We start from the raw sequence: 121,519 nt of genomic DNA, 5'->3' as shown, positions 1-121,519 counted from the left end.
GGGATACGCCGTAGTAGAGTTCTCCAAACGGAGCAGCCGCGGCCATCTGCCGGGGGACGAGGAGCCCAGCCGCCTGAAAGAGGACGATGGCCGCCGACCACAAGGGGAGAAGGGGCTCCTAGCCGACCGCCTGGAGCAGTCAGGGCCGCTGCCAGGGGCGCAGGAGTCACCTACCGGCCGCTGAAACGTGGCAGGGTTTAAGACCGCCGACCGCGAGCGGGGAGGGGCTCACTGCCAACCGCCTGGACCGAGAGAACCGCTGCCAGGGGCGAGGGAGACCCCTTCTGTTCCCTGAGAATGCGGCGGGGTGTTCCGTCCGCCAGGGGCTGAAGGACTGCCTCTGATCCACCCGGAGAGGCGTGGCTGTCGTCCGATAGAGGGTGGAGGAGTGGCCGAGGAACAAGCTGCGGCGTATTGGAGAACTGGAGAGTACTCTCCTCTCACTGTCGCTCTGCGTTGGCCTTTTCCCTCTTTTTAATTTTACAGTTTTTTGGGGGGTACTACATTGCTACAGGAAGTACCCCCCATTTTAATTATTTCTGTTTCCCTCCCCTTGTCCCCTCCCTCGTCCAGGTAGACGGGGATGACCTGCCGGCAGACAGCGCAGAAGGCGCGCTCTCCCCAAGGGAAAGGGGGGGATGTATGTCAGGCCGTGGGCTCCCCAGCCTGAGAGAACGAGGGAGGAATGTGGCAGGTCGGAGGGCGGGGCAGGGTCGTGATCATACACACCCGGTCCCGTATTAGGCTAATCATGCCTCCGTGAGGTTTAAAGGTCGACTGCAGAGGATCGTGCGGGAGAGAGAGATCGTTAGCGGACATGTCCGTCATCTGTGTTTGTGTCTTCTTTTAGGCGGCTGGGCTCCTCGTCCCCCAGCAGATGGCCGCGGCTGCTCCGTTGAGGTGGACGGTAGTGGCAAGAACTCTACTACGGCGTATATAGGTTTAATGATAAACTTAAAAGAAGACATAAACACACATGACGGACATGTCCGCTAACGACCTCTCTCTCCTGCACGATCCTCTGCAGTCGACCTTTAAACCTCAGAGGCTTGATTAGCCTAATACGGGACCAGGTGTGTATGATCACGACCCGGCCCCGCCCTCCGCCCTGCCACATTAATATATATATATATATATATATATATATATATATATATATATATATATATATATATATATATAAACCACCTTTCCATTTACCGTCAGGCAAGAATCCGTCTTAAAATAATGGCGGAATATTACTTAAATGAAGACATAAAAACAATTATAAATGTAAAAACAATAATTATAATGATGATAATAATCACTGAAATATAAACCATGGTTCGAGTATTGATCATGTTTTTTTATTACTTTATATAGTTTGTATTATTTTACAGGCTGCGGAGTTGCGTTCACAATAAACTGCTCTGTGGAAATAAAGTGAACTGAACTCAAAGTACCTCCTGAACTGAGATGTCTAAGGTCATTTGAAGCACTCATAAAAACAAAAAATTGAAAGACAGAAACAAAGTGTGAGATCTTTAGATGCGCGTGTTCCACGAGACTGCACGCCTCTGTATCAGCTCGTCATACATGCGCAAAGATGGATTTTCTGTCATCTGTTCTTAATATAATAAAGTGTGTTTCTTCAAGCATGTGTCTGTGTGTCTACGGGCAAATTATTGTAATATTAATTTGATAATGATAATAGTCTAATGATAATAATCATTTTGTAGATTTACGGGAATATGAGCCAAATATCATCTTGACATCGTCAAATGCATCAGCTATTGGCGATCACTCTGACCATCGTCGATCCCCGAGATCATTGTCTGTTGGCACAACCCTAATGTGTATTTTTCTCTATAAATTAAAAAAATGTTCAGACAGTCTCCTTTCTGGTTTTTCCGACACATTCAGGGTCATTACCACTTTTGCCTGTGTCACTGCTGCTCGTGTTTGCCCTTGTAAAATTAATATTTTTTTAAGGCTCATTATTATGGTTTAGTATTTCTCTGTAATGTAGAACAGTGTTAGCAATTTTACTTATAACATTCTTTCTCAGACTTGGAACTCAACCATTAATTGTCTGATGCCCCACAACACATATACATACATATATATAGTAATTAAAGTAATTAAATTAATACAATAAACTTGCAACGACTAGACAACTAATGGCTAAAATTAACGACTACTAGTCAACAAGGAAAATCTTTTGTCGGGTGCAGCCCAAATATATATATATATATATTTGAGGGGCTTTCTCAACAAATATTTGTATATATGTTTAAATAGATCAATTGCGATTAATTAATCGGGACACCATTAATTTGATTAAAAATTGTAATCGATTGACAGCCCTAAATAAAATATAATCTGCATAAAGCAAAAGCTTATGAGCCACACCTCCTGCCACCACCCCTGGAAAATCATCCTCCTTCCTTATTGTGGCTGCTAATGGTTCCAGGGAAAGACAGAACAATAATGGGGAAAGAGGGCAACCCTGCCGAGTGCCCCTATCCAGAGTAAAATAATCTGAAATGTATCCTTTTGTTTGTACTGCTGCTACAGGGTGTCTATAAAGTAACTTAATCCATCCAATAAAAGGATTTCGGAAGCCATATATTTCCAAAATCTTCAATAAATAATCCCATTCTACCATATCAAATGCCTTTTCGGCATCAAGTGAGATGACAGCGACCGGAGTCTGATAATTCGCCACTGACCACATGATATTGATGAAATGCCTAATGTTATCAGAAGAACTGCGGCTCTGAATAAACCCCACCTGATCTATATGTATAAGAGATGCCATATCTTAACTTATTCGGTTAGCCAAAATTTTTGACAATATTTTAACGTCTAGCTGGTTCAGGGAAATTGGACGGTAACACTTACACTCGATTGACTCTGTCTTTTTTGGGGGGGATTTTCTCCCCAAATGGGAATGCCCAATTCCCAATGCACTCGTGGTCCCATAGTGACTCACCTCAGTCCAGTTGGCGCAGGACGACTCTGAGATGTCAATTTGCGCATCTTATCACGTGGCTTATTGAGCGCGTTACCGTGGTGACGTAGAGCGTGTGGAGGCTTCACTCTATTCTCCATGGAATATTCAATCCATGGACAACTCACCATGCACCCCACCAAGAGGAAGATCCACATTATAGCGACCACAATGAGGTTACCCCATGTGACTTTACCATCCCTAGCAAACGGGTCAATTTGATTGCTTAGGAGACCTGGCTGTAGTAACTCAGCACACCCTGGATCTGAACTTGCGACTCCAGGGGTGGTAGTCAGCTTCTTCACTTGCTTAGCTATACAGGCCCCCACTCTTTGTCCTTTTTAAGAATCAGACATGGCTTGTGTCATGGTTGGTGGAAGCTTTACTTTCTTTAATGATTCCGTATAAACTTCTAGCAAAGTGTAGCCAATTCTGTAGCATAAGATCTTAAAAATTCAGTGGCAAATCCATCTGGCCACAGAAACTTGCCTGTAGGCAAGGCCTTAATTACCTTGCCAAGCTCCTCCAAGGAGCTTATCTCAGAATCAAGAGAATATTTTTGCTCAGTCATCTGTTTAGGAAGTTCTAATGGTTCCACAAAGTTTCTAATATCTTCATCAGTAGACAAAGACGTGAAACTAAAGAGATCAAGATAGAATTTTTCAAAGCATTATTAATATCAATGGCCGAGGTAAATATTTCACCACCAGCAGATTTCACTGAGGGAATGGTAGATAAACACTATTTCTGTTTTATATATCTAGCCAGAGGTTTCCCTGCCTTGTACCCCGACTCAAAGTATGACTATCTTGCCCTGAATAGCCAAAACTCCACTTTCCGTGACAAAATAGTATTATATCTGTATTTCAATCAGGTCAGTTTTGCTATTAGACAACATTCGGTGCTTCAGCTCAGCCCACAGAGGACACCAAGGACCTGTTTGTCTCCAAATAGATTTCAGCCTTTAGCATTTGTTAGAATTCAGGATTTTGTTAAAGGGATACATTAAAGCGCCAACTATATGATTTATTTTTCTCTGTATGTGGCAACACCTCTGTGACAGGGCAGAGGGTGGTGCCAGGTCGTGATTTTACACACCCGGCCCCTTAGCAGGCTAATCAAGCCATAGAAAGGGATAAAGACCAACTATTATTTATATTGTCAAGCCGGTTCTCGCCTCCTCCTTTCCAGGTTTTCGGCACCAGTGTAAAGCAGTTCAATGGAAAGGAGGAGGTGAGAACCGGCTTGACAATATAAATAATAGTTTAATAAGGAAATAAACCAAAAGACACAAACACAGCTGCCCATAAACATTCTCTCTCTGTAGCACCACTGTCCACAGTCAGCCTTTATCCCTCTCGGAGGCTTGATTAGCCTGATAAAGGGCCGGGTGTGTAAAATCACAACCTGGCCCTGCCCTCCACCCTATCACAACCTCTAAATTCACCAGGGCATGATCTGAGACTAAAATGTTTCCAATTGAGCAATCAACAACAGATGAAATGAGGGACTAAAAAAATATTTTCTAGAGTAAATGTTATGGACTGATAATTTTTTTTTATAGTCCCTACCAGATGGGTTCAAAAGTCTCCAAATATCTGTAAGATCAAGATTTTTACACATCCTGTGAAGTTTCAATATTGCTCTAGGGGGCTTCACTATGATCAACGACAAGGAGTCCATCAAAAGATTAAAGTCTCCTCCCAATATTATATAATGAGGGGTGCCAGCAGCTTGCAACATCCCATCATGATTTATAAAAAAAGCCCTGATCATCAATGTTAGGTGCATTAATATTAGCCAAAATAACACTTTTTCCATGAATTTAAAACAATAATAACTCTTCCTAATTTATCTTTAATATGTTTGAGACATTTGAATTGAAGATGTTTACTTATCAGTGTAATGACTCCCCTGCTCATACTCAAGCCAGCACTATAAAAAAAATGTTCAGCTTACTGCGGAGAAAGGTGCATTTCTTCAAGAAACACTAGATCATATTTCTTACACTTAAATAGATCATGTGTCAAAGACAAGATTATAAAGACCACATTCCAACATTGTAGGCGTCCTCTGGACTCGTCAGAACCGGACGGCCGGGGGACAGCAGTCGTTGGTCTGGAGACAAGGGGTCCAGGGACTACCGGAGTGTGGCACCGGGTTGCCGTGAGAATGGCATTTGCGGGCCAGGTGACCCAGGGAATGAGGAAATAGCTCTTTTAATGAGAATGTGGGAAAGGAAATAAGGGTATAAGCAAAGGAAATAAGGGTAAATAATTATTCTCCTCCTGGACCTCCACCGGGGACAGAGTGGTCTGTTTACCAGCTCCGGAGCAAACGTCTCGTTCCCTGGGTCGTCCATCTCAGGAACGCTTGGGAGCCTTCTGGGTCCTCGAGAAAGTCCGAGAGAGCTTCCTGTGGGCGCTCGATGCTGGGGCTGAGAGCTGGGCCCAGGTTGAGGCGGAGCTGCCTGGCGTTTGGAAGCCTCACGGGGACGCCCTCGGCGAGCAGATGGAGCACGGCCCGCGCTGGAACGGCGGTGGGGCATCATGTGGGAAATGGCCTCCATCTGTTTCTTAATCACCAAAAACTGCTGGACGAAGTCGTCCACGGTGTCTCCAAATAGGCCGAACTGGGAGGGCGGGTGGGGGGGGGGGGGTTGAGAAAGCAGGCTTTGTCTACCTCCTGCATCTTGACCAGGTTCAGCCACAGGTGACATTCCTGGACCACAAGGGTGGCCATCGAAAGGGCGTGGCTGTAAGCGGCGCCCGGACCCGAGAAACCAATCGTCTAGCCATGAGGGCTGCGGGGAGGATGGAGGGTTCCAGTCCAACCCCACGCTCACGGCGGCCCAGGCAAGCATGAAGGCGGCAGCCTAGTTGAGTCTTCCGTGTCAGACTCTCCGGATACTCTCCGATTTAGAAGGAGAAAGCTGCTGATACGCGCCATAGATCAAACAGCAACTCTCTACATAGGTGAATGGAACAGACGTGATCTCAGCTCGCTGATCGCACAACCGCTCGGCTCCAAAGAAGAAATCTGAATGAACAGATGCACGATTCCCTCCTTTCATACCCGTATGTCTGGGGGAGGGACATGCAAATTCTGTCTTCCAATATCGAACAAACAAAATCGAGTGAGCGACAGACGAGGAAATTTAGCTAACCTTGTATAGTGTATACTTTATATACTTTAAAGGGGACCTATTATGCAAAATTAACTTTTACATGAGTTGGAAGTGTGTGTACACAACCACCCTACAATGTTAAAAGTCCACCCACTCCTCTTACTTATATTTCTATTAATCAAAAACAGTGTGTCAAAATGAATAGTTTTCATTTCTGCTCTAAAATGACGTCACGATAGAGCAGGCCTCACCCACGACTGGTGACGGACTCCAACCTATATCCTCCCCTGAGTGATCTACACCCAGTCCACCGTTTTTTCTCATGCTGGAGCAGATACAGTGAGAGGAAGAATATCTCAGCTTCGTAAGCGTCATAAGTGATCTGTTGTTGGCTGTAAAAGTGAACAAAAGAGTCTTCATGTATTCCCGTTATCAGTGTCACTGAAGACGCAGTGGACTGGTAATCTGGCATACCGGGCATTTTCCTGGTGGACCGACGCAATTTAGGGTCGATCAGGGGAAACTGTCCATCGGGAGAACGGAGCGGGCTGGTGGGTTGGCCACAAAGAGGTATTTATAACATGATATAACAAATGATCCGTAGGGTATTTTGAGATGAAACTTCATAGACAAATTCTGGGGACACCTGAGTCTTATATTACAACAAGGGGTATAATAGGTCTCCTTTAAATGAAATACCTTTAAAATGTTCAAGTCAAGTTCAAGAATTTTAGATACTTCAACATTCACCGTTTGAACAATATCTGGTACAGAAACGATCTCCCGCCTTCCTCTTCGAGTTTACCAATCCTACTACGGAGAAGGATTGGCTCAAAAATATTCATTTAGATTCCTTGACATTATAACTGATTGGTTGAAACGCCGGAGTTTGAATGTGGGCGTCGGTCTGCTGACGAATTATCGAATACAAATAGGACAAAGGCTCGTCTCATTAATATTAATAAGCACGCACTCTCTGTGGGACGCTCTAGGAAAGTTTACTGAAAACGTCAGCATGACCTAATAACTATTCATGAGCTTAGCCTTGCCCACAGTAGGAGTGGTGATTCCGCTCTCCACCCGTCAGTTGCGGGATAGGCAGACTGTCGGAAGTTTGTGGAGATGGGCTGACGATTGCTCACTGTCGTAAAGGAGTTTCACAGCTGCTTAGAAAAGTGTAAGTTATCTCTGCTTATACTAATGAGATATATTTTTTTGAATGCGAAGCGTTGAATTTGTGTTTTTGGTTGTGTTCGGATCCCTAGTTACACATTATTGGTGTTTTTTCATTAGCTTACTTACTGCAAAACCTGTCGCTTGGGGTTTTAGACAGCTGGCTAAATATTATTCACTCGTCGATCCTTGGAAATATATTAAAACCACTTTGAACATGGTAGATTAGTCGTGTCTGGAGATGTGGGATTGATGCATTACGTCTGTGTGTCATGACTGTGGCTCTAAACCTAGTGCACTACAGGCTGCATATTTGCACCTCATTGGCATGCATAGAACGTTATAAAGCGCACATGATGCCCAAAATTCTTGAAAAGGTTCCCATACAAAAAAAATAAAAATAAATAACCGTGGTATTTCCAGGGTACAGTGATCGTATCCATTAGAAATACCACAGTGCGTTGAGATGGTACTGAATGATCACCTGCATGCATGCATGTATGTGTGTATGTATGTATGTGTGTATGTATGTATGTATGTATGTATGTATGTATGTATGTGTTTGTTTATTTCATGCATGTGTTTGTTTATATCATGCATGTGTTGCATGCACAATGAGATCCACACGCTTGGTTGAACACGTTCAGGCTGTTCCTTGTTTCAGTTTTTTACTGCTGTTGTTCATTCAGAGGTCAATGTCTTGACCTACTGTTGTTACTGTTGTCTTTTAGTCAGCTGGAACCATGTTGAATTCAAATGTAAAAAGTTGCTTTAGAATGACTGAAAACTGTCCTCAGGAAAATTTGGCAATTTATCTGTTTTCACATGATACAAGTATAAAATGTAGACTTGTAACACGGGCTATAATAGTTTTGGCAACACTTCACTGTATCTTTTGGATGACGCAGAATAAATGTCTTCTACTCATTGTTTGATCATTGTACATTACACTCAGTTACAAGAGTAAGATGTGTCTGACTTGTCAAGCAAGTATGTCAAGTATATCAAATGTATTAACAAGTTTCCTCAAAAAACTGGAAGTGTTTAAAAAAATAGATCTCCCCAAAATTTCTCTCTTTCTCTCTTCCATTGAACACTTAAGTAGATTTTTAGCAGAATATCCAAGCTGCTCTTTTCCATACAATGAAATTGAAAGGAGACTAGAGGTTTCAAGCGCCTAAAAATAATATAAAAGTCGTCCATATGTCTTGATCGCTCTAAACACTTGTGCCATAAATCATATGTTAGCTTGGCTTGAGGAACACACCAAAATATATGTTTTTATTCACAGATTCACTGTTATTATTCACAGTTATCCTCTCTGCGTAGCTTTCAAAACTCATGCAAGAGATGCAAGAACTAATGCCATTGTGCACGTTTACATGCACAAAATCAGAAAATGGCGCATTTAGAAAAAAGTTAACGTAAGAAATTTGCATTTACATGAGATTTTAAATGATCACATTATTCTCCACTTTTGACAGCAAAGCATAAACGGGCATTGTGTGAATTTGATAAGCAGTATATACAATGGGAAATCAGGGTAGTGGGATGTGCCGATAGTTTTTTGATTAAACCGTTTATCACCTTACTCTGATTAAAAAACACGGTTTAAGGCATTTACATGACCACACATGTTGTTGGCTTATTAAGTGTAATCAGTGTAAGATTGTGCATGTCAATGTGCTCACGTGTCTCTTAACCGATCACAACATGGAAAGTTTGAATATATGATTTAATTGAAGCCTCTTAATTACATTTTTATTGTGCATTATGTGATAATGATTCTGTGTTGTGATGTCTGCAGTATTTCACTTAAAGCAAAATAACCCTTACAAAAATACATAAGTAGTGACATCATTGCTCAGTGATGGTATCAGATGGTAATACTACACTATTTCGATTCATTTACATGCTTCTACTAAGTGCTTAAAAGAACAAAGTTCCAAAAAAGCATGGTGATACTATGGTGAAATGACTTTCCACTGCAGTCCAGATTTTGACAACATGTATCATGTAAATGTAGTCAAACCAGTTTTTATTTCCTTATGTTAGTTTGTGAAATGAGACCATTGATGACGTACATTAAGGGTATAGAGATATATTTTTAATGTGGATAGCTCAGATAATGTGGTCTTGAAGAATTTGATGAGAAATGTTTAAGTTCATATTGAGAGATATAACTTGATTGTAGACACAGTTTGAGTCATTATTGCATATTAATGTGAACGAGCAAATTATTGTGGCCATATAATGCTTAAATATGCATCATGGAAACTGATTGTCATGACCAGATTAAGCCACGTATTCGGTTACTTCTGGAAAACAAGTCTATGAGTTTACGAGTCTGAATAATACAGCTGGTATATGCTGCATTAATCGGAATTCTGTGTCATGTAAAAATCGTATTCAGAATATCCACTGTTTATTTATATCAGTGCATGTCCAAACAAAAGTACAGCGTTTCACCTAGGATTTATTTCAGCAGCAGTGCTGTTGTGCACGCGTCCACAACACCGGACCCATATTAACGTATGTTGTTCAAAGAATAGATTAAAACAGGGGTGTCAAACTCAATTTCAGTGTTTGACACCCAAAGGGCACTTTGAAAATGTGGCACCAGCGCTTGTCACTGTCACTTTTTACCCAGCATTCCAATCACAGTGGAGGAGGGGCAGGACAAATATCACACTGACCAACCATCACATCCTACTTGTACAATGACAGAACAACAATGGAGGAGAAGTTTGCTGGTCTTGGAGTATTCATGTCTGTATCACATGACTATCCACAATATCAATATGAAAAATAATGCTTCAGCCTTTCCTTCATCCAGAGCAAGGGCCAGAGCAAGTACTCTTCATTTTGCCGACATTTTTACATTCAGTACTTGTTGATAACACAAACTATCTGCAAGATTAGGTACTTGCAACACATTACTTCAGGATCATAGCAACCAAAGCGTCTCCGCTGCAAAAATGCTGTGCCTCCAAAGCGCTCTGAAGCGCTCCCAGCTGGGCATTTTCAGCAGCAAAAAATGCTTTGGTGGACACAGCCTAACTTGGCTCTTCTTTACAGATTCCTTTCATCAGGCTCCTTCTGATAAAACTGAAGACAAACAAAACAACTTATATTTTCCTACAATCAGAGAGCTTTACAAAAGTACAGATTTTACACAGAAGGAAAACTGATGGCTTGGTCCATAATTATGAAAATGCACCATAGTTCTTCCATACTATCCATAGTTTTAACAATGATATTTGTAATTGTTCATGGTAACCATAGGTAAAATCATGCAGGTTTCTATATAAAATAAATATGGCATTTTTGTTATGAAAAAAAAAATCAGTTATTATTTCTTCAGAATTGTCTTCCTTTAAGACTGCGAACTTCATTTTTGTCTTGGAACCCTCTCTGCTCACCGTCAAGATAAATTTACAGCGGACGGAACTCTCGTCACCTGTGCTCAGCACCAGCATAGAGAGGCTTTCTGCTCCTCTGTGAGTTCTGGTGAAGCGTTCTCCACAATGCCATCAAAGATGCTCAATTAATTCTTTGCTTCAGACGCTGGTCGTTTATCAACGCGGTGCTTCAGTGGAGACTACTACCTGCTTCCCACAGCACTCCAGCTGGAGCCGTTTCATGATACATGTCTTTCTAAAGATGTCGTTCCGCAAGTAAACACTTTCTACCAAAGAGAAGTAGCACTTCCCCTTTCCTGGCATGCTCCCGATCTAATTCCGGCCAGCGTCTTGCAAATAATCTATTTCTTGCTTCCTCAGCGTAACCGGAAGCTACTAATGAGCCGTCAGTGAAGCCATGCAAGCTGTAGCCCATGTGAAAGCTCCTGCTGTCTCAGCGTGAATACATGGTTATGAATAAAACTGGCCTTGCAACAGAAACGTTACTGACATGTCCACCCCTGTGAAGAGGAGCCCAGAGCTCGCTGTTATTCACGTCCCAGAGCCTAAGAAGTCTCGATTCAAGGCACACACTGTGTCGACACTGGCTCGTTTCAAGGTTCCTCCCTTCTTCCCCATTACTGGTCACCAGGAAAAGGACATTGTTCAAAAAGTTGCTTCTGTGTGTATTACTCAAACTCAAAAAAAAAATGCCTGTTGTACAAACACGGGATGTTCACACATTCTCAGAAAAAGGGCCATTTTCGCTTTACGTATCATGCGCCCCACACATCATACTCAACCCCTTCCCTGTGATGAGCGGCACTTTATCATCTATAGCAGTGGTGACCAACCCTGCTCCTGGAGAGCTACCTTCCTGCAGAGTTTAGCTCCAACACACCTGCCTGTCATTTTCAAGTAATCCTAAAGACCTTGATAAGCTGGTTTAGGTGTGTTTGATTAGGGTTGGATCTAAACTCTGCAGGAAGGTAGCTCTCCAGGAGCAGGGTTGGTCACCCCTGATCTATAGCAAGCGAATCAATAAGCCTGCTGACATGCTGATTCGTTCGGATAACACAATAGTAGTGGCATAAATAAATTGCCAGGGCGGACTCCGATCACCACAATTAATGAGCATGACACAACGCCTCCTCCATTGGAGCGGGCAACATCTCCGCTCATTGCTTGCGACACATGACCTGGGCCGTCCGAATTTCGGGGTGGATCAGTTGTCACTCCAGGGAGCATTACCAGGTAAATGGATACTTCATCCTCAGACAGTGATGTGGATTTGGGAAATATTGAACAAAGCAGAAGTCGACCTATTCATCTCCACAGAGAACGTCCACTGTCTCCTTTGGTACTCCATGTCCTAAACCCAACTGGCCGTGGACGCGCTGGATTACAAATGGCCGGCGAAATGCAAGTACGCATTTCCCCCGCTATGCCTCCTTCATTCTGTCAACAGCAGAATGAGTGGACGGTCCGAGTGGACATGGAATCAGTTCTGTTAATTGTGCCTAAATGGCCTAATCAGTTCTGGATTCCAGAGATGATAGAAATATTAGACTGCCCTCCATGGGAAATACCACTGAGGAGAGACCTTCTGTCTCAAGCATAATGTCTATAGCAAGTGAATCAATAAGCCTGCTGTCTCGCTGCGCGGACGCGTGGCAAGCCCTGCTAAAAAACAATGGAGCACGGATGTACGATTCAGTTTTTACGCCGGCCACTGCGCTTCATTTTTCAGTCTGTGGTCTGACCACAGGATGCGCTGGTAATGTGTGCAGAGATTCACAGCTTCCTTGCAAAAAACACGATCAAGACTGTCCCAGACTGCGAAACCCACAATGGGGTTATCAGCCATTATTTTCTCATTCCAAAGAAAGACGGCGGGCCTTGGCCCATTCTAGATCTGAGACGCTTTAATCGCGTGCTCGCAAAGTGCTCATTCAAATTGTTAAATCAGAAACAGATCTTATCGCACATACGTCCTAAATACTGGTTTATTTAAACAGATCTGAAGGACGCTTACTTTCATTTATGGTGGCAGCATTCGCCATCATGCTGTTAGGTCTGTTACAAATGAGACCTCTCCAGTACTGGCTCAATCGACATGTTACACATTGCGCCTGGTGCCTCGGAGTCTCGCTGCTGTATGGCTGCTCTAGCACCATGGACAGCACGACCTTCAACCAACAGGGTATTATGTGGGTACATTTTTCAGAAGAAAAATGGTGACCACACAAATGTGCAATGGGCGCCCGACTTTCAGCACCTGGGCAGGTGCAAAACGGGCATGGCACATCAATTGCCTAGAACTGCTGGCTGTCTTTCTAGCTTTGAGAGCTTTTCATTCCAACATTGTGAATCACCACGTGCTGATTCGTTCGGATATCACAACAGTAGTGGCATAAATAAATCGCCAGAACTGCCTCCGATTGCTACAATTGATGAACATGACACAGCGCCTCCTCCAATGGAGTGGGCTTCACTTCTCATTAAGTGTGACGCATGTCACGGGCCGTCTGACTTTCAGGGCGGATTTGTTGTCACACCAGGGGGCATTAACATGAGTGGAGACTTCATCCTCAGTCAGTGATGTGGATTTGAGAAATATTCAGCAAAGAGTAAGTCGACTATTCTGAGAATGGCCACTAGTGCTGCACGATTAATCATATCGCAATTGTGATGTCAGCCGGTACGATTATATGACGGCAAAATGCTGCGATTATATTAAATAAATAAGTGCATGTGTGGATGTGACAGCCCATTCTCTCTGAGAGCTGTTTGCCCATTTTCTACACCGCTAATAAAGATGACCAGTCAGTCTCAGTTTAGGGAGTGGCACGTGTGGTCATCAGGGAAATCAGGTGAAAATGGACACCGAGCAGACCGACACCGAACTGGTGGCCAGAAAAAATAACACAGATCATAGCTTGGCGATAGATCTTAATTTCATCCTTAAAGTTCATTTAATACGGGAGCGTGCAAACTCCAAAACTGTCATTCTCGGTGCGGTCAGAGCCGCTTCAGTCAGTCGCGGAAGACACAATCTGAGCGGGAGTCAAGACCGGGAGAGATATAAAGTTCTGCCGGGTGATGCGCACTAACACGGAGACGCTTGTCTCTCACCCCCGCTGTCTGCAGCTCGCAACGTCATCATCATGAGATCATCATGATAAGATCAATCTTATGTGAAAAATAACACTGAAATGACACCAATAATAAAATGTGTGTGTGTGTGTGTGTGTGTGTGTGTATATATATATATATATATATATATATTGGTCTTGGATAGACAAGATTGACAAAAGCTTATCAATAATATTCTTATGGCTAAAATGTTTACAGTGTTCAGTGGCTAAAATATCAATATGACTAAAATGTCAAGAGTTTTCATTGACTAAAACTACATTTAAAAAGCCCAGTAAACAAAACAAAGCACAATTACAGATGTGTTTGCGAGTCATAAGTCAAGTCTTCACAGAGATATAAAGAGACATGATGCTCCGGTAGCAAAGTGGGATTTCAGAAAATGATCAGATTTGGAAATACCAGTTGGTCATTTAAAAAAAAAAAACCCACAACAACAACAGTTTGAGTGAACCACACTTTTATATCCAGTTTCCTTTTCAAAAGAGTTTATAGAAAGTACATGTTACATCCTGATTAAATGTTCCTGTTTGTTTGGACAATCTTATTTTCATGAAAATTTGTATGTTCTTATTTATTTTTGTATTGTATTTAGGTGTAATACTGAGAAAATAACAAGTTTGGAGTAATGCAAAGATATTTCATTTTGTAAAAATATTATTTTAATTTGAAAATACTGCATTTATAGTTGTTGTTGTTGCTAGTTTGTATGTTTGAGTTGAGAAATACACATTTCAGCATTATCGTAATCTATTTGTGCATTTTCTTTGATAACCAAGCAAGTTGACTATTTGACCATTTGTTTATTATATCGCAATCGCATATATTATAATATTAGCCTCAATAATATCAAAACATTGTGCAACCTCGAGTTTAGCAGTCCAACATAAAATTATCTTACAGTAAAATGAGTGCAATTTGAGGAACACTTAAATGTTTTTCTAACAGGAATAACTAAAACTTGTGCATTCTTAATCAGCTCTTAGTAAAAGAAACATTTGTAACAAAACAATTCACAAGGTAAGAACCTAATAATGAAAATTAGGGGTCACGATTGTGAAATTTGGCTGACAATTAATTGTCAAACAAATAATTGTGATTTTGACTATGATTACTGTTTTAGGACTATTATGATTAATTGTCTTTTTTAGGTGTTTCACGAATATGATGATTATTTATCATACAAACTCACTATGTGTGCTTCAAGTTATTTATACACATTTATCTTGGGTCATATAATAAAATAAGGGTATATGATTTCCTTTTCAGGCTTCAAAAACTTATGAATGACAGACATAAAAATAATATTTTAATGATCAAAATATGTCTAAATAACTAAAATATATCTCTCTTATTTGTCCGATTTACATTTGATCAATTGCACTTTCAATGTTTTGTTTTCTTTTGCTTCTTTTGTAACCCAGCCAACCTGTATAGCTATTATATTATATTATATTATAGTAAAATATTTCTGCCTTAAAGTCTTCACTTTCACACATTATTTTAAGGCTCTTTGATTAACTGACAAGCCCTTATTTCTCATGAAAGAAGATTTTGAGATTGTGTTTCTTGCATTTGATCATGTCCACAGAAATAGAGCATCTCCTCTCTCTCACTGCTGAATAAACCCACAATGACCATGGACATTTGACATTACATGGCCGTAAAGTGAAAGTGGAGCGCTTTGCATTCACAAAATGAATCCGTTTATATTTTCGTGGGAGTTTTGCGCACGCTTCTGTAGACGGTGTGCTCATCAGAGCGCTTGAGAAGTGGTTCATCTTCACACACTCTCAAGAGAGCTGCTCTTGTGATGTCAGCGGTGCGGTTCCCTGAGATGTTTGGAGTTCAAGTGAATGAGACACAAATGCTTTTTCCTCTGTGGTCACTGGCGAGTGAAATGTTAAAATTGACTTGCCAGTGGCTAATAACAGACGTTTTTGGTCGCATAATGCGAAATTTACTCGCATATGCGAGTGATTTTCTCACTCATACATGGCCGTTAAAGTAAACAGAAAATATAAAATGGGCAAATAACAAAATGAGATGACGCATGGTGTAAAGTTACGTTAGCAGCGGTGCAGAAATGACTTTTAACATGGGGGCGATGAGGAAACATTTAGAAAATCTATTTGAAGTGACTACTACTAACAGAAACGCGTGTTGTAATACTATATCATGTTTGGTGGGGACAGAAAGTAAAGAGGACTTGACAAGCGATCCGGGAAGTTTCCGCTTCAAGTGTTCGATTAAGGCGGTTGTACGGCTGTGATAAGCCATTTCCAATTTGCATATCTTACACAGCACCACATGGTTGTGTCTCCGGCTAAAATACTCCCATGCTTTAGAACACCATGGGCAAGTTTTTTTTAGCTGCAGTTTGTTCTTTGGGGAATCCATGCTTAAACCGTGTGATGCCATTTTAATTATTCCATTGCAACGCACCAACGCATGTTATGCAAATCAGTATATTTCTGTAATCGATGACGTCGATGAATCGTCCCAGCCCTACTACACAAATCCTCTCTGAATGGAGTGCTTCTTACATTTTAAGTGGGTGAGCACAAGCCCTTATAATGGGTGGGCTACCGACTATAATCAACACAGCCGCCTAATTACATTCTGTTGAACTGCCCGTTGCACAAACAAACTTGTGCCCCTTTTTAAGTACGGGCTTTTAGACAAGGTTTTCCCTCTTTATTGTTATTAAGCATGTTTAATACAACCTTTTAAGTTGGGACACAAGAAGAATAATCGGTTAAGAGCTACAATTAACCGTTGCAATAATCGCTGAATAGTCGAATAATCGTACTAATAATCGTTAGCTTAATCGATTATGAAAATAATCTTTAGTTGCAGCCCTACTAACGACTTGAGACTTCAGAAGACACGAGGATGTTTCCGGTAAGGGAACATGGTGAGCAACGATGCTCCCTAGTTTTTACAGTGCATAGTGGGATTTTTTTTAGGTAGCAAACATAAACTGCAGTACGAAGAGTGTGTTAAACTTCGTGCTGCTGCTGAAACCCTGGCCGCGAAGCCTTAGCAGCCCGAAAAGTCTTCTGCCCCCAAACAAAGTGCGTTGGAAGCTTCATTGAACATCTCATATGTGACTTTGACTTACAACTGAACTTTAGTCCACTTTGTAGAAAATACCAAGATATATATCGTGTATCACCATTCAGCCTAAAAGAGATATGACTAAGGGAGTGGTGGTGGTGTAGTGGGCTAAAGCACATAACTGGTAATCAGAAGGTTGCTGGTTCAATCCCCACAGCCACCACCATTGTGTTCTTGAGTAAGACACTTAACTCCAGGTTGCTCCGGGGGGATTGTAGCTGTAATAAGGGCACTGTGAGTCGCTTTGGATAAAAGCATCTGCCAAATGCATAAATGTAAATGTGAAATATAGTGTTCTTAAGGTCAATGTGTTATGAATTGACAAACAGTGTTTACTTGGTGAGAATGTTTGCCATGTTTTAGTAGAATGCTCTGATTTTGGGAGAGTGTTTTGAGAAATTAAGCTGAATGTTGCAAAAGCAACCGTGTTAATAAAAATAATAATATGTAGTCCGTATTGAGAAAAACACATAACCAAGTTTTTAAAATGGTCTGGTACAAATGAGATATTGAATAGAGTTTTGGTGAGCCATTTTGAATGGCAAACACATGTAGCAGTAATGACATGGACAGATACAGGTGTGATAGTGTGAACATGTACAAAGAGTGTCATTCTGTCTTCCCATCAAAAGTTGTGAAGTTTCACAAACATTAAGACAGGAAGTCACCCCACGCTTAACCAAACCACTTAATAAGGTGATGCACTTTTCCTGCGTCAGTATTGCAGCTCTGAAGCTCTGCAGGTGACTGACTGCAGACAGGTCACATGTATTAGAAAAAACCTGACAAATGAAAGAACAAAAAACCTAGTTGCTAAATCCACATTAAAGGGGAGCTCGCCCCGTCTCTGTCTCTCATTCTGCCATAGCAACACACATCTGTACTCATCAAGATCTCTGATGACCCTTAAAGTAAGCATGTATTGTAAATGATATATTAATCACACACCTAAACAATTAAACAGTCCCATAATCAGGACTAACTCGTAAAGCTGCAATGAGACCAGCACTCTCATCATGCCGCTCGTCTTCCTCTCTACAGATCTGTGACTTGAACACAGAAACAGACAGTGTTAAGAAAGTGACACTTCCCTCTGTCTTCAAAAGATATGCATCTCAACTTCATCAGTACTGATTATTGTTGCAAGTTCTCCAAACGCACAAATAAACTCAAGGCTTAACTATCGGACAGAAATGTCACAAATAAAAGGTTTTAATAGGTCAGTTGTTTTTCCTACACAGCAATGAGATCAAATGGAGACATTTGCTGAAGTGAGAGAAAGACAACATTAATCTCACATGTGTCTCCTCCATGTTTCAGAAGATCTCAGAGATCTCAGTGACTGGAGCCTTTATTCCATAAAATCTTTTGATATGGTTAACAGCTATTGGTATTTTCTTGGATCAGTATTACAACAACATGATGATCTGCAAACTGTAGATCATGAGACTCCTGTAGTGCCAGAGTTCCCCACTTGAAATTAGGGATGCACCAATCTTATACCTGGATTGGTATCGGCTCCGATACTAAGGCTTTTAGCCCGATCCAGATCCGATACTGTGTGTTAGTCATGTTCGTTACTATCAAGCTCCACAAATGACATAAAAGAACCATTAAAATAGTTCATATGATTTGTGCATTTTATTCAAAGCCACTCGAAGACGTTCGATAACTCTGTGAATCACAAAAGACTGTTTAATAAGTAAATATATTTACTGCACGCACAGCTCCAGCTCGTCATTGAATGATGATGCTCTGTTTACACACACACACACACACACACACACACACACACACACACACACACACTAGCTGCTATTTTTAGCCTTCACGCAATATTTGAGACATCTCAGAAGTAGATGTTCACTTCTAATATACATTTAGAACGGCACCGGATGTTCACTTTACCAGAATTTCAATAAGAAGCGAATTAAACTACTGTGAACTTTCCTACAAACAGACACATACAGGACTTCCTGTAGAGTTCAGAATGTCAAAACAAAAGCGTGAGGGTTTAAAAGTTATAGGTGCATGATTGAGATATATTATTATTATTATTATTTGTTTACAAGTTAAATGGGCTCCAAAATTAACTGTGAATGAAAAGTGAGCTGATATCTTACAACTAAATGAACAAAAAGAGATCTGAATCCTCTAAAGTCCAGATACAAGTTGAAAAAATTCAATAATAAAAACGGTTTCTTTTCTACTGATGACTTATACTGGAATTACTGTTCATTTAGCTGCTGCATTATTCAGTATACTATTTAATAATAAAGCGTTTCTTAATAATCTATACATTTATATTGAAATAATGTGTAGTTAGAGGTTTGTGTTTCTTTACATATTACAGAGTACTCCCAATTAGTTCCACACAATAATGTAAAGATATTCAAACTGATTATACAAAAAAACATCGACACTGCTATCGGATCGGGATCGGCAGAGTATTGGTGCATCCCTATTACAAACAAGTGCTCCACCCGGCCCTTTCCTGGTTCTTTTGGTTGCCCAGAAAATAACTGCTGTCGGATCGGGATCGGCCGATGCTGAGATTTCTGATATCAGAATCGGCATTTAAGGCGATTTAGAAATCCAGGTCTGACTTTTTTAAAGTCGCTTTTGGGGGTAAGGACGTGTTGTCACCCTAAACAAGCAGATATTACAGCTTTCCTACTTGCATTACAACTTGTGGACAGATTTCCCTCTTCCTTTGGTGATCGTTGTGCTGAACTGACAGTCTGAACACTCTGACATCACGATGACAGAGCATTAGTAAGTTTACTCTGTTAGTTTGTTTTACTCTGACGTCACACCGCAGGAACCGTTCCCGGGTTCTAAAGAGCAGCAGATTTCAATGGAGGATTTAGGCAGCGCTGCAGCTTAAATAATCTTTTAAGCTTAATAGAATATAAAAAAATGTTTTAATGATATGAAAGGTTATTATAAAGGAATATCTATGGTTTACAGTGAAGAAAGTATGTGGGTTATTTTCTGAACTATTAGCAAAACAAGTTTACACTTGTTTCAATGAGCCTGTATGATCATGTCAGACATACACATCCTCACATGTTTAACACACTGATAAAGCCTAAGAAATGTGATATTTAAAAATAAAAACTACCACTAAAATGCTGTATGTGTCTTTACTGCTTAAATTTTTAACCCACATAAAATCAATAATAATATTTTTACTTCAGTATGATCCTATTCCATATCAATACTTAATAACAGCCGTTTCGATTGAACAATATTATTTACTGCATTTAAAATAAATGCAAACATCATTTTCACAGTATAACATTATTTTTATTCATTTATTCTTTCACAAACCGTAGTCCGTGTACTGCTATGGTGGAGACGGTTCCTCCTGTTATATCGTATATGAGGGTCTTGATCAGATAATATTTAGATCATATTTGACCTTATATCTGTCACAGCACTTTGGAAATGAAAAACAGACATTTGCAATCAGAGTTTGCGTGACTTCTTCATAATAATTTAATATCCACCAACAGCTGTTGCGGGTCAATTGTGTCTAATAGAACTGACGCAACAACAGTGATGGTGACCCGTGAATTATTATCATTTATATAAAATCCTGTGTTTTTCCTAATGCAACGATCTGGTGGAAATTTAAAGAACACTAATCTCCAATAATCTGTGGAAAACGGGGTGTTGCAACCCCAAAAACAGCACTTTTTGGTCAGTTTCAGCTAAATTTGAGCGAAGTGCCCAAAGGCAGCAGTTATTTTCTGGGCAACCAAAAGAACCAGGAAAGGGCCGGGTGGAGCACTTGTTTGTAATAGGGATGCACCAATACTCTGCCGATCCCGATCCGATAGCAGTGTCGATGTTTTTTTGTATAATCAGTTTGAACATCTTTACATTATTGTGTGGAACTAATTGGGAGTACTCTGTAATATGTAAAGAAACACAAACCTCTAACTACACATTATTTCAATATAAATGTATAGATTATTAAGAAACACTTTATTATTAAATAGTATACTGAATAATGCAGCAGCTAAATGAACAGTAATTCCAGTATAAGTCATCAGTAGAAAAGAAACCGTTTTTATTATTGAATTTTTTCAACTTGTATCTGGACTTTAGAGGATTCAGATCTCTTTTTGTTCATTTAGTTGTAAGATATCAGCTCACTTTTCATTCACAGTTAATTTTGGAGCCCATTTAACTTGTAAACAAATAATAATAATAATAATATATCTCAATCATGCACCTATAACTTTTAAACCCTCACGCTTTTGTTTTGACATTCTGAACTCTACAGGAAGTCCTGTATGTGTCTGTTTGTAGGAAAGTTCACAGTAGTTTAATTCAGCTTCTTATTGAAATTCTGGTAAAGTGAACATCCGGTGCCGTTCTAAATGTATATTAGAAGTGAACATCTACTTCTGAGATGTCTCAAATATTGCGTGAAGGCTAAAAATAGCAGCTAGTGTGTGTGTGTGTGTGTGTGTGTGTGTGTGTGTGTGTGTGTGTGTGTGTGTGTGTGTGTGTAAACAGAGCATCATCATTCAATGACGAGCTGGAGCTGTGCGTGCAGTAAATATATTTACTTATTAAACAGTCTTTTGTGATTCACAGAGTTATCGAACGTCTTCGAGTGGCTTTGAATAAAATGCACGAATCGTATGAACTATTTTAATTGTGTTTTTATGATTCTTTTACGTCATTTGTGGAGCTTGATAGTAACGAACATGACTAACACACAGTATCTGATTTGGATCGGGCTCGTTGGACTGATACCCGATCAGTCTAAAAGCCTTAGTATCGATATTGAACATCTACTTCTGAGATGTTGTTCGTGAGTAGCGCTCAGATATTGTGCACTGTGTGAAGGCTAAAAATAGACTATAATAACAGAGCTATCGCAAGTCTTCAAGTGGCTTTGCATTAGGGCTGCAACTAACGATTATTTTGATAATCGATTAATCTAACGTTTATTAGTACGATTATTTGACTATTTGGCGATTATTGCAACGGTTAATCATTAGCTCTTAACCGATTATTCAGCTTGTGCTCCGGCTTAATTTTTTTTTATTTAACGTGCTTCGTAACAAAAAAAGGAGAAAAAAAAATCATCTTTTAAAAATAACACTAAATAAAATTCACTGAATTTTTATTCAAACTGAAATTTACTGAAAGTTTAATTCAGTAAAGAAATTCACTATAAAAAATCCTATTGTTATCAAGTGTTTTTGTCTTGTTTTCCATTTAAAAATGTCTAAAAATCCTTGAAACAAGATACATTTACTTGTAAAAAGCAACATATAAGATTGTAAAGGGATCAATGGAAAGGAGGAGGCGAGAACCGGCTTGTCAATATAAATAATAGTTTAATATAAAACTTAAACAAAAGACAAACAGACACATGACGGACATGTCTGTAAACTATCTCTGTCTCCCGCACGATCCTCTGCAGTAGACCTTTATCCCTCTCGGGAGGCTTGATTAGCCTAATACGGGACCGGGTGTGTATGATCACGACCGCACCCCGCCCTCCGCCCTGCCACAAAGATATTTAGACTTTAAGAGAATGTATCTTAAATATAAGTGTATTTTGTGTAAGTGAATTTTTTCACTTAGTTATACTTCTGCAAGTGCAGTATAGACAAAATATAGTTATATTCATGATCTATTCTCTAAAAGCAAGTCTAAATATCTTGTGATTCTCAGGTGAATGCATCTTTATTAAAGGATTTTTAGATATTTTAAAATATCTGTATTTTTTATATTATATTCAACATTCTCAGATAACAATTGTTTCTTCTGCAATATAGTTCCTAAAGTAAATGTTTTAAATGAGTTTTAGATATTTATATTGGAAAATAAGCCAAAACAAAAACAAATCATAAACATATTTTGTTGCAGTGAATAATGGGGCGAAGACTTCCTCTCTCACCTTTCTGTTCACTTCAATCCATCTTTAACTCACAAAAATAACAAACTCTCTCGTATTAAAAAAAATAGCATATTGCCAATTCTCTTCATGATAAGAAATGCTCAGTGACATATTGTAGCGTGGCCACATAAGGAGAAGTTATAAATAAGGTTAATGACAAAAAAGTAATTATGTTTAGTCATTATTGCCCATTAGTGATATTATTTTCCCCTGTAATTTGTAATTGCCTCAGCTGTGGTGTATTTGTCCCCGATTGCTGTTCACGCGAGAACTTCTCGTGGTTTCGCATCACGTGATGTCTTGCCACGTTAACAGGAAGAGACTGTTACTTTCTATTTAAGGAACCGGTATGCCGGTTTTCGGGGGTACGCTCAGTGACAAAACCTTTCATTCATACATTGGATTACTATTGCTGACTGACCTGGAAGCGCGAGGTCGCCGTTCCTTGTGGAGTAAATTCGTTGGGCTCGCTGCCTGGATTACTTTTATCTGAGGACATAAGCCAGTCATCTTCTCTGGATCATGCTCACGGACTACACAAATTCCCGGTGAGGCTGATCTGAACGCTGTCATTAACTCTGTGCACGCTGGAGTCCACTTTTACACACACACACACACACCTTGTCTGGTATTATTGTAAATATTATTTTGGTTTGTAAATACACTTGGGTTGATTGTTTATTCGTCAGTGTTGAGTATATTTTTTTTCTACTCCATAGTCTAATAGTAACGGGACGTTGGTTCCCATTGTATTTTGTTATACTCTACTTTAATATTTTGTGGAGTGTTACATAGTGGTGGCCCGTACGGGGACTACGTTCTGTTTCTTTTTGTTATAGTGTTTTTTTTGTGTCCATAAATATGGAGGAAGAGACACATGTAAATGGAGGAGTAATTAATCTAAATACTGATGAAATTGAGACTAATGTAAATGAGTTAAGGTGTAGCTCTGATGAAACTCAGGCGGCTGATTTCACTGCAGGCCCATTTGTTACCAGACGTAATCCGGCAGGTGAAATAACATCTATGCTGAGTTCAATGTATATTTCTGATGATGATTATGATGAAAGAGATGTAGTGAATATAAATGTGGTACAAACAATGCAAACAGAGATTGATAAACTTAAGGTGGATTTATTGGCTCTTAGTGCTAAAATGCAACATAATGAACAGGAGTTAAAACAGTCTATAGATAGTTCCCTTAATAGAGAAACCAGTTTCCGGGAGGCAGTGGACGCTGGCTTAGCAGATGTAGAAGATCATTTCCAGAGGTCTATAGAGAAGTTGGAGAGAGCGGTGGTTGACTGTTTCCTGCGGAGAGATGCAAGATGGGAAACTCAGATGAAAAAGTTAAGATTCACCAGTACCCCATCTCGTTCTCAAATACAGACATTTCACCCTGCCTCTTCCCTATCTAAAGTCAATGACTTGAAAACTCCCGTACCAGCAACAAGACTTAAAGTTCCCCCTGTAAACAGAGGCAACACTACCTATGATGTCACTGCTGGAGCTCAACTACCGAACATGGCTCACCCTTCATGTATGCCCAGTATGTCGTCTTTCTGTGGGAAACCCCCTATCCGTCTGGAATTTCCTTCCTTCGGTGAATCTAGCGAGACATCAGACGTACTCCATTTCGTCGAACAGGTCGACAATTATCTGGCCATTAGACCCCTTCCTAGTATGGAACTCGTTGGCACACTGAGTACAGTGCTCAAAGGACCCGCTCAGAGCTGGCGGAAGGCTGAAAAGAACAAGGTAAATGATTGGCAATCTTTCAAAAATGCTTTTATGTCTGCTTTTTTTCCCAGAGGATTACCTCACTGAAGTGGAAGACAAGTTGAGGTCCCTGGTGCAGCAACCACGTCAGCGATTGAGAGATTTCGCCTGTGACTACCGAGCTCTGTGCCTCAAATGGAAGCCTAATATCACAGAAGATGAGATGGTGAGCAGACTTCTGTACAACATCAATCCAAGGGTTGCGGGCTGTCTGAGAGGGACGGTGAAATCAGTGGAACAGCTGGTGAAGGTGGGATCTATGGTGGAGAAGGACTGGATGGGGGCAAAAGATTACTGGCAGAAAGTGGGAAATTTGAATGGTAAAGACAAGGTGAATAAAAAACCAACTTAACGAAATACCTCCAAAGGTATAGCAGGATTGTCCATGGCACAACCCCACCCTATGACATCCCTTCTAGTAGTGCCAATAACCATAAAAGGACAAGAGGTGAAGGCGGTGCTGGATACAGGGAGCACATAAACCCTTATTCAGGAAAGCCTGTGGAGACAATTAGGAGGGGAAACGAAACCTGACCCTCCAGGCCCTCTTCAACGGTTCATTATGGCTGATGGAAGAATGCACCAGGCGATTAACAAGAAAACAGTCTGCTATGAGTGGCATGACAAGGTATGCAGGTTGGATACCTATATAATGAAGGATGCTCACCTGGCCTTTCCCCTTATAGCTGGTCTGGACTTCCTGAGAGCCGCTGAAGCCATAGTGGATGTAGGACAATGGAGATATGGACTGAAAATAGGCAAAGGATATATTTATCATCCATTCCTAACTGCACTTATAAATCCGGTGCTGTCTTCACGTCTGATGGGTGAAAGCATAGGCACGAATGCTGCTGCTGTGAGTCTCTATTATGCCTTACCTCCAACCTGGAATCCACCCATATATGACTTACACACACAAGTTGTTCCCAACTGGGACTCCGACAATCAGGAGGAATTAAAGAAGCTGATGGAAAATTGGCCTCGTACCACCTCTCAAGTCCTTGGAAAAACATCTGTGGAACAGCACAAAATTATACCTTCTGACGAAATGCCCTTGAGATCCAGAGCTTATAGGGTCTCACCGTTCAAGAAAAAGATTATCGATGAGCAAGTAGAACAAATGCTACGAGACCATATCATCGAGCCTTCTTTCTCTCCTTGGTCATCACCTGTAGTCCTGGTCCCCAAACCTGATGGTTCCTACAGGTTCTGTGTGGACTATAGGAGGCTTAATAGTAAGACCATACCTGACTCTTATCCGATGCCAATAATCCACGACATCTTGGAATCCATGGAAGGCGCCTCCTGGTTCAGTCCATTGGATTTGCAGTCAGGATACTGGCAGGTAGAAATGGAGGAAAGTAGTAAAGACAAAACAGCCTTCATCACCTCCCAAGGACTATTCCAATTCCGCTCCATGCCATATGGATTACGGAATGCCGCTGCCACCTTCCAGAGGCTGATGGAGAAGGTCTTAGCAGAATTGAGAGGGAAGTTTTGTTTTGTTTACATTGATGACATCATAATCTATTCACGGTCTTTACCAGAACATGTACAACATCTGAACACCATTCTGCAAAGACTAAACCAAGCATTGCTTACCCTGAACATGAAGAAGTGTCACTTCTTTAAAAAACAGTTAAAGTTCCTTGGCCACATCATCTCAGTGAAAGGAGTGGAGGTCGATCCTGAAAAGACCTGAGCGGTTGCTGACTATCCGCTTCCCAAAGACATTAAAGCCCTCCAACACTTCTTGGGATTAGCCGGGTGGTACCACAAGTTCATTCCCCATTTTGCCGACATCACAGCTCCGTTAAATAACCTGAAAAAGAAAGGAGTTAAGTGGGATTGGACGCCTGAGTGCCAAACCAGCCTTGAGAACATCAAACAACTGTTACAAGACCCACCTGTATTGATGCAGCCTGACCTCAATCAACCTTTCCAGGTACATACAGATGCCAGTGATGTGGGTTTAGGAGCCATTATTACCCAGCAAACTCCTGAGGGGGAACGGGTAATAGCTTATGCATCACGAACATTGCGTGGACCTGAGGTGAATTATTCAACGGCTGAAAAAGAGTGTCTGGCGGTGGAAAAATGGAGACATTACCTTGAAGTAAGACAGTTTGACATTTACAGCGACCATGCTGCCTTAACTTGGGCCTTCAACAGCCCTAAAACCTCCTCTCGGCTGACCCGGTGGACTCTTAGGCTGCAGCAATTCATCTTCCAAGTACATCACAGAAGAGGATGTCTGAACCTGGGACCAGATGCCTTGTCACGAGTCTGTGAAACTCAAGAAAGTGAAAGTGTGTCCTGTATGGCCATAGTAACATCAAAATGTGCCTCAGACATACCCCACACGTTAGAGGAAATCTCTCAAGCACAAAGTCATGACAATACGGTGTCTCTCCTCCAACTGGCCCAAAAAACCAGAAAGGTTCAAGATAACCAGATTACTTTTGAGGTCATGAGGGTGTTATATCGCCGGGTTCCTGTCAAGAACAACGGAAATAAATTCCAATTGGTTGTTCCTCAGGCATTAATTCCTGGATTCTTACATTACTTTCATGATAACCCACTGGGAGGACATCTGGGACAACTAAAAACACTGCTGAGGCTCTTGGAGGTGGCTTGGTGGCCCACTGTCCGTAAGGATGTCTGGCAGTATGTCAAAGGATGCGATACCTGTCAAAAATATAAACACGACAATACAAAACCCAGCGGCTTCCTACAGCATACACAAGTGACAGAACCGGGTCACACCTTGGGGATGGATTTTATGGGACCTATGTAGCGTGGCCACATAAGGGGAAGTTATAAATAAGGTTAATGACAAAAAAATTAATTATGTTTAGTCATTATTGCCCATTAGTGATATTATTTTCCCCTGTATTCTGTAATTGCCTCAGCTGTGGTGTATTTGTCCCCGATTGCTGTTCACAAGTTGTGAAAATAAACCTTTGTGTCTTACCTAATGTAACGTTAGTAGTCTTCTCTCCTGTACCGTGACGCATATGATCCATCCTCCTTGCCAAGAAAGATGACATAATAACTGTTGTTCCTCTCTTGCTGATTGAAAGAGCATGTATAATCCACTCATTATTTCAGCTTCAAAAGTCTAATTGCGGTCATGATAAACATGACTTTGCAGTTTTTTTGTATCTTGCATAATTCGATAACTTCCACTGTTTGCGCTTTTGAACTATAACAGGGGGCGGGAACCTTTTTTCACTTAGGAGCCAATTTTTTCATTTTTGGTCAATGCATTTTTCGAAAGGGCCAGAACACAAACAAATCATTTACCATTTTAATAAGTTTTTCAATAAAATGCAATGTTTATATTGCCCATAGATGACTCAAAAACAAACAAATATGCAAATATTTATAGGTAACATGTTGCAATATGGAATTGAGGACACATTTGTGCGGGTCTCCATAAAATGACTTCAAGTTACTTCATGAAAAATGTTACTCCTCTTTTGGGCTGGGTGATATGTCAAACTTTTTTTTAATAATTGCATTTAAAATATCAATATCCGATTATATGGTCAATCCCAAGGTCGGTGAATATTTTTGCTTTATTGATTTTGCTTTAAAATGAAATACATTTATTGAAACAACTTGAATAAAAGACATTTCTAAATTCAAATTGCACTTTAAACTAAACGAAAAAGCAATACAAATAACGAAGTAATAAAAAAATATGTAAATCCAAACATTTACCGGCTCCATTTGCCACCACGCAAGCATCAGTATGCAACAACAGGTGAAAATTACTAGCCTACAACTTAAGAACTAAAGACAATTATAAATGTAAATATAATTAGAATAATCATCATAATAAATAAGCCTAAAAAAATCTTGTGTTCCCAAAAAATGCTTGTGTTCTTCTTGAATGTGTTTGTATTCCGTTTTGATCATATTTATTCTGCCTAAAAAAAAAAAAAAAAATAGAACTCAATTTTAGGTTCAAGGCAAACTTGTATTATGATTGAATCACTTTTGTCTTTGTTTATTTAATACAGTTATACCTGTATATATTACTGAACCTATGAGTTGCGTTCACAATGTGTAAGAGCGAACTAAACTTGCAGTACCTCACGAGATGATCGGAGATCATGTGCAGCGTTCTCATAGATGACATTATTCTTGCAAACAGTTTTCAGTTGAATGAAACAGAAAAAGGAGTGATAACTCTTTACATGCGCTTGTTTCACGAGACAGGGTCCCACTGCACGCCTCTGAACAGTGACTCAGACACGAGCATTGACGGCTTTTCTTTTGTCTGTTCTTAAAAATATAATAAAGTGTGTTTCTTCAAACACGTCAGCATTTTTGTCATGTGTCACTCCGAGACAACTTTTGCAGGTAGATGAGCAAAATGACTTGTGCATGAAATGCATTTGGAGAGGAGCCCGCAAACTGGATTGAGTCTCGTCGTGTTTTATGGGTGCTATATCACACCCTGGTTGCACATTAAAAATAACGAACATTCTTAAAATCACTCATAGAAAATGCTCTAAACAGCTAAGATCAATAATTATTGGGAAATGAGTCCCAGAAGCTTTCATTGCACTCAGAGCTCACTGTGCCCACATCAAATCAGATGCGCATTGGTGGCTTTTCTTTTGTCTGTTCAAAATATAATCAAGTTTCATCAAACGCATGACTTTGTGTCTAATTTCTTGTAATATAGCTCTCCAAGAATCTTTCAGGTCTCCTTCCACAGTGGCTGGTACATCAACAAAATACTCGACATGAAAAATCTGCATTTGGCGGGTGTTCATTTCAAACCTTGTTCACCAGGAGTAGGCTGTACAGTTCGGGAGAAAGGAAACCGAAACAGTGTCATTGACTTCAAGCTTTGCAATTGAACCCACACTTTCTGTCGGAAAAATATCTGTAGAAAGTATTAAACAATCATGTGTTTTTTAACAAAGAGCCACATTTTCTCGTCCCCTGAACTACTATGATTGCTCGTTCAGTGCCACGCACGGCCGCTGATGTTAACATCCCTAATTTGCTGTCATCTGTGCTCTTTGAGACGTGTCTGATCATAGAATTTAGATTTACAGTGCGAACGAACTTGAAACCACAATATCTCAAATCGCGCCAACGCCAATAATGCACTTCGGTTTACGTCATCTGTCAAACACAATATGGCGGAATAAGTCCGGAATAAGGTTTTTAACACCATTTGGAGTAAATTCTAGAGATTATTTGTGTGTTAAAATCAGCAGTGAAAGAAATACTCAAACCAGACTGACACCAGCAATCATCCATGTGATTATCTAATCAGCCAATCATGTGACAGCAGTGCAGTGCATAAAATCATGCAGATACGGGTCAGGAGCTTCAGTTAATGTTCACATCAACCATCAGAATGGGGAAATATGATCTCAGTGATTTGGACCGTAGCATGATTGTTGGTGTCAGATGGGCTGGTTTGAGTATTTGTGGGATTTTCACACACAACAGTCTCTAGAATTTAATCAGAATGAAGCCAAAAACAAAAGTCATCCTGTGAGCGTCAGTTCTGTGAACAGAAATGTCTTGTTGATGAGAGAGGTCAACAGAGAATGGTCAGACTGTTTGAACTGATAAAGTCTACAGTAACTCAGATAACTACTCTGTACAATTGTGCTGAGAACAATGCAAACGTCTCTTCTCAACTTTATACTGCATATAGATTGTGTATAATATGTACAGTTTTAACATTATCTATGTAACAGATATATAAATTCTTCTTATTATTTTTACACTATTAATTTTATTCTTCGTATTTTTTCAAAATTAGTTCATTCAGTGACGGGCTTTTATTTGGAAAAAAGATGTCCAGAAGCGCTTGCCATAGACGTTCATTTTCTGCTTTGGTTTAATGTGCTTGTTGTCAGTCCTCACTGAACTTGAGACTGAAAAGTTTTCTAACTATTGAGAAAAGCACTTAAATAATTGTAAAAAAAAAAAAACTGTAAAGGGATAGTTCACCCAAACATGAAAATTCTGTCATCATTTTTTCATCCTCATGTCATTCCCAACCGTCTGTGGAACATAAGATGTTTAGCAGAATGTCAATGCTGCTCTTTCCATACAATGAAAGTGAATGGTTCCAGGGGCTGTCAAGCTCCAAAAAGAAAAGTAGTCCATATGACATGTATGCTCTATTCCAAGTCTTCTGAAGTGAACTCGCATGCACAATCCAGAATTAATAATTTTTTTGTATAAAGAGCACTGAACAGTAGAATTGCTAGTTTTATGTGTCTCGTTTGGCTCCACACTCTCTTTCATCTCACAAATATATTTCATCGTGCCCATTCATTTGTACATAAGTACAGTCAACCTACAGAGTTTATTTTGCTATAATGACTGGCTGACTGTACATTATTATCCCTTACTTGATTGTCAAATTCCTTGCTTATGAAATCAAGGTCTGACCTTTAGAAAGACGAAACCGCTCTGAAAGCTTCTTCTAGTTATTTAACATCAATTCTTTAGGAAACTGCACATACAGAGATGTAACTGAGACGAGTGCTACACTGATTATGTCTCACATGAGCATTAAGTCATGCACTTATCATCAGTTTACAGAATTTTACGGTGCTAAAAAGAAAGTGGGAATAATGTCCAATGAATGTTCATGCTAGTTTGCAGTTTGTTACAATCCTAGTTTGTCTTACTTTGTAACAGAAAGCAAATGTCTGTATCGGCCTGGATCATATGGAAGTGATGACTCTTGAAGTGCTTTTAAAACTGAAAGCTTCTCAAAATAAATAAATAAAGCTGTGGTTTTACCAAGGTTCTTTTTTTATATACGTACAACGTTATTGTACCTTTTCATTCTTTACTGTGCAATACCATGTAAACCATATGTCCAAAAACCATGACTGCTGTATCAGTATACATTAGTTTTAAAGGGATAGTTCACCCAAAAATGAAACTTCTGTCATCATTTACTCACCCTCATGCCATCCCAGATGTGTCTGACTGACTTTCTTCAGCTGAACACACATGAAGATTTTTAGAAGAATATTTCAGCTCTATAGGTCCTCACAATGCAAGTGAATGATGTGTATATATATATATATATTAATTATAAAATTTGATCTAACTTCTAATATTTTTTTATGTAATTAATATAAAGAAACACGAACAAAAATAATGAAGCATGTCTACTATGCATATAATATGATTTTGTAATGTTCTATCACAAGGGCAGTATAACCTTTTTTCACACCACAATTGTCACGATATCGTAGTTTTTATCTTTAAAAAAAAAAAAAAAAAGGTTTTTACTTTTATTGGTACTCTCTTTAAATGTTTGGCCTATCATGTGTTCAATAGATGCAATCCATGTTCAATGAAAATAATGTATTGTTGTCTTTGTATTTTTGTTTGTAAAGCATAATTCCTATGCGAAACAATGATCAATGATCAGAAGTGGCAAAATATAAAAATCAGGTTATACCTGTTTGTCGTTATCGTATTGGCCAAACATTTTTATAGCAGTGCATCCCTACAAGATTTCTCTTTTTCTGATTATTATCATAGCAGTGGTGACCTGTGTTCATAAAAATGGACATTCATTTTGGACATCCTTCAATCACCAATGGTACATAAGACCTTCTGTCTAGTGACGAAAACACAAATGTTGTCGTATAAGTACTTTATGAAAAATGTTAACATTTTGCTTAAAATCCTTCTACAGTGACAAAACATTCATTGTGTCAGTTTATGGTGGGGAAATGTAAGCACGTGTTATTGACTGGCAGGTGAAAAATTCTCTGTCCTCATTCCATTCTCATATGAGCTCATGCAAAGAGCTTGAAGCTGTTCAGTGTGTACATGCTGCACCTGTGCTGTGTAAAACCACCTCTCACTCTCTCTTCCTCTTTACACACACACACACACACGCACACACACACTGTGGCAATAAAATATCCACCTTCCTCACATGTTGAACATGCCAGAACGGCTCCCTCTCGCTGAAACACACGGTCTGTAGAGCAACAGTTACAGCAATTCTGACTAATAATGCTTTTGAGTAAATTACATGTGTATCTTGTGTCCACGGCGCATAAATAAAATCATCATGTGTCATGGCCATGGAATTCTTTTTTTAAACAACAGTAACAATAAATTATTTCCATTAAAAGATTGGATCTCTTGAACAATAGAGAGCCACAATGAAAGATAAAAAGACTAAAAAATAACTAAATATGATAATATGATGATTGATATGAAAAAAGGTTACTTTGTACTTCTAAAACAGTTTTGTATTTCTCAGTTCAAAACAACCGAACTCACATTTGACATGTACTGTATATGATAGAATATTATAAATTCACACTATGCATATGTTGGGCAATTTCACAGAAATGTTAACCGCGTCATGGAAAATTGAAACGTTTAAACCAACGGAACAAAACCCCTTTTAAATTCTGTATTATAGTGGTATAATAGATCACGGATAATGCCATCCAGACCGCAAGAGGGCGCCGCTTGCTCACACAGAGCTGATTGAAGCACTGAATGCAGATTAGATTTTAAAACACAGGATTTAGGCCATATTGCGATTTCAATCTTAATTCAATCAATCGTACAGCATTAATTGATATACCCATTTGTCAGAAGTCAAAATCTGCTGGTTTAAAGTATTTTTAATGGTTTCTCTCATCATGTAGCCTATACTGTAGATAAGTGTAACTTTCAGAACTGTTACGTCCGTTAGTGGCGTTTTTTTCCAGATTAACTGGAAAATAAGAATAAAATTAAATATTCTTAGGAGTGCCAACCCTTCTACGTGTTGTGGCATTTATTACTTCTGGATTGTGCATGTGAATTCACATATTTTTTTTATAAAGTGTGTCACTAATTAATTATAAATAAACCATCAGTGTTGCATATCTGTGTTTGCATTCTTATAACCAATATGCCGATGGTTTATAATTGGCTATAAAAATCAAGACAGTAGATTAATCGGTGCAAGAGATTCTGTCACCATTTTTTAAACCCCTTTTAAACTGCAACTTATTAAACCCAGCATGTCTTCACTTATTAAACCCAGCATGTCTTCATTTTTGGCCAAAAACTGAAGGAAGACTATAAGTTTAATAAACTTTTTGCAACTTAATTATTGCAAAAGTGTACAATTATCACAATGAACATTTTCCCAATCCATATGAATTTGAAGTCTCCCATCATGTACTGTTTGACCTGTTTGGTATCTGTCAGGTCCACATGCTTATTTCTCAGTCACAGTCCCTGTTCTTCCACACGTACACAGAGGTCAGAGGTCAAGCAGTGGATGGATGGAGTGGTAACATGGGAGCAGAAGAAGAGTGAACTCTGCAATGTTTTTAGTAAGATGTTTGGACTATATCCAGCAAGAGTGCTAGTTTACTTCCTGTTCACATGCGATTGCAGGAAGTGCAGAACGTCTGCAGTGGTCCTGTCAGACCTGGTAGACCTCATCAGTGTGCAAATGTATAGTGGTGAAATGTTTATGCAACCTGATTTCGTTTCTTGATGTTTACAAGAAATGCGCGAGTCTGAGCTCCTCCTCTAACAGCCCTCAGCACATCCAGTGCAGGTCAATAGGAATCTAATGTCCGATTCATCAGCCAATCAGATTGCTTAATTTATACCTGTTGGGTTTAGTCTTATGCAATCACATGTTCAATGATGAGTGCAAGTAGAAAGCAATGTTCTGCATGACATTTTGTCATTTGTTGATAGCTGTAGTGGGTTTAATGAAGCTTAAATTAGGCTGGCTTTAGCATTAAGTGGTACTACAAGTTAACAGTGACATAAAGGACTGTAATGTATATGTATGGGATGTCCATATGGTATTTCATTGTAAAACAGTGTGATGTCACTATGATGTTATGTTGTACATTTGCTGTAGAGACTCAATAAGAACCCGTGAGGTTTGATGTTATCGACGTAGCCACCATGTTTGATTTTAGTGCATTTACCCCAAAAAAGGTTTTTGTATCCTGGAGGATACAAACATTTAAGATGCTGGGGAGAGGAGCAGTGAGTGAATAGGTCAGATTTTTGTGAAATGTTTTGAAAAGCTGAATATGACTTATAACAGGAGTTGGCAACCTATGGCATGCGTGCCAGCATTTGCACATGGCGAGAGAGAATTTATTTGTATAAATTCTGCACCTGCATTCCAATCTACATCTCGATGTAATCCTTCTTTGTGATCATGAGCTGAATGGGATGCTAACCAAAAAAGATCGAATGGGATGAGACTGCAGTATACACAACACACACGTGCAGCACGTGCAAGCCGGCAGCGCTTCACTTTCGTTTAATTCGGTCAGGCTGTGTGGACGACAGTCTATATTCTGTGTTTCACTTGTTTCTTAATGCTTTCAGAACAACACGTGATGTAATAAGGAAAACACCACTATTAATCTTTGAGATTTCCAGCCCAGCATACAGGTAAACCCTCCTTATATCATAATCACACTCAAAAGTACAGTAAACAATTAAAAGAGAAAACATACATGAGGAAGAATTGCATCAAGGTGTAGATATGAATGCAGGTGTGGAAAACTTCTTACAAATTCTTGCAGGTTAACTTGATTTTATCCATCAAGAATGTTCTGGATTGTGAAAAGTGGCACTACATACCAGAATATTGAGTGGTTGAAGGAGAGGGGATAAAAGAATAAAAAGAATTTATGATGTCTGCTGAAAATCTTTTTTCAAATGATTACATTATGATGAAAGATACGAAAGGCTACAAACTTGAAGTTGTTCTGATTAAATTTGCACAATACAACCAGAGCCAATATATAGCAAAGTAACTAGTGTCCATTTTGCTTTCATACTGAGTTTGAGTAATGCTGTTGAAAAAATGGTCTCTGGCTGTGTCCGAAAGCTGAAAATGCTGTCTTCGGAGGCTGAATACTGAGGTTGGAAGGCATCGAAGTGCGCTAAATCCAATATGTGCCACATCCAGTTTTTGAAAGGAGCATAGATCCAGCCTTTACTGACTTTGATAGCCTAACATCCTGCATGTGCTGTTCGCTGGTTGGTTGAAAGAATAAAAATGGCATCTGATGGAGCTGTATAAAGCAGTAAAAAAAAACAGTTTTTTAACTTGGTTACTAAATATGTGCTTGGTTATGTCTCACCTTAATTTGTTCTAGATCATAAGATATGACGCTATGGTGCCTTGGAAGGCAGTCTGAAACAGGCGTCCGTAAGAGGTGCCTTCATATGCAAATCACTGCCTGTGAAGTCACTGAATCCGTGAGACCAGTGGGTATAAATTGCCTCTCAGCCTATTTGTATTCATGCAGCGTTGCGTGACGAGTATTCATCAGCGCTGAAGTAACAAGTAAATGTCACTTCCATGAAGCATGACCACAGGGTGACATCACAAGATATAATTACCAGCATTTTGCCAGACCACTGCACACCAAGATACCAAATTTCTCTAAATCATCATCCGCCCCCACTCTCATCACACTCCCTCATAATCTCCATCTCTCTGCTTTTGTTGCAGGGTAATGCACATGTTCAGAAATGCCGTACGTAGATCGTCAGAATCGGATCTGTGGCTTTCTAGACATCGAGGAAATGGAGAACAGCGGCAAGTTTTTGCGGCGCTACTTCATCCTGGACACGCAGGAGGGCAGCCTGGTGTGGTACATGGATAACCCTCAGGTACTAACCCGTCTACAATGTTCCTGATTGTGCTCAGTTACTTGGCAAGAACTACAGCAACAGTTAATTCTGTCATGATTTACTCTCCTTAATGTCTTTTCAAACTTGAACGACTTCTGAGGAAACAAAAGGAGATGTTTAGCAGAATGTTCACACTACTGTTTTCTATACAATAATAGTTAATGGAGACCAGGGCTGTTAATTTCCTAAAAGTAAAAAAAATGCACCATAAAAATATTTTTCAACTTGTGCCAAAGCTGCTGTATGATCGGTTTGTGTGAGGAACAGACCGAAATGTAGTCTCTTCTAGTGTCTTATTGGAACTAGTAATTATTTGATCTTCTAGTGTCTTATTTGATTTTGCCGAAACGGTCAACTAAGGTTGAGTTGCAATCTCAGATGCAGTTTATTGTGCAACCAAAATCTCAATAATAACCTGAAAAAATTTGCTGCATAACAAGGGACTTTTGATGGGATCAAAATCCCGTCAAAAGTATTGTGGTCACATATCCCAAAATAATAATAAGCGTGAATCAAAAATATATAAACACATTTAAAATATGCTGCAAAAACAACAACAGAAAAATGAAAGCAGTCATCAGAATTGCAAATAAAATCATGTTTTTCTTGGTTATATTACATTTTTTGTGCTCTCTGACAATTTTTCTCATATTTTCATTTCTTTCCAAAACTTGTGAGTAGAGTTTCATTTAAATCAGGGGCGTTTTGCATCCCTATCGGTCCACTAGTTCTTGACTGACAGCTCCTCCTCTAGCCAATCATTGGAAGAGGGGAGGTGACGGCAATTGCAATTCTGATGCAAACAAATTCAGCATATTTTAAATGCGTTTATATATTTTTGATTCATAATTAATACATCAACTTATTTTGATCTGCACCCTTAATTTATTTTTGTGCTTATTTTATTATCTGCTCTTTTTTTATTATTTGATTCACGCATATTATTTTTGGATTCGTGACCGCAATAGTTTTGACTGGATTTTGATCCCATAACTTTTAACCATAAACTAGAGATTCACTGATGTATCAACTGCTGATATTTATTGGCCAATTATTGACCAAATGAAAACCATCAGCATATCGGTTTGAATAATGAAAACGCTGATATGAATACCTGATGGTTTATTTATAATTAATTAGTAAAACACTTTGTAAAAACTCACATGTAAATTCACATGCAAAATCCAGAACCAATAACAGCAACAATATGTAGAAGGGTTGGCACTCCTAAGAACATGTAATATTTACATTTCTTTCTTTCTTATTTTCACGATAAAAATGCCATAAACAGATGTGCCAGTTGTAAAGGGGCACTTACCTATAGGCTACATGATGAGGGAAACCATCAAAACACTTTGAAACCAGCAGACTTTGACTTCTGAGATATCGGTATGATATCCATTAAATGGTCAGCACTTATATAGCGCCTTTTTAACCTTAGCGGTATTAATAGTGTTTTACGTTGCGTCTCATTCACCCATTCACGCACCAATGACGGCAGAGCTGCTATGTAAGGTGCTAGCTTACCATTGGGGGCAACTTGGGGTTCAGTGTCTTGCCCAAGGACACTTCGGCATGTGGAGTCATGTGGGCCGGGAATCGAACCACCAACTTTGCGATTAGTGGACAACCTGAGCCACAGCCGCCCCATTAATCTGTACGATTTAATGAATTAATATTAAAATTGTAATATGGGCTGCGTGATTACTAAGCATAAAGTATGTGTTTTAAAATCTAATCTGCATTCAGTGCTTCAATCAGCTCTGTGTGAGCAAGCGGCGCCCTCTTGCGGTCTGGATGGCATTATCCGTGATCTATTATACCACTATAATACAGAATTTAAAAGGGGTTTTGTTCCGTTGGTTTAAACGTTTCAATTTTCCATGACGCGGTTAACATTTCTGTGAAATTGCCCAACATATGCATAGTGTGAATTTATAATATTCTATCATATACAGTACATGTCAAATGTGAGTTCGGTTGTTTTGAACTGAGAAATACAAAACTGTTTTAGAAGTACAAAGTAACCTTTTTTCATATCAATCATCATATTATCGTATTTAGTTATTTTTTGTATCTTTTTATCTTTCATTGTGGCTCTCTTTAAACTTTTGGCCTGTCATGTGTTCAGCAGATCCAATCCATGTTCAATGGAAATGATTTATTTGTTAGAACAGTAAAAAAGCTTTTGTACCTCTTTGTACATTTTAAAGGATTATTCCTCAGTAAAACATTGATCTGATTACAAAATAAGGTAAGTGACAAAATATCGGTATCAACCTATAGGTTTTTGTTAAAATCGGTATTGGCCAAAAATTGTTGTATAACAAATATGAGCAATCGCTCAACAGAAGATCATCAGCGAATTTGTGTCCTAAATCTGGTTATCAGGTAATCTGGTCAAATTCAAACTTTTTTCTCTTTTCCCTAGGGACAGCATTTATCAAAGTCATGATCAAAATAATCAATGGTTATATAAATACATTGAATTCAGAAATTATTCAGACCCCTTTTTTCACAGTTTGTTACGTTGCAGCCTTATGATAAAATGCTTTCAAATGATTTTTTTCACATCAATCTACACTTGAAATTGAGTTCAGGTGCATCCCATTTCTCTGGATCATCTTTGAGAAGTTTCTACACTGTGATTGGAGTCCACCTGTGGCAAATTCAGTTGATTGGACATGATTTGGAAAGGCACACACCTGTCTATATTAGGGATGGGCATTTTGGTCATTTTGTCTACAGAAGTACTCAGACTAATTACTTGAGTACTCGATGATTTACGGAGCATTCCGTTCAACTCGGAGAGTCGGAATTTCCATCTTACAACTGGGGAAAGTGCAATGGAATGACACTTTATGTCAGACTTCTAACTTGGAAACTCATGCAGAATTTTTTTACTTTCGTTTCGTCTAGATGCAGGTGTGTTACATCATCCAGAGCAGGGAGATTTACATTCAGTGACAAACATTCACTTTTATTAAATAATATCCATTAAAGAGTCAAAGTTCTTACATTAAATCAGGGCTACTCAACTTTGGAAAGGTCAGGGACTGTAAAGCTGGATCAGTGACCCCTTGAGGGCTGCACTCTTAATTTGTAAGATTCTTATATATTTATATACACAAACAAGTAAACATTTTTATAGTAAGAATGTTGTAATGTTAGTAAACGGGATAGTTAACCTAAAAATTTTAATTGTTTCATCATTTGCTCGCTTTCATGTCATCCCAGAATTGTATAACTTTCTTTTTTTCTGCTGAAGACAAATCATTTTTATAGGAGTGGTGGTGGTGTAGTGGGCTAAAGCACATAACTGTTAATCAGAAGGTTGCTGGTTTGATCCCCACAGCCACCACCATTGTGTCCTTGAGTAAGGCACTTAACTCCAGGTTGTTCCGGGGGGATTGTCCCTGTAATAAGGGCACTGTAAGTCACTTTGGATAAAAGCGTCTGCCAAATGCATACATGTAAATGTCATAGGGCTGGGACGACGCGTCGACGTAATCGATGACGTCGACGCAAAAAATACGTCGACGCAAAATATGCACGTCGATTCGTCAGACCAAAACAAAGATGGCGGCGCCGGAGAGTAGAAGCAAAACGAGTGGCTCCTCAGACTACCAGAAGTGCAAGGCGGCACGTACTCGTTCATCTAAAGTATGGGAATTATTTAATTTAAAAGGAAACAATTCCGTGATATGTTGTCTTTGCAAAATGGAGATGGCTTTCCATTCTAGCACCATGGCAATGCACCAGCACTAGGGCTGGGATGACGTCGACGCAAAATATGCGTGTCGAATTGTCAGACCCAAAACAAAGATGGCAGCGCCGGCGCCAACACGAGTGGCTCCTCAGACTATCAGAAGTGCAAGGCGGCATGCACTCGTTCCTCTAAAGTATGGGAATTATTTAATTTAAAAGGAAACAATTCCGTGATATGTCGTCTTTGCAAAATGGAGATGGCCACCCGGGAGCAGCCGCAGATGACAGAGCACCGTAAGTTTTTTTTTCAACTCCCCACTTTGCACTCGATGTTGGAGTAGGCTATAATACGTTGTCGACACCTACAGTTTTCGCTTATAGCTATTAATAATGCGCTTATAGCTATGAATGTCGTGAAAAATACATAGAGGACACTGACAACGCGCTGACAGACAGGACCAAGCAGGTAACATTTAATAAAGTCTCAACTTTCAAATTTGGTCATTCAAAGAAAATTAAACCATAAATAGGCCTACTATTTTGTGGCTCTTTAATGTGTCGTGACAGATTGCCTCAGTTAAAGCTGCTCGTGAACCGATCATCTTTTCCTTGGTTAATTTATAGCATCAAATAGGCTAAACATGAATGTAGCCTACATCAGAAGGACTGTTGTTTTAACCGCGGAAAGATGTCAGTACGGTAGCCTACAATCCATTATTCAAATTCAAATCCACCGACGTTAATCTTCTCTCTCCTGACTACTTTGTCGGACAAAAATGGCGTATTATGATTGATTGATCAGATCGCCTGTCAATCAAACTCCCAGCAAATGTTGTTGTTTTTTTTTTTACATTTTATACACCCCCACCCCCGATGAAACCGGTATTACCGGTGTTGTCACAAGTCGATTAATCGAATCGAAATCGAATCGGACTGGGAAAAAAATGAATCGTTAGATTAATCGATGCATCGAAAAAAATAATCGCTAGATTAATCGTTTAAAAAATAATCGTTTATCCCAGCCCTAAAATGTCAATTTGGTTTATTTAGAAAAAATATCTCTGCTCTGTGGTGTCAGCAATGAGCCAGGAGAGAGAGAAGTTAGTGAACCCATATGTAGTATTTAATGAAGAAGATGAATATACTAATACATCTAACACAAGGCTTGAAGAACAAAGGAACTACTAGCTTCAAAGCAATAACTGATCATGACAGTAAAAATAGCAGCACAAATGAAGGTGAATGCAAAACAGCTGAACACAATGATGGAGGACAGGTGAGGATGATGACTGGGCATCTTGGGAAATGTAGAGCAGAAGGTGATTTCAACAACGGAGTCTATTGAAGACAGGGAAAAACACAGAACAGTTCATGACAGAACCCCAAAAGGGCAGACTCTCTGTGCCCGAATGAAGAGGATGGTACTGAGGGAGAGATATCAGGCAGATGGCCGAGGCACCAAGGGATGTCTGACTGATGGTCAAGAGACCATGGAGGAGTTGGTGGATGATCAGGAGGCCACTGAGGATCTGGAGGTGGAGCAGGCGGAACGGCTGGAGGATCAGGGATTTGAGTTCCAGGTGGCCATGGCAGACCTGGAAGGTGAGGCCGCGGAAGGCTGAGATGGAGCCGTGGAAGGCTTGGAGGAAGGAGCTGTGGTATCCAGCCCTCTTGTGTTAGCATGAATTTCTTCAAAATTCTTTAAAATAATGCCAAGACACTGCTGGTGTGAAATTGTAAAGGGATATTTGATTTCTTAAATAGTGCTGCCATGGCAACACATTAATTGTTATAATTCCCTTCTTCCTATATTTGGGTGTAAACGTAAATGGTTGTAACTCATGAATGCTAAGGAGTACAGACATAATCCTGCTCTCTTTATAAAGAAGAAACTTGACTTTTTTTTTAGTGAAATAAATAAGATATAAAAGTTTATTGTAATGAAAATTTACTGCACAAACTTATATTTATATATATATATATATATACACAGGTGCTGGTCATATAATTAGAATATCATCAAAAAGTTGATTTATTTCAGTATTCCATTCAAAAAGTGAAACTTGAATATTATATTCATTCATTCCACACAGACTGATATATTTCAAGTGTTCATTCCTTTTCATTTTGATGATTATATCTGACAACTAATGAAAAACCCCAAAATCAGTATCTCAGAAAATTTGAATATTGTGAAAAGGTTCAATATTGAAGACACCGGGTGCCACACTCTAATCAGCTAATTAACTCAAAACACCTGCAAAGGCCTTTAAATGGTCTCTCAGTCTAGTTCTGTAGGCTACACAATCATGGGGAAGACTGCTGACTTGACAGCTGTCCAAAAGATGACCATTGACACCTTGCACAAGGAGGGCAAGACACAAAAGGTCATTGCTAAAGAGGCTGGCTGTTCACAGAGCTCTGTGTCCAAGCACATTAATAGAGAGGCGAAGGAAAAGATGTGGTAGAAAAAAGTGTACAAGCAATAGGGATAACCGCACCCTGGAGAGGATTGTGAAACAAAACCCATTCAAAAATGTGGGGGAGACTCACAAAGAGTGGACTGCAGCTGGAGTCAGTGCTTCAAGAACCACCACGAACAGACGTATGCAAGACATGGGTTTCAGCTGTCGCATTCCTTGAGTCAAGCCACTCTTGAACAAGACACAGCGTCAGAACACAAAAAGGACTGGACTGCTGCTGAGTGGTCCAAAGTTATGTTCTCTGATGAAAGTACATTTTGCATTTCCTTTGGAAATCAAGGTCCCAGAGTCTGGAGGAAGAGAGGAGAGGCACAGAATCCACAATGCTTGAAGTCCAGTGTAAAGTTTCCACAGTCAGTGATGGTTTGGGGTGCCATGTCATCTGCTGGTGTTGGTCCACTGTGTTTTCTGAGGTCCAAGGTCAACGCAGCCGTCTACCAGGAAGTTTTTGATCACTTCATGCTTCCTGCTGCTGACCAACTTTATGGAGATGCAGATTTCATTTTCCAACAGAACTTGGCACCTGCACACAGTGCCAAAGCTACCAGTACCTGGTTTAAGGACCATGGTATCCCTGTTCTTAATCGGCCAGCAAACTCGCCTGACCTTAACCCTATAGAAAATCTATGGGGTGTTGTGAAGAGGAAGATGCGATAAGCCAGACCCAACAATGCAGAAGAGCTGAAGGCCACTATCAGAGCAACCTGGGCTCTCATAACACCCGAGCAGTGCCACAGACTGATCGACTCCATGCCACGCCGCATTGCTGCAGTAATTCAGGCAAAAGGAGCCCCAACTAAGTATTGAGTGCTGTACATGCTCATACTTTCATGTTCATAATTTTCAGTTGGCCATCATTTCTAAAAATCCTTTTTTTGTATTGGTCTTAAGTAATATTCTAATTTTCGGAGATACTGAATTTGGGATTTTCATTAGTTGTGTGTGTATATATATATATATATATATATATATATATATATATATATATATATATATATATATATATATAAATATGCTAAAAATATAAATTGAAATGTAAAGACCACATGTCTAACACAGATCTGATCTAAATTTTATGTCGATATATAAAAAAAATTACCATTTGATGACAGTTTATATTCAGACGTAGTACTACAAATGTCCAATAGAGGACAGCCAAGTTCCATTGGTGAATTATCCCCAAAAGACTACATCGGCACAATTATCTGAGTAAACGTGATTTTAATGCATCCATTTTATAAAGATGCATAGAGCAGAAAATACTAGGCACATTTCTGTTTGGTTGTTCCTATTAGATCACCCTCCAGCTTGCTGGCGATTTCTTATATTAAACATGTACTCCTGCAAATGTTTTTCTATTGCGAAATAAATCTTCTTGACCTACTGTACTCTTCAACTGGTTATTAGAAACTGTACCATCTTGTTTTTTGAATCACTTTAACTTCCCAACCTTAAGGTGTACTTAGAAAAATGCATTTAAGGGGCTTTATGCAACACTTTTTAAGGGCATTCTTAAGTAAAAAATACATTTTTAAAAATATTGTGAAATCAAAATTTAAGTTTTGCTGCTTTTCATCTATATCTATTACCTTTGAAGTAATCTATTTACTAGTGTACTTCTAAATGTTGACACAATTAGTTTTCATAAGGTACAATCATTTAACCCTCTGGGGTCTGAGGGTGTTTTGGGTATTGGAGAAGTTTTGACATACCTTTAAATTTGTGCTTTTTTCAGTTGCTTAAAAACATATTAATGGCTAAAGTCTGATAACACTGTATTCAGCACAAACTGGGTTACAATAATATGTGAGCAACATGTGTGTACATGTTTGTATTTTTGAGAAAATAACGTTTATGCATGGTTTTTGAAAAAACTAAAATTTTAAGTAATTGAAATAAGGCCATATAACACATACTAAACATTTGTCCACAAGACTTTTGAGAACAGGATCTTGTAGCCTAGAGTTTTTGCTACAAAATGATGTGAAAATCATCCTGATCACTCATTCATACAAAACAATATAGTAATTAAACCTTTGTAAGACACTTTTAGTGTTAGAAAGGTCATATGCGAGGAGGAGTGAATGATCATGAATATTGAGGTAATTCACACCCGAGGAGACAAAAGACCCCTCCCCTGGGCCTATCAATGAGCAATGTGACAGAAAGAGAATGAATGTGAGGAGACTTAATGATCAAAATCAAGTTTTAAGATAAAAGAAGTAATCTGACTATACATTTTCTTTACATAAAGACTTTGCTTAATTTTAGACCTACACTACCTTTTAAAGTCTCCTCTGCTCACCAAGAATGCATTTATTTAAAAGAACAGTTTTCTATTTAATTATATTGTAAAATGCAATTTGTGATCAAAGCTGAATTTTCAGCATCATTACTGCAGTCTTCAGTGTCACATGATCCTTCAGAAATCATTATAATATGCTGATTTTCTAATATGGGCATATTTAAAAGTGCATTTTACTCATTTAACCTGAACACATATTTGCAAGCACAAGCTTTGTTGATGATAATGAGGCAGCATAAACACTAGATAAAATATAATCTAATCATTCATATTATTTTTATATCATATTAAATATATATCATACAGCGTACAATTTAAATATCTGCTTTAGCCGAAACAGCATTTCTCTGTATCCTCTAGAAACTCTGAATCCTGGCTGGCAAGTCTGGAAACAGTCCCACTAGTAAAATATGTACATGTTTATATAAAATAGCATGTCAACTAATGAAAACTAAATGACTTACTCGTCTGAAATTTTATCCTCGGCTGGATCAAGTCTCTCTTCAAAATACAAATGTTCATCGGAGTCCCGCTCTTCTTCTGAGGAAAATGTTAACTCTTCGTCACTATCCAGGAGCTTCATTGCCTGTGTATCTTGTGATCTTCCAAACACTAGCTGTGTTCTAACTGGTGCTGATCAAGTCTTCGCAGGGAAATTTGAAGGAAGAATAATACATTAAATAGTGTCATTCCAAACAGATTTTTTTATTAGAATTGCTTAAAAAGTGAGTTCTGACTGTCGGTTATCACCTTTCACCTCTCTGAAGCTCTCATAGTCTAGGTTAATTGTTTTCAAAGAAAATAATTCATAGGGGTGTCTGGGGTGATAATTTCTGAACGGAACGCACCAACGCTGAAGCTAGATGCGAGGACAAGTGGCTGGAGTTTATATATTTCCAGGGATATAGCCATGGCCAAAAGTATTGGCAGTGACATAAATTTTGTGTTTTGCAAAGTTTGCTGCTTCAGTATTTGTAGATTATTTTTTTTTACATGTTTCTATGTTTTCATCATCACAGCTGTGTACATCCCCCCACAAGCCGACACAGACCGGGCACTCAGGGAACTGTATGGGTGTATAAGTGAGCAGGAAACCGCGAACCCTGAGGCTGCGTTCATTGTTGCCGGGGACTTCAACAAAGCTAATTTTAAAACAATAGCACCAAAGTACCACCAACACATAAACTTCAAAACACGAGGGGACCGGATTTTAGATCACTGTTACTCTCCTTTCCGGTATGGCTACAAATCCCTCCCCCGCCCCCCATTTGGCAAATCGGACCACTCTTCCGTTCTACTTCTACCTGCTTATGGGCAGAAACTGAAACGGGAAGCACCCACCCTCAGAATGATCCAGTGCTGGTCGGACCAATCAGACTCTGCGCTACAAGACTGTTTTGATCACGCGGACTGGGAGATGTTCCGGTCCGCCTCTGATGACGACATCGAGGTTTACGCTGACAGCGTAACGTGTTTCATCAGGAAGTGCGTAGAGGATGTTGTTCCAACCAAAACAATACGGATATACCCCAACCAGAAACCATGGGTTAACGGTGAGGTTCGCGCGGCACTCAATGCGCGGTCCTCCGCTTTTAATTCTTCTAACACGGAGGAGCGTTTACAAGCCAATTATGCCCTCTGTAACACTATCAGTGCAGCCAAACGCCAGTACAGGCACAAACTTGAAGGTCAGTTCAACACCACTGACTCTAGAAGTATGTGGCAGGGAATTAATACCATCACGGACTACAAACGGAATAAAGACTCCGCCGTGAACACCACTGCATCCCTCCCGGAAAAAACGTAATACATTTAATGCGCGTTTCGAGGACAACACCACCGCCCTCGCGGAGAGAGCACTCGCGGCTGATGCTACAGAGGTTGATTCACTCTCCGTCTCTGTTGTGGATGTAACCCGATCCTTCCGACGGGTGAACATCCGTAAAGCCGCGGGTCCAGACGGCATTCCGGGCCGCGTCATCAGAGCGTGCGCGAATCAACTGGCTGGTGTTTTTACGGATATTTTCAATCTGTCCCTCTCCCTGTCTGTAGTCCCCACATGCTTTAAAACATCAACCATTGTGCCTGTACCGAACCAAGCCACAATCACTTGCTTAAATGACTGGCGTCCTGTTGCTCTGACCCCCATCATCAGCATATGCTTTGAGAGGTTAATCAGAGATTACATCTGCTCTGTTCTGCCCCCCTCTTTGGACCCATTGCAGTTTGCCTACCACAACAACCGCTCCACTGATGATGCCATTACATCTACACTACACACTGCTCTCTCCCATCTGGAAAAAAGGAACACATATGTGAGAATGCTGTTTGTAGACTACAGCTCAGCATTCAACACCATAGTGCCCTCCAAGCTTGATATGAAACTCCGGGCTCTGGGCTTAAACAGCTCACTGTGCAGCTGGATCCTGGATTTCCTGTCAGGCAGACGTCAGGTGGTTAGAATGGGCAGCAACACCTCGTCATCACTGACCCTCAACACTGGAGCCCCGCAGGGCTGTGTTCTCAGCCCACTCCTGTATTCCCTGTACACACATGACTGTGTGGCAACACATAGCTCCAATGCCATCATTAAGTTTGCTGACGATACGACGGTGGTAGGTCTGATCACTGACAATGATGAAAGAGCCTACAGAGAGGAGGTGCACACTCTGACATGCTGGTGTCAGGAGCACAACCTCTCCCTCAACGTCAGTAAAACCAAGGAGCTTGTGGTGGACTTCAGGAGGAAAGACGGAGAACACAGCCCCATCACCATCAATGGAGCACCGGTAGAGAGAGTCAACAGTTTCAAGTTCCTCGGTGTCCACATTACTGAGGAACTCACATGGTCCGTCCACAATGAGGCCGTTGTGAAGAAGGCTCACCAGCGCCTCTTCTTCCTGAGACGGCTGAGGAAGTTTGGAATGAACCACCACATCCTCACACGGTTCTACACCAGCACTGTAGAGAGCATCCTGACTGGCTGCATCACCGCCTGGTACGGCAATAGCACCGGCCACAACTGCAAAGCCCTGCAAAGGGTGCTGTGAACTGCCAGGAACATCATCGGAGGTGAGCTTCCCTCCCTCCAGGACATATACACCAGGCGGTGTGTGAAAAAAGCTCGGAGGATCATCAGAGATTCCAGCCACCCGAGTCATGGGCTGTTCTCACTGCTACCATCATTACATTTACATTTACATTTATGCATTTGGCAGATGCTTTTATCCAAAGCGACTTAGAGTGCGATTTTTACAGGGACAATCCCCCCGGAACAACCTGGAGTTAAGTGCCTTGCTCAAGGACGCAATGGTGGTGGCCATGGGGTTCGAACCAGCGACCTTCTGATTAACAGCCCTGTGCTTTAGCCACTACGCCACCACCACTTCATGGGCAGGAGGTATCGCAGCATCAGGACCCGCACCAGCCGACTACATGACAGCTTCTTCCCCCAAGCAGTCAGACTGTTGAACACTTGATCTATCAGGATCAATAATTAGCACTGCACTTTATTAATCTATAATCTCACACTGGACTGTCAACATATTCTCCTCAATATACTACTTCATATATATATATATATATTTCATATACTCCTTACTTATTGTATTGTATATTGTGTGTATTGTTTACTGTACATTGTATATAATTATCGTGTTGTGTAAGTATGTGTACATTTGATATGTAAATTGTGTTGTGTAAGTATGTTGTTTATTGTAATTGGTATATGTCTCGTCACTGTCATGACTGCTATGTTGCTCGGAACTGCACACAAGAATTTCACCTACTGTTGCACTTGTGTACATGGTAGTGTGACAATAAAGTGATTTGATTTTGATTTATACTGAAAACAATGATAAGCATTTCATAAGTTTTAAAGGATTTTATTGGCAAAAACTTTCAATATATGCAAAGAGTAAATATTTACAGTGTTGACCCTTGTTCTTCATAACCTCTGCAATTCACTCAGGAATGCTGGATATCAGCTTCTGGGCCAAATCCTGACTGATGGCGATCCATTCTTGCCTTATTAGTGCTCGGAGTTGATCACAGATTGTGGGCTTCTGCTTGTCCACTAGCCTTTTGAGGATTGACCACAGGTTCTTTATGGGATTAAGATCCGGGTAGTTGCCTGGCCATTGATCCAAAATTTCAATGTAATGATCTCTGAGTCACTTTATCACTCTTGCCTTGTGACATGGTGCTCCATCATGCTGGAAAATGCACGGATCGTTGGGAGAAGTTGCTCTTCAAGGACGTTTTGATACCATTCTTTATTCATGGCAGTGTTTTTGGGCAGAATTGTGAGAGAGCCCACTCCCTTGGATTAAAAGCAACCCCACACATGGATGTCTCAGGATGCTTCATTGTTGGAACAACACAGGACTCATGGTAGCGTTCACCTTTTCTTCTCCGGAATAGATAGTCGGAAGAGGGCTTCATCAGAGAAAATAACTTTGCACCTGTTCAATCCTTGTACCTCCTGCAGAATTTCAGTCTGTCCTTGATGTTTTCTTGGAGAGAAGTGGCTTCTTTGTTGCCCTTCTTGACACCAGGCCATTGTCTAAAAGTCTTGGCCTCACTGTGTGTGCAGATGCACTCACACCAGCCTGTTGACAATATTGAGCAAGCTCTGCACTGGTGGTGACACAATTCCATAGCTGACTCGGTCCTGGTGCCTGCTGGACACTCTGGGACGTCCTGAAGCCTTCTTCACTGCAGTTGAACCTCTCTCCTTGAACTTCTTGATCTGGTAAATGGTTCTTTCAGGTGCAATATTCTTTGCAGCAATTTCCTTGCATGTGAGGCCATTTTGATGCAAAGTGATGATGGCTGCACATCTTTCTTTAGAGGTAAACATTGCTAACAAGAACACAATGATTGGAGGCATTTCTTCCCTCCTTTTATAGCAATCAGTCTGCTTTTATTATCCAATCAGAATGATAGAGTGATTTCACCTGACTAGTACTTGTTCACACTTTCACAGGTGCTGCTGATATGATTAGTGAAATTATGTTAGCTGGCCATTTTCTGCCAAGTCTAAAAAAACTGTGAAATTTGGGTTTTTGTGATAAAGTAAATTTTTTTGGTCAATTAAGCTTTTTGCAATTATTTAAAATGCATTTGATCACTCTGCACAATGTGAATCAACACCACAACAACTGAAGCAGCACATTTTGCGAAACACAAAATGTATGTCACTGCCAATACTTTTGGCCACGGCTGTACAGTTCTAGTATGTGTTCTTTAATTACTATGCTTGTTACATTGTGATTCGTAACATGGATATATTATGTTTTATTCCTTTGTTTTCAATTTCAATCTGTATTGCACATCAGCTCCCGCCTCGTTGTAAACAAAGACTGCGATTTACTGTGTGTGGTTGTGGGCAGGTAATGCAGTAATGTTGACACCGTTAGATCGTCATTTTGTTTTCAAATATTTGGAATAATTTGGACAAGTTTCCCCTATAAGAGTACTCTATCTTGATTAGCATGATGGAATGGTGTGTGTGTGTGTGTGTGTGTGTGTGTGTGTGTGTGTGTGTGTGTGTGTGTCAGTTTGTGGCTACAAACCTTAACCTATTGACTCCTCATGAGACTCCTCCTAGGGGATTTATGAGACTGTCACTGATGCTAAATTGTGTACAGATTTTTTAATATATCGAACGGTGTTGCCATGGCGAGGCATTCAATTAATGGCGAAAAAGGGAAACAAGAGGTGTCTCCTATCTTCTGTGTGCAATGTGTAATTTAGATCAAAATTGAGATGTATCACATGGATGTGACTGTTTTTGGGACATGGTCATAGCGCCATCACATGGATGTGACTGTTTTTGGGACATGGTCATAGCGCCATCACATGGATGTGACTGTTTTTGGGACATGGTCATAGCGCCATCACCTGGCAGCAGGACACTGCCAGGTGCTAGGTGTTTTCAGGTCGCCAATTAATAACACAACTTGATGCATTAATATAGAATTCAACTTCTGTATTCCTGAAGTTTATTGCCTTATGTTTTGGTTTGTGTCCAGCAAAAAAAAAAAAGAGTACCTTATATTTGTAAAGTAGTTTGAATGAATTAATTAACTGAATGATCTAAAATAGGTGTTGCCACATGGATATTTAACCCTTTAAGCTCTGAATGTGTTTTTAAAGATTTCCTGTTTCAGTGGCAAACCCAAAATTAAAGGCTTATAAAAAAAAACAAAAAAACAAGGAGGGTCAACTGTTTGGTATCAAGAAAACTTTTCAGATTGTTTAATGATATAGATCAGGGGTGGGGAACGTCAGGCCTGTGAGAAATTCTTTGAAAAGCAAAAAATGGCCTTGATTCAATTAACCTGAAAAACAAATTCCTTTCAAATATTGTTTAAAAATGATTTAAATGATAACCTACACAAAATATTGTATAATAGACAGACCTTTTAGTGGTTTTGGTGTTTTTTGGTGTGTGAGCATGTAATGGAATGCATACATTAATTTCAACCCACAATCAGAAATGGCAAGAAATTGTATGGCCCACGAATATTTTTGTAAATACTCAAATGGCCCTTAGTGGAAAAAAGGTTCCCCACCCCTGATATAGATTATGATACATTCTGAGACTCTCAGCCTAAGAAACTTCATATCAAATCACATGGATAGGCAATAAATGAGAGAATCAAACATCCACCACTCCTTTTACCATAATGATTCATATAGATCGCAAATTATTGCTTTGTTCTGTGACGTGCTTCAAGTGCACTACATCTATAACCAACATTTGGGAAAGCGATCATTTTGACAAACTATAGGAGTTGAATTGTAAAGATTTGAAATTGCTGCGCTGCTCTGCGTGTACTGCACACATCACTAGAGGGTGCCTCGTGCTCACACAGTGCTGACTGAAGTGGTGAATGCAGACTTATCGCTTTTTCAATCTTAATTCGTCGTGCAGCCTTAGACAGTAGACAGCAGAGAGCTGTTTTATCTAACATAGGAACTGGCCTCATATCTTGTCCATTATTTACTAATTTTGTATTTGATGTTGTTTTAATTTTATAGATACAAATATAGTCATAATTGTTCAGATAAATTATTTATTTATTTCATTATCTAGCAGTGAATAATTGAAACCTTTTATATACCTTTGTTCATTTCTTTAGAATGTAGTACACTCAATCTGTCCTCAGATATGGCTCAATACACACACACACACACACACACACACACACACACACACACACACACACACAGTGACTGTGTTATTTTATATTCATAGTTTCAGCACTCTTCTCTATCTTTCTCTCTACAGAATCTTCCAGTAGGAACATCCAATGTTGGATCTCTCAAACTAACATATATTTCCAAGGTTTGTCACTGTTCTTCTCATTCATGACTAATATTGGGGCATATTTGAGTAAATATTTAATTAGAAATGTATGAAGGCTTTATTTTTTTGGTCTTGGATATTATACTGACACCTGTTAGTGTGGAAGCAGCATCAAGTTGTTGTGCACCTTTTACATTTTCAGCACTTGTACATGTCATGTGGTCTACTGTGTTATTTATCTGCTGTCACTTTCTCATTGTAGGTTAGTGATGCCACCAAGCTGCGACCAAAGGCGGAGTTCTGCTTCGGTAAGAGAGCAGTTCTCTCTCTCTCTCTCTCTCTCTCTCTCTCTCTTTCTTGCTTCCAGACCGTGACCCCTGACCCCAATTTTGTTTGTGACATCAGGGCCAGACACAGACAGGTGGTTTGAGACACATTCCATTTGAAACTCGGTCGAGTGATAAGGGACCGGATGTGTATGATCACAACCCGGCCCCGCCCTCCGCCCTGCCGCAATGTGTTAGACATTATAGCACTCAGGCATGTACTCTTACTGCTTTCTCTCTCTCCGGACAAACTTTTATAAATCAAAGTAATAAAACATAAGTTTATATAACAGAGTTGAAAACGTATTGATGAACTGATGCAATTACCTAAATATTTGTATTAAAAAAAGAATGAAGATGTAGCTGACCTTTATGCAGGGGTCAAGTGAATCTGTGATTTAATTTTTTATTAATTAGTATTTTTTTTTTATTAATTCAACTGGTTAATTTATATGAACTGTCCAAACGAATCGCCAGAACATATCAATTAAAAAAATCGACTACTGTCCCTCGCGTCTGCGTTTGCACTCAAGTGCGCTGGGGGAATCCCAGAGAATGGCATTAGAGGATACCTTTATTTCTCAATCATACATGATCTGCTGATACCATCTCAGCATTCAAGAACCAGCTGAAAACACATCTGTTCTGCGAGCACTTAACCAACCCACACTAAATGCACTTACTTCAAAATTCTTTGTCTCTTTCTTCTGTGCTAGAATCTTTACTACTCCAGCCACTGTGAGAACTTGGCAGTGCAATACTGAAGATATTGTTGACTTTTGTATGACAAATTGCTTATGTTGCTCATTTGTGTGTCTTGCGTGTGATAAAAGCGTGTGCTAAATGACTAAATGTAAATGAGTTTTGATCCTGTGATCTGTTGCACCAGAGTCAAGCTCACTGCCCCTTGTCTATCGGTCCACATGTGTCACCAAATAATTATTATGAACTTTTGTCTACTCCACACCAGAGTTTCCGCTAGAAAACAATGGTGCCGGTCAAAGTGACTGGCAGAGGTTTCGTTTTACGGACATTTTGATGATATGCCGGTCAAATATATCGCCTCTTAATTAGTCAAGTTGAGGAAAACTGGAGGCAGTCTATGTAACTTAAAAAATGACATAATCAGGCCGTATAGAATGCAACATATTATTATTAGCTTAACTTTCAAATAGACGAAAAAAAAACCATGAACGTCCGATTGGCGTCAATCAACGCCAATTGTTTTTTACTGTGGTTTCACACACATTCACTTTTTGAAACATTGAGGCACGGATGTACCTAATACAAATAAATAAAACATCTCCAGTTAACTAGCAGATCATTCATTTAGTCCGTTATTAAATAAGAGATCTAGCGCTAAAATCTGTTGTTTTTGAAATCAAGCTGAGCGCTCGTGTCCGCTGCTATCAGTTGCATGGACGACGCGCTGCGCGAGTTGCGCAATCTTCACTAGGACGTGCGTTTCAATCTATCGCCGTTGCGGAGACTCTCTATTAATTCCGGTGAAATCACAAAATAAAATGCACACAAACGTGTCCCTGCTGGATATAGACTGTAACCATGCACTGATGAACATAGGCTATTCAGTTTTGATGATAGAGAAAAAAAACTGCACGAATGCGCGGATTAGAAGCACTGATCTATCTATAATGAGATGTTCCTGATTCACCATCGTCTGGCCTCTGAAAAAGCTTTTAAAGCTAGTCTGCCTGGGCCTGGCCATATTTGAAACGTCTCACTCAATCGTTCGTTGTTTAGGTCTATATTGCAGCCGTTTTAGGCGTGCGCTTTATTTGAAATGCAGCATGCGATGTTGTTTCATAACTTTCAAACGATAGAGCCTGTTCCTTTATAACATAGCAAGAGATCGGTGTATTTTTGCTTTATACATTTTAGGCTTATTCTCAAATTCAGATTGTGTTAGGGGGACGGGATTATTAGGCAATTTTAATCGGACAATTTGACCGGAGAGATTTAATTTTGTCGGACATTTAATTTTTTTACCGGTCAATGTCCGGTAATTACCGGACAACGGAAACCCTGCACCACACCACCACCTCGACTTTTAAGGCATATCATTTATAATAACAACAAAATAAACACATTTAAATGTGTATTTCTCTTATGATGCTGGGTTTCAATTATATCACTCTCTCTTAGTCTACTACTGACGACTATCCGGGTCAGTTAGAACATGGTTAATGCTGTTAATTAAATGCATTGTTATTGTCTTTTTCATAGAGCTAACAAATAAAATAATGCATTTTTGATTTGATTTTAAGGAAGATTGTACAATGACCTAATATCTGTAGGATGAATATACTATATTATGATGAATTGTTTCTGTTGTATTCCTCATTTGTTTCCATTTCTTGAAAAAGGCAAACATTCTTGCATTTTCATCTATATTTCAATAGTAAGGAAAACATTAATGCTGCCTTCATTTTGCAATGTTAGATCTTTTTTTTTTTTTTTTTTTTACATCAAAATGTGTCTGTCTTCAACAGTTTTAAGAGAAAATTCAGGGGGGAAATGTATACAAATGTTTCTGTTATTATTTTACAGACATAATTAAGAAAACAATTTGGAACATAAAGTTCTGTTCATGAATATCTAGTTTAATTCCTCAAATAACTCTGGGTAACACTTATTTTACAGTGTCCTTGTTATAAATATGACATGTATTGACTATAGTAATAACAGTAAATTATACATAATAACAAGACAAACCTAAACCTACAGGAAGTACTTATTGTTCATTAATATTACTCTGAATAACTTGTGTAATTACACTTGAACAAGGACACTGTAAAATAAAGTGTAGTCCAACTCAGATGTGATCTTTCAAAGATTTGATGCCGCTAACATGGAAACTTTGGCAGTGACTAGTTCTTCTGGACAAAATTACACGTTTTTTGTATTTGATATAATACCATGAATTATGTTTTTAATTACATTAAATAGCAATTTATATCAAAGTACCATTGAATTACCATCTGGTTCCATCACTGTGCTGCGGTAACGCCATAGTGCTTTTTGTAATAATGAGACTGAATGAATAGTGACTACACAAATGTCACTAATGCTTGAATTGCCATGCTAATGGTCAAAAGCTCTGCCTTCTACTTGAATCTTTAAAGAAAATACTTGAATTAACCTATTTCTATCTCCTCTCACTTAGTCATCAATGCTGGAATGAGGAAGTTTTATCTTCAAGCGAATGATAAGCAGGATTTAGTGGAGTGGGTCAGTGCACTCAACAACGCCACCAAAATCACAGTGAGTCTTGCTGATCTCGGATCAGATTCCAATTACTTACTAACTTATTATCAGTTATTGTTCTGTACTGACAATGTATTGACACTTTAAATTCAAATACAGAAATCATTTTCATAAATTAACATTGTTTGTCCATATTCTGTTTAAAGGAACAGTAATTCTCTCATTATTTACTTTAAGCTGTCTCACACTCATATGACTTTATTTCTTCTGCAAAATACAAAGAAAATAGTTTGATGGAGATTTGATCCATATAAATCAAGTTAACCCTTGTGCATCCTTGTGGACATTTTTGGCTTTTTCAGTTTTGTTTTTTAATAATTTTGTCTGTGTTAATGCTAACTGCATAAAATGTTCCACAGGTGTGAATTTTTATTGGAATTTTAATATTTCACCCTATTTTCTTTAAAAAAAATATTTTTTCCACTAGTTACACAAAATACTCCCTCTTAGCGTAGTTTTGGACAAAAATGGCACATTGAAACCCATTAAAAGTGCGATTTTTAATCCCAGTGCCATTTAACTATAAAATTATGCAATCTTGTTTAACATGCTTTCATTATGTTGGCAAGGCTTCAAAATTTACATTTGAAATATTTTTTATCAGATCGTGCCATTTTTTCAGGTTTGGCATATCATCGCTTTTGTTGTTGTTTTCTGCTGTTTTTGGCTTATGCATATTATAGAGCCAATTAGATACATTATGAATATATAATTGTGTGAGTGTGTTGGTATGGATTTCAGAGTGTGGTTTGTATGTGTCTGAGGCTCTTAATAATAAAAATAAAAAAAATTCTGTTTAGCATTTATTAAATTGAAAATAATTATAATTATTATATTTTTTATAAAAAACAACAGTGGCATTATGTAAACAAACTGGCGTTTAAAGTGTTAAAATTCTGAAAATAAATGAATGTTTGGTAACTATGATTAGAACTGATGCTGGTTAAAATATAAGTCAGTGAAAGTAGAAAAAAATATTATTCTATAATATTTTTATGACACTTTTTTGACATGGCCATTTTTGTCCATTATGGACCTGAGTGGTAGCTTTTTTTAAAATCTGATACTGCATAAAAAATATGAAAGCATCAAAATGAATGTTGTTGTTAATCATTGAGATATCCGAGGCTCTAATAATCAAAGAAAAAAATTCTGCTTAGCATCTACTAAATTGAAAATAATTACTATTTTTAATTTTTTCCTAAAAAAAAACAACAGTGGCATTATGTAAACAAACCAGCGTTTAAAGGGTTAAAATTCTAAAAATGAATGAATGTTTGGTCATTATGATTAGAGCTGATGCTGGTTAAAAAAATTATGTCAGTGAAAGTGGAAAAAAATATAAATCTATAATATTTTTATGACAGTTTTTGGACATGGCCATTTTTGTCCATAATGAACCTATGTGTAACTTTTTTTAATTGATGCACAAGAGTTAATGGGGCCCAGAAATTTCAAGCTCCAAAAAGCACATAAAGTCCTCATAAAGGTAATCCATACGATTCCAGTGGTTTAATCGATGACTTCTAAAGTGATATGATATGAAAATGTTATTCCTTCTTCACTATAACTCTGGTCTCACGGTCAAGTCTGCTTGGACCGATCATGATTTGAAGCTTGATTACACATCCTCTCGCTTGACGCATGCGCTCTGCGTCCCCAGTGACTTGCATTGTATGGATATACTGTATTCACCTCCAGTGTGGGGTGTAATATGATTACCAAGTACTTAGTTACTGTAATCTATTTACTTTTACAGTCTAAAAGAGTGTAAAAAATGACATTTAATATGTTCGTTATGAGATTAGTTACTGACTTTAAGTTAATTACTTTTAAGTACTTGGGTTAAATATATTTCAAAATATACTGTATATAATACATTTAAAGCAAGAATTCACGTGTTCATTTGTATGTCTGTTTGTGAAGCTTAAGGGTGTATGACAATGAACATGGAGGAAATATAGACATTATTTTGTATTTAAGTTAAAAAACTAAAACTATAAGTGAAAGTAACTTGAAAGTAAATTCATTAGTAATATGATTATTTTGTCAATAAATCTGATTACAACTTTTAGAAAAGTTTTTAGTAATCAGAAGCCGATTACTTTTTTTGAGTATCTTACCCAACACCGGTTACATCATATCTCCATCAAAACAAGGTTGAGCCTCATGATGTTTGGTCACATTCCTTTAAGCCTTTATTCTGAAAAAATGTTCACAAGCTCTGCAGCTATTGGAATATCCCTCTATATCGGCATACATATATATATATTTCAGCATATTCCACTAACTTAAGACATGCAGGTTCTTTTACTTTTATTCTGTTCTGGAAACAGCTTTTTATTAATGAACTCATTTTCTCTCAGAAATGATTGGAACCAGTGTTAACGTTAACATGAAATGTTAATTCGTTCAGACTGACATGGTGCTTCACATATACAGACAACACTGATTACATGTATAAACAATTAATCAAAATACATACAGTATATAGAGGGAAAAAATACATAAAAAAAAATCAATTATGTTTGTTACATAAACAAATTGCTTCAGGCACAAAAGTAAATTTGTAACGGTTTGTGAAACACCTGATTGTCCTTAAACGCTGCCCAAGGGGCAACCACTCGAAATAAAGGTTCAAAGGGTGTGTGCTATCTCCCATTATTTTATGTGCCATCCTCAACACTTGCTGTTCATAATTAAATGTTAGACTAAGTAAAGAAACACCCATCATTTTTGAGCACGTTTACTGTACCTTGCAGACGATTTTTGTTCTTCATAGACAATGAAGAAAACCAACATATGAAAGAAAAAGACACAATACTTTCAACAAATGAATTATAAAAAGACCTATGAATGGGTCTCTGTACACCAAAGGAATTAAGCTTCCTCAACACAAACAATCTTTGGTGTGATTTCTTAATAATGGCATCAGTATTTTTATCAAACTTCAACATGTTCAATTGTCCCTAAATACTTGTATTCCTCTACTACATTTACCTGTGTACCATTAATAAAGATACCGAGTCTGTAAAAGGGTTCAATGGGAAGGAGGGGGTGAGAACCGGCTTGGCAATGTAAATAATAGTTTAATTGGTAAACTTAAAACAGAAGACACAAACACACACATGACGGACATGTCCATAAACTATCTCTCTCTCGCACCACCGTCTGCCATCGGCCTTTATCCCTCTCGGAGTATTAATTAGCCTAATATGGGACCGGGTGTGTAAAATCACGACCCCGCCCTCCGCCCTGCCACAGAGTTTTTTTTTTGTATTAACACTTATATTGATTCATACAGTTTACAAAGAAAAGAAAAACTTATATTCACAGAATCAACATTTAACCACCAGTATTACCCCCAATGCCCAACCCACCCTGACCCTCAACAAACATCCCTGTGGTCAAACAAACTCATTTAAAACTATACGTCTCTCTCCACTGCCCCTCCCTGAGAGCAAACAAAGAATCCAAGTTCCTTAGCCTTCTAGATGACATTCCTTCAAAAGCCGTCACCCTCTCCATCTCCACGCACCACTATTGGAATGAGGCCACCAAAAAACATGGGTTGTATATCCAACTTCTGATTAGCATCACCAGCAGGTGGGTGTGTCTTTAAGACCAAGCCTTTACAATCTAGAGGAGGTCCAATAGAATTAATGTAAAATCTTGAATTGCATAATGTGCACCCTTGCATCTCTAGATTTTTTTTAATCTTAGCCCACACTCCCTCCTCCAATGCCTAGTTTAAATCTTTCTCCCATAATCTATTGATGTCTATGGAATCTATTGAAGCTTCATCCCCCAGACTCTGAATTAACAGGGAGTAATACACTGATGCATCATGAACTTTTCCAAAAGCAGTAATCACCACTCCCAGAGTATCTGCCGCCTTAGGGGTGTGTATGCTACTCCCAAAAATAGTAAAGGGCTGGTGGCACAGCTGTAAATCCCTATAAAACTGGGAATCCCAAAATGTTGAACCAAATTTTCAAAGGACCTCAACACTCCACTCTCATATAGGTCACCAAGTGTAGTAACCCCCTCACAATCCACTCCGATCAGCAGAAAGGGGACTTATTAATACGTTACGGGTTCAGCCATATGCTTGAGGGAACATTTAAATAAATGTTTGAATTAAACACTCTGGACACTTTTGTCCACACCGAGTGCCAATGTGAGATAACGGGGCGTAACTTAAATTCTCCGATTAGTTTGTTAGAAAGGTTCAACACAAAACCAGGGAGGGGCTCTCTCAGGTGGAAGTGACCAATGAGACAAATGTCTGAGACTGAATGACTAATAATAAAACTAAATCTTGTGTAGGCCTAGCCCACCTTTGTCAACTGACCTATGTAATTTACTAAAATGTAATCTTGGACGTTTACCATTCCAAATGAAGGATGTCGCTATGCTATCAAATTGCTTGAAGACTGTAGCAGGTAGTTGAATTTTGATAAATGATTTTAATAACATTAACCTTCCCAATCATAGATAAATGTAATGAAGCCCACCTGCCCACATCACTCGGGTGACTCTTTCCAGAGTAAAATAATCTGAAATTAATCCATTTGTTTGTACCGCCGCTACAAAGTGTCTTTAAAGTAACTTAATCCATCCAATAAAAGTATTCCTGAACCCATATATATCCAAACTCTTAAAAAGATTATACCATTTCTACCATATCAAACGCCTTTTCGGCATCAAGTGAGATGACAGCAACTGGAGTCTGATCATTCGCCACTGACCACATGATATTGATGAGACACCTAATGTTATCAGAAGAACTGCGGCTCCGAATAAACCCCACCTGATCTATATGTATAAAAGATGTCATAACTTGACAATATTCAAGATTTTTGACAATATTTTAATATCAAAGATTTTTGACAATATTTTAATATCAAAGATTTTTGACAATATTTTAACATGTAGCTGGATCAGGGAAATTGGACAGAAACTCTTACACTCGGTTGGATCTTTGTCCCTTTTAAGAATTGTTGTGTCATGTTGGCAGAAGTTTTCCATTCTTTAATGATTCTGTATAAACTTCTAACAAAAGTGGAGCCAATTCTGTAACATAAGATCTAAAAAACTGAGCGGCAAAGCCATCTGGCCCCAGAGACTTGTCTGTAGGCAAGGCTTTAATTACCTCGTCAAGCTCCTCCAAGGTTATCTCAGAATCAAGAGGTTTTTTTGCTCAGTCGTCAATTTAGGAATTTCTAACGGTTCCACAAAGTTTCTAATATCCTCATCAGTAGACAAAGATTTGGAACTATAGAGATCAAGAACTCTTTGTAAGCATTATAAATATCAATGTCTGAGGTTAAATTTCACCACCAGCAGATTTCACTGAGGGAATGGTAGAAAAAGACTCTCTCTGCTTTATATATCTAGCCAGAAGTTTTCCTGCCTTGTCCCCCGACCCAAAGGATGACTGTCTTGCCTTGAATTGCCAAAAATTCACTTTCTGTGACAAAATAGTATCTTAATTCGTGTGCATTCCCATGTGGCGCAGTCAATGTCTTATTATCAGGATTGGTTTTAATGTTAAGGATAGTGTTACATTTTGGTAATTGGTAATTTAATTTACCAAAGTGGCATTCAACTTATCACAAAGTATAGTCAGGACATTACTGATATTAAACAGCACCATCACTATTTGAAAAAAGGTCATTTTTGGTTAAATCTAGACAGGCCCCATTTCCAGCAGCCATCACTCAAACACCTTGGGCCCTATCTTGCACCCGGCGCAAATGACTTTGTACACTGACGCATGTATCATTCCTATTTTGCACCCGCGCAAAGCGGGCTTTTCCCTCCACAGATGCACGTCGGTAAACTAGGAAATGAACTTGCGCTCCCTGGGCAGGTCGGCGCAAAAAGGAGGCGTGTTTCGGCGCAAAAATTCCCTAGTGCTATTTTGCAGTTCCAGAAAACAATTCCGCCACTGACCAGAAAAAACCTAGTCTAAAGTCAGTGGCGCGTTGCGCGTTGTTCATAATGCTATTTTAAGCGCACATGCTTGGCCATAATGTAGCGGGTGCACAACGCGCATACACTTTGATTCTCTCATCAACACAGATGCAGCAGTTTTTATTTTTGCAAATCATACATTATAACAAGGAAAAATATTAACACATGAGGGAAATCATTGTGGTGTCCATGAAGATGTAAAAAAATGTCGGCCTAAATCTAGCTTACACATTTACCCAAAACTTTCAGGCTAATTGTAGTAATGACAGATCAGACCTGTTTGCCCAATAGTGGCAAGACACATATGTATATAAGGACATCTGACAAATTAGTTTGTCCGTCAAGAACCAGGAAAAAAAAAAATCTGAAGACTGCGAAATCACCTTTACCATAATGTAAGTACATTAAAAACCTTACTCTTTAACTTACCAGTTAAGTTGAGCTTTCTCATATTTTTTTCTATTGCACAGATATTGAGATGGAGTATGTCTTGGGACAGAGAATTAGACGCCGGAGGGAGAGGGTCTACCGGCCCAGACAGACCTATCTCTCCCTCAGTGAGGAAGAAATATGCGTAAGTTACGCCTGACCCGCCAGGCTGTGACAGACATCTGCCATCTCCTGGCAGATGAGCTGGGGACTGATGCACACTGTCCCTATGCCTGCCCCGTTGCAGTGAGAGTTACAGCGGCATTACATTTCTATGCATCTGTGTCTTTCCAGCACCCCCTTAGCTCCATTGGAGGCATTTCAAAATCTGCCATAAGTTCGGCTATACATGCAGTTACATCAGGTCTAGTCCGACATGCTGGGGAATACATCCAATTCCCCGTCACACCTGACAGCCAGGAAAGAGCGAAGCATGCGTTTTCTGCAAAGTATGGGTTCCCTGGTGTCCTTGGTGTTATAGACTGCACCCATGTGCAGCTACGTGCCCCATCAGAAAACGCACTTGTATACGTCAACCGAAGGGGAACCTATTCAATCAACATACAAGTCATTTGCGATGCTAATAGTAAAATCACCCATGTCTTTGTGAATTATCCAGCCTCGAGCCTCGACTCATTTATAGGCCTACTAGCAAACTCTGCCATTCCTGCCATCTTCGAGGGGAATCCCCCGTTGGATGGGTGGCTATTAGGGGACAACGGGTATCCGTTAAAGACATGGCTGACGACACCATTTTTGATGCCAGCAACAATGAGTGAAATACGGTTTATTCAAAAACACACACAAACACGCTGTGTAATTGAACGAACGTTCGGCATACTGAAAATGCGCTTCAGGTGTTTGGATAGGTCAGGAGGCACTTTACAGTACAGTACTCAAAAAGTTGCAGCATTCTTTGTGGCATGTTGTGTTTTACACAACATTTCCATAAATCAAGGTTGTGTTGTTGACATAGATGAGGAAACATTAGAGGACTTAAGGAGACGTGATGGTGAACTGCATGTGCCGATGCCACTTAACCCAAATGCCCCAGCAGCAGCATGGGACAGGAGAGCTTATTTGGCAGAAGAGCTGCTGCGTCATCTATAGTGAGGTAAAGCAAATTAATCTCGGTCTAATGTTCAACTACATTTCAAAAATATAACCATGCATATATTCGTGATTCAGAGAGAACGAGTCCAAAACATCCGAAAGTATTTATTTGTGACATTTCTTTATTTACATTTGTCAAAATGAAAAATCAATATCAAACAGTAATTGATAAAAAAATAAAATACAAATGGAAAATTAGGTTGAAAAGATTTAAACAGAATAAATAACAATCCGCCATGCAACATGCGCACCTGCTCTTAAAGGGTATGTTGGATGACGCTCTGATTGGTTTATTTCACGTTACGCCCAAACCACACCTATGAATAATGAAGCTATTTCAGACCAACCCCTTTTAAACTTGCGTCGGGCGCAAGAGTCATTTATCCCGCCGGTAAAATAGCAACAGTGCCCAAGACCCGCCCATAAAGATACTTGCGCTTCGCGCTTGATACTTGCATTTCAGATCGTTAAAATAGGGCCCCTTATCTTTGAGTAATCATGCTAAATTGATCATTTGGTACTAGAAAATCACTTGCCATTATATCAAATACAGCTGAAATATATTTGGTTCATTAAATTAAGCTTAACATTCTTAATCAGTCTTTGTGTTTGTTTTTGAGTTGTCACAGTATGCAATATACTGATGTAAAACAGCTCAAGGATGGGGCAAGGAGGAGGCGAGAACCGGCTTTTCAACATAAATAATATTTTAATGAAAAACTTAACAGTACACATAAACAAACACACATGGCGGACATGTCCGCTAACGATCTCTCTCTCGCGACAGCCCTCCGCTGTCGGCCCTTAAACCTCAGGGACAGATAATTAGCCTAATACGGGACCGGGCGCCGCAGGATCACGACCCGCCCCGCCCTCCACCCTGCCACATTCCTCCCCGCTCTCTCAGGCTGGGGAGCCCCGCCTGACGTACATCCCCCCTTTCCCTGGGGGAAGGGCGCGTCCAGCTGTCTGCCGGCAGGTCATCCCCATCTACCTGGACGAGGGAGGGGACAAGGAGGGAAACAGAACTAATTAAAATGGGGGTACTTCCTGTAAGAGTGTAGTACCCCCAAAACTATAAATTTTAAGAGAGGTAAAGGCCAACGCAGAGCGACAGTGAGAGAGAGAGAGAGAGAGAGAGATGAGAAAAAAAAAAAAAACTCTTACTCGCCAGTTCTCCGACACGCCGCAGCTTGTTCCTCGCCACTCCTCCACCCTTTGTCGGACGACAGCCGCCTCCGGGCGGATCCGCTGCAGTCCTCCAGCCCCTGGCGGACGGAACACCCCGCCGCTCCCGGGACTAGAAGGGGTCTCCCCGCCCCTGGCAGCGGTTCTCCCGCCCAGGCGGTCGGCAGTGAGCCCCTCCCCGCCAGGGTCGGCGGTCTCCAACCCCGCGCTTCAGCGGCCGGTAGGCGACTCCTCCGCCCCTGGCAGCGGTTCTCTCGCCCAGGCGGTCGGCTAGGAGCCCCTCCTCCTCGCGGTCGGGCGGCCATCGCCCTCGCCAGGCGGCTGGGCTCTCGCCCCCGGCAGATGGCCGCTGCTGCTCGCTAGAGTGGACGGTAGTGGCGAGAACTCTACTGCGGCGTATCCCTCCTCCCTCCCGGCTTTCGGCACCAGTGTAAAACAGCTCAAGGATGGGGCAAGGAGGAGGCGAGAACCGCTTTTCAACATAAATAATATTTTAATGAAAAACTTAACAGTACACATAAACAAACACACATGGCGGACATGTCCGCTAACGATCTCTCTCTCTCGCACAGCCCTCCGCTGTCGGCCCTTAAACCTCAGGGACAGATAATTAGCCTAATACGGGACCGGGCGCGCAGGATCACGACCCGGCCCCGCCCTCCACCCTGCCACAACTGACATCTCTTAAGGTCAATATTAGGTAAAAAATAAACAGCTTTCTCTAGAAACTCATCAATCAATCATTGTTTTGAGGAATGAAGGCTGTACAATGCTTGAAATTGCCAAAAACTGAAGATTTCATACAATGGTGTACACTACAGTCTTCAAAGACAAAGAACAACTGTCTCTAACAAGGACAGAAAGAGATGTGGAAGACCAGATGTACAACTAAACAAGAGGAGAAGTACATCAGAGTCTCTAGTTTGAGAAATAGCGCCTCACATGTCCTCCGCTGACAGCTTCATTGAATTCTACCTGCTAAACTCCAGTTTCATGTACAACAGTAAAGAGAAGACTCAGGGGTGCAGGACTTATGGGAAGAATTGCAAAGAAAAAGCCACTTTTGAAACAGAAAAACTAAAAGAAAAGGTTAGAGTGGACAAAGAAACACAGACATTGGACAACAGATAATTGGAAAAGAGTGTTATGGATCTTAACCCCATTGAGTTTTGTGGGATCAGCTGGACTGTAAGGTGTGAGAAGTGCCCGAAAAGACAGTCACATCTATGACAAGTGCTACAGGAAGTGTGGGGTGAAAGATCAAGTGCTACAGGAAGTGTGGGGTGAAAGATCAAGTGCTACAGGAAGTGTGGGGTGAAATGTCACCTAAATATCTGGACAAACTGACAGCTGGAATGCAAGGATCTGCAAAGCTGTCATTGTTGGACGTGGAGGATTTTTGACTAGAAATCTTTGAAGTAGTTTAAGAAGTTCTGAATTTGTATTTTTTTTTTTTTGTAATAGTAATTTTTCACGTTATTAATGTCCTGACTATACATTGTCTTTCCATAAGAGCAAAATCTGTACATTATTCCAAACTTTGGCCACCAGTGTATAAATAAGACGTGCTCGCCGCGTCTCTCTGTCTTCCGTCATATCCTGCCTCCTTGTTTTCCCATTATTCGTTTATTAGTCAGACCTGCCCTGTGTTGTTAAGCTGTTTGAACCCTATGTTAGTCTTGCGTTTGCTGTCCAGTGCTACTTCGTCTTGTTTCCAGTCTTGTGTGTTCAGTCGGTCTTGTGTCTCGGTCCTGTTTCCTCATTACCCTTTGCCCCAGCCTGGATACTTTTCCCCCCTATGGGGTAGTTTATGTTTGTTCTTTTCCCCCTCGTGGGAGTTTTGGTTTGTTTTTTATCCTTTTTGTTGTTTTGCTGTTATTTTCACTCTGCATTTAGGTCCTGAGCCTCTGATTCCCTACACTGTGATCCTGACAAATAACATTTTCATGTGGGCAGTTTAGTATTCATAACACAAAAATATTTGTCTGCAGAATGCCACCATAGATACAATTCAAGTAAATATCTTGTATTACATATATATAGCCATGTTATAAATACATGCATATTTACTGTATATGATCTTGGAATTATATTATTGTTTATCATTTGTGGATTACAAAACATTTTCCTTGTTTCTTCTGCAGGTGCCAAAGTCAGGTGAGCAGGTGTGTCATAATGCTGCAGAGATGTGTGTGGACTCGCTCGGTGCCACAAAACAAGTGTCCTATAAGACGGAGATCATTGCTGGAGTTCCCATCATCACCACCACACAGGTGAAGCAGCAGGCACTGGCCACATTCACATTTCACATGCAAAATTATACATTAAGAGAACGTTTAAAGGGGTCATGAAATGGAGAATCACTTTTTCCTTGATATTTAGACGTATAAGAGGTAACTGTACTATAAACACATACTGTATATTTCAGAACTCAAAACTTCCTCCCCAGTCTAAAAAGAGCATTTATATTTACCACCCTGCTGAAACGTCTTGTTTTGAAATTGGTGTGTTCGTGACGTTACAAATTATTGGTCTTTTGTATTTACACATCCCACAACATGCGTCATCACACACTGGCACTCAGTTTGTATCGTAAACAGAGAGAGAGCAGGACAGACAGGCCTAGTATGGCTAACTATTCCTGAACACCAAAGGGGAACCATCTGTACTATTTGTAATTATTTTTTGTATATAAACATGTACTACTCAGACGTTTTTGACTGCTGTCATGTATCTCATGCCACTTTTAAAAGACACTGTGTCAAGTTACAACTCTGAAAACAGATTCATTCAGTTGTTGCTTCTTGTTGTTTTGAAGTTCTTTCTCCCAAGACAAACGCTTGACCACGCCCTCACCTCCATTGCCCAACTCAGGCTGGGTATGGAGCGGTACATGGTCTGAACTAAGGGTGAATACTCATCCCAACAAATAATAGCATCTATAACTGTCTCTCTCATAGAAAGCTTCTGACTAATGTACTTGAGACAGTAGCACACCCAACCCCCATGTCCGATGAGTCCGTCTGTAAAAAAAAAAAAAAAGGAGAGAGAAGTCAGGGGAATGCCGAAGCGGCCTGCCACAAAGTGCAAGTTTTACTTGTGTGAATGCTTGTTGGCATGGCGACATCCACTGGACTGGGTCTGGAGCTCCCTTTTTAGTGAGACCAGTCAGTGACGTTCGAATAATTAGGCACAAACCTTCGATAATAGCTAGCCAGCCCCAGGAACTGTCTCACCTCCTTTTTGGTCTTGGGTCTCAGGCAGGATGCCATCCTTTGCGGCCAGCACCCAGCACTCCTTGGGTCTAATTATTTTAAACTGCCCAATCAAAAATGTAAATAAACAGTTTCACATTTCAAATGTCATGACTGTTTGATTGTTTTGGTGCTAAGTGTTAACAGTTGTGCTTGAGATGAACAGTTTAATGTATTTGGATACAATGTGTTGGATGATGCGTTATGTGTAATCCCTGAAATGTAGTTTTATAATTTTGTTAAATTTTCTTCCAATGAGTTTTAAATATGTCTGTATTTGAGAGGCTGGACAAATTTAGCCAATCATAACAGTGAGTGTTTACATTCAAGTTTTAAGGAGACGCTGATGCCAAAACTGAACTTTTCAGACAGAGGGCCAAAAATAGGGTGGAAAATGATCATATATTATTAAATTATGACTGTTTTGGTGCAAAAAACCTTTACTAACTTTATAAATGGACTTCAAGGGAAGATCATAAAATTATTTAAATATAGCATTTCATGACCCATTTAAAAGTGAATTGAGAAATAACAATGTTCATAAACGGACATGTATCACAATAGTTTGTGTTTCAGACTAACTTGTGAACTGATATGAACTAAATACAATTATAAAAAGTACTGTGATGGTATCAGATGGGTGGGTGTTCAGGCATTTAGCACAGTGGATCTCTAGAAAGTAAAGACTCATTAAAACATGTTTCACACTCTCACTAGTTTATTTCATTTGTCTACTAATAATGTCCAACAGTGTGTGTACATGCATCACTGGAGATTTATGTCATTTGTGTCATTTCCAGCACATCTCAAATCCTCTATTGTGTTTAATAGTGTGCTGGAAATACAAGAAGTTTTCATTTGTTTAATATTTTTGGTCAAAACATTATTAAAAATAATAATAGTACTGAATGAGGTGTCTGATAGTGTCTACATTATACTTAATATTTTTCCAGCTAGCCTTAGTTTGTGCTTTATTTATGCTAGGACTGATGTTTGTGTGTCAAGTGTTGAGGTCCATGTGCATCAAACTCAAGTTATTGCTCATCCTGTCTTTGCTTTGCAGGATGTTTCCTCATTTGAAGTCAGATACAACTGCACACAATTGGTGACAAATTAAATGTATTTAATCTGCAGTTGTGTTGATAAGAATTCATTGGCTGAACGAGGCATGTTTCATTTAGTTAATGAACAAATTCAAACTGACCAAGCAAAACATTATCGTTAAGGATAATTCTGAAGACAATTGTTGAGAGAACATTACTTTTTACAGTTAGATGCAGCTAAAGTTGCAAATTGATGTGTGGCGCTGGCTGTTTGAATGTGTTTCAGGAGAAGGGTGAAGGTCAGAACGGAGCAGACTGGAGTGGACTGAGGAAACCTCCGTCAGGTCAGCTGCCGTATTATCTGAGCCGCATTAACCAGGACCAGTCTGTGATTAAAGCTGGATATTGTGTTAAACAGGGAGCTGTGGTGAGTCAAGAAAGCAGAACTAGAAATGTGTGCCATTGTAAAGTTCACAGACATTAGCTCTTTTCCAAAATCTACAGATGTGTCTTGTTGTCTACTGTCTACCAAGGCACTGCCTTCTAAAAGATAGGATATTCTTAGATTTCTGCCTGCCATAGCATCCATGCACAGTCAGGTGTTCTAGACTTATACCTACAGTATACGCTTATGGACATGTTCAACGCATGCACACTACGACTGGGAAACTGGGCAGTGTTAGTTACTTTAACGTGTAGAGCAAAACAAAGAAGAACAATAATGGTTCACTGTTTTTGATTTGCTAGCATACAATACTTGTATATATGGGTGGGCAATGTGACCAAAATTCTAGTTTATCACAGTTGTAGTTATAATTTTATACCAGGGCAAAAGTAGACTGCATATAACCCCCAAATATACGATTGACATATTAAATAAGCATGTGGTAATGCATATTTTTGGATAATCCCGTTAGTGCATTAAATACTGAATAAAGGAAATATTTCGGCTCGTTTGATTACTTTCTCTATTATTTGAAACTTGATGAACATAGGAAAAGTAAATTAAAACCACTCAACTCCAAAGCAACTTACAGTGCACTTATTACAGGGACGATCCCCCCAAAACAACCTGAAGTTAAGTGCCTTGCTGAAGGACACAATGGTGGTTGTGGGGGTCTAACCAGCAACAATTTGCTCTCCATGTGTTTATATGTTTAGCACTTACCTGTTTTTATCATGTAGCACTTTGGGATTTGCTTAATTATAAAGTGCATTACAAATATAATTTATTATTATTATTATTCTGCTTACCAGTTCTGTGCTTTAGCCCACTACTCCACTACCACATTTTACAGAACCATGTCATGCGATTTATTTTGTTTGTTTAATTAGTCTACAAAAGGAATCAAATCTACTGAAATACTCTGAAGTGCCCATTCACACATATGCCCAAAGGAAGACGCCTCTCTTATCATTCTTTTGTCTGTGTTCTGAATATGAACACTAGTAACAGTCATCATAAATTACAATAACAGGGGGATCAGTGCATATTATGGCTGCTTATACCGTGTTAGCACATTAGCGCCTTGAATTATGACAAATGATCTACTGCAAATATATTACTTTAAATCCTCATCTAGTGGTTAAAAAACTTCCTTTAAAATTCTACTCTTAGAATGAGGCATGAAGTCATTTATAACACATTTTAATGTCACATTAGTTCAGGTTTTACCGAGCGTCCTCATATTTAAATTTTACATTGCGTCATAAACAGAATTTTAGGGCTCTGTCAAATTAAATGTAGTTTGAAATGTAGAAAAACACCTCTTGAGTTGGCTTTACTCAGAATTGCACTCCGTCCAGCTGTGTTTGAATGCAAGAACATGTCCTCATCTTGAGCTGTTGCTAGTTTCAGCAGCTGTACTTACTGCCCCCTGCTGAAAAGAGGTGGTACTTTAAGGTTGAATCCCTCTGACCTTTATTACGGTCTATGGTCACGATATATTGCATTAAGTCGACTGCCCTAATTTCTGTGATTTTTATTTATTTATTTTTAGATGCCCCAGCATCACTTATAAGGCAACAGAATGTTATGAGCAGTGTTCACGTTGAGCATGTCTGATGCCTTAAAATACTGTTTAGTTGGTAGCTTGCTATGTTTAGGAACAGAGCTATGTGAATCAAGATTAATTTGTGTGCGTGTGGTTTTGTCTTTGCTCAGATGAAAAACTGGAAGAGGAGATACTTCATGCTGGATGACAATGCACTCAGCTACTTCAAATCAGAAATGGTCAGTCTCTCTCTCTCTCTCTCTCGCTCTCTCTGTACAGTTCATTGCTGTTGTCATTTAGTCCTGCTTGAACCTCTTGACCCGTTTGGCTGTGTGTTTTCATTGTGTTTTGCACCTGTGAATCTGTAAGCTCACATCTGATAAGTGAAAGTCCAGCCTGTGTATTGTTCCTGGCATAATCACATTTTACAAAGAAAACGTATTTACATGTGTGCCCACACAATTACACCCGTGACTCATGTGGGAGTGAAAGTTTGTTGAGTGAGTGAGTGAGTGAGTGAGTGTGTGTGTGTGTGTGTGTGTGGGTGTATGTTTACATGACAGTACTTTGTCCCCCACTAAATTGCCCAAAGCTAAATCTTACAAAACCTCTCTTTGGGAACGTCCAGTAACGCATAAAATAAATGGTTCAATATTATTAGTTTAGGGGTAGGGTTTGAGTTAGTCTGTAGTAATTATAACTAGATTGTTAAAGTCAAGGCAAACTTTGACCCTGCCCTGACATTTTAAAAAAAGTTTTAAAAGCTACAAGTTTTAGGGATTTGGGATATGGGGCGGCTGCGGCTCAGATGGTACAGTGGGTTGGCCACTAATCGCAGGGTTCGCGGTTCGATTCCTGGCCCACATGCCGAAGTGACTTGGGCAAGACTCTAGTCTAGTACCTTGCATGCAGCTCTGCCGTCATTGGTGTGTGAATGGGTGAATGAGACACAGTGTAAAGCGCTTGGAATACCGCTAATGTTAAAGAAGCACTATATAAGTGCAGGCCGTTTACCATTTACATGCCCAACCAGTATTGTAGTCAGAAAGTTTTAGGTGGGTGGGCCAAGAGAAATGATTAATTGCATGAGATCTGTACACTTTTTGATTTATTTTATTAAATTAATTTATCTACTAAAGATTGTCTACTTAAAAAAACAATAAAAGATCAATGAACAATATTTGTGTTTGAGTACATTCAGACATATTTTTATTTTATATGAGTAACATGGAAATTTAGGAGGCCTTGAGGCTGAGGACACATTTATTATTCTATTCTTTTCTCTGATTGTGTCACTACGTCACAACTCTACTGTCATTAAAGTGGGGGAGAGATGACGTTGCTGCTGTGGTAAGAGAGATAAAGCATAAAGGGATCAGGTTTAGAGGTAGAGAAAAATATTTGGAGCTATCTACATTTCCCTGATTATTACATATATAATTCAAATCAGTAAATTCATGCATATAATACTTGGAAAAAAAACAACAACTTTATTTTAGTCATATACGGTAAACAAACAATACTGGAGTTTAAAAGTTTTGAGAACACATTTTATCATCCAAACTCTTACTTATGCCATCATGTCACATTAAGCATTATCAGTTCAAATAATTGAACTTGTATCCTGACCTCTGAGTAACCCCAAAAACTTCTGCTCATGTTCAGAACAATCACCGTGAAAATGATCTGTTTAGTACTTTCATATGATGTTTATCTTCAATATTAGTCTTTTTTTCATTTATTATTAAACCAACATGGACACAAAGATTACGTTTCATGATACGTGTGTTTAAAACTAGATTTTTAAGAGATTTCTCCTTTTATCATCCTGGACAACCTTATTCGTCAATTACCCATAATTGAATATAATATTCCAGATATTAAATTATACCATCTACTTTCTCACAACTCTGAAAACAACAAATCTTTGATGTTTCTATTCTTGGTATTAAAAGTGTGTGACATTTAGATCCTCTACTGGCAGGTCAGAGGAACAAGTTAACAATATCAGGTGTGAGAAGCCCATAACACCAATAAACTGGCAGGAATATAGATGTGTGGAAGCATGTTTTAGCACAAATAAATGCCTGATTGTGGCTCACTTTTGAGTGGTAGTGGTCTGAAATCATTGAAAACGACAATGGAGAACTGTTCCACTGCAGACTCAAAGAACTTTTTTTTTTTTCCACCTAATTAATTTATCATTCCCATAGAGTTATGAAGAGCAGAGGCTGTTTTGTAAAAACTCCTCATCTGACAATGAAAATTCAATGCATTGATTACAGAATGTAATCATCAAATATTATTATTAGTGGAGGAAGATGATATGAACAAAATCTTATATCGTGATATGATTCATTTATCTACATGCCACACTGTAGTTTTATTTGCTGGAAATGTAATAATAAAAATGGGAAGCCCTCGGCTCTCTGTACCGTTTCCGTCCGCGATGCTAAGGGATGGCACTGGACCCCTAAGCCATCCCTTTCAGTTTCCGGTTGACACAGAGGTCCAGCGCCACCGGATCGAGCACTCTCTCTGCATTGCGATCCTCAGTCAGCGGTGAGGACTACTTGACGGTGCATCATTCCTCCTCCCAGGTTTCGGCACCAGTGTAACCTTTTGTGGAAAGGAGGAAGCTTGGGCTTGACAAAACACAAATGCATTTATCGTTGCAATTTTCAGTCGCACACAATAACACACTGCTTCACACAATGTTATGCTTTTCAGCTCAACTCTACACACAGTCAGCTTTGTGCATCTCTCTCTCATCTGCCACTGTCTACTGTCCTTAAATACTCCCGCCATCCCTCACGTGAACGGAAGACCGGTGTGACACACAGGTGGACCTCATTCACCACTTATGTTCCCGGCCTCGCTCTGCCCAGACCCCGCTCGGCCCGGGCATGCTCGCCATAAATACATATCATTCAGGCTCTGGATTCTGATCGGATGAGTTATATTCTAAGGCATTGTAAAATGGTCGATATACAGTATGCAAACCTGACTAGACATCTATTGAATTCTATATTAATGCAGAATGCCACATTTCTACCATCATACTGTTCTCAATGTATTACATGTTTATTTCTTAGCAGCAGTACAATTATAAGTTCAAATTAAATCAGAATAATCTAATTGAACTAAATTGTGACCAAATGTCTTATTTTATGATGTGTTACATCTGGACTGTTGTAAAAAAAGACTGATGAAAAGAATAAACACTCTGTGTCTCTGTCTTCAGGAGCGAGAGCCTTTACGAGTTATCCCACTGAAAGAGGTCAACAAAGTACAGGAGTGTAAGCAAAGGTCAGTTGTGTTTCGTATGTGTGTTGTATTAGTTTCTGAATGAGAACGTGCAATCATTCACACAATTTCTAAATTCAAATTGCACTTTCAATGAAACGAAAAAGCAATTAAAATAACAAAGTGGTAAAAAAAAAAATATAAACACCTCCCCAAATCCAAACGTCTCCAACTTCCACTACTGGCCATCACGCAAGTATCCATCACCTACAACAACATGTGGAAAATTAACCAGTCTGATCTCATGGGATTTATGTGACCATGACAAACATTTTGCAAACCAAAATAATGTGCTTTATTACACATTTGGCTGCAGTTTTCCAGTGAAATGTCCATTCCAAAAGCGAGTGAAATTATGCTGAAATCAGACGAGGTTTTTAAAGGTGCAGTCAGTAACTTTTGTCTTTGTGTTATCTTGGATGGAACATAATTGAACAGTTTTCAGTTTCAGATGTCATTGTAGAAATATAATATTCACAGTCAGTCATGATTACTTTAATCAATGAGTGAAAGACATTAATTGAGTAGTATTCGGCTGCTCATGTGATTTTAACAAGTGTGGAACCGCTCCATGTAGAATAAAACAGCTTTTATAAAGTTACTGATATGACTGGATTCTTCATTTTAATGTGAGTGCTCAGGATTTCTTACATATATTATAAAATTACAATTTATGGGGGGCAGTCTTGTAAATTTTGTCAGAGGGAGGGGTTATGGTTTAAGACTTTGAAAACCCCTGCCCGAAACCAACACCTAAACTAACCAATAGTGTCGTAAAAGCAAATGCCACATGAAAGCACATTTGCTGAAGCAGCCTCTTCATCTTGTGTCGCTTGTATGACACTTTCATTTTGAGGATCCTCAGCTGGGCTCGAGACTGGATCTTATTCTTCAAAGTCCAACACTAAACCGAGCTACTGCTGAAGCTAATCATGCTGAAATAAGTGTGTGAATTTTGGTAACGCCCGTTTCACACATACTCCGTTTGCAGTGCGTATGCGGTGCGTATTTTTTTCCATACCCATGTTAACAGGTTAGAGCTTTTACACTGCACGCGGATGCAGTCCGTCGATCCGTTCCAGCTGCGGTGCGTATACAGTAGTGCAGCGATCGTTTACGCACCGAGTCTATTTTTGCTGAATTAAAGTGGCAGCGCATTGTTCACATTAAAATAGACATAGATTGTCAAGAAACTGTAATAATTTCATCATATACGCATAATTTCAATTAATGTGTTCTACAGTTACTAAATTACAGGGTCAAGAAAAACAAAAAAGTATGATTATATTCCCAAAAGTTGCAAAATGCCATCATATATGATTTTTTTACCCCCCCAAAAAAAAGACAGAGTGAACCCAAATGCGTCTCATTCTTCTCCTTCTTAGCAACAGATATAGCGCGATAGCTTTTCTTCTGTCAACAACTCGAACTACATGTAAAACAAAGAATCACATATTTTCATACGGTTTCAATGCCTTAAACAGTCTCAAAGTTAACGTTTGGATTTAAAATCAAAATTCCTTATACATTTTTGATTTTGTGGCACACAGAAACTGCGGATCAGTAGCGCACTGCAAACGCAGCATATGTGAAAGCACTATAGCGCGTGCTGCTCCTGTACCGTATACGCACCGTAATACGCACCGCATACGCACTGCACACGGAGTATGTGTGAAACGGGCGTAAGTCTGTAATACAAATATTAATATTTATAATTTTTCAAATTATGCATTTGAGTCAAGTCAATTTTATTTGTATAGCGCCTTTCACAACACACATCGTTTCAAAGCAGCTTTACAGAATATCAGCATTAACAGACGATAAAACTGTAATGTCTATAAAGTCGATTAATCATCATTGTGTAATTTAGATAAAATACGATTCAAATTGTTTCGATATCATAAAATAGCATTGTGTGTAATAGAACAAAAACGAAGTGTTTATAAAGTCATAATCAGCCATTGAAGTTGTGATTTGTGTGAAATTGATGAAAACAGAGGTCATGTGATGTCATGCAAGGAGCAGATGTGTGAGCGACAGCTCTGCACACTTTGCAAGGTTTTTAATTATTTTCGTGTTATAATCTGGTAAGATTCGATACACCTAGTTACATATTTGTTCTGTGAGGTAAACATGGCAAAGAATTCAAAATCCTTGGGCTCTGGAGTCTTTAAAAGACACTTACGTGCTCAAGCTGAAATCTCTGACAGGCCTGCAGACCGAGGACTCGATTTGGATGGTGCGGTGGGAGAGATTCAACAGCATCTGTCCAAGATGTCTGTGATGTTGACGAAGGTTGTTGCTGACTTGGAGGATCTCGCTGTAATATGTCAATCGATTATGGCAATGGAAACAAACTTTTCTGAGTTGGTTACAAGAGTGGCAGATGTTGAGAAACAGATCGATTATCTAGAGTCATCGGAAAGGGAATAATCCGCTCATAATCAAAATAGACGTGGAAAGACTGAACAATCTCGAAAATCAGAGTTGAAGGAATAACATACGATTGTTGGAATTCTGAGCATGAAGAATGCAAAGATAAGGTGAAATTCCTGGACGAGCTCTTCCCGAGTCTGCTCGACATAACAGTCCATAAGATGGAAGTCAAGCGAGTTCAAGGAGTCCCGGCTCACAGATCGGTTGAGGGAAACGGGCCCTGATCAAGTCTGGACACATTTTTTTGATCATCCGATAAAGATCTTGTGCTGCGCAAGGCGTGGAGCAACGGAAACTTTCTTGGAAGAATCATAATATTTTGCGAATTCGACAAGAGAAAAACGCGAGCGATACAAGGAGTGTAAGAAACAGATTGCATCAACAGAAGATCACTTTTGCACTGATGTTTCTGGCCAAACTGAGAATAGATACGAAGTATTAACGTGTCCCAAACAAGTACTGTCCTTCATAAATACATTGGAGTGAGTAAGCCATTTGGTGTTTCTCATGTAAGTGGATTGACTCGCTTAACATACACTCGACTGTCTGAGGAAGCTGGGCGCCATTTTTGTTTCTGTTTGTGTTGGTTCCGTGTAGTTGCTGGAGTTTGTTTTGTGGAATAACATTTCTCCTTCAAGAAACCTTTGCATTGACGAAGGATCACTTTTGCACTGGGGTTCCCAGCCAGATTGAGAATGAATGCTGGGGATGACCGCAAAATATCTACATGCCCACACAAAAGATGTATTTTATAAAGTTGAAGGACTGAGTAAGTTATGATGTATTTTTTCATGCGACCTCCAAGTGAATTTGACTCTTGACCATCCGAGGAACCGGGATGCCAGTTTTGTTTCTTTTTGTGCTGGTTTCACATAGCAGCTGGAGTTTGTTTTATGGAAACATGGACCTTTTGAGTTTAGAGAGATGGACGCCGGTTGACACTGTCGTGCACTGGGTTAATGCACACGTTTTGCTTTTTTCTGTTTGTTTGGTTCTGGGGGATGTTTGGGTTTTGATTGTCGTTCTAATGTTGGAAGGTGGTCTGTATAAACTTGTTTTTGACACAATTCTTTTTTCTCTTTTATACCAAAATGTCTAATTTCTTTATGAGTGTGCTATCTTTCTCCACGTGGAATGAGAATGGGTTGGGGAGATATGGGGTGGGCATGTTTTCTTTAGCACTGGCTCAAGTAAGAGCAGGGGAATCAATACATTGATAAGTAAACATCTACAATTCAAATCTCTCAAACAGATTAAAGATAAATCAGGGAGAATCATTATTGTTTTAGCAGAAACTCAGGGGCAATGGTTGGTTTTGGCTAATATTTATGCACCTAACATTAATGATCAGGGCTTTTTTGAAGGGATGATGCAAGCCACTGGCATCCCTCATTTTATAATATTGGGAGGAGACATTAATCTGCTGATGGACTCAGTCCTTGAAGCAAAAGTGTGTAAGCCCCCTAGAGCAACACTGACGCTTCACAGGATGTGTAATAATGGTCTTGCAGATATTGACTTTGAACCCATCTGGTAGGGACTATAAATTTTTTTCATCAGTTCACAAGATTCATTCTAGATTAGATTTCTTTTTATATCTAAGTCCCTCATTTCATCTGTTGTTGATTGCTCAATTGGAAACATATTATTCTCAGATCACACCCTGGTGAGTTTAGAGATGTTGCCACTTACAGACAAAAATAATTCATATAGTTGCCGCTTTAATGTATCCCTTTGGCAAAATCCTGATTTCCAACAAATGTTAAAGACTGAAATCAATGTTTATATGGAGACCATCTGGTCCTCTGTGTCCTCTGTGGGTGTGGCTTGGGAGGCACTTAAGGCAGTTCTTAGGGGTCGGATCATACAGTATGCCTCATTCACAAAAAAATCCAAAGCCCGAGAACTCGTGGAGTTGGATGGAAATATTAAAAGTGCCGGGGAGAGCTGAAGCTCCGAATGTCGTCTGATGGCCTCAGAGAATTGACATGACTGAAATACAGATATAATACTATTTTGTCGCAGAAAGTGGATTTTTGGCTATTCAAGGCAAGACAGTCATCCTTTGAGTCGGGGGACAAAGCAGGGAAACTTCTCGCTAGATATATAAAGCTGAGAGTGTCTTTTCTACCATTCCCTCAGTGAAATCTGCTGGTGGTGCCTTTAAATATGAATTTCCAGGGGTGATTGCGGGAGGTGTGGTGCATAAGCTTTTGCTTTATGCAGATTATATTTTATTATTCATCTTTGACCCAACTAGATCTATGCTTTGCCTCCACAGATTTATTAATTCCTTTTCTAAGTTCTCAGTATATAGATTTAATTGGTTTAAATCCGAAGCTTTGGCTCTGACAGTGTACTGCTCAGTAACGGCCTTCTAGCCGGGTGCCTTCCAGTGGCCCAAACAGAGCATTAAGTATTTGGATATTTTATTCCAGCAAATGTTTGTTAATTTTGACCCTTTAATTTAAAGGTTTTCGAGCAATGTGGTCAGGTGGGCTTCATTACATTTATCTATTATTAGGAAGGTTAATATTATTAAAACAAATTGTATTCCAGAATTCAACTGCTACAGTCTCTCCCTATAGATGTCCCCCTCTCTTATTTCAATTGATAGCATAGCGACGTCCTTCATTTGGAATGGTAAATGTCCCAGGCTACATTTCAGTAAATTTCATATACCGATTGACAAAGGTGGGCTAGGCCTACACAAGATTTAGTTTTATTATTAGTCATTCAGTCTCAGACATTTGTCTCATTGGTCACTTCCACCTGAGAGAGCCCCTCCCTGGTTTTGTGTTGAACAGGAAGTTCTTGCCCCTATTTCACCATTGCAAAACCTTTCTATCAAGTTAACCAACTTAAATAAGTTAAGTTACACCCTGTTATCTCACATTTGCACATGATTTGGACAAGAGTGGCCAGAGTATTTAATTTGGACATTTATATAAATGTTCCCTCAAGCATATGGCTGAATCCAAAATTATGTATTAATAAGTCCCCTTCCTGTTGGTCAGAGTGGATTGTGAGGGGGTTGCTTCACTCAGCGACCTGTATGAGAGTGAAGTGTTGAGATCTTTTGAGAATTTATGTCATAATGTGAGATTCCCAGATCAGGTATTTACAGCTGCGACACCTGCTCTGTACTATTTTTGGGAGTAGCATACACACCCCTAAGTCGGCAGATACTCTTGGAGTGGTGATTACTGCTTTTGGAAAAGTTCATGAGGCATCAGTGTATTACTCCCTGTTAATTCAGAGTCTGGGGGATGAAGCTTCAACTTCTCTCAAGAGATTATGGGAGAAAGATTTTAATTTAGTATTGGAAGGAGTGTGGACTAGGATTCTAAAAAATGTCAAGTCTGTATCTAAAATGCAAGGGTTTGCCTAATGCAATTTAAAATTTTACACATATTTTACTGGACCCCCTCTAGTTATATAGGCTTGGTTTTAAAGGCACACCCACCTGCTGGCAATGCCAATCAGAAGTTGAAGACACAAATCATGTTTTTGGGGGTGTATTAAGATTCAAGATTTTTGTTTGAGTGTTCAGAGTTATTTGTGTCAAGTTTTAGGCACTCAAGTTTTACTTTGCGTTTACTTTGGGCTATGGGGCAGTCATACATTTGGGGGACAAAATTATAAAAAATATTGTTGACCAGTGTTATGATTGGCAGACAAATCATTTTAAGGGGTTGAAAGTCAGACGGAGCGCCATCATTTCCGGAGTGGTGTGCGGAGATGGTGAGGGTGGCAGCTTTTGAAGAAGGGGTATCTAGAAGATTGGGAAATTTGGACTTGTTTGAGGAAATGTGAGGCAAATATCTGGCATTTTTGGAGGGCTCTTGGGTTTGGACAGTGGAGAGAGAGGTGTAGATGTTATGTGTGTGATTAATATATTATATTTTATTTATTTAATAGTTTTATTTAATTATTTATTATTTGTTTGTGTGTTTTTACAATCATTTGGGACCACTGGGGTGTTCTTGTGGGTGGGGTTGGGGATTGGGAGGGGGGGGGGTAGTAATAGAGGGGGTTAAGTATTGATTCTGTTTGTAAATGTTCTTTTTTTATTTGTTAATGTATGAATCAATAACAAATGTTAATCTGAAAGTGAAGAAAACACACGGAAACAAAATGCGGCACTTAAAAGTCAAGTTTGCTCAAATGTAGTTATATTAACGTTCATTCTATGAGACTAGGTTGAAATGAATGATGTAAATTTAATTCATAAAGACAATTTGTAAACATGATTATGATAATAATAATACAAAATAACAATAATTGGAATATTAATAAACCTTTACCTCTAGTGTTACTTCACTTATTCTGTCCTTAAAATATAAAACACTATTTGATCTATTATTTGTAAGACTAATAAACACAAATTAATGCTGCCTAATAATTTCCACTGTGCTCCTTTCAAATGTGTTTGTGTTCCGTTAATGCTGTTATTGCTGCCTAAATAAATGAAACAAAACTCAATTTTAGGGTCAAGGTGATCGAGTTTTTGATTATTTTATGATTTAATCACTTTCATCTTTGTTTCTGAAACTACACTTTCTTTAAGCAAATGGTAAGGTTGTTTGACGTGACTTATGCCATCATTTAACTTCAAAAGAAAACTTGTGTTTGATTCTATGGCCTGCAAATGAAAACTGTTTCTTGATTGAGGGGATGAGCAATGTGTTTTAAACAAAGGTTTTTCATCCGCAGTCACTCATTATTTTTGCTTTAATGACATTTCATAATAATGTATTTTTCCTGACACGCTGCATTTTCTAAATATAAATATTCTGTTTTTATCTAGTTATGTTTATGTGCATATCTAGTGTATATGAGTCTAGAGATTAGGTTATAACTAACGTTTTATGCTATTCAGAGAACGTGTCAGCAGTGGCAATAGACACAACCGACCTTGTTTTAATATTTCAATTAGTGTCTAAAACCATAAGTGCATGATAACTATTAGGCTACTAATTCCTATATTTGGTGACTTTCCAGGTTTTGTCATGTTGATCATCATTGTTTCAATCAGCAATGTATCATCAATACCTGATTACATCGTGCCAACGCCTTACTTCACACTGGAAATACAAATCTTTACTGTTCTTTTCTTTGTCACAAGACGTCTGGACAATATCGTGTTCTATTTTTCAGGTCATGTGTGCCATTTTGTTATGTTAAAATACCTTCTCCTACTCCAGTTCAATATGTGACGATCAGTAATCCATTGGGACTGACTTCATGAAGATTGTAAACTCCTAACATTGCTCTGTTTGTTTGATTGGCCTGAAATGCCAGTTTTTGATTCATCCATCGGTGTGAGTTCAGGGAGGGGGAGTGTGTGGGAAAACATTCATGAAGTTTGGTGTCGCGACTGTCAGAATGCAAAATATCATTTTTATCATAAACACTTCTATCAAATGATGTCTCTGTGACCTGCGTGTTCTGTCAGGGTGGATCAGACAAATATTTTTGTATAGAAGTTTCATGTTTACATGGGGGAAATGCAGCATGGTTGAATGTTTAGTTGCTGTTTGTTGAGTCTGGCAGGCCCCTGAACAATAACAGATCTTCCATCGCACATCTGTGCTCAACAGTTGATGATTTTTCTCATGATCCTTTTGTTTGCAGTGATTTGATGATGAGAGACAATCTTTTTGAGCTGGTCACTATCTCAAGAACCTTCTATATTCAGGTAAGAACTTCAAATTCATGTCACTTTTTCTGAATGCATGAACTCCACCTTGATATTGAAGAAGTTTTGCATTCATTGATTTTGCATTCATTGATTCCTCACGAGTGAACACATTAGAAACATCTCTGAGTTCAGAAACGTTACGACAGCACACGCGCACACACACACACACACACACACACACACACACCTCTTTATTCTTTCTTCTGTCTAGAATAAAAATTATATTTCCAGTGCAATCAGCAAAAATAAACTAAGCATTTAAAAAAAAGATTTGTGAAAACATAAATGGAGTGGTGGTGGTGTAGTGGACTAAAGCACAGGGCTGTTAATCAGAAGGTCGCTGGTTCGATCCCCACAGCCACCACCATTGTGTCCTTGAGTAAGACACTTAACTCCAGGTTGTTCCGGGGGGATTGTCCCTGTAATAAGTGACCTGTAAGTCGCTTTGGATAAAAGCGTCTGCCAAATGCATACATGTAAATGAACCTGTGGTTTTCAAACGGTGGAACACAGATTACCCCCAGGTAGTGCACAACACGAAACTAAATTTCACTAGTAGAAATGTTGGTATTTTGAGTTTTTTATTACAGAATATTTAAAAACTCATGCTGTCATAACATGATCAACAGGTTTTTGTTCATGCCAGCTCGAGTGGATACTGTGGTTTAACCCTTTAAGCTCTGAAGGTGTTTTTCAAGATTTCCTGTTTCAGTGGCAAACCCAAAATGAAGGATTATAACTCCTCAATAAACAAACAAGGCGGGTCAAGTGTTTGGTATCATTGTGAATAAAACTTTTCAAATGTTGTAATGATATAGATTATGATATATTCTGAGACTCTGAGCCTAAGAAACTTATGAACAATCACAACAACAAAAACTTATTTGACATGATATATCTCTGGGTGTCTCAGTTATTGTTATGTTTCAGTCATGTCAACTGTAGCTGAGAAAGATTTTGTGTTGATATGACAAAGCCATCAATTTTAAAGGCACAATTTTCCAGTACATTTTATGTGCCCAACAAGTGTAATATTTAAGCAAAAATACATGTGTCCATTTAAATCAAGCTTTTATTCAGGTGTTTCTGTGTGTTTCTAGATAAGGAGTTCGCAGCATGACACAGTGTAATTATTAATCCCCATAAAGCTGTCATTTACTCCTTGAATCAAACAGACACACCAAAAACTAAGAACTCTAAAATTCATGGTCATTTTTTATCTCAAATTGTTATGCTGGTAATGTTATTTGTAATTTATATCTTTGTATTAAATTACAAAAGAGTGCAAAATATACTAGAACCTCACTGTACTTTTTCCTTTTTGTAGTTACAGTTGTACTCAAACATGAAATCACATCAGAAATCCTGTATCTAGAATACTAAAATGTTCTTATTGGACATCAGGGAATCATTTGTTGTGTTTATGTTGAGGAACACATTGAATGTTTATGATAAAACAGTATTGTGAAATGTGATGTTCAAACTGAAGTCTGTTCCGGCTACATTGGTCATGGAGATACTCGAGGTCTTTTGATTTGGTATTTGAAAAGGAAATAACGGATCTTTGTTTTTGTTTCTGTCTCAGTCTGACAGTCCAGAGGAGATGCATGGCTGGATCAAGGCAATCTCTGGGGCCATAGTGGCTCAGCGGGGCCCGGGGCGCACGGCAGCCTCTGTAAGAACTCTCTCTCTCTCTGTACTAACAGCTGTTTAGTGTTCATTCTCATCTTGTTCATCTCCAAGTCAGCCATGATTCTCTTCAGATGTCACTCATTTGTGTTGTTGATGGATTGAAAGGTCCAAAGGTCTTACAAGGAAAGTTCACCCAAAAATGAAAAGTCTGTCATCGTCTACTCTGTTACATCCTTGGAAATCTGTATGTTTTTTTTTTTTCTTCCATGCAACACAAAATTAGCTTTTTGGAGCTGGACAGCTTGTCATTGGTCCTCATTCATGAATCACGAGCAGAACTACTTTTGTGTAAATGGTTAGTAAATCCATTCTGATGTCAATTCGGTTTCATGAAAGTTTTCGTATTTTCAGAACGCTAGTTGGTACTGATAAATGTACACCTGCTAAAAACCGTGTGTAAATCACGTGTTGTGAGTAAATTTAGATAGAAGTGAAGTTAAATAACTCATGAAAAAGTTACCTAACAATTAAATGAGTGATATTAAGGGAAAAAAAATCATAAATTACTTTTCTTTACTGTTGGAATGTATTTTTTCAAGTATAATTTTTTCCCAAATCTGTGTTACTGGTTGGACAGTTTTTTTTTATTTTATTTGAAATGAGCGCTATAATTTAGGTTTCATAATTTAGTGTAGGCATAGGTAAATTCAGTTGATAACGTACGGTCAATACTAATGCTGTTAAATCCATAAATAAACACATCGCAGGCAGGTGTGAACAACAGAGGGGGGGACTGCACACTGTCATGTAGCTTGCAGATCTGTAATATCGTACAGGGTTTTGGTCAAAGATCTTCTTCAGGCATTCTATTCATTTCTCTGAGGATTCTTCCAGTTTCAAGTATATCACTGTTACCATCATGATTTATCATCAGATGATGCTGGCGATGCACATAACTGAACCGGAGAAGATTAATAGTGGTGAACATCCTCCTCCCGTTATTTACACTCATGTCAAACCATTTTTATTGACTTCTTGAACGGTTTGATTCACAAAAGATCATCATATGACAGCAAAAACATGCGATGACAGTAAGTCCTCACTTTCTTTGTGATGCTGTTGTGCTTGATAAATCAAACTTTTACGACGTGAATGCACTTCATTCATAAAAACGATTTCATTTCTGTTCCACATAGATGCATGGATGTTCACTTAAATGGTGTTTTCATGGGCATGGATTATGATAATTGTGAATGAACGTGTACACGTCCTCTATTTACGAATGTTTGGCATTCACTAACATACACACCTTTTACTAACAAATCTAGGCAGTACGAAGCGTTTGTGTGTCCGAGGGAAAGTTTTCGCGAAGGTCCATTTTATTTATATGTTGCTCAGAATTGACTTATATATTGACAAAAGTTTCATGAATGAGGATTATTGTGTGGAAAAGATTTTGAATGATATGAGGACTATTAAACGATGACTGGATTTTCACTTTTTGGTGAACTATTCCTTTAAGCAAGATGACAGTAAACACTTTAGTGCACATCAAGGTACACACTTTACATGACACATACTGTACTTCTCAGATCAGCTTTTCCTGTGTTCTGCTGAATTTGACATCAAAATAGCATTTAAGAAGTCATATTATAAGGAATCCAACTGTTCTTGATCTTCTAAGGCTTGGTGTTTTTTTCAAGTGTCAGTCAGCGCAACACGCTTCTGTGTTCAAGGATAGCTGCAACGAGCCGAGCGCATTTACACTGCATCAAACTGCATTTACCTTGAGACAGCGTCCCAAACGTGTGCCATTAGATAGACTGAAAACCAAGTAAACAGTGCGACACAATCACACTGGACGGGTATGATGACACACAAGAAAAATGGACAAACTGAGTTTCACAAGTGATTCTGTGGACTGTAGAGCAGTGATGGGCTCATGGAAATAAAACAACAATATCTTGACTTCTAAAGCCTCTCACTGTATTGTCAAATCAGTGCGCTTGAATCGTGCAGTTGACCAATTAGAATGGAGTATACCACAGATCTGAATAATAAATAAATGCCTATTCTTAATATAAACATAATTCAAAGACATTCTATGTTTCATGTCTATTTATGTATCTATTTGGCAGGTATAGTTGGGTAATAAGCTGGATAATGATGATCAGATAGATGGTCATTAGAAGTAATTTCTGCCGCTCAACGTTGGGGTCCTGATCACCCTGTCGGTGACAACCGACTGACTGTTACTATCCCTTACTTTTTGATAGCTATTTTGATTATTATGTATGGAATTATCTGTATTAGATATTGATATTTGTGATTGATTATATTAATTTAGACATAATCATGTAATTAATTCAATTACAAATTATAATCAATTGACAGCCCTATTAATATTATAAATGGATTATAAGTGAAGAAAATAAAATGCTAAACATGTGCTTTAAACTGGCCATTGAAGAGCATTTGGATTAAAAAAGAATAATATAAATAATAATAATATTTCAAGAGATTTTTATTATATATCCAATGGATAAAATGCCAACACATTCATTTCAAAAGCAAGCTAACAAGCCGTTTAGACAACGAGCTAGAGTTCATTCTACCCCACTGTACTATATGTTATTTCTGTCTGTTCGTGCCTGATGAATGTGCGCTGTGTTGCAGATGCGTCAGGCCAGGCGGCTCTCGACCCCTTGTATACAGAGGTATACATCCTGCACTGCTGAATGCAGCACGTATGTGTGTGGAGGTCAAACGCTTGTGCTTTCTGCCTGTCTGTGTGTCTGCACCCTAGACCAATGTAGTGCTTTAACTAGATCTCAGCAGAGTAGAGCTGCTTCATCTAAACAAAGCAACCCTTATTTCATGCTCGAGAGACCTTTGACACCCATCATTCTGTCCATCCCAGCAGTTGTGAGCTTTACCTTAATGTATATTCAGTTCATCCATCCACTCATTTCATAAAGCACCTTCTCATCCACTTACACTTCCTGTTCAGGACTTCACCAGTAGATGCGTGGATGTGTTCTTTGTCCAATACAAGTTTTCTGGGCTCTATGTAAATTCGTCTTTTAGTATTATTCAGTGTATAAAACACTGCCTCTATTGTTTGGCTGAAAATCTTTTCCTCAGCCCGCTTTAAAATTGACCTTTTATAGGTCATGTGTTGTACTGTATGAATGATCATGATATAATATAAACAACAGCATTTCGTACTCTTCTCTTCTTTTATAGTGTCCATCTTAACTGTTTCATTTCATTTCCTGACCTCCATGTTCTTTTCTTGCCATTTACAATCATTCATTCCACATGTTCACCCTGTGTTGACTGAAGCGTTCTCTGTGTTTGATATTATTGAATGCATGCTGTGGATGGTGGATGGGGAGAGTTTGTCATGTTTCATCAGAGCTGATCAAGAGTGAAGAACAAACGTTTCTATCGCTCAGCAAGTCAGGCTGAAGTAACGTATTCACTCTCCACAACATGGATTAAAGCTAGTTTCATTAGACTCAATTTGATGGATTTTGATTGTCTTCGCCACGTGGAGTGTCACGGGGTGCACTAAGACTTGTCAGATCTGTTTAAAATGATTTATACTTTACCCACATGAGATGAAGACTCCAGTCTCATCAGTGGTCTAGAAAATAACTCAAAGTTTTATTGCACAAAAGGCGGCTCCCCCTCGAGTTGCTTTTGGAATAACATTATTTTGTGCACCTTTTAAAGAATAATTCACTCAAACATTACTGTCATCCTTCACTCACCCGTATGTTGTTCCAGACTGGTGTGACTCTGTCAAGCTCCAAAAATGACCAAAAAAAAGCAGCATAAAATTAATCCATATGACATGTGCGCTATAATCCAAGTCATCTGAAGTAATGCGATAGATTTTAAATTTAAGCCATTATTCACAAAACCATTTCTTAATTCAGGAGTTACTAATTACTTTTATCAAGTTGTAGTCAGATTACTTCATTGAAAATGTAATCACATAGCTAATTATTTTAAGTTATTTTCTAGAACACTTAAAAAAAGAATAGTTTATATTTCCTCATTTATTAATACATGTAAGTTGTACACACAGCACCTCACACAGCCTTCAGGAGTCATTTTTATTCAAGTACTCCAATCCACACACAAAAACAAGTAATCAATTACTCAAATTAACATGCTAGTTAAAAATAACAAGTGTGCCGTTTGTGAAATTACAATTTTGTTTTATTTACAAATGTTACCAAGAATTGTTTCAATATAAGCTACTTCAACAAACTATGCTTTCCTTTCAGGAATAAAATGAAATTAACAATATGCATTAATACACATTTAATAAAAAACAACATTTGCTTTCACTTGAGCTTACATAGAAACCAGTATTGACAGCATTAGGGTAAGGCACATACATAAACTCTAGTCTACATAAAGGCTATCGCATTTTTATAATTTCACATGGTATTATTCCGAAAAACTAGTGGTGAAAGTTTGCTTTTTATAAATGCAATCTGCCCGTGTTCAGAGATATAACACACAGCTTCCCAGTTTCTCGTACCGCTTCCCAGTTTCTTTCCACCATAGAGTATAATTCAATACAAATATTACAAGTACTTGTAATATAACTAAGTTTAGCTTGAAAGCACACAAAGATGCCTTGACGACACACATCCACAGCGCCCCTCGGTGGACTCAATTGTAACTGCATGATTAGGTGAGAGATTCCGTGGAAAAGTACAGGATAATTCAGTGCTGCTCACTGCAGGCTAATGCACACAGAAAAACATGATATTTGTGTAGTGATTTTAATAGTCGACAATCTGGACAAGAATGAGTAATTGATTAGTGGATTACTTCAGGGTATCCGCGGGGTCTTGAAAAGTATTAAAAGGTGATAAATCAATTTTGGGAAAATTAAGACCCTTAAAAAGTATTAAAAAGTCTTATCACTGCTTTATAAAGTCTTAAATTTTGAAAGTATTTTTTCTGAATTAGCTGGCCAACAGTTTGAGTCCCAAAAACATCATAAAAGTGTGTGAATTTAGTCATTTTTATTAAAAAAACGAACAGGTACATAAAAAACTAGGCTATTGTGGGTGTGTTCGTAAATTGCCTCTGAAAGCACCAGAGCGGGCAGGCGGGCGGAAGTTCAAAAGCACAATGTACGCTCTGGCGTTCCCAGTGCGTATTACAACGCACCGAAATGTTTTAAGAGAAGGTTGGTGAACTCATGAACAGAATGGGGAAGTGCAAATTTGCAGCGTCCTGGATGGAAATGCCGGACTTCAAAGAGTGGCTGCAGCCAGTCGAGGGGAATGTCAGGGAGGCATATTGTACATTATGCAAGAAAAAAATAAGTATTGTGTCAATGGGCATTAACTCGTTAAAGTCCCACATGTGCTGTGCTAGCCACAAAGCCGCTGCTAGCCGCCGAGAGCGGCTGCTCTCCATCGCTAGCTTCTGTGGTAATCGCGTTGCACCACCACAACCTAGTGCCAACGTTGTTACACCACCGGCAGTCGCACCTGAAGCTACAGCTACGACCCGGGCTGTCTCCGCTTCCTCATCTTCTGCAGCCGACATCAGAGTGGCTCTGGGCGGCACAGCATCACTGCGTGCTGAGGTGTTGTGGTGTCTCCACACAACGGAGAAACACCATTCACTGAATTGAAATGGCAGAGGGGAAATCTGGGGCATTAATGGCACAACTGATCACGAAGTCCAACATCCTCAGAAGACGTAGTAAAGAAAAACGGAACGAATTGGTCCAAACTGTGAAGCTGCTGGGAACAAAATCAGAAGAACTGAGGCACACGTCAGCATGATTGTTGTTGAGGGTGGAGCAAAGTTTTGTTTTGTTTTTTAATAAACTTTGCTTTGATTTACTATCCCAGCCTATTTTATTTATTTTTTTTGTATCAGAGTGGTCTATAGTCTTTATCACAAACTAAAACTGTTAAGTTAAAAGTATCACTGATGTAAATGGTTACAGCTTGAAGTGGCGGTGAGGTATTAAAAAATATTGAGAAGTTCTTGAAAAAGTCTTGAAAAGGTATTAAAATTAACTTCAAGATTCCTGCATATACCCTGTACTTGTGCACATCCCTACTTAAAACTAAAAGTCAGTAACTGTAATCCAATAATAAGAATTTAAAATGTAAGTTTTTACACTACTTTTTGACTTTAAAAGTCAGTAGATTACTTTGTAATCAGATTTGCACCAACACTTGTCACATGACCGTCACTGGTGTCGATCCATGTAAGAACCAAATCTTAGGCTTGGAGCAACAAACAAATGAGTAAATGATGGCAACATTGTCTTTTTTGGATGAACTGTTGCTTTAATGTATTTCAGTAAAGAATTGATTAAAGCATTATAATTCTTCAGCTTCAGACAACGTTTTGTTTTTGAACCTGCCTTCATGTTAAATTCCCCTGTGGTGTTTGTTTGCTGTGTGTGCATGTCCATCTCTTATTTTTACCTTTCAGAGATTAAAATGACACAGAGACACTAACAATCCAAAGTGAGCGCTTCCTCTGTATGACCAGGAGATCTATCGCTGTAGCTTTCACTCCCACTGTCTCCTGACCTGACTGTCGCCGTGTCCCTGTGGCTCCTGCTGTAACTCTTGCTTCACCCGCTCCTTGTCTTCCCTCACTACCTGAGTGGTCCTCACTGTACTGACTGTCCTGCACTTTTGACCCCTTTCTAAGGCACTGAGCCCTGACACATTGTGCTGTTGCTGTAACCTCCACTGCTTTCTCTCCCATTACATCATCTCCGCAGGAGCCCACTGAACCCGCCCCCGTCTTCAACAGTGAATCGAGTGTGCCAGCCCCTCGCTCACCCCTCCCCGTACTCCATTACCCAGAACGGCACTCCGCCTCGGGCCCTCAGCATGGCGTGGGAGGAGCCCGACCTCAACAGTCTCCTGCTGGGGGCCCGAACACGCCTGTCACTCCAGGAGTCGCCCCAAATCTTCTTCAAGTAAATGACGATGACTCGTCGCTGTGGCAATGCCCAAACAACCGAGCGGAGTCACCGAATTGCTCATCGGACGAAGATCTGCAGGTTACCAAGGTGTAAGAATATACATATAGTACACACACACACACACACACACACACACACACACACACACATATTGCAAAAAATAGTGTGATCTCAAAACAAGCAAAACTATTACGATCAAAAGCAGGACAGGGACTCGGGAGGAACTGTGCCCAGTGCATCATGGGACATGGACTGCCCTGTGGGATTATGGGAAGCCTCTCACAGAGGTGTACACTAAAACCAGTGAACTGTCAGGTGATTATGAGGCCTGTGACGTCCCTTTTCCACTCAAACTCAACTGCATTACAAGTTATTACTATAATCTCGATATTACAATTTGGTCGACACTGATTGCCAAAAATGATTGTTATGGTTGGCCGATAATAATGCAGTTAAAGGTACAGTTTACAAACAAACGCTCAGCGATGGCACTTCCGGGTTCTTTTGGCACGGTGGAGAAGAACTGCTGTCTATGGGCTCTTCACTCAAATTGATCTAAAATGCCCCAAAAAGTGCTGTTTGAGGAGTTGAAACACCCTGTTTCTGAAAGATTATTGGAGATGAGGGCTTCATTCAATTTCCTTCAGGATCTGGATTTGACATCATTTATGATATTTCTCTGATCACCGTCATTGTTATCCCGCAGCTTCTGTTGTGAATTGCACAAAGTCTGACTGCAGAATATTTCTGAAAGTGTGACAGATATGAGTTCAAATATGATGTAACGATGATCTGATATAAACAGGATCAGCATGTAAGATCTAACACGATGAACTGCAGCCCGTCTCGCCTCCACCGCAGCACATACTGACTGTTTGTGAGCGGCTATATGAATACAAATAATAAGAATGACTTTGCATTTATTTTGAATGCATTAAGTAACTTGTTCAATCTAAAACAACTGTAATTACATTTGAATATTTAAGTCAAATATTATTATTTACTGTTTGTCATTTCAGCAGTAAAGATATATTTCATGTCTGATGGTAGTTTTCATTAATCTAGTGGGTTAAGCGTGTGAGGATTATACTCATCAACCTCTTACATGTATGACATAATCATACAGTCCTTTAAGAACAAGTTCAATCTGGTTTTGTTGATAGTTTAGAAAGAAGCTACATACATTTCTTCACTGTAAAGCACAGATATTCCTTTATAATAACTGGTGTTAACATAAATATGTTTTTTAAATATGTATAATTATACAGTATATAAAAGATGACTGAAACTGCACCACTGCTCATATCCACCATTGAAATGAACCCGGAAGCGCAGTTGCCAGCGGTGTGTCATCAGAGTAATGTCATCTGTACTGTTCGGCGGGTGTTTAAACATACAGTAGTGTCACATGCTTCAGGAGAATCCGTCATCAAAACATTTTAATGTCCAGCAGAAAAGATGGAATAATGTTCAGAACATTTGAAACATGGCATAGAAATGCTGTTACAGTTTAACTTGGGAAAAATAAGATCAATAAAACAAAATTAAATCTAATTAATTACATATATAATAAAATAAATATTTATACATAGATATGTATTATTATTATTATAATGAAATAGTTTTTATTTATTTAAAAATATATTTTAAAATATTGCATTAAACGGGGGTACTTATTTTTTATAATTGTTTTTATTATATTTTTATTAAAGCAATATTTTATTACAAATAAATATATTAAATAAAATAATAAATCAAATGTATTGTATTATCTGTTTCCACTATTGTCCTACTCAGACTTTTATATATAATTAAATAAATAATTCTCCAATATATCATTCTTTGAATTAATCTGGTGCTTTTCTGTCCTTTTTCTTGGGGTTCAGTTTAAACTTTGTCCTGTAGTAACATGTTTTATTTGTAGAGGCCACAAGGTCAAAGTGTTTTTGATTTTATTGTTAACTGAATTGAATTTTCCATTTGAATGTTTCATGTATTATATTAAATTTGATTTGAGGCCACAGAAACATGCTTCTGTTCCGTAATGCTGTAGAAGGAATGTGTGTTTGTTATTATATTTCAGCATCGACACACTGACACTCATTAGGGTTTGTTCCTGAAACCAGTGCAGTAATTCTCTTGTTCACAGAGGTCGTTCTAGTGGCATGTAGTCTTGTGTTTGGTGAATGCGCGCGCGCACACACACACACAGAGAACAGATTGAAACCCATGTAAACATACAGTACAAACACTCCTGTACTGCATCATTATATTGATGTGCATCTGTGCTTTTGTATTGTGCGTGTCTTGTAATGATCATTGACACAACTGAACTGGAAATATCCAGCTTGTCATGTTTGCTTCCAGATTATTGCATACAATTTTTATAGGGTGAGCGTAACTAAAGACTGGATTTACCAAGGAAGATTTTAAGTGAACATTCTCCAAACTTTGTCAACATGGTCACACAAAAAAATAATAATCTCAATTTATTTTACATCATAACCTTTTTGTGTTTGTTTGTTTTTCTGTTGCCAGTCATTGTTTATTTCCAGGATTACCTTCGATTTTGATTGCCAGATTGTTTTAATGTTGTTGTTGAATGCCGCTGTATTTCTCTCTCAGTTTACAGTTTATTGTGCCCAGGTGGATCTGCAGCACAAACGTTGGTTTGATAAAGCACGGGCATAAACAGATTTAGTGTAATCTGGATTCAGTGACTGGAGATTTGAATCCAATCTGTTCACATGTTTGTGTATGTGTGGACTTGTCCGTCAGTAAATCATGTTGCACAACTCCATCTGTACAGCTGTAAAAGTGTCTGTAGCTGTTTTCAACCTTACAAACAGTGTACCTCATAATCCTGAGCATTATTTATTTTGTGGAATTACAAATTAAAACCATCAAATCATTTCTATGTTTTTCCTATTGTGTTGTGTACACTGTTGGGTAATAACGGATGGCACGTAATCTGGATTATGTAATCAGATTATAAAAATCAAGTACTTGTAATTTTATTACATTTACATATGTGAAGTTAGTTTTATGGACTACATTATTACATATTAGTTACATTTCCAGTCAACCAATAGAATAATTCAGTCCATAATTCTAGATTTTGGAGTTTGATTTCATGTTTGCTGTTTAATGACAGGAGTGTTCATTGGTACTTCGTTCAAATGAATCATTAGAATGTCATCAAAACATGCAACAAGTAATCCAAAATTCCTAGAAGTGTAATCTAAAAGACTGTTGCAAAACATTTTCATTTCAAAAGAAATCTACCCAACACTGTGTAAGAATACAGTCACGGGTGACCTGACCATTTATTCCATTTTCATTCTTGCATTCTCTGAACACCAAATTGAGTGATACCGTATAATATTCTCAACAGATATATAAGAAAGAAAGATTCAGATTACAACAATCATCTGTGAATGAGAGCAGCTTCAGTCTGCAACTCCATTCTAATGTTCATCCAGTGCCCTCTGCTGGTGTGGCACATCCTCTTATTAGTCACTGAAAGGCTATGGTCATTGCCATGGTGATAGTTGATTCTGGGGCAACACAGTCTGGGTAAATCTTAGTTCTGTAGCCATAACAACTAAACATCTTTTGTGTCCATGGAAGAAAGTAAGTCATGGGTTTGAAAATACATGAGGATGAGTAAACGATAGCAAATCAATGAAGATTGAAACATTGGTTACTCCCTTTCTATGTTTTTTGTCTCTTCTGGAAGTCCTAGAGGTTTGAGCTACAGAGGAAACTCGAATCTGTCAGTCACGTTCATTTCCAGTGCAGAAATACTCTTCTTTGGGATTGAAAACAAGGAATTGTTTTTAAGCTTAAGACTATTTTAATTTGCGTAATAAATGTGAAACTATTGGATATTGATACTGTGTCTCTCTGTTTGATACTGGTACACCACTTGACTTGACATCATACATGGAGAACACAAGACTGTTTCAGTGAATGTGAAAGTGATGTGAGAGGTGACTCATGTGTGGAGGATTGTTTCAAGAAAAGGCAAAACACAACACCGCACATATAACAAATCAGTTTTGTGCACCGTATGATTCATGATGCTGCTGTGTGTGTGTGTGTGTGTGTGTGTGTGTGTGTGTGTGTGTGTGTGTGTGTGTGTGTGTGTGTGTGTGTGTGTGTGTGTGTAAAATACTGCTCTGGATTGGATCAGCACAACAGCAAAAGTCAGTCAGTAATAATACACATATTCTGATGTTATTATACAGATATGTACTCTGTGAGTGGTGTTGCCCATGCAGAAGACTCTGTCATGATTTTAGAGGATTGAGGATGGTTACCAGTGTGTTGCTCATGGTGTCATACTGACTGAAGTCTAAAGTGCCACCACGAAGTCTCTGATATTCTTCTCTCTAGATATGGCTCAGATCCCTCCATTGTAAGTCTAATGGATTTTATCATCAGGAGAACATAGAATCATACCTGTCAACATTTGGTTTTCAAAATCCGGGAGATGTGGTGCGGGGGCGGGGGCGGGGGTTGTTATGAACCTACCTCTTACAGCATGAAATGTTAAGTGTAGGCTACTGCACGTGTTAAGTGTATTATTTACATTGCAATACCCATAAATGAAAACATAATTTATTAATATTTCTTAATTTTTTTATTTGACATTTTATTACAACAAAACATCACAGTTTTTAACACTGGTACAAACACATAACACTGTGGTACAAACTAATTTAACACATTTATTTACAGTTCATTCCTTGAGCATCAATAACTGTCTCTCTTTTGTAAACATAAGTACAGAATGTTTTGTAAACATGAATATTGTGCTCACTTTTTTTTTTGAAGTGTTGTAATTGTATGTGGCAGATTTTGCTGCTCTCAGTGCCCTCTTGGACGGAGTGTATTTTGAAACCAAACCGGTGTGGTTTATTTTGCAGGATAGGAGAGAGCAAAGAGTGCTGTTATTCATGCTCATGCGATTTTCTGTAACTCTCTGTCTGTCCTTTCGTGATGAAGGATGAGATCGCCTGTGTGCCCTTACTTGCCTCTTCTGCGCGATGGTGCCGCTGTGTTTTAATGTGCTGGCTAATGTCATTTTTCCCGCCGTGGCCTACATTAAAATCAATGCGACATACCTTACAAAAAGCGTGGAGGTTGTCTATATGACTGGGTAAGATGCACGTCAATTGTTGCGTCCAACATTGTTGAAATTTACAATTGTACTTCAGTTTCTTTGCGGGGACACCGCCTTCACCTGCCATCATGTCTATCGGCTCGCTTTGGGTTAAACTTTCAGCGACTGCGCAACTGGGTTATACTAGGTTGCCAGGTTGAGGTGACAAATGGGTTGATATTGTAAATGGTGTGTGGATTGTGTGAATATAATGCATTTAATACAATCTGGCAACTGATCAACATTAGACAAACATATTGGTCCAATTAATAATAATAATCGGCGATTATTCATAAAGGAGTTTGGGCCATGCAAATTACGGGAGTTTCCCGGGAGAAATAACAAACCGGGAGGGGTCCGGGAGATAGGGCTAAAAAACGGGAGAAACCCGGGAAAAACGGGAGTGTTGACAGGTATGCATAGAATTCACTTTGAAAAGAACAGTGTTGTATAAAGCACTCAATTGTCATTAAGATCAGATGGGCCCGCAGAGAAAAATAATTGTCAAAATATTAATAACTAAAGTCTTGACCAACACAAAATAAATTATTTTCCAATGCATGTAGACATTGACCAAAACTGAACAAGTGCTTTGAAATTTGCAAACAAATCAGAAGTGTTACATTTTGATTCTTTTTTTTTTTTTTTAAAGTGCACTGTATATTATACAATATTATATTTATTATTAGGCTACTGTACAAATGGTCATATGTCATTGGAAAGCTTGAAAGTTTGTTTTACTCCCAGACTAAATATGTCTGACATTTATGTTACATGTGAACTGGTGTTGCTTATAAGCTGCATTTTTTACTTATAACTTCACGAACAGAACATAAAATATAACATTACTTACATTATCATAAAACAATCCCACACGCATCATAATTGAATGCATAAATCATTAGATAATCTACATGAAGCTCAATGTGCATGCTGAGCATATTTGCTGTCTGGCTAAAAACACGCTAGGTTTCCTGGATCAGATGACTTCATTGGAAATGACACAGTATGTTATTCATGGAACGCTAAACCAATCATATTAGGGTTCAGATCACTGCATCAGGAGGTGGAAGTCATCCAAATATGGGCAGGGAGGATTGTTAACTGTAATTACAAATGGTCACCAGGAGATGGTGCCAAGTACATGACCTAAATGAATGAATGAAAGTCATTCTGTGAAATCTCATGACTAAAATCATGTGTGCATGCTATGCAAACCTTTAGTCATTGTTGTGTTTGCATGTGTAATTAGTTCTTATGTACAATTATTATCTTTTATTTGTTTGGAGATGTTTTTAGACACTAGAATCAATTATATTTGTAATGTTGTAACTTTTGATTGCTTTGTATTATCAACACAAAATCTTTCTCAGATACAGTTGACATGATTGGGAAATAAAGCAGTTTTTCTGATCCACCTTATTTACACCCAGAGGTATATCATGTCAAATCAGAACTTTTTTTTTTTTTATGATATTTCACCAGTTTCTTAGGCTGAGAGTGGGAATGTTAAAACTCATGTACAATCCTGGCACTTATATACAGTGCATTTTTAAGGATATACAACATTATCTACAAAATATCCCACTAAGTCAAACATGATCAGAGGAGAAGTGTCACAGTACTGTTATGTAATGACATCCCTCCGCCAAACATTATTACTGCAAATTAGATCTAATCCCTGTGGTAGAAGAATTTACAAAAGCATGTTTTGTCCATAATTCAGTCAGATGATGACATCATATCATTCCCACCCTCACATCTCCCCTTAAAATACTCCCTGAAGGAGGACACACTGGTTACAGTAACTTCAACAAACACATGGGCACTTGCACTGATGAGAGCGCTGGCCAGGACATTACTGGATCTACAGCTACTGGACGTGAAAGAAATGTGGGAAGATTTTGTCCATTTAATCATGGGGTGAAATAAAATGAAAAGTTCACCTCTTCCCAACAAGCAAAATCATTTGAATTACTCTGCGCAAACGGTACAAGATTTACGTGCCAAAGTTTCATATTCAGCCTCCAGTTGTGGATTTGTTCAAATTGTTGAAAAGTACGGCAATTGTAAAATGATGCGTGCCTGAGCAAACACAAATGACATAGATTTGATTTGTTCATTTTGGCCCAATCGGGATGTCATTGCTAAATATTCCACAATATTGAGATGACACAAACCTTAAACAAGTGAACGTGTTGTGTAGAATCAGTGATAAAGAAGATCCACACTCATAATGCAAGAGCAACACTATCACAAACAAATCCAACAGTTCATCAGTAATACAGCTGATTATTACAAAAACATCACTGGAATACGGGAGATATTCTCAAATCATTTCAATACTTATATTATTGAACCTTTGAACAGTTATGGGACTAATCCTTTAAGCAGAATATTATATGTTTATACAATATATATATACTTATCTAAATGCATTGTACTCAAATATTGTGATCAGTTTACATCCGATATATTTATCATATATATATATTCAACTTTTTGAATATCTCAAAATCAGTTTGAGACGAATAAAGCCTTACAGAGTGACATGTTATTATTGCATATTAAATGACTGAATATAGGGACAGTTCACACAAAAAGTCAAAAGTGGTTCCAAACGCATGTAAGACTTTCTTCCATGAAGCACAAAAGGAGATCTTGGACAGAATGTCTGAGCTGCATTTTTCCATTAAAAAAGCACAATTAAACTATGAAGTGAACTTTAAAATCTTGAAAATCGTCATCATTGTGGCTCTCACATCTCATTCACTCTTGTATTCAATTAGAATTGGGCACCAATACACTGTAAAAAAAAAACATTCCGTAACATTTACAGTAAATTATCAGCAGCTGTGGTTGCCAAATATTTACTGTAAATAAATATGGTCATTTTGATGCCCGTATAAGTTACAGTTCATTACTGTTTGTATTATTAAATGATAACATTGTGGAAGTATAAAAATCTGCTTTTCACTTTATAATGTATTGTTAATTACTGTAATTGAATTAGTATAAAGACACCAGATGGTGTGAAGCTCATCAGTAATGGCCCTTACAGCAGCAATGATCAATAAACATGTAGAGACACAAACACAAAACATGTGAACTGCATACACAACTGATATTGAAAATATTAAGAGACATTACTATTCCAATAAAATATAATGAAATGTGATGAGTCACGCAGGGAATTCTGGGAATGACTGGTTATTGTTTTCTACCGTCATTTTAACAATAATTTACCATAAAAAGTACATACATGCTCTTGTTGCTTAATAATACAGTACATTTAAAATAAATAAAACAGTAAATAAAAAACATATTTCTTGCAACATTGTACTGTCAAATTAAATGTATTGTCATGTTAAATTTATTATCATTTTTTTACCGTATATTTTAATGTAAGTACCCATTAACCACAGGTTACTGCAGCATTTTTACAGTCTTTTACCATTAAAATGATGACATTTTTAAAGTGTAGACACTTTCTTGCAGATGGCCACAAATGAGATTTGGCGGAAGGGAAGATTATCAATGAACAACAACAGTTCTGTCTGTTCCTCACACACACTTATCATATGGCTTCAGAAGACTAGTGCATGAGACGTATATATATATATTTCTATTTTCCTTTTATAGTGCTTTTTTGTCCTTTTTGGAGCTTGGCAGTATAAATCAATGAACATCCTCTACTTATGTCAATGAAAATGTCATGGCTTCTATTTTCCATACAAGAAAGAAAACAAATACAGGCTTTCCCCCCTCATAACTGCCTTTAGTCTTTAATAAACACAAACATGTAGTTTTTGAAACTTGTTTTAAAATAAAGTCTTGTTAATAGTATAATATAAATGTATAATGTTGATTATAATATAAGCTATATATATATGTGTGTGTGTGTGTGTTATACCAAAATATAATATATTGTATATGTGTAACAGGATTAAAAACAAATGTTCACCTTTTTAATATATCTACCTTTTGAATGCATTACTTGCTGCTCCACTTAAAGCAAAATGTCCATAAAAAATGTCTTTATTGAAAGACTCTTTGGCATTTAAATGGATGTTTGTTCCTCAACAGGTGTGCATGGGATTTCTTATCATAATATTTAGACACATGCTGGGGGCGTGGCCTCCTTGTTTACCAGTGCACTTCGTCCCACCCACATCGCTTACGTCATGCATAATCAATCAGCGTCCGTGTTTATTCTCCACAGGCTTTATAAAGCATTGACATCCTTCTTCCTGACGAGAGTTCAGTCCAAAGTTGTAAAACTCAGTAAGTTATTACAGAATAATAACAATGCGTGTATCGGTCATATGCTCGTGTCTAATTCTGGTGCCGTTGCTGTGCAACGCGCGGATCTCCAAGCGCTATGTGATCGGCTGTCCGGAGCGCTGCGACAAGAGTCTGTGTCCACCCGTACCGGCCGAATGTCTGGCCGGAGACATCCTCGACCAGTGCGACTGCTGCCCGGTGTGCGCGTCCGGCGAGGGCGAGCCCTGCGGCGGCACGGGGAAGCTGGGAGACCCGGAGTGTGGAGAGGGTCTGGAGTGTGCCGTGTCCGACGGGACCGGAGCCACGGCCACCGTGCGGAGGAGAGGAAAGAGCGGCGTGTGCGTGTGCAAGAGCCCGGAGCCCGTGTGCGGCAGTGACGGGGTGTCCTACAGGAACATCTGCGAGCTCAAGAGAGTCAGTAACCGGGCGCAAAAGCTCCAGCAGCCGCTCATCATCTTCATCCAGAGAGGAGCCTGCGGGAAAGGTTAGACTGCATGTGTCTCAGACACTAGTGTACTGTGCTGCTGACTACATAAAAGGCCGTTTTGGTCTTTATAATCTCAAAATGCAGTGTGCTGCCTAAACAGGATTTTTGCACATTGTGGTCTCAGATGGCATTTGTGACATTGTATGAGTTAAAATCCTCCTTTTCACGTAGATGAATACGAATGTAGATTGCAGTTTGGGGTTTGTGTAGTCTACATCTTAAAATGTTTGACTGGCTTTTCCTCTTCAAAATCATTTTCCTCCTGAGACTTGACTGCTGTGTACATTGTCCATTTCCCTTTTTGATTTGTAACTAGTTGCACCTAATAAACATGCAAATAATAATAATTAAATATAGCTGCCTGCAAGCCAATTATCAGCATGAGCAGTGAAAGAATGCTGTAGGAGTTAAAGATAAAAAACAAACATCTATGGCCATGATTCTCAAGTTACACTACTGTTGTATTTGCACATTAAAATCTCTATCATCGGCAGAACAGAAAAGTGCTTGCTCTTTTGGCTATTAGTGCATTTATAGTGGTGAAGAGCGTTTACTCAAGGTTGTGCAGAGGGTGTTAAGTGCAACATTGCACACTATACATTGCTTTGTGTATTCTCAAGTACTTTGTAGGTTTTTTGGGAAAAAATAGGAAAACTCAGTTTTTATATCCGTAGAGTTATAGGCAATACATCTATGCAATATTTAATTTAATGCAATTTAAACCAAAAAAAACAAAAACGTTTGATTACCGTTATTTACTACAGGTCATTCAGAATTAACAATGACCCCCCAGGGCAAGGTTCTTTGGTATTTTTTATACATTTGGTACTTTCAAATTTGTTTGTGAAACAACAAAAATCTATTTGCTAATATTTTCAGGCATGGTCTGCAAATAATCAGCAGATTTCACTCTCATGTTGATTGGACAAATGTTATAGGGGCATTAGCAACAACAAAACATTCACATAAAATCAACTCATGGCCAACCATGATATCATTGTTCTCTGCATGACCCACACAATCTAACAAGACCAGTCTCACAAAAATGCAAACTTACAGCCTCAAGTTCATTTTGTTGTGCTCAATGTCAAATGGGTTGATGATTGGCCAATGGCTGCCACGTTTCTCAATATATGCAACTGTCCTCATGATCAATGATGGAAACTCCCATAAAACACTGCATGCAAATTAAGAAATTAATCAGACCAGTGTTTCTATATTTAGAGCCACTTTCATATTGTTCCCTGTTATAGCGCCACCAAATGGCCAAACCCCACAAACTTTTCTGTGTGTTCTCAGGATGAGCCCTTATATAAGTCAAGTTTGGTGAAAATATCTCATTTCACTTAAGAGTTATATCAATTTAAGTAAAAGCAGAGACCACTTTCAAAATTCAACGACCTGTTTTTGGCATTTATCAGAAAAATGATGCCATGTTCTCTTTTATCGGAAGAAATGTACTAATGATGTTTCTTCTTTTGGTGGTTTCGTTCCGATCGGACGAACGGCTTTGAAGCAGTTTGCCGAAGTAGTTTCAGAACTATTTTTAAAGAAGTAACAGACCATAAGGCGAACCATAGTAATTATGGCATCGTTGCACTCGGCAAGTCCTCCTGAACTTAATGATAACAGTCCTGTGAAAATAGACCAACGGCACTAAACGTTATAAGCTCAAAATTATAAACCATTTTTTTCCACCAATAGGTGGCACCGGACCCAAACTTCTCAGTCCTGATGACACATACAAAGTTTCATAATGATACGCCATTTTGTTCATAAAGTACAGCATTTTGCAACAAAATTCAAAATGGCGATGCCCAAAATGGCCGACATGGGAAATATGTGTATAATTTGACTCAGAATGTTTCACTGAAGCAAAAGAGACCAGTTTTAGAATTTTTGGCCAAAGCGTTCAAGAGTTATAAGACAAAATAGCCATTTTTGCTATCTCCTGACCAGTAGACCATAAATTAACAATTGCCAACAAAAGCCTTCATCAGCCAATTAACAAGGACAATTGCATCTATGTGAACTTCTGCTATTAATCTAGATGGACTTCAAAGCCTGTGGTCATTAATCTTACAGTTCAAACACAATCAATGTTTAAACAATGACCCTTAACCCTTACTTAGTTTAATAATTTTAAACCATGACTTTAACTATACATAAGTAATATTTACATTATATTCATAATGTTAGTCAGAGGGGAACTGGCCCCCACAGTGAGTCTGGTTTCTCCCAAGATAATTTTTATCCATTAATCTACATCTTATGGAGTTTTGTGTTCCTTGACACAGTCGCCTTCAGCTTGCTCACTGGGGTTATTAATACAATTATCATTTAATTATTTATTTTTAATTATAACTAATTAATCATTATAACTCTCCTAAAATTTGCCTCAAACATTCCCTTCCAAAAGGGACTTTGTTCCCTTCTCACTCATAGCGCTTGTGTTTGTTAAAGAGTGGCGTGCTGTCATAGCAACCATGTTACGTTCTGTTCCCGTTTGTCTTACGAAGGCCGTCTCATTTAAACAACGCTTATCTAAAGTAGGACACTCGGTATACTGCAGCCTTTAAAGAACGTGTCCAAACGAGACACAACCCAAGTTTTGTCACAATCCGTCAAAAGTGTTGCGGAGATATAGAATGAAGTCCATTTTGGTGAGCTCGCTGTCAAAATCGTGAAGCCATTTCTCAGGAACGATTTCAAACATCAAGAAAAAAAAAGTGATAACATTTGTGTCTCGATCACTTTAAAACAATTTTGGTGGAAATCGGACAAACATTGTAGGATGAGTAGCAAAAAAACATTTTATTTTATTATAAATGTCCAGCATCATCCAATCACTGTTGTGATTGGATGACCATTACATGATCATTACAATCATGTTGAATAAAATGATCCATTATAAACTGGTGAATCTATGTACTGATGATCATTGTCCCATGTGTGTCAAACATGTTGAGTGATCCAAACATCATCTGCAGCCTGAAACTGAACTTTTCATCAGATTTTAGGAGAGAATGCTATAGGACGCTCCCTATTTAGTGAATGACTTAACCTCCAGTGTGCTGTCTGTCTGCACTGGTCTCAGAACAGTTTGAAATGCACATCATGTTAATCATGTAAAATGAACGGATATTTTAATGTGGCATATCAAGTGAATGTCGAGACGCTCCTCTTTACAATCAAACAGGTTTCAATGAACATCTTAAAGAGATTTCTTACCAGAGGCACATTTGCTGGTGCTGCATCTGTAGGAGCACTTCAATTATGTGTTGCTTATAGCAAATCCGAAATACAACATCCACGCACGTGGACACGGGGTCGCACAAGGTTATATATACCTATATATGAATAAATACTGGCTGATATTGATAATTTGGTGTTGTGTGATTCAAACTGGCTCTCTCAGAAAACTCAGAAGTTTATTAGATGCTGTCAGTTCATCTGAAGCCCCGTTACTAGAAAGAGAGCTCTGATGTATGTGCGATTAATGCCTGCCACTGGAAATATAGTGTAAATCTCTTCCACAGCAAATAAACACACACAGACACACACACACAAGCGTTCTGCATGATAAACCTGGACCCGTTTAGAGAAGTCAACCGTAGTTCAGCCAGATACTACAGAAATAGCAGTATAAAAGTTGATTTCAAAAGAGTCCTTTCGAGGACACAATAAATCCAGTGGATCTGTCATAACTCAGAGGACATTTAACTCCAGTGCATTTGTTTTGCATTCAGTTGATAAGAGTAAAATAAAGCCAGCAGAGTTTTTTAAATAGGGGTGTTTTATTGTTATCAATGATCAAACTGGAAATGCACACTTTAAAATCAATCTTTAGCTCTTTTCCAAAATCTAGTAAGCTGACTACCTAGACATTTAAGGAATGCAACATTATGCTGCCTCCGAAGATACCTGGTTTTAGCCAAATTGTAAGGAGCTATGCATGTAATTCTTTGCAGCAAAGACAATTCCAGCATGCATTGAGACAAGCTTTGTGAAAGAATCTGCCCAATAGTGGACACGAGAGAACAGTGTTGGTGAAGCTGCTTTGAAACTGTATCTTCCCAAACTACAAGCCACTCATTACTTGAAGGAATATTCTGGGTTCAATACATGTTAAGCTTAATTAACTGCATCATTTTGACACACTCTCACAAAATGTCATCCCTCTTTAATTTAAAAAAAGAATTGCCGTTCCTGTGAGATCAATCTGTCTCTGTTTCACAAGTATAGACACAAGACACAAACAATATGTGTGTAAACATGATTTTAGTGTCAATCACTTACTGACCGCATCTGTGGAAAGTTTTTTTAAATGTATATTACATAAACTTACAACTTCGTTGCATGACAGTAAAAACCCTGTAAACCCAGTATTGGATATAACTTTACACAAATAAGGTCAGTAAGTGAATTTATCACACAAAAATCATGTTAACATGTGTAACACCCATTTACATTTAATGGCAAACATGGTTTCCCGTGCACTTCACGTGAGTAGTGCTATTTTGAGTGGTGCTGCAGAGTAGCTGCCTATCTAGAGCACTTTAAATCGGTCACTTTTCAGGTTTCATTTCAGGTCTGTTTCTGCCTTGCCTGTGTAAGTAGTAGACAGAAAAGCGGATCACTAAGTGTTGGAACAGAACTTGTTTTGTATACATCATGTTCAAGTTGAAGTTCTTGAAGCACACACACACACACACACTGCACAACCCTTAGCTGACCTCATCATGATTAATTCGATTTCAGCCGGCCTTTATGTCATTGGACCTAATGACTTCCAAATCAAGCCTGGTGCTTTCGCACAAATCTAAACAACACAGGTTTCCACGTATTTCTTTTGGCTCATTAGGTTACAGACATAAGTGTGTGTGTGTGTGTGTGAGTGAGTGTGTATGTATGTGAGTGTGTGTATGTGTGTGTGTGTGTGTGTGCGAGTGAGTGTGCGTGTCAGGCACAATTCAAAGCTCATCTAAGATCTGGAGACAAAACTGTTTCTCCTCAAAGCCATTTCCGCAACACATCTCATGAAGTCATCTTCATCTGGACTTCCTGAAGCTGGACATTATCTAACAAATGTATTCTCTGAGGATCCATATCTAGGTCAAGTTTTACAGTCTATGAGATGTTGTGTTCTACGTAATCCACATTTTCAATAAAACACATGCTATTAATTCACTATGGGCGCTTTTGGCCCTGTGGACCTTTAGAAAAATAAACTCTTTAAACACACTTTTCACAATCTCAGTAGTTTATTGAATATGTCCAACAGAGGAAATACACGCATTGCAGGTGAATTCTGTCTTTCTTTCTTCATTCATTCATCTGAATATGTTCATTTTTTATGGACGGCATGCTGTGATGAAAATGACGTAAAAAAATGTCGAACAAAATGTCAGACTCTGTTGTCTTCGCTATGATCAATTTCATTTCTAGTATTTTGTGTACGTATACATACAATAAATAGTATTTGTTACACTTTTTGCATAATTGGACTGGAAATAATGGGCAATTCAATATTCTGCTCACAAGTGAGATTCAGCTGGGTAGATTACTTTTGATATGTAATATGGTACCGATTACAATTTACATGAGTAATTACACTTCCAGTCTGATTATTTTTGTATTACTTTTGGATTACTCGGCATGTTTTGAATAAAATCGAATCATTAATTTGAAATATTTCAAGTTCCTATTACATTCCTTTTTATTAAACGTGGGTAAACATAAAGGTCCAAGTCATTGTTTTAAACAAGAAATCATTATTTTTATGATGGATTTTCATAGTTTAATATTGAAAGTCTGGGCCTGGGACAATGCTAAAATAGCACAATGTATACATTAAAGACATTTGAAAGTGGCAAAAAGGCCTTGTGAAACATTTTCAAGTCAGTTTTAATGTGACCTTCATATAACAAAAAGAAAGAAGTTCAAATCTGTTCGTTTTAATACAAATTTACCCCTGGGACATGAAAATGCTGGTAATTGAAGAAACACCCTTTCATGGTGTCAACGCCCCTGTAATGGCAGGACCAAGACTCTTGCCCAAACACTTTTGCATTGTTATCTCCCAAGTGATCTATGAAGGACATATGCATGACTTCATTCTTTGAAAATGTCTTGAACCGAGAAAACAGGGACTGGCTTTAATTGCTGACAGACATCAGTTCTGGAGTGAATAGATGATTTATTGAGCAACAGATCAGAATTTCAACTGGACGTGGGTGCTTATTGAATAAGACGCAACATTTTGCACTGAAATATAGTGTGCAAAAGTGGTGAAATTGTTTGGTGAATTGGCCTGCAGAATTGAAAGCCTAAAGAGCCTCTGTCAAACATTCACTGAAGTAGTGTGTTATTCTGCTGTGAAGTCAACACACACACACACACACACACACACACACACACACACACTTTCTTTAAGTGCTGAGTTTGCATTCAGGGGGAAAATCCATACCGCGAGGCATCGCAGCTGGTGGCATGTGGTGTAGGAAGAAAAACATGGAAAAACTCGGAAGAATTTTGCACTGACACAGCAGTTCTGGGATCAGGCAAGGTGCTACAGATGTGGAAAAATCATCAGAGAGTAGGCATGTGTTAACCCCATTGACTGGGACATGTCTGAGCCGAAGCATATAACTGTTGGTTGCCAGATATTACATAACTGATTTTGTTCATTTTATTTTCATGCTTCACTGTGACCACTGTTAAAACATCTTAGTTTGAGGTGTTTGCATGTGAGATACTGTATTTGATGAACCTTGATGTGTAAATTGGCTCACATCATGTGTGCTATAGACATAAACTCAAATTGTTATTGAGGATTAGCTACTTTTACACTACAGTTTTCTTCTGGTGAACAATAAAACAAAACAAAAAACAAACAAAAAATCAATGAGGGTCAAGTGTTTGGTATCATTTAAAAAAAAGATATATATATATACTGTAGATTATGATACATTCTGAGACTCTCAGCCAAAGAAACTGATGAAAAAATGAATAATAATAAAAATTTAAAAAACATTCAGCCAAGAACTGTATTTCATATTTTTCTGATTTGACATGATACATTTCTGGGTGTAAATAAGGTGGCTCTTAAAGACTGCTTTTGCTTTGTTGCCAATTATGTCAACTGTATCTGAGAACAATTTTGTGCTGATACAACAAAGAAATAATAAGTTATTATTATCAAACTATTTCTAACTACTATGTGTCTAAAAATGTCTCCAAATGTCCAAAAGCCTCTTAAAAAATTACACAAAACAAAAAAACAAAATAATTGTACATAAGAACTAATTACACATGCAAACACAACAATGACTAAAGGTTTGCATAGCATGCAGACATGATTTTAGTCATGAGATTTCACAGAATGAGTTTCATTCTGTGTCATTTGAGTCATCATTTAGTCTGTGTCATGTGTTTGGCACCATCTCCTGGTGGCCATATGTAACATTGTGCTTCATGTGGATTATCTAATGATCTATATACATCTGATTATCTTGTGTGTGGATTAATGGGATGTGAGATATTTGATGTTCTGTTTATATTTCGTGAAGTTATAAGCGAAAACACGGCATATAAGCAACACCAACATAATTGTCAAAGACATATATTTAGTAGGGCTGTCGATTTAACATGTTAATAATGTGCGATTCATTTTACAAAAAATAACATGTTAAAAAAATGTACACAATTAATCGCAATGCTTTCCTGAGAAATACCTGAGAAATGCAAGCTTGTAGTACCACCTGTTTACTCCAGGGGGCAGTAAGTGAAACTTCAGCTGTATGAGCAACACACAGTTTATACAGTGAAGAAACACTTCAGCAGAACAACACAAACATATTTTACGTTCTTGCGTTCAAAACACTTGGAGCGCAAATGGGAACCAAGGGATCTCAAGATGTGTTTAAAGATTGAGTATTAAACTATATTTAATTCGACACAGTGACCTAAACATTTTATTTTTATGACGCAATGCACTCGAGACGCGACACAAGCATGTCTGATGCAGGTCATACGGTCTTTACCTCACAAATATTTAATTACAACAAGGTTAAGGAGGAGTCCTTTAAACTGTTACACCATTTTTACCCATTTTTACAACATGCTCCCTGAAATAGATCCACTTTGCTCCTTCTGTAATGCTGTAGATGAATCTGCCCCTTTTTTGGAATGTGTCCACGCTGAAGTATTTTGGAGAAGATTTTGTTTGTTTGTACATACCTCTATTTTAACTAGTTTTCTTTGCTTTATAAAGATGTTTTATTTGGTTTTCACAGTTTTTTTAATTGAAAAAGTGAATATTTTCTGATTAATCGGTTTATTTTTCTTGCAAAGTTTTTTTTATACATAAGTGTAAATTTATGTCTATAAAGCCCCTATTTGCACTTTTTTTATAAAGACTTAAAATATTATTTAAATACTGTTTGTACCTCCAACAACTCCAAAGTAGGGCTGCACGATTTGGACAAAAAGTCATATTGCGATTATTTTGAAAAATATTGCAATTGCTATTTGAACTGCAATTATGATGGTGATGTTTTCCACATGTTCAACTGCAGAAAGGCTGCTGGGGTTTTCACATTTGAGCCCTCTTAAAAAGAACCAAACTGAGACCTTTTTTCAGTTCAACCACGAATAAAGATATAAACAGTGAAACAAAGTCTTCTTCATATTCAAATGTTACCGTCCACCATGTACCGGTTTTGGCCATTTTTTGACAGGGTCTCAGCCCGCTAAACATCATCATTAATTTTAGAAACACAGTCAACCGTGAGGTATTAGGGATGCTCCAATCAGGATTTTAAAATCTGGCACCGATCTCCAATTTTCATCTCACTAATCGATGCTGATCATTTAACTTTTATCAGCAGCTGTCAAATCTGGTTATATGTAAACTTTCTGCTCACTGTCACTGTTAACTAAATTTCCCTGTTTCCCTCTGGATCCCTGTCCCCAACCAAGTCAAGTCAAGTCAAGTCAAGTCAAGTGGTTTTTATTGTCGTTTCAACCATATACAGTTAGTACAGTACACAGCAAAACGAGACAACGTTCCTCCAGGACCATGGTGCTACATAAAACAACAAAGGACCAACATAGGACCACATGAGACAACACAGACTAAATAACATACCTATATAAAATACCTATATATACTTATATACCTATATAAAGTGCATGTGCAAATGTGTGCAAAAAGTACGGGACGGTACAACAAATTTCTGACAATGAACAGGACAACAGACAGTGCAGCGCCGACCAGTACTCAGTAGTAGAGGTCGACCGATATGGGTTTTTTCAGGCCGATGCCGATCTTTTGAAATCCGGGTCGGCCGATGGCCGATTAATGCTGCCGATTTATTTTGGCCGATATGTGCTTGTTTTTAACCTCTTATTTGAACCTTTTATTTGAAATATAAAATGTAACACAAATAATTACTTAAGATAGACAACATTTCTCAACAAATACATTTATTGAACACTTGACCGATCTGCACTTGTACACTTAAATTAAACATGTATAATGTAAAAACATATTGTATAAATAATGTATAACCAATATATTAAATAAACGAAGCAGGTGTTACGAACTGCTCCGAGACACGAAGGTTGAGATCCAAATGCAGCTTTAATTAAGGGGCAATCCAGACACGTAATCCAATATTCAGAGCATCCAAGAGAAGCACAGGCATAACTAGGGATGGGTATCGTTAAGGTTTTAATGGTATTACTATCTTACCGATACTGCTTATCGATCCGGTACTTCAACTGTATTCTTAACGGTTCTTTTTGTTATATATATATATATATATATATATATATATATATATATATATATATTACACAAATATAAACGTTATATAGGCACAGTGATTTAATTTCAGGAAGGTCTACTAACATTACTGTTCAGGTGTGGTCTAAAAAGAAATCTAATAAAGTAATCAATTGTAAAATAACACTGCATAGTTTATCATAGATAGATTAATGCTTATTAATGCAGAAGTTATTCATTCAAGAGCTGTAAGTGATTTTCTCTTTGCCTTTTGTTGTTTGATTCGCAGTAATGACTCAATCGTCACATGTTTAATAGGATGCTTCTCCTTTAAGACCGAGTTCAGATCTAATAGACTCCTGATGCAGCATATTTTCTCCCAACTATTTCCATAAACTGTGTTTAAGTGAATCTCCAAGCCGGTCGTTTTGACATATTTTTGTGTATAGTTGATCGTTTAGACGCGCACATGAAACCCAAAGTAGCCTATACTTTGCGGTCTGTTTCGGAGCGCGCGCCGCCTTAGGAACAAACACCGATCGTGCTGATTCTGACGTTAAGTTTGAGTTTTAGGGAGAAATGTCAGTGCACCGCTGTGAAGGGAAGGAAGTTGTGCTAGACAGAATGCGGCTTATGTATAAATATTCTTTTTATAATCTTTGGAAGGCGAAATCTAAAATAAAATCAGACTAATATCACAGATCTAAACCAGGCTATGTCTGAATGTTTCGTTCTGTCACTCATTTAGCAGGGCTCGTGTTGTGCTCGCTGTGGCTCCGCATGAGAGATCTATCTCTCTCTCTCTGTCTCTCTCTCTCTCTCTCTCTCTCTCTCTCTCTGACTGCGAATAGCTAAATTGCATCACAGACAAATGGTTTCATTTTATTATACATAGAAATGGCTGGCGAGATAAAATAACTTTCTCTTTATAGCAATAACGAATGTATTTTCTTAATTTCTCCAGTACCGACAGCAGAACCGGTAACGTCCGAGCTTACCAAAGCCAGTCCTTCAATAGCCTATAGTGCGTTGGTATCTTTTTATTACTTATTTCTCTGCATTGAGTGACAACCCTCTCAAATATAAGACACACAAACAGAACAAATAAAAGTCTCAGATTCATTGTCTGTAATTGCAAAATTCTTGCTTATTGTAACATGATAGCAACCCTTCTGCTGTGATAATGCAACTTCAACTACGCTATCAATATCCAAAGTAGCCAAACGTCGTGTTTTTTCTTGAAGTTGGCAGTAACATATCAAAAGTTTTTAATTAAATATAAAGAAGTTATACAAATTTAATCCTTACTGTTTTCTCTAAGGAACTTAGCTCCTTCCTTAGGCACTGGATGAGGTCTGCTCACTCTGCTGGAAAATGACTCTAGGGGCAGCATGCGTGGAACACGTGTTCCACAACAACACTAGGCTGCCCACAGATGCGCCTGCCTAATAATCGGCTTGATATACTGGGATATTGGCCGATACCGATTATGTTAAAAAATGCAAAGAAATCGGCCGTACTATGAGATAGTGTTCTATGCACATAGCAGTTATTGAGCCATAGTTGTTGCCTAGTTTTTGCTGTCAAAAATAATGTTGGTTGATTGAATAATTCAGTATAAACAAAATATAATTTTAAAATATAAATGTTACTCTTTATTCTAGGCCTTAAAAACTAGTAGGCTTATACAAACTATTCTTTACTGTATATAAGATAGTCCTAAAGAATGAGGCTTAATGTCAAACTGAAGTTGAACTGATAACCCATTGGTGTAATTATATTTAAAGTGAACATTTTGGTTAGTTTGTCATTTAATTTAATTATTTGTATTCAAATTATATTATAGTAACTAAATATTTGATATAGATTTATTATATGTATGTTCCTTCCTTTTCATTTTGTTGGATGTTGGTAATATTAGTTCCGCTTTCACTTGTTTCCGCGGGGAGTGTAATAAGGGCGACACGCTCTCTCGTGAGGTAAACAAATGACAGGAGAATAAAGAGAAGTTTCTGGACTCTACAGGTGTTACTGTTAATGCTGTTTGCTCAGCAATCATTTAATAAAGATGTTTGAATTATACCCCATCTTGTATTCTGCGTTATTATTATGATATCTGTGCCTTCATAGACTGAGATGCTGCTACCGTAATAATAAAAAAACGGTTCACGCAGGACACGCCAATTTAGTGTAAATAAAGCGTTTAGCACATATAAGCAAACGGAACCGAACTCAGAGCACTTCTGTTACTCTAAGCATGAGAGGGAGTTATGGAGCACAGAACCGCTCTGAAAACACCGTAACAATGACTTAATATAGACTGGACAGAGCAGCGCAAATACACTTTGAAGGGAGCAGAATATATTTAATTAATTAAATCACAGCCTTTGCAATTTAATAATTGCACAAGTTCATACCGCGGTTTTGATTTCATTTCAATTAATTGTGCAGCCCTACTCCAAAGCATTAAAAACCATTGCACTATGTAATGAATATAATGTCTTGGCATTATAAAATATATCTGTAGTATTTTGTACTATGTATACCCCTGACAATTGTTTCTAAAAAAATACAAAATGTCTGACGCAGGTGTAGATTGACAAGTCCTTGTAATAAATGTCCAACTGATTGACAAATTCACTTGTGAAATGGATTGCTGTGAACTGTATGCCAATGATTGACTTATGATCAATAATATGGTAATAAACAATACATTGTATTCTAAAGCTGCTTTTTGTATTGTCTTATTAATGATGAACTCTTCTGCCACAAGAATGTAATGCATTTTAATTATCTGAATATTTTTTATATTTATATATATATATATATATATATATATATATATATATAATATATAAAGATAAGTATGTATAATTATTTCATCATTATATATTGAATTATTGTTATATGAGGGACTTTCTCAGCAAATATTTGTATATACAATTAATCGCGATTAATTAATCGGGACACCATGTAATTAATTAGATTAAAAATTGTAATCGATTGACAGCCCTAATATTTATTTATTACTCACTATATTTTTGACTATTTTGTTTTTATTCTACTCTTTGAGAGCTTTCCAACAACATGTGACACATGGGTATTTGATCAGTTTGGTATTTTTAATGATTTAATGTACAGTGCAATTTTTTTAAATAAATCATGAAAATGGAACACTTCTGATTTGTCTGCAAAGCTTGCAAACGATATCTATTTGTGTTGGCCAAGACTGGAGTTATTAACCCTCTGGGGTCTGAGGATGTTTTGGGCCCTGGAGAAGTTTTGACATGCCTTGACATTTGTGCTTTTTTCAGTTGCTTAAAAACATATTAATGGCTAAAGTCTGATAACACTGTATTCAACACAAACTGGGCTACAATAATATGTGAGCAACATGTGTGTACATGTTTGTATTTTTGAGAAAATAACGTTTATGCATGGTTTTTGAAAAAACTAAAATTTTAAGTCATTGAAATAAGGTCATATAACACATACTAAACATTTGTCCACAAGACTTTTGAGAACTATATGTTGTAGCCTAGAGTTTTTGCTACAAAATGATGTGAAAACCAGTCCCAGCACCATGGGCGGGCATTGGGGGGCCTGGCCCGCCCTGTGAGTCACTAGTGCCCGCCCTGGACGATCCTGTCTCCCTTCATCAACTCTACGTCACGTCTCACATCTCATTTCATCGCGATCTCACAAAGCTCTTTTATTATTTAGCATGCAGAATTCAGCACTGAACAAAAACTCCAACTTTTTGAGCGGTGAGTGGATTTTATCTGAAATGCATCTGATTGGCCATTGCGTTTTAGAAATCAACACATATGTCTGTGATTGGCTACACTGCACAACGCTGCAAAAACACGTTATAATGAGAACATCTAGGCCTACTTATGCTTGCGACTGTAAATCGTTATTTTGTTTAGATGTTCTTATTGCTTTTGTGCAATAGATGAATAACAATGTATTTGTTTTTGGATGTTTTATTTAGTAGGGAATCCCACGAATCGTTTTATTCTCCCGCAACCCATTACCGCCCGCGACCGCACTCGACCATCAGATCTAGTCGTAAATGTTAGTAGTCCCGCGGGAGTCGACCAACCACCAGTCCTTGCTTGTTTGCACTTTTATTTATATTTTTTTATCAATAGGCTACTGTAACTTTCGTTACAAGTTGATAAGTTGTCGTTTTGTATATACATGATGAATAAACTCCTGAATAAAAATAAAAATGTGTTTGGTCTGATTTAAAAAATAATATTTTTAAATGGATTTGATTGGTTTGTCGATAGTGAGCCGGGAATGTTTGTTTGTGTCCTAAGCATAGTAGCGCTTAATAACGATAGCTGTTTTTTTTTAAACAACTATGCTGAGCTATTTCGTGTGACAGTTACCATGGATATACGGCGTTTCTTTAATCAAAGACCACCAAAGTTGGCAGAAGAGAGCAGCGAGGTAAGGGGAGAAGACCCAGGGTGTAGCAGTTCACAAGAGGTCGATCCAACTCCCAACACTGCAGAGGCTACCCATTCCAGCTATACTAGTTGGTCTAACGTTACTTGCCAAAGCCATAGCCTCAAGCAAGGGACGTCACGGCCACAGGTGGGTAAGGGATAAGCCGCTGCTGTGTTAAGCGAGTCATTGAGTCATTTGTTTAAACGATTCGTTCAAACAGCTGATTCATCAAGAATAAAGTAGTCGTTCATGAATGGGTCATTGAATCTTTGACTCAACCGATTCGTTTAAAACACTGAATCATTTAGTAATGAAAACACGGTTGACTGTGAGATGCATTCTGTTTCTGCTGGGATCTTTGTTTTAAAATAGAACAAAAAGTCAATCTAAAATGTAAGTGACTTAATATGAATTACTTGTTTATTGAACTGTCGAAATCAGTGTTACATTTTCAATCGTGATGGTATTCAGCACTTGGTTGTATGGTGTTGCTTCGTGTTATAACTATAAAAACTAACTTACACATTTTGAATTTTTTACCGCAGTATGCTAACTGAGTTTCCTTGTGTGAGCTGCAGTTAGGCCTATTTGTTTCATTGAGAGGCTGCGCGAGCCTAAACAGCACAAATCTTTAGCGTCAGTTATGAATTTGAATAGCGTCAGTACATTATGTAACAGGCTACTATCGATCATTATCATTGTATCATACATATTCAATTCATAATCGGTCATATTATTTAATGTTATTATGCAATTAGGGAATTAGGTTTATCTCAGTTGTGCCCCCCTGAATAAAATATAATGCCCATCCGTGAATTTGTGTCTGGCGCCGGGTCTGGTGAAAACTATCCTGATCACTCATTCATACAAAACAATATAGTAATTAAACCTTTGTAAGACACTTTTAGTGTTGAAAGGTCATATGCGAGGAGGAGTGAATGATCATGAATATTGATTGTAATTCACACCCGAGGAGACAAAAGACCCCTCCCCTGGGCCTATCAATGAGGAATGTGACAGAAAGAGAATGAATGTGAGGAGACTTAATAATCAAAATCAAGTTTTAAGTTAAAAGAAGTAATCTGACTATACATTTTCTTTACATAAAGACTTTACTTAATTTTAGACCTACACTACCATTTAAAAGAAGTCTCTTCTGCTCACCAAGAATGCATTTATTTGATCCAAAAACAGTGATATTCTGAACTCTTTTTACAATTTAAAAGAACAATTTTCAATTGAATATATTGTAAAATGCATTTTGTGATCAAAGCTGAATTTTCAGCATCATTACTGCAGTCTTCAGTGTCACATGATCCTTCAGAAATCATTACAATATGATGATTTTCTAATATGGGCATATTTAAAAGTGCATTTTACTCATTTAACCTGAACACATTTGCAAGCACAAGCTTTGTTGATGATAATGAGGCAGCATAAACACTAGTTAAAATATAATCTAAACATTCATATTATTTTTATATCATATTAAATATCATATTTATATCATACAAAAACAATTTAAATGACGAAAAATGCAGAAACAGCATTTTAATGTAACTAAAACTTGCTTATTAGGACATATTTCAAATGTCAATACTCTGAATCCTGTCTGGAAACAGTCCCACTAGTAAAATATGTACATGTTTATATAAAATAGTATGTCAACTAATGAAAACTAAATGACTTACTCGTCCGAAATTGTATCCTCGGCTGGATCAAGTCTCTCTTCAAAATACAAATGTTCATCGGAGTCCCGCTCTTCTTCTGAGGAAAATGTTAACTCTTCGTCACTATACAGGAGTTTTCTCAGTTGTGTATTGTGCTGTCCTTCAAACGCACAGAAAAGTGAATGGACTTGTATTGATCGTCTCAGCACATTAGCGTATGAATGATGCACTCTGCTGGTGGGTTTGATCACATTAGAGATAATTAGCTGAGCCAGGAGAAACTGTACATCACTTTTGTTTCATACAGATTACATTGCAGGAGAATATTTGTTTTAAATTTCAATTATTTTATTGTATTTATTATTTTATGTTTTGTTGTTATTGTGAGTGTACACAAATAAAAGTAGACCCTTTATAGTCTCTAATGATGTCTTACACTTATCTGTATGACCCAAAATTCCGGAGTATTCTATGTTGTTTCCGCTGTAATGACGAAAATATCCAGCAGGACGCGTCGGCGCGTCTGTCGACCACAGAGGGTTAATATTTTGACTATTATGTTTTTCTCGTTCGGGCCCGCCAGCTCATCCGGCCCATTCGAGCTTAAAATGATATTTTAGTTATAAAGTACATTTTACACTTTACACGGAACGAGTCAAACCAACTTTAACTCTTGACATTTTAAGTCAAATAGCATGACATTTGGTCGCATATGTGTGCGATTACTCACATTGTAGAGGGTTGCGCATAGAGTTAAAGATATATCTTTGGATTGTAAACATTTTTATTGGGATTGTTCAAATGAAGATTGCAATTAATCTGAAAATTTATATTTTGCCCTATAATTCTCAGTTTTCTAACACATGAAAAACTCAAATGCAGAACAAATTTAAGTTTGTAGAAACGTTTAACTTTCAAACAGGTTCTCTTGAATGAGTGTACTGTTGTCTCAGAAGCTGCTGCACTAATGCCACTGTCAGTAAGGTATCATCTCTTTATTTAAACCAATAAGATGTGACCTACTAATAGCACACAAATGACATTACATCACAACTGTCTCTAAGCTTCTAAGCCTTCCCTCAATAGCAGGTGCAGCTGCTGATGACACAATGCAGTTCACATGAGGCTGATAAGTGAATGCATTCATTTAGAAAAGTATTGTCCCACATGTGTGAACTTCCATATTACACATGGTCATAACTTGCTATCTTTTATCACCTGTAATTGAAAACATGGTTAAGTGTAGGCCATCTAATTTACTGCACGAGAACATGCACAGTCCCAAGCCCTTCATTAGCAACTATCCTGCTGGTGCATGAGCTGGGATGTTGATTCATTTCATTATTTATTTTCAGAAAACAGGGCTTCCATTGAATAGACATCAATAAGAATGGTGTAGTTATGGCTAACTGCCAATGCTAACTAGCCATAAATTGACCCCTTTTGGTCTATCCAAAGTACTTTTGTGTGTGTACGGTATGTGGGATATTCCCACTTAATATCTCTTATATCCAGAAAAGCGTTTCATTGACTGATGCTCGCAAGACGACATATTATAAAACAAAATGACAATGCTATCTCTATGCAGGAGTTCAATTGCATAGAGTAAGCATAGGATAATGCAAGGCAAGTTTCTTTAAATAGCACATTTCATACACTTTGGTAATTCAAAGTGTTTGACATAGAAATGGTGAAGAGAAAAGTCCATTTTAAAATCACTTAAAAAAATATAAGAAAAAAAGATATGAGATAAAAAAAAAAGATATTTCAAAATGTATTCAAATCAATAAAAAGGAAAGAAAAATAATACAGAAATAAGCTGATACAGTGCAGCACAGTGCTCATTCAGGGAATTCACAGCTAAACAGATGTGTTTTCATTGTTCTGTGTTCAGTTTGTGTTGTGTTCATGTTTAGTGATGTGTTTTCGATAATGAAAAACCCAATAGCATAGTACAAACAATGCGACTGGAATGCAAGCATTAGTTCTGCAGGTGTACAATTATCAAGAGACCAAGTTGACCTCATGAGTATTCGAAAGTATGTGTGCTTCTAGAACATGTATATTTTGCTTAAGTTAGCATTGACACTGAAACACAAGATTGACAGCATCTAAAACATAATCATTTAACAACTTTAGACATGTATCAGTGTCATTTATTTAAATGGATTGTTCACCCAAAAATACAAATTCTCTCATGATTTACTAACTTGTAATCATTCCAGATGTGTATGACTTACATCAGCAGAACCGAAGTGAAGATTTTTACAAGCACATTTCAGCTCTTTTTGTTCATATAATGCAGGTATACAGGTGCCATCAGACTGCTGGCTGTTTGATGGTCCAAAAGTCATAATCAGGCAGCATAAAATTAATCCACACAACTCCAGTCGATCAATTAATTTTGATAGTTAAAACGTTTTTAGCTTTAAATCGTTACTTCCAGCCAGTGCTGGATTGCTGTTTGAAATGACGTTCATTCCTCTGTTTTACACAACGTGTGAGCTTCTGACTTCTTTTGTTAACATACCTGTAACAGTTTGTGGAAGGAGGAAGCTTAGGCCAACTTGACAAAACATGTAGACATTTATTGTTGCACTTTTCAGTCACACACAATAACACACTGCTTCACACTACGTTATGATTTTCAGCTTCACTACACATAAACTCTGTTGGCTTTTCAGCTCAACACTACACACAGTCAGCTTCAAGCATCTCTCTCTCGTTTGCCACTGTCTCCTCTCCTCAAATACTCCCGCCACCCCTCACTTGAACGTGAGCTGTGGTGTGGCACACAGGTGGACCTCATTCACCACTTATCCTGGCCTCGCTCTGCCCAGACGCCGCTCTCCTGCGTCGACTGCTGGCAGGATGCAATTTTGTTTAAGTTAATAAAGTTTTAATTATCTATTTATTTTTTACACAAACCTATTGATTTGCTTCAGAAGAAATTAATTGATTGACTTGTGCCATGTGGATTACTTTTGCTTTTGCAGCCTAAATATAATGTTTTGACCGTCAAACAGCCAGAAGTCTGAAGGTACCTGTTTACTTACATTATATGAAAAAAAAGAATGAAATGTGCTTATAAAAATGTTCTGGGATGGCTTAAAGGTGAGTAAAATCATGAGAGGATTATCATTTTGGGGTGACTAACCCTTTAACACAATTGATGTATTACCTAATTTGACAATATAAAGGTTTTATTCTGTTTAGTGTCATTTCTGAGGACAACAGTTCAAAACGTTAGTGTGCTGGGTGAGTGGGGCCCAGAGTGATTTTTCTAGCCCTTTTCCTCACTCTGGTGGTGTAAAGTTCTTGGAGGGTAGGAAGGTGAGAACCAGCAATGTGTTTATCAGTCTGGACTATGCTTTGTATTCCTCTGATGTCTCACTTGGTAGCTGAATCAAACTAGACAGTTATAGAAGTGCAGAGGACAGACTCAGTGAATGCTGAGTAGAATTGTATCAGCAGCACCTGTGGCAGGTTGAACTTCCTCAACTGGTGAAGGAAGTACAACCTCTGCTGGGCCTTTTTCACCATGGAATCATGTGGGTCTCCCACCTCAGGTCCTGTGAGATGGTAGTGCCCAAGTACCCGAATGACCCCACTGCTGCCACAGTGTTGTTTAGAATGGTGAGTGGGGTCGATGCTGGGGTGTTCCTCCTAAAGTCCGCAACCATCTCCACTTTTTTGGGCATGTTCAGCTACAGGTTGTTTTGACAGCAACTGACCTCCTTTCAACCTCCTTTCTGTAAGCATCTTGAATGAGGCAGATGACATCTGCAAACTTCAGGTGCTTGACTGAGGGGTCCTTGGCAGTGCAGTCATTTGTATACAGAGACAGAAGGGTAGTGGGGAGAGCACACATCCCTGGGGACACCAGTGCTGATCGTACAGGTGCTGGAAGTGAATTTCCCCAGTCTCACTAACTGCTGCCTGTCTGTCAGAAAGCTGGTGATCCACTGACAGATAGTGGTGGGAACCGAGAGCTGGGTTAATCTATTCCATAGGAGAGCAGGGATGATGGTGTTGAAACATGAAGTAAAGTCCACAAATAGGATCCTTGCATAAGTCATACTGATGTTGCAGTATGTAATGCTGTACCACATTGACTGCAACATCCACAGACCTGTTAGCTTGAAAGGCAAATTGCAGGGGATCCAGAAAGGGTCCAGTGATATCCTTCAGGTGGGCCAACACCAGTCTCTCAAATGACTGCATGACCACGGACATTAGGGTGATGGGTCTGTAGTCATTAAGTCCTGCAATCTAGGGTTTCTTTGGGACAGGGATGATGGTGGAGCATTTGAAGCAGCTAGGAAATTCGCAGTGCTCCAGTGATCTGTGTAAAGATGGGGACAGCTGGTCAGCTGAGGCTTTTAGACAAGTGGATGAAACACCATCTGGGCCCAGTGCTTTCCTTGTCTTCTGTTTCCAGAAGACCCGGCACACATCCTCTTCACAGATCCTAAGTACAGGTTGAGTAGTAGGAGGGGGGAGGAGGGGGTTGCAGGAGGTGTTTGTGAGAAGTGAAGGTCAGAGCGGGTGTACAGTAAAACACATTCAGGTTTTCAGCCAGTTGTTGATTCCCAACAGTGTTTTGGGTTTGGTGTCTTGTAGTTGTTAATGTCCTCCAGGTCTCTCCACACTGATTTGCGTTGTTAGCTGAGACTTGTTTTTCAGCTTCTCAGAGTAGCTTTTTTAGCTGCTCTAATCTCCTTCGTCAGTGTGTTTTTGTCCTGATTAGACAAGATTTTATGCCCACTTCTGTAAGCAGCCT

The 121,519-nt window shown here is 38.5% G+C and overlaps 2 protein-coding genes across 5 annotated transcripts in view; both read left to right on the top strand.

The window, feature by feature from the left end:
* The first annotated feature begins 7,185 nt into the window (after positions 1–7,185).
* Positions 7,186–92,544, top strand: plekha1b (pleckstrin homology domain containing, family A (phosphoinositide binding specific) member 1b). 4 transcript variants are annotated; one of them, XM_052102787.1, is made up of 13 exons: positions 7,186–7,296; positions 36,205–36,365; positions 52,180–52,236; positions 52,460–52,505; positions 55,708–55,805; positions 66,662–66,790; positions 69,101–69,241; positions 70,979–71,047; positions 74,053–74,117; positions 82,188–82,251; positions 83,840–83,929; positions 86,563–86,603; positions 90,674–92,544. In XM_052102787.1, exons 2-13 carry the CDS (start codon positions 36,225–36,227, stop codon positions 90,876–90,878), a joined length of 1,146 nt encoding a protein of 381 aa, XP_051958747.1. In that variant the 5' UTR covers positions 7,186–7,296; positions 36,205–36,224; the 3' UTR covers positions 90,879–92,544. The 4 variants fall into 4 exon arrangements, with proteins under 4 accessions (XP_051958747.1, XP_051958746.1, XP_051958750.1 ...); XM_052102786.1 differs by lacking the exon at positions 86,563–86,603; XM_052102790.1 differs by lacking the exon at positions 86,563–86,603 and having other exon boundaries at positions 90,376–90,809.
* A 7,714-nt stretch (positions 92,545–100,258) lies between these two features.
* Positions 100,259–121,519, top strand: part of htra1b (HtrA serine peptidase 1b) — a 102,196-nt gene continuing 80,935 nt past the window's right edge. The window contains exon 1 of the mRNA XM_052102785.1: positions 100,259–100,815. Coding sequence (XP_051958745.1) covers positions 100,356–100,815 — 460 coding nt within the window. The 5' untranslated portion in view covers positions 100,259–100,355. The remainder of the gene's footprint in view (positions 100,816–121,519) is intronic.

Source organism: Xyrauchen texanus, chromosome 33 (genome assembly GCF_025860055.1).
Source record: "Xyrauchen texanus isolate HMW12.3.18 chromosome 33, RBS_HiC_50CHRs, whole genome shotgun sequence".
In the NCBI taxonomy this organism is placed as follows: Eukaryota; Metazoa; Chordata; class Actinopteri; order Cypriniformes; family Catostomidae; genus Xyrauchen; species Xyrauchen texanus.
This window is presented reverse-complemented; position numbering and strand designations above follow the sequence as displayed.

Excerpts from the sequence above, each read along its gene's own strand:
- plekha1b (XM_052102786.1), top strand. The coding sequence starts at position 36,225 with ATGCCGTACGTAGATCGTCAGAATCGGATCTGTGGCTTTCTAGACATC. Across the intron at positions 71,048-74,052 it reads GCTACTTCAAATCAGAAATG|GAGCGAGAGCCTTTACGAGT; the intron begins GTCAGTCTCTCT and ends CTCTGTCTTCAG. Across the intron at positions 74,118-82,187 it reads GTACAGGAGTGTAAGCAAAG|TGATTTGATGATGAGAGACA; the intron begins GTCAGTTGTGTT and ends TTTTGTTTGCAG.